At 47.7% G+C, this 124,126-nt stretch overlaps 5 protein-coding genes across 9 annotated transcripts in view; 4 read left to right on the forward strand and 1 right to left on the reverse strand.

Moving 5' to 3' along the window:
• Positions 1 to 2,260, forward strand: part of GSTK1 (glutathione S-transferase kappa 1) — a 5,551-nt gene extending 3,291 nt beyond the window's left edge. The window contains exons 6-8 of the mRNA XM_055421409.2: positions 1,147 to 1,263; positions 1,602 to 1,695; positions 1,974 to 2,260. Of these exons, the coding sequence (XP_055277384.2) occupies positions 1,147 to 1,263; positions 1,602 to 1,695; positions 1,974 to 2,023 (261 nt within the window). The 3' untranslated portion in view covers positions 2,024 to 2,260. The remainder of the gene's footprint in view (positions 1 to 1,146; positions 1,264 to 1,601; positions 1,696 to 1,973) is intronic.
• Positions 2,261 to 25,428: 23,168 nt separating this feature from the next.
• On the forward strand, positions 25,429 to 27,801 carry TMEM139 (transmembrane protein 139). 3 transcript variants are annotated; one of them, XM_055420308.2, is made up of 3 exons: positions 25,429 to 25,482; positions 26,459 to 26,708; positions 26,916 to 27,801. In XM_055420308.2, the coding sequence occupies exons 2-3, from the start codon at positions 26,476 to 26,478 to the stop codon at positions 27,307 to 27,309; spliced, it is 627 nt and encodes a 208-aa protein (XP_055276283.1). In that variant the 5' UTR covers positions 25,429 to 25,482; positions 26,459 to 26,475; the 3' UTR covers positions 27,310 to 27,801. The 3 variants fall into 3 exon arrangements, with proteins under 3 accessions (XP_055276283.1, XP_055276285.1, XP_055276282.1); XM_055420310.2 differs by lacking the exon at positions 25,429 to 25,482 and adding an exon at positions 25,540 to 25,665; XM_055420307.2 differs by lacking the exon at positions 25,429 to 25,482 and having other exon boundaries at positions 26,398 to 26,708.
• Positions 27,802 to 30,278: 2,477 nt separating this feature from the next.
• On the forward strand, positions 30,279 to 48,684 carry CASP2 (caspase 2). Its single transcript, XM_055421411.2, has 11 exons — positions 30,279 to 30,455; positions 33,730 to 33,880; positions 34,161 to 34,328; positions 34,490 to 34,571; positions 35,179 to 35,273; positions 35,546 to 35,722; positions 41,752 to 41,880; positions 42,031 to 42,121; positions 45,882 to 46,031; positions 46,175 to 46,284; positions 46,431 to 48,684. Exons 1-11 carry the CDS (start codon positions 30,382 to 30,384, stop codon positions 46,560 to 46,562), a joined length of 1,359 nt encoding a protein of 452 aa, XP_055277386.1. The 5' UTR covers positions 30,279 to 30,381; the 3' UTR covers positions 46,563 to 48,684.
• Positions 48,685 to 53,232: 4,548 nt separating this feature from the next.
• CLCN1 (chloride voltage-gated channel 1) lies at positions 53,233 to 91,823 on the forward strand. 3 transcript variants are annotated; one of them, XM_055421412.2, is made up of 24 exons: positions 53,233 to 53,490; positions 55,739 to 55,807; positions 56,836 to 56,959; positions 57,332 to 57,463; positions 58,019 to 58,147; positions 58,438 to 58,571; positions 60,233 to 60,310; positions 61,306 to 61,384; positions 68,624 to 68,749; positions 69,206 to 69,290; positions 69,509 to 69,610; positions 69,926 to 70,010; positions 70,286 to 70,435; positions 75,769 to 75,838; positions 76,013 to 76,123; positions 78,004 to 78,217; positions 78,469 to 78,602; positions 80,812 to 81,056; positions 81,349 to 81,460; positions 81,797 to 81,876; positions 82,117 to 82,155; positions 87,188 to 87,292; positions 87,390 to 87,476; positions 87,986 to 91,823. In XM_055421412.2, the coding sequence occupies exons 1-24, from the start codon at positions 53,311 to 53,313 to the stop codon at positions 88,355 to 88,357; spliced, it is 3,042 nt and encodes a 1,013-aa protein (XP_055277387.2). In that variant the 5' UTR covers positions 53,233 to 53,310; the 3' UTR covers positions 88,358 to 91,823. The 3 variants fall into 3 exon arrangements, with proteins under 3 accessions (XP_055277387.2, XP_055277388.2, XP_055277389.2); XM_055421413.2 differs by lacking the exon at positions 55,739 to 55,807; XM_055421414.2 differs by lacking the exons at positions 55,739 to 55,807; positions 56,836 to 56,959 and having other exon boundaries at positions 53,374 to 53,490.
• Positions 91,816 to 99,930, reverse strand: FAM131B (family with sequence similarity 131 member B). The gene is made up of 7 exons (XM_055421415.2): positions 99,689 to 99,930; positions 97,069 to 97,178; positions 96,719 to 96,754; positions 96,355 to 96,448; positions 95,858 to 96,055; positions 93,401 to 93,544; positions 91,816 to 93,214 (listed from the first exon to the last, which is right to left on the reverse strand). Exons 1-7 carry the CDS (start codon positions 99,714 to 99,716, stop codon positions 92,742 to 92,744), a joined length of 1,083 nt encoding a protein of 360 aa, XP_055277390.1. The 5' UTR covers positions 99,717 to 99,930; the 3' UTR covers positions 91,816 to 92,741.
• Positions 99,931 to 124,126: the final 24,196 nt, after the last annotated feature.

Genomic DNA, 124,126 nt, shown 5'->3' on the forward strand with positions numbered 1-124,126 from the left:
CCTCTGTTTTCATTCCTGCAAAGTCTATGCATTGGCTTGCTTTTTCACTTAATACTTAATATCATTTCCCTTCTCATTTAAAACTGCTGGAGAGAATAATTGTTAGATTCCACACAGCGTTCCATTTAGTGGGTGTCCTTCTTTTCATGTAACCAGTTCCCTGTTGTTAAGCACTTGGGCAGAATATGCTTCTCTGATGTAACCGGGTCACAGACAAGAAGTCAGGCCTGACTTCGTATTTCGCACTCCGGGTGGAGGGGTCAGGTTGCAATGCCTGTCAACCCCAGCTGTGTGTTAAAGTCACTTGCAGCCCCTGGACACCACCAGCCCGAAGTTCCCATGTAATTTGTTCTCGAGGATGACAACCAAACTGAGATTTTCAAAGGCTCCCCCAGGATATTCTAATATGTGCAGCCAAAGTTGAGAATCACTGATCCCAGCAAACCCCAGACTGAAAGCTTTAACAGTCTCTTGAAGCCAGACACTGGTGACTGCAGCCATGTGCCCTGCCCAGAGTCCTCAGGAAATGTTATGGGAATGAGGGCCCAGCCCTTGGATTCAGGAATTCTGAGAAATCGGAAGCCACAGGCCCCAGCTTAACGTCAGGGGACTTGGATTCTAGCATTGGCTCTGCTACTAACTAGCTCTTCAACACTGACAAAAATACATACCATTTCTGGACTGGAGGCTCCTTATCTGTTTTGTTTTGGCTTTTTAAATATTTATTTATTTGGCTGCACCAGGTCTTAGTTCTGGCATGTGAGCTTAGTTGCAGCATATGCGTTCTGGTTCCCTGACCAGAGATCGAACTCAGGCCCCTTGCACTGGGGCACAGTATCACCCACTGGAACAGCAGGTAAGTCTCTCCTGATCTGTTAATGAAGTGGTTGGGAAGCTGGCCTCTCAAGATGCCCTCTGGTGTTAAATTTCTACAATTATGCCTCTTTGACACCCGCTCTTTCTACCAGTCTACTGATTTTGAAGGCAAAAACATAGCCCCTCTTGGCAAAGATTAGACCTCTACTCATGGGTAGATAAAAGTTCTGCCAGGATAATGGGGCAAAAAATAAAATGACCCAAGTTTTCCCTGAGATTCCCACGTGCACTAACACAGACACATGTCTCTTCCCTACCACATCCCTTCAGGCTGCAGAGAAAGCTGGCATGTCCATGGGACAAGCCCAGGAACTTCTAGAAAGGGTCTCAACACCACAAGTGAAGAACAAGCTCAAGGAGACCACTGACACAGCCTGCAAATATGGGGTGAGCAATTCTGTCCCCACCCCCGTGCTGAGACAGACAGTCTTGACCAGGTCCCCAAGCTCCTGAGCAAAAGTTACTCCCCAACTGTGAGTCCTCCTAGATCTCCAAGATCACCCTCATCCTCTTCCTTCCTTTCCCTGGGCCCAAGGAAAGGAGGCAGAGAGCTAGATGGTGAGACAGGAGGCAGAAAACTCTCCTGAGAACCCTGGAACCTCTCACAGAATACCTCTGGCTGCTTTGTATCTATGACCTCAGAGCAGTATTGACTTGCAGCCTTCAACCACAGCCCTGTAACCACCTGCTCCGTCACCCCCCTTCCTGCCCTGTAACTTCTCCAGGCTTTTGGGCTGCCCATCACTGTGACCCACCTCGATGATGAAACCCACATGCTCTTTGGCTCCGACCGGATGGAGTTGCTGGCGTACCTGCTGGGTAAGTTACAGGCTCATGCTGACCTGCCCTTACCCCATCCCTGCATTACATCAGTTGCCCAGAAGGATGGATTCTAGAATTTAAAAAAAATGTTCTAGGCACTTCTGATGATGGAACCTCATACAGAGGTAGGTGTGCTTGAGGTGGAGCGGGGAGGGGCCACCTTCTTCTGCAGGAAAGAAGGAAGCCTTCTGTACCCAGCACCCAGGAGCTCTTCCTGGAGAGAACCCCTGGGGGCTTGTGGGGCCAGCCTCTGACTCGTAATCTTTTCCATCCAGGAGAAAAGTGGATGGGCCCTGTGCCTCCAGCTGTAAACGCCAGACTTTAAGGAAGCCCAGAGGAAGCAAGATGATTGGTATTAAAAAGCAGACCATCTGCTTACCCCTCCTCCACCGTGGGGCCCTGGGACTCTGGTTTCCTATCTGATAGAGGTTCTTGTCCGGCTCTGGGGTGTGCTGGGGGGCGGGCAGGAAAATACACTGTCTGCCTGTAGTCTCACAAGTGCCTCTGAGAACCTCCAACTCTGCTTCCCACAGAATAAACCTAACGCCATCAGGCATCATTACTTCTGGGTCTGTGTGCTCCCTGGTGTGTGTGTTCTTGTTCCTACAGCCACATCCTGGCCACTCTCGGTGTTTGAGAAGAACAGTTCTTGTGTGCCCCCAGCCCTCTGCCCCACTTTGGGGGGGCTTACATGGAGGGGGCAGGAAATAGTCCCTCTTTCTCTTCTGCAGAAGCTTCTTAACTCTTTCAGAGACAGAAAGCTAAGCCAGATGGATTCTGCTACTAACCGGTTGGGTACTGTCTTCTGACTAGTCACGGTGCCTGAGACAGTGTCTGGGCTGGAAGTCCAGGGAGGCTGGCAAGAAGCCCAGCGTGGCTGAACTTGCATCCAGATGTTTAAATGGGATCTGGCTACTCTGACCAGCAGGGGCTGGGAGAGGCTGTGCTGGGAGACTAGCCAGAGCTGCCAGGGCTTGAAGAAGTTGCTCATCCGCTGGGGTTTCCTTCCCCTCGCACACAAAGCAGATCCCAAGGAAAGGCCAGGCCGCTCTCCCTGGCCCACTATGACCCCTGTTCCCTCCCCGACAAACCTCTGGCTCTCTCACTCCCCCCAGTTATTCAAGCCCCTGCCCCTTCTGCGCCCACTGTGCAATCATTAGTATGCCTTGTGTTTCAATAGGGTCTGGACTTCTTTGAGCGACTTCCATGCCTCAGAGGGCTTTCAGGGTTAGATGCCTCTTCCCTTTGCTGTTTTCTCAACTCATATTTGTCATCTCCTATCCCACATTCCCCTCTTTTCTCCCATCACTTTCCGTCTTCCTCCTCTCCCCCTTTTTAACATTAATCCAGTACACTCCAGGACTTCAGCTCATCCTGACCACGCATAGCTGTAACATAATGTCACAAGCATATCCCCAAATAAGCACTCTGTTTCTCCAAAGGAGATCTGTGACAATGTGCAAGTAACACAAAATGAAAATATGAGAACCATAAGGGCAAATTAAAGCAAAATAGAAGGGCTTCCCTGGAAGTCCAGTGGTTAAGACTGCACTTCCAGTGCAGGGGGCACAGGTTCAGTCCCTGGTTGGGGAACTAAAATGCAACATGCCGAATGGTGCGGCCAAAGAGTAAAAATTAAAAAAAAAAAACAAAACATTTTCTAATGGAACGTTCCTTATATTGAAGTTAAATATATTCAGCTGTATTGAAGTCCTCATACATGTTGAGTCTGAGTAGAGACAAAGCTTTGTGAATGAACATGCTTGTCTCACCACTGCCTGTTGTATCACATGAATGTCCAACAGGAGGATTTTTGAATAAATTATGGTACATCCAGGATGTAACGTTTCATAGCCACCAAAAATTATATTTGTGAAGAATTTTTGGCAACTTCCAGGAACTTTGGAAATTCTGAGAATATAATATTGATTGGAAAAAATGATGAAACTGCACAGTACGGTCTCAATTATGTCTTGCATAAAGATATATTAAACAGGACATTAATGTGGAATAAATCTGGACTATTAATCTGGAATAAAATATACCAAAATGTTTCCATTTTATTTGTATACATTTTTAGAAGATTTATTTATTCATTTTTGCCTGAGCTGGGCCTTTGCTGCTACAACTGGGGGTCACTCTTTGTAGGGATGTGCAGGCTTCTCATCGCCACAGCTTCTCTTACTGCAGAGCATGGACTCTAGATGCGTGGGATTCAGCAGCTGTGGCTCACGGGCTCTAGAGCTTCTTTGTAGGGATGTGCAGGCTTCTCATCACCACGGCCTCTGTTACTGCAGAGCATGGACTCTAGATGCGTGGGATTCAGCAGCTGTGGCTCACGGGCTCTAGAGCTCTAGCTAGCAGTTGTGGCTCACTGGCTTAGTTGCTCCACAGCATTTGTGATCTTCCCGGACCAGGGATTGAACTCGTGTCTCCTGTATTGGCAGGTGCGTTCCTAATCACTAAACCAGCAGGGATGGTGACTGCAGCCATTAAGTTAAAAGATGCTTACTCTTTGGAAGGAAAACTATGACCAACCTAGACAGCATATTAAAAAGCAGAGACATTACTTTGCCAGCAAATGTCCGTCTAGTCAAGGCTATGGTTTTTTTCTGTACTCATGTATGGATGTGAGAGTTGGACTATAAAGAAAGCTGAGTGCTGAAGAGTTGATGCTTTTGAACTGTGATGTTGGAGAAGACTTGAGCATCCCTTGGACTGCAAGGAGATCCAACCAGTCCATCCTAAAGGAGATCAGTCCTGAATATTCATTGGAAGGACTGATGCTAAAGCCGAAACTCCAATACTTTGGCAACCTGATTCGAAGAACTGACTAATTAGAAAAGACCCTGATGCTGGGAAAGATTGAAGGCAGGAGGAGAAGGGGACGACAGAGGATGAGATGGTTGGATGACATCACCAACTCAATGGACATGAGTTTGAATAGACTCTCAGAGTTGGTGATGGACAGGGAGTCCTGATGTGCTGCAGTCCATGGGGTCGGAAAGAGTCAGACAGGACTGATCGACTGAATTGAACTGAACTGAAACCACCAGGGAAGCCCCCTTATTTGAAGAGTTTTTTAAAAGATTCAGTTCAGTTCAGTCGCTCAGTCGTGTCCGACCCTTTGCGACCCCATGAATCATAGCACGCCAGGCCTCCCTGTCCATCACCAACTTCCGGAGTTCACTCAAACTCATGTCCATCGAGTTGGTGATGCCATCCATCCATCTCATATTCTGGTTAAAAAAAAAAAAAAAACTTAAAGAATATATCAGTTCAGTTCAGGTCAGTCGCTCAGTTGTGTCCGACTCTCTGCGACCCCATGAATCACAGCACGCCAGGCCTCCCTGTCCATCACCAACTCCCGGAGTACACTCAAACTCATGTCCACAGAGTCGGTGATGCCATCCAGCCATCTCATTCTCCGCCGTCCCCTTCTCCTCCCGCCCCCAACCTTTCCCAGCGTCAGAGTCTTTTCCAGTGAGTCAACTCGTCGCATGAGGTGGCCAAAGTATTGCAGTTTCAGCTTCAGCATCAGTCCTTCCAAAGAACATCCAGGATTGATCTTTAGAATGGACTGGTTGGATCTCCTTGCAGTATAAGGGACTCTCAAGAGTCTTCTCCAACACCACAGTTCAAAATCATCGATTCTTCGGCGATCAGCTTTCTTTACATTTATATACAATTGTGTATACCCTTCTCAGTTTTCTAAATTTGTATCAGTTGCTTAATGTTGAATGCTCAGTCCAGTCCAACTCTGTGACACCATGGACTGTAGCCCACCAGGCTCCTCTCTCCATGGGATTATGTCCATGGGATTACTCTGGTAAAAATACTGGAGTGCATTGCCATATCCTCCTCCAGGGAATCTTCCTGACCCAGGGACCAAACCCACATCTCTTGTAGCTTCTGTATTGCAGGCAGATTCATTCCCACTGAGCCTCCTGGGAAGCATCAATTGCTTAACTTAATCCTAAATCTTATCTCAGTGTAATGTGGGATAATCTCATTTTAGAGGCAGATTTTGCAGCCCTGGCCACTCCTCCTTCAAAGGCTCTAGAATACTCTTTTTCTGACCCAATAGCAGAATTTAATCTTCTCTGAAGGAATGAGACAATTTCTAGACTAATCCTTTCACATGTGATCTAGGTTACAATGTCTGAATTTATGGCAAGTAGAACAAAAATTGATTGTATTAGTTCAGTTCAGTTCAGTTCAGTTGCTCAGTCCTGTCCGACTCTCCACGACCCCATGAATCACAGCACACCAGGCCTCCCTGTCCATCACCAACTCCCGGAGTTCACTCAAACTCATGTCCACAGAGTCGGTGATGCCATCCAGCTATCTCATTCTCTGTCGTCCCCTTCTGCTCCCGCCCCCAACCTTTCCCAGCATCAGAGTCTTTTCCAGTGAGTCAACTCGTCGCATGAGGTGGCCAAAGTATTGGAGTTTCAGCTTTAGCATCAGTCCTTCCAATGAACACCCAGGACTGATATCCTTCAGAATGGACTGGTTGGATCTCCTTGCAGTCTAAGGGACTCTCAAGAGTCTTCTCCAACACCACAGTTCAAAAGCATCAATTCTTCGGCGATCAGCTTTCTTCACAGTCCAACTCTCACATCCATACATGACCACAGGAAAAACCATAGCCTTGACTAGACAGACCTTGGTTGGCAAAGTAATGTCTCTGCTTTTTAATATACTATCAAGGTTGGTCATAACTTTCCTTCCAAGGAGTAAGCGTCTTTCAATTTCATGGCTGCAATCAGCATTTGCAGTGATTTTGGAGCCCAAAAAAATAAAGTCTGACACTGTTTCCACTGTTTTGCCATCTATTTCCCATGAAGTGATGGGACCAGATGCCATGATCTTTGTTTTCTGAATGTTGAGCTTCAAGCCAACCTTTTCACTCTCCTCTTTCACTTTCATCAAGAGGCTTTTGAGTTCCTCTTCACTTTCTGCCATAAGGGTAGTGTCATCTGCATATCTGAGATTATTGATATTTCTCCCGGCAATCTTGATTCCAGCTGGTGCTTCTTCCAGCCCAGCGTTCCTCATCATGTACTCTGCATAGAAGTTAAATAAGCAAGGTGACAATATACAGCCTTGACGCACTCCTTTTCCTATTTGGAACCAGTCTGTTGTTCCATGTACAGTTCTGACTGTTGCTTCCTGACCTGCATACAGGTTTCTCAAGAGGCAGGTCAGGTGGTCTGGGATTCCCATCTCTTTCAGAATGTTCCACAGTTTATTGTGATCCACACAGTCAAAGGCTTTGGCATAGTCAATGAAACAGAAATAGATGTTTTTCTGGAACTCTCTTGCTTTCTCCATGATCCAGCGGATGTTGGCAATTTAATCTCTGGTGCCTCTGCCTTTTCTAAAACCTGCTTGAACATCTGGGAGTTCACGATTCACATATTGCTGAAGCCTGGCTTGGAGAATTTTGAGCATGACTTTACTAGCGTGTGAGATGAGTGCAATTGTGTGGTAGTTTGAACATTCTTTGGCATTGCCTTTCTTTGGGATTGGAATGAAGACTGACCTTTTCCAGTCCTGTGGGCACTGCTGAGTTTTCCAAATTTGCTAGCATATTGAGTGCAGCACTTTCACAGCATCATCTTTCAAGATTTGAAATAGCTCAACTGGAATTCCATCACCTCCACTAGCTTTGTTCATAGTGATGCTTTCTAAGGCCCACTTGACTTCACATTCCAAGATGTCTGGCTCTAGGTCAGTGATCACGTTATCGTGACTATCTTGGTCGTGAAGATCTTTTTTGTACAGTTCTTCTGTGTATTCTTGCCACCTCTTCTTAATATCTTCTGCTTCTGTTAGGTCCATACCATTTCTGTCCTTTATCGAGCCCATCTTTGCATGAAATGTTCCCTTGGAATCTCTAATTTTCTTGAAGAGATCTCTTGTCTTTCCTATTCTGTTGTTTTCCTCTATTTCTTTGCATTGATCACTGAGGAAGGCTTTCTTATCTCTCCTTGATATTCCTTGGAACTCTGCATTCAGATGCTTATATCTTTCCTTTTCTCTTTTGCTTTTCGCGTCTCTTCTTTTCACAGCTATTTGTAAGGCCTCCTCAGACAGCCATTTTGCTTTTTTGCATTTCCTTTCCATGGGGATGGTCTTGGTCCCTGTCTCCTGTACAATATCACGAACCTCCATCCAGAGTTCATCAGGCACTCTATCAGATCTAGTCCCTTAAATCTATTTCTCACTTCCACTGTATAATCATAAGGGATTTGATTTAGGTCATATCTGAATCGTCTAGTGGTTTTTCCTACTTTCTTCAATTTAAGTCTGAATTTGGCAATAAGGAGTTCATGATCTGAGCCACAGTCAGCTCCTGGTCTTGTTTTTGCTAACTGTATAGAGCTTCTCCATCTTTGGATGCAAAGAATATAATCAATCTGATTTCGGTGTTGAGCATCTGGTGATGTCCATGTGTAGAGTCTCATCCTATGTTGTTGGAAGAGGGTGTTTGTTATGACCAGTGCGTTCTCTTGACAAAACTCTATTAGCCTTTGCCCTGCTTCATTCCGTGCTCCAAGGCCAAATTTGCCTGTTATTCCAGGTGTTTCTTGACTTCCTACTTTTGCATTCTAGTCCCCTATAATGAAAAGGACATCTTTTTTGGGTGTTCTAAAAGGTCTTGTAGGTCTTCATAGAACCGTTCAACTTTGGCTTCTTCAGCGTTACTGGTTGGGGCATAGGCCTGGATTACTGTAATATTGAATGGTTTGCCTTGGAAATGAACAGAAATCATTCTGTCATTTTTAAGACTGCATCCAAGTACTGCATTTCGGACTCTTTTGTTGACCATGATGGCTACTCCATTTCTTCTAAGGGATTCCTGCCCACAGTAGTAGATATAATGGTCATCTGAGTTAAATTCACCCATTCCAGTCCATTTCAGTTCACTGATTCCTAGAATGTCGACGTTCACTCTTGCCATCTCCTGTTTGACCACTTCCAATTTGCCTTGATTCATGGACCTAACATTCCAGGTTCCTATGCAATATTGCTCTTCACAGCACCGGACCTTGCTTCTATCACCAGTCTCATCCATAACTGGGTATTGGTTTTGCTTTTGCTCCATCCCTTTATTCCTTCTAAAGTTATTTCTCCACTGATCTCCAGTAGCATACTGGGCACCTACCGACCTGGGGAATTCCTCATTCAGTATCCTATCATTTTGCCCTTTGTTACTGTTCATGGGGTTCTCAAGGCAAGTATACTGAAGTGGTTTGCCATTCGATTGTATTAGTGAGGGTTGTCAAAGAATAAAACTAGGAATGAATAGGATATTGAACTTGGACTCTCAGGCCGTTGAACTTATACTGGAACTGATCCCCCCACCAGCTTTCCTGGGCCTCCAGTTTGCAGATGGCAGATGATAAGACTTCTCAGCTCCCATAATCATGTGAGCCAACATTGATTGAGCTAATCTCTTCTGGAAACACTCTCATAGGCACGCCCAGAAACTATGTTTTACTAGCTCTCTGGCATCTGTTGTCGTTCAGTCGCTAAATCGTGTCTGACTCTTTGCCACCCCATGGACTGCAGCACGCCAGGCTTCCCCGCCCTTCACTGTCACTCAGAGTTTCCTCAAACTCATGTCCATTGAGTTGGCGATCTGTTAGCACAGTTAAATTAACAAGTGAAGTAACTATCAAGGGGAGGAAAGGAAAAGCCTCCAAATGCACCTTTTTTTTTTTTCCCAATAAAGGAACACTTCTAATTGAAGCAGTTTCATAGTTAGTTTCTTCCTTTCCTCATCTTCTGATCAACAGTTGTCACACAAAATTTGCCATTAGGTCAGTGCTCAGAATTAAACACTGAAACACTTCCTTGTGTTGTAATTCAAATTCCATGCTTACTAAATAGTGTTATGCTTCCAAAATGCAACGTTTTTAGGTAAAGTTCTTAAAAGGGATACTTTGTTTATAGAACCAAAATACAAGCCGTAATTACAAACAACAAAGTATTGCATGCATGTGGTAAAACAAAAACACCCAGCAAACTATGACTGTGAAAAGTGAAGTCATCCCTTTCCTGTTTTCCACTCTTCTGTATATGCTTCCAGAAATGCTTATGTCTGGGTGGGGAGTTTCGGGGAGAGTGGATACATGTACATGTATGGCCGAGTCCCTTCCCTGTTCAGCTGATGCTCTCACAATATTGTTTGTTAATCAGCTATACTCCAATACAAAATAAAAAGTTTTTTGTTTTAATGCCCATGTCTTTTAACACAAATGTCAGGCATAATACAGAGATTCTATATACCCTTCATCCAGTTTCCCCAATGACAACATCTGACATATCCGGTAGAATAACAACCAGAAAACTGGCATTGGTACAGTCCATCAAACCTCATTCAGATTCCACCAGTTTTGCATGCACTCATTTCTGTGTGTGTATTTAGTTTCATATAATTTTATCACCTGTAGGCGCAAGTGCTGGAGAAGGACAAGGCAACCCTCTCCAGTATTCTTACCTGGAGAATCCTATGGACAGAGCAGCCTGCCAGGCTACAGTCCATGGGGTCGCACAGAGCTGGATATGACTGAAGCGACTTGGCATGCATGCAGACGCGTGTGAACACAACCACAGTCTAGTTTAGATACTGAATGCTTCCAAACTTAAGGATCCCTCAATGCGCTTTTCATAGCTACAGTCACCGCTCTCTTCTTCTCCCCACTTTCTAACCCCTGGCATCCACTACTCTGTTCATATAGTTCTTATTTTACAAGGGCTGTATGAATGGAATCAGAATGGCTTGTTTTCATTTAGCCTAACTCCCTGAGATCTACCCCCAGTGTTGTATGTATCTGTAGTTTGTAGTTTGTTCGTTTTTACTGCCAAGTCATCATGTTCCTTGATATGGATGTGCCAGTTTGTTTAACCCACTGAAGGACACTTTGGTTGTTTCTAGATTGGGGCTGAAAATCAGTTTCTGGACTAAATTCCAATGTGTGTGTGTGTAAGCTTCCTACACCAACCAGCAATTTTCAGATGCCAGCAAGGTGTCCAAGAATTCAACTCTATTCTAACACTACCCAGAAATAGCATCACATTCCATATGTAAGACCACCCTCCACTTCAGATGCTAGCTGCAAGTCCAGGTTGTCACTGGTTCTTCTGACAGACTGCCTATATAACCCATGACCCCTTCTTTGGGTTTGATTAATTTGCTATAAAAACTCACAGAACTCAATAAAACCTGTTTACTTACTAGATTGCCAATTTATTATAAAAGTATATTAGAGGATATGATTCAAAAGAGATGAAGAGATACATAGGACAAGGTCCTGAAAAAGCTTTTGTCCTCACGGAGCTTGGGAACCAGCCCAGAGGCATGTGGAATCCTCCCAGCTTCCCAATGTAGAATGAAGTGAAAGTCCCTCAGTTGTGCCCAACTCTTTGAGAACCCATGGACTGTAAAGTCCATGGAATGCTCTAGGCCAGAATACTGGAGTGGGTAGCCTTTCCCTTCTCCAGGCGATCTTCCCAACCCAGGGATCAAACCTAGGTCTCCCACATTGCAGGCAGATTCTTTACCAGCTGAGCCATTAGTGAAGCCCAAGAAAACTGGAGTGGTTAGCCTATCCCTTCTCCAGCAGATCTTCCTGACCCAGGCATCAAACTGGGGTCTCCTGCATTGCAGGCAGATTCTTCACCATATGAGCTCAGGGAAGCCCAATGTAGAAGCTCTCAGAAAATGGGGTTTTTATGGAGACCTCATTACATAATCATGATTGACCAAATCTCTGTTGTTCAGGTGCTCAATCGTGTCCGACTCTTTGTGATCCCATGAACTGCACCATGCCAGGCTTCCCAGTCCTTCACCAGCTCCTGGAGATTGCTCAAACTCATGTCCATTGAGCCGGTGATACCATCCAACCATCTCATCCTCTGTCGTCCCCTTCTCCTCCTGCCCTCAGTCTTTCCCAGCATCAGGGTCTTTTCCAATGAGTCAGATCTTCTCATCAGGAGGCCAAAGTATGGGAGCTTTAGCTTTAGCATCAGTCCTTCCAATGAATATTCAGGGTTGATTTCCTTTAGGATTCACTGGTTTTATCTCTTTGCAGTCCAAGGGACTCTCAAGAGTCTTCTCTACCACCACAATTCGAAAGCATCAATTCTTCGATGCTCAGTCTGCTATATGGTCCAACTCTCACATCCATATATGACTACTGAAAAAATCATAGCTTTGACTATATGGACCTTTGTCAGCAAAGTAATATCTCTGTTTTTTAATATGCTGTCTAAGCAGAGACATTACTTTGTCTAAACATTGAGAATGATAAAGGTGTTTTTAGTGAATGAAGTGACTTTTATAAGCACCTAAAGGTGGGGGGTCTGGTTGCCAGAAGAACCAACCAAGTGATCAGTGAGTTGTAATTCTCAGTTCTACGCCCTGATTTCTGGGGAGGAGAGAGGAGCCTGAGGTTGAAAAGCCCATCTTTCAGTTCAGTTCAGTTCAGTTTAGTCACTCAGTCGTGTCCAACTCTTTGAGACCCCATGAATCACAGCACGCCAGGCCTCCCTGTCTATCACAAACTCCCAGAGTTTACTCAGATTCATGTCCATCGAATCAGTGATGGCATCCAGCCATCTCATCCTCTGTTGTCCCCTTCTCCTCCAGCCCCCAATCCCTCCCAGCATCAGGATCTTTTCCAATGAGTCAACTCTTCCCATAAGGTCTTCTGCAACACCACAGTTCAAAAGCATCAATTCTTTGGCAATCAGCTTTCTTCACAGTCCAACTCTCACATCCATACATGACCACGGGAAAAACCATAGCCTTGACTAGACTGACCTTTGTTGGCAAAGTAATGTCTCTGCTTTTTAATATGCTGTCTAGGTTGGTCATAACTTTCCTTCCAAGGAGTAAGCATCTTTTAATTTCATGGCTGCAATCACCATCTGTAGTGATTTTGGAGCCCCCCAAAAAATAAAATCTGACACTGTTTCCACTGTTTTGCCATCTGTTTGCCATGAAGTGATGGGACTGGATGCCATGATTTTAGTTTTCTGAATGTTGAGCTTCAAGCCAACTTTTTCACTCTCCTCTTTCACTTTCATCAAGAGGCTTTTCAGTTCTTCTTCACTTTCTGCCATAAGGGTGGTGTCATCTGCATATCTGAGGTTATTGACATGTCTCCTGGCAATCTTGATTCCAGCTTGTGCTTCTTCCAGCCCAGCGTTCCTCATCATGTACTCTGCATAGAAGTTAAATAAGCAGGGTGACAATATACAACCTTGACGTACTCCTTTTCCTATTTGGAACCAGTCTGTTGTTCCATGTCCAGTTCTAACTGTTGCTTCCTGACCTGCATACAGGTTTCTCAAGAGGCAGGTCAGGTGGTCTGGTATTCCCATCTCTTTCAGAATGTTCCACAGTTTATTGTGATCCACACAGTCAAAGGCTTTGGCATAGTCAATGAAGCAGAAATAGATGTTTTTCTGGAACTCTCTTGCTTTCTCCATGATCCAGCGGATGTTGAGATTGCTTCTAGAAGTCACTTCATTCACAAAAGACATGTTTATCACTAGCAATGCTTACAGTTTCGAGGCTTTTGGAAGCTGTGACCCAGGGACTATGGACTAAAGCCACATGTAAATGAGAAACATATTTTGGTCATCTGAATATCTATCTCTGTATCTATCTATCTATATACTGTGATCAGTCCTGTCTGACTCTTTGAGACCCCATAGACTGTAGGTTGCCGAGCTCCTCTTTCCGTGGAATTTTCCAGGCAAGAATAATGGAGTGGGTCACCATTTCCTCCTCCGGGGAATCTTCAGGACCCAGGGATCAAACCCACATTTCCTGTGTCTCCTGCACTGACAGGCAAATTCTTTACCACTGAGCCACCTGGGCAGCCCTATATATATTATCAATCACAATATCACAGGGGCTACTACAAGTAATGTTGCTGTGAATATGTACATACAGGTTTTTATGTGCGCTTAAATTTTCATTTCTCCAGAGTAAATGCCCAGAAGTACAATTGCTGAGTGCCGTGGTAAGTGAATGTTTAGTTTCGTAAAGAAACTACTATATTTTTCCAGAGTGGCCTTACCATTTTACCTTAACACCAGCAATTCATGAGCAGTCCAGTTTCTCCACATCCTCACCAGCATTTGGTGTTACTACAGTTTCTTATTTTACCTTTTCTATTGGTGTGTAGTGGTAAATCATTGTGATTTTAATTTGCATTTCTCAACCAGTCCATTCTAAAGGAGATCAGTCCTGGGTGTTCACTGGAAGGACTGATACTAAAGCTGAAGCTCCAATACTTCGGCCACCTCATGGGAAGAGTTGACTCACTGGAAAAGACTCTGATGCTGGGAGGGATTGGGGGCTGGAGGAGAAGGGGACGACAGAGGATGTGATGGCTGGATGGCATCACCGACTCTATGGAGGTGAGTTTGAGTGAACTCCAGGAGTTGGTGATGGACAGGGAGGCCTGGCGTGCTGTGATTCATGGGGTCGCAAAGAGTCGACATGACTGAGTGACTGAACTGAACTGAACTGAAGGACTAATAGGGGCTTCCCTAGTAACTCAGGTGGTAAAGAATCTGCCTGCAATACAGGAGACCCAGGCTCTATACCTGGGTCAGGAAATGGCACCCATTCCAGTATTCTTGCCTGGAGAATCCCATGGATAGAGGAGCCTGATGGGCTTTGGTCCACCGGGTTGCAAAGACTTGGACACAACTGAACGACTAACACACACACACACACAAGGGCTAATAATGTGAAGTATCTTTTTGCCTATAGGGTTGACCAGGAAGGGGAATGATGGAACTTTCTGGGTGTTAACAATGTTTCTTGTCTTGATTGGAGGTAGGTTATACCAATGTAAGTTTTAGCCAGACTTGTGGAATGCTCCTCTTAAAATCTGTGCAATTCATTGCATGCAAATTTTACTTTAAAAAAAATGGTTAACTGTAAGGTAATATTTAACTCTAGGTACTTTTACGCATGCTGAAGTAGCCAGGTGGAAATGTGCTGATGGCTCTGCAGCCTACTTTGAAATGAATTTAAAAAAATAAGATATATCAGGACTTCTCTGGTGGCACAGTGGATAAAAATCTACCTGCCAATGCAGGGGACACGGGTTCAATCCTTGGTTTGGGAAGATCCCACATGCCTTGGAGCAATGAAGCCCGTGTGCCACAACTACTGAGCCTGAGCTCTATAGAGCCTGGGAATTGCAACTGCTGAGCCCAAGGCCTGAAACTACTGAAGCCCGTGTACCCTCGAGCCCATGCTCTACAACAGGAAAAGCCACCATAGGGAGAAGCCCACATGCCACAACGAAGAGGAGCCCTTGTTTGCTGCAACTGGAGAAAGCACGTGAGCAGTGACAAAGATCCAGTGCAACCAAAAATAATAAATAAAAACGTGTTATTTTAAGTGTTATATTTCCTGGGTAGATAACTTTAGTGATTAGCAGAGGGTGATGGACAATAAACAGATGCTCCACAGTGAAAGAAATCCAGGCCCTGCGACAGGATGGTGGCCCTGTGGTGGGTCCCTGGGTCAAAGCCAGGCTGAAGGAGCAGAATGGGAAAGGAGTGATAAGCTTGGGCTTATTTTCACCTTTACAAAGTAGAAACTGAAGCCCCGAAAGGTTAAGCACTTACCCAAGGTCACACAATAAATGGCAGAACTAAGATTTGGAACCTAGTTTGGCCATCTCTAAAAAGTACATAATCAACTACAATTTGTCTCACTCCAGTATTCTTGCCTGGAGAATCCCATGGACAGAGGAACCTGGCAGGCTACAGTCCACAGGGTTGCAAAGAGTTGAACATGACCGACGCAACTTAGCAGCAGCAGCAGTCCGTTTTCTCACGTGTGGGGACATATTACACGGGACACTGTTGCCACTATCTGTAGACATTTCTAATCAACATGGTGCTTTCTTGGGTCACTCGGCAACCACCACACTCAATTTCTCAGATTCCAGTATTGCTTTTTGAGGCTTGGTGCTGAACACATAACAGCACTGAATCTATTCGCTCAGTTCATTGCCAGTGAGCTTCATACCACGTGATAATTAGCTGGTGAGCACAATATTTATCCTGACATATTTGAGGATTCTTTGAAAGCATTTCTGCCCTCCCAAATATCAATGTTTCTGATTTACTTCCTATTATATCATTTAACCGGGGCTTCCATGGTGGCTCAGCGGTAAAGAATCCACCTGCCAATGCAGGAGACTCCGGAGTCGTGGGTTCGATTCCAGATCTGGGAGGATCCCACATGCCGCAGAGCAGCTAAGACCATGTGCCAAAACTATTGAGCCTGTGCTCTAAAGCCCAGGAGCCGAAACTACCGAGCCCGCCTGCCACCACTACTGAAGCCCGTGTGCCCTGGAGACTGTGCTCCGCAATGAGAGATGAGCCCCTGCTCACTGCAACTAGAGAAAAGCCCTTACAGCAATGAAGACCCAGCTCAGCCGTAAATAAATAAATACAGTTATTTTTTTAAAAAAAGATTCTGAGTTTGATTCTAACTAAGGAAATCATGGACTTTCTCTGAGCTGGTTTCCTCCTCTGTAACACGAAAATGATAATCAGATCTACCCCACAATTGTTACTAAGGATCAAATGACATCGCGGATCTGTTTCCACAATGTTTGTCGTTTCTACCATTAACACCTTGTCAGAGGATTCTAACAGCTCTTCAGTTAAAGTGTTATTTTTATAATCGGGCTGAATTAGCTCATAAAAGATGAGCATCCTGATAGTGCGTACAATCTTAATTCCCCAATCTTGCTTTATAGCTCGATAACCTTCTTTATCTCCTGATATTCTCTTTTGCTGCCTTTACTATCTGAAAAAGCAGTCTTTTCCCAAGATGGCAAACAATGGGGAAAACAGCCTCTAACTACTCTTCCAGAGAGGACCAGGGTAATGATCTTAGAAAGTTATAGGAGTTTTGTTAAATCATCATTATCAAGCAGCCAAAAAAAAAAAATTGTTTAGAGTTGGATGACATAGCAGTTAAGAGCCAGGGTTCTGGACTGGGATGGCAGGTTCAAATCTTGCTCCCACCTCACCTACAAAATGATATAATGATAGTAACTCCCCCTTATTCCATTATATTTTAAATCACCTAATTTTGTATGTACAAAAGAGAGCATATGTGCAAAAGTTCAGAGAGCAGTAGGTACAAAACACTCTACATGGGCTAGCCATAAGCACAAAGCAGACCCAGGTTCAGAAGTACAAGACCACAGAAACCTGGGACGCAGAAGCGCACAGCGGTAGACACCCAGGACCCTTCCCAAGAAGTCTGTGCATTTTCTCCTCTTCTCCCTCTTCCCCTGACCGCCCACTTTCCTGCACCCGCACCCTCCAAAATGAGGCCACACAGTGGGCCAACCAAGAGGGGTGCTCCAACCTCCAGCAAGGTGGTTTGCGGAAAGCAGGCAAGTAGAAAGTGGAAAGACAATTGAATTAAATGATAAACTAAGTTGATAAAGAAAAAAGGAAAGTAAAACCTCTGGAAAGGAGTTTGGCTTCATGCATTCAGGGCAATAAAAACTTTCACCTGGCTCATCTCAATAATGTTGTTCCTCAGAATTCAACTGGAGGAAATAATGCAAAAAGAAGGAAAAACTATACCTAAGAAGATAGTATTATTTTTTAAAACAGCTTTATAAACATATAAGTCACCTTTTTAAAGTGTATAATTCACTGGGTTTTTTTTTTTTTTGTATATTCACAGAGTTGTACAAGCATCACTATTACCTAATTTGAAAACATTTTCATTAACCCCCCAAAATAAATCCTCCATCTCTTCAGACCCTAGCAACCATTTTACCTTTTTTTGTCTCTTAAAGCATTATTTTTGATGATCAAAAGAAAAATTGAATAAAATATACTTGATGCTATTGAATAAATACAAAGGTATGTTAAATGATGATACCCCCATTCATTAAAATATTGTCCAGCTGTTAGAAATCATTACAATAAAGACTCTAGCAAAAGGCAAACTATCTAAGTTACAACATTTAAAAAAAATATTTTTTAAGATAATGAAATGGTGAACATACTCTGATCTCAACTAAAGTATATTCTGGTTCGTGTGCGAACAGATTGGTAGAAATGTGCAGAAATTTAAGTGACCATGTTAGGATACTTAGATTGTGGATACTTTTTCTTCAGCCTTTAAATATTCTCTGACATTTTATATTTTTTAACAAATGGAATTTTTAGAAAATCTATTTAAAATGATTGGAATAGATAACATACTGTAGGGCACAGCCGGACAGCAGGCCAGCCCCATGACTTGGATCCCGTTCTTGCCTAACAAATCTTGCTAGCATACGTTCGCACTAGCAACTAAGAGCCCTAGGCCTCAGAAGTCCCGCCTCACCGGGACTGCCTGACCTTTCACACTGCAGACATTCAGGCCTTCACCCTTTGGCCCTCGTGCCTGTCAGCCAGCCCTTCCCGCACCCTCCGACCCAGAACTCAGTCCTTAACTCAGTTCTCTTCCTTATCACGCAAACCAATGACTCGGCCGATTTCCTGCTATTAACATATTTTCTGTGGATCCAAGTCCTTCTGATCCCAACTGCTGTACATTCTCCTTGTAGGAGATGAATAGTAAGAAAATCGGCAGAAACAAAATAGAGGCATCTCTCATCAAACTCCGTGAGATGGTGAAGGACAGGGAGGCCTGGCATGCTGCAGTCCACGAGGTTGCAAAGAGTCAGACCCGACTTAGTGACTGAACGAGAACAGCAACAACAGTACTGGTGGGGGACTGGTTCCATTCCATTCCGTTCCGTTCTGTAGCTCAGTCGTGTCCGACTCTTTGCGACCCCGTGGACTGTAGCCTACTAGGCTTCTCTGTCCATGGGATTCTCCAGGCAAGAATACTGGAGTGGGTTACCATTTCCTTCTCCAGGGGATCTTCCCGACCCAGGGATCAAACCCGGGTCTCCTGCATTGGAGGCAGACGCTTTAACCTCTGAGCCACCAGGGAAGCCCAGGGGATTGGTTAAGGAACCCCAAATGCTACGAATGTGGAAAAGCCTTCATTCAAAGCGCATCTCAGGACGTCCCTGGAAACTCAGCGGTAAAGAATCCGCCTGCCAATGCAGGAGACACAGGTTTGATCCCTGATCTGGAAAGATCCTACATGCCACAGAGCAACGAAGCCCTTGAGCCACAACTACTGAGCCTTTGCTCTAGAGCCCGAGCGCCGCAAATGCTGAAACTCCCCAGGGCCCGTGCTCTGCAACAACAGAAGGCACCGAAACGAGGAGCCCACGAGCTGCAACTAGAGTGTAGCCCCCGCTCACCACAGCTAGAGAGAGCCCTGCAGCGACGAAGACGGCACAGCCAAAAGCGATAAATCAATGAAGTCTTTAAAAGATTAAAAAAGGAACGCTTACATCTCACTGCAAGCTCATTGTGACCAGAGTGTACTGCTGCTGAAACCCTATAAACACTCCAGTCTCTTCGGAGAAGGCAATGGCAAGCCACTCCAGTACTCTTGCCTGGAAAACCCCATGGATGGAGGAGCCTGGTGGGCTGCAGTCCGTGGGGTTGCTAAGGGTCGGACACGACTGAGCGACTTCACTTTTCACTTTCACACATTGGAGAAGGAAATGGCAACCCACTCCAGTGTTCTTGCCTGGAGAATCCCAGGGACGGGGGAGCCTGGTGGGCTTCCGTCTATGCGGTCACACAGAGTCGGACACGACTGAAGTGACTTAGCAGCAGCAGCAGTAATGTGCATGTAACTTGCTACATCCTCCTATATACCTTCAATCATCTCTGCTACTGCTAAGTCACTTCAGTCGTGTCCGACTCTGTGTGACCCCATAGATGGAAGCCCACCAGGCTCCCCTGTCCCTGGGATTCTCCAGGCAAGAACACTGGAGTAGGTTGCCATTTCCTTCTCCAATGTGTGAAAGTGAAAAGTGAAAGTGAAGTCGCTCAATCGTGTCCGACCCCTAGCGACCCCATGTACTGCAGCCCACCAGGCTCCTCCATCCATGGGGTTTTCCAGGCAAGAGTACTGGAGTGGCTTGCCATTGCCTTCTCCGTCAATCATCTCTATGTTACTCATAATACCCAATAAATGCTATATAAATAGTTGCCAGTACTCAACTAATTCAAGCTTTGCTTGTTGGAACCTTCTACATTTCTTTTCTGAATATTTTCTACGCTAGTTGGGATGAATCTGAGTGAACGTAGAACCCGAGGATACAGAGAGCTGATAGGAAGCAGGTCTCTTCCCACCCCCTATCCCCATTTCCTAGACAGACAGCTCATTTAGACTACCACAGCCTTCCTGTTACACTGATCACCTCTGTCTCTTCTCTGTCAACCAGGAACAGAGAATCAACATTGACACCCCACCACTACACACACACACACACACACAACCCCAGACACACTCACTCTTTATCCGTGACTTCACTCTTGTTCTCCTTTTCTCCCCGCCTCCCGCCCCACACTCCACACATCCTCTGCTGAGGCAGTCCTGGCCATGCCCCAGCACTGCTACCCCTCTGGTTGGTCCACTGTCAACACTCTGAAGGCACAGAGTCCAACCTTGCCTCCAGAGCAAAGTACTCCTCCAGCCACTCTGCACCTCCCAGCACCTGCCTCACCCAGACTTACCACCAGATCCCAAACAGAAAAGAATGGATCCCAGATCTCCAGTCTGTGGCGAGGCCAGTTGGATCGGTAGCCTTCTAATGAGAACATTCAACTGTGCTCGGTGAGCACCTACCATGTGTCAGGAACAGTGTTAGATTCAGAGATTCAGAGAATGTTGAAACTAATCAGTCACCTTGAGACACTCACAGCGGAAGTGTTGCCCAACACAGGTTCGCTTCTGACCCACAGTGAGGCCAGACAAACTGCGACGTGGGAATCTGGGACAGAGAAAGGTTTATTATAGGGGCCACATAAAGAGAGTGGGCGGTCCATAGTCAAAAGACCCAGTGGTCTTTTGATGGTTTTGGGAAAGAGTTTTTAAATGCAAAATAGGAGGTGAAGGTTGTAGGGTGTGTGACTTTCTTCTAATTGGTTGGTGGTGAGGTAACAGGGCGGTGCTCCAGGAATTTTGTTGCTGTTGTTGATCAGTACACAAGTCTGTACTGTACATGTTTCAGACTCTTTGCGACCCCATGGACTACAGCAATTCAGGCTCCTCTGTCCACAGGATTTTCCAGGCAAAAATACTGGAGTGGGTTGCCACTTCCTTCTCCAAGATATCTTCTCTACTCAGGGATCGAACCTGTGTCTCCTGCATTGATAGGCAGATTCTTTACCACTGAGCCACCAGAAAAACCCTAGAGCTATTTACCAATCTTTTAGCTATTTCTCTTCTGCAAACCTACAATTAAAATTGTCTAATCTTTTGATTTCATTTTTGTTGTTCAGTCACTAAGTTGTATTCGACTCTTTGCAACCCCATGGACTTTAAGGTTGCTGCTGCGAGCGGTGTGCTATGCCAGGATTTGTGACCTCCAGAGAAGAGGATTTTGATCCAGGGCCAAAGACCAGGCTTGACCACAGGAGCTTTCTGTGTAACAGAATTTAATTAAAGTATAAGAGAGATAGAGAAAATTTCTAACGTAGACATCAGAAGGGGGCAGAAAGAACGCCCCTTTGCTAGTTTTTAGAAAGATGTTTTATGTCTGTTAGCAAGCTCTTAATCAGATAAGAGAGACACGTCAAGGCTGAGGGAGTTTCACCAGGCCTGTCTCCTACAATATGCATTTTTGAGATAGAATGGCACAAGGTGTGTCATCCCTGGCCATAAAACAATTGACATCAATACTGGTTTGTTAAGCCATTATCAGCCCAAGGTTTGAGAAAAGAAAACAAGGTTAGTCTTCAGTTCAGTTCAACCGCACAGAGGTGTCGACTCTTGGCAACCCCATGGACTGCAGCACGCCAGGCTTCCCTGTCCATCTCAAACTCCTGAAGTTTACTCAAACTCATGTCCATCGAGTCAGTGATACCATCCAACCACCTCATCCTCTGTCATCCCCTTCTCCTCCCGCCTTCAATCTTTTCCAGCATCAGGGTCTTTTCAAAGGAGTCAGTTCTTCACATCAGGTGGCCAAAGTATTGGAGTTTCAGCTTCAGTATCTGTCTTTCCAATGAATATTCAGGACTGATTTCCTTTAGGATGGACTGGTTGGATCTCCCTGCAGTTCAAGGGACTCTCAAGAGTCTTTTTCAACACCACAGTTCAAAAGAATCAGTTCTTCGCCGCTCAGCTTTCTTTATAGTCCAGCTCTCACATTCATACCATGACTACTGGAAAAACCACAGCTTTGACTAGATGAAACTTTGCTGGCAAAGTAATATCTCTGCTTTTTAATATGCTGTCTAGGTTGGTTACAGCTTTTCTTCCAAGGAGCAAGCGTCTTTTAATTTCTTGGCTACAGTCACCATGTGCAGTGATTTTGGAGCACACAAAAAAATAAAGTCTGTCACTTTCCACTGTTTCTCCATCTATTTTCCATGAAGTGATGGGACCAGATGCCATGATCTTAGTTTTCTGAATGTTGAGCTTCAAGCCAACTTTTTCACTCTCCTCTTTCACTTTCATCAAGAGGCTTTTTAGTTCTTCTTCACTTTCTGCCATAAGGGTGGTGTCATCTGCATATCTGAGGTTATTGATATTTCTCCCGGCAATCTGATTCCAGCTTGTGCTTCATCCAGCCCAGCATTTCTCATGATGTACTCTGCATAAATAAGCAGGGTGACAACATACAACCTTGATGTACTCCTTTCCCAATTTGGAACCAGTCTGTTGTGCCATGTCCAGTTCTAATTGTCGCTTCTTGACCTTCCTTCAGATTTCTCAGGAGACAGGTCAGGTGGTCTGGTATTCTCATCTCTTTAGGAATTTTCCACAGTTTGTTGTGATCCATAAAGTCAAAGGCTTTGGTGTAGTCAGTAAAGCAAATTCCATGGACAGAGGAGCCTGGCAGGCTGCAGTCCATGGGGTCGCAGACTTGGACATGACATGTTCTCCTGGAACTCTCTTGCTTTTTCGATGATCCAACAGATGTTGGCGATTTGATCTCCGGTTCCTCTGGCTTTTCTAAATTCAGCTTGAACATCTGAAAGTTCACAGTTCACGTACTGTTGAAGCCTTAGGTGGAAGGTTAGTCTTAGGTGGAACCATTTTGAAGAAAGGTAGATTCCAAAGCAAATACATCATTTCATTACCATAGCTTAAGAAAAACTTTTCCATAAGAAAAACGCATTGGTTAGCTCAAGGCAGAACCAGGTGTCATCAACACATAATTAAAAGAAGCCTCTTTAGTTTTGTGTAGAGAAGGAAAACACTACCACTTGCGGTTCATTTCCTCCTGCTGCTTGGGGATCTGTGGCCTTTCTACCTGTTCCCCTCTCAGACTGCAGCAGGCCAGGGTCTTCTGCACTATCTCCCCGAGTTTCCTTAAATTCACGTCCTCTGAGTCAGTGATGCTTATCTAACTGCCTCGTCCGCTTCAGTCCTTCACCTTTTGTCTTCAATCTTTGTTGTTCTTGTTCAGTCGCTCAGTCGTGTGGAACTCTTTGCGACCCCAGGGACTGCAGCACGCCAGGCTTCCCTGTCCTTCACTGTCTCCTGGAGCTTGCTCAAACTCACATTTATTGGGTCAGTGATGCCATCCAACAATCTCATCCTCTGTCATCCCTTTTTCCTCCTGCCTTTACTCTTTCCCAGAATCAGCGTCGTCTTTTCCAATGAGTTGACTCTTTGCATTATGTGGCCAAACTTTTGTGCTCTGTCTAAAGTTACCATCCTCCACCTAGGTGGGGGCCTTGAAAGAAGTGAAAAGTGAAAGTGAAGTCGCTCAGTCGTGGCCGACTGTTTGTGACCCCGTGGGCTGTAGCCTACCAGGCTCCTCCATCCGTGGGATTCTCCAGGCAAGAGTAGTGGAGTGGGTTGCCATTTAAAAGACTCAAAGATATATTGTTACTATATCCCTTGAGGAGAAACCAGGACTCCATTTAATCATGAAACTATTGTTTCTTGACAGCTCTTCCTTTGTTTCTACATTTCTTTACTTCCCTAATTAGAAACTGTTTGAAACTGCCCTTTGAAACTTAGGGAAGGTAGTTTGCCATTTTCTTGGTAAGCCAACTTTCCAAATAAAATTGTATTCTTTACCTCAACATCTCGTCTTCAGGATTCATTGGTCTGTTGTGCAACGCGCAGAGTGAGCTTGGACTTGGTAACAAAGTAGGGGCTTCCTCAACAGCTCAGCAGTAAAGAATCTGCCTGCAATGAAGGACACACCAGTTAGCTCCCTGGGTTGGGAAAATCCCTTGGGGGAGGAAGTAGCAATCCACCCCAGTATTCTTCTTCCCTGGAGAATCCCCGTGGACGGAGGATCCTGGGGGGCTACAGTCCATGGGGTCGCAAAGAGTCAGACACGACTGAGCATGTACACACTTACACAGCACATAAAGTACTATCCCATCATCCTCAGCAAAATTTATAGCATTAAAATTTAAAACAAAAAACAGTTAACTGAGCAAAGCAGCATACACACGAACACATCTTACAGGTCTGCAGAAAGCAAGGAATTTATAGAAATGACACTTTGGCAGGGGAAGCAGGACACATCATTCTGTACCAGCAGTAGTGCCCACAGTGGGCAAATGACACACGGAGAGTAAATAAACCACCGTCTCTGCTCTGCTTGTTGCCAAAATCTTGGCCGTCTGCGCACCAATGCCAAACATAAATATGGAGACAGTTATGGAGGAGAAAGAAAGAATGGCTGGCCACAAAGTAACAGCGGGGTCTCAGGAAATGTGACCCACTCCGGGATGAGTAGGGAGAGGTTATATAGTTGGGCAAGGGTGTCTGATAAGGGTCTAGGCAGTAACAGTCTTGCATTCCTTCTTCAACAAAGTTTCAAAAGGGTGAGGTTGTATTCAGGGTCTTAGGCGGTTGTGGCTCTTAACCTTGAGCCTCTCTGGTCCCTTTAAAATTGCCTCAGGTGGTTTGCTGACCGTTCCTCCCCTGATTAGCAATTGTTCTGCTCTTTGGAACTCAGAGGTCATGGAGGCTGGAGTTTTGACTTAAGAAATGGGGGACAAAAAGACCTCCGTGCCCAGGAGCCCTGCAGGGCCCAGCTTGACATCTTGCTCCCAGGCACAAAACATTATTAGCTAAATATAATGCAAACTGCTGGGAATACGGAGAAGGAAATGGCAACCCACTCCAGTGTTCTTGCCTGGAGAATCCCGGGGACGGGGAAGCCTGGTGGGCTTCCGTCTATGGGGTCACACAGAGTCGGACACGACTGAAGTGACTTAGCAGCAGCAGCAGCAGCTGGGAATACCAAGCGCCTTTTCATGGGGTCGCAGAGAGTCGGACACGACTGAGCGACTGAACTGAACTGAACTGAGAAGAAGGGAGAAGGAAAGATGAATTTAAGTCTGATTCAAAGTACAAAGATCACTGGGGGTGAGGTTGGGGAGTACTCTCTCTAGGGCTCTGTGGGGGTTGAGGGGTTGGAGATGGAGTAACTAAGAGCCAGAAAAATTCCAGGTGGGGCAAAAGTAGTTCAGCCTCCAGCAGAAAGAGAAGGAGGAAGCCTGCGCAGGAATGTAGGGATCTGGGCACAAAAGTGGGTGGAACTAGTGGGCTCCGCCCCGTCTCCTCCACCCTCCTCCTCGCCCTGCCCCAACCTACTTACTGCCGAGTGGGCTGAGACAGGTGTGGAAGTCCTAGCGCAGGTAAGAGGGCGGGAGGGTCGTGCCTTTGGGGCTGGGGTGTAAGGAGGGCCTCTGGCCCCTTTCTAGAATCTGTGACTGCTTCCTGTGCAGAGTTCAGGGGACTCCTGACAGGCTGCCTGGGAGTTGCTGCTGTGTTGCAGAGCAAAGAAAAGGCTTCTCCCCACCAGCCTCGGAGCCCCTTCGGTAATGACTTCAGGCAGGACACTTGAAGTATGAGTTTGCTGAGTTAGGGCCCATAGAGGTTGGTGGACCCTGCTGACACACGTGGGACGGGGAGAGGTCAAGAATTAGCTGGGCCGAGGTCCCGCGCTCAAGACTCTTGTCTGTAAGACTCTCGTCTGTAAGACTCTCAGGGAGTTGTGTCCTGTGTCTGTGTACGCTTTTCTCCCTCCGACTGGAGCATGGGCTGACTGGAGGAAATAGGAAGAGGGAGGCAAATAGGGTAAGGCTGAGGTCAGACTGAGGGCTTGGGACTAGGGAGGTGCGGGGGGGGGGGGGGGGGGGGCGGGATTTAGAGCCAGCAAAAATAAGGGCGTGGCCTGCCCATCACCTGGATTCCTGAGATGCCAGGGAGCACGGAGAGGCCCCAGGCAAGGCCTACCCACTACTGGGACCTGGAAGGCATAGAAATGTAGAGCTGGAAGAGAGATCACAGGGAAGAAAGAAAAAGGAAGGAACTAGGGGTCATGGCACAGCAAATACACTCACACAGGGGCTGGGAGTCAGAACTGCTGTGCTGGTTTCCTGGCTGTTCCACATATATCGACACCCTGGGATCATACTCCTAGGTGATCCTAGAGAAAACTCCAGAGCTGGGGGTGGGGGGACCCTGCAGATCATTTCTTTGGGCCATTTATTTTGATTTGAGATGGAAAGAACAAAGCCAGACAGGTGTCTGACAGGCTTACTTTGAAATCTGACCCAGCCGTGATGCCAACTGCTAGTTTGGACACAACAGCTGTGTGTCTTTTTGCAGGAGCCTGGGGAGGGGCCATGGTGCCAGGCCAGCCGTGGGGGAAACTGGAGAAGCCGCTTCTCTTCCTGTGCTGCACCTCCTTCCTCCTGGGGCTGGCTTTGCTGGGGATACGGCCGGACATCGCCCCTGTGGCTTATTTCTTTCTCAGCTTGGGTGGCTTCTTTTTGTTGGTCTGCCTCCTGGCCTGTTTTTTGGAATGGGGGTCTCGATCAGGGCAGACCGAGAGCCCAGGGGCCTCCAGCAATGCACGGTGAGTTGAGGGGTGGGCAGGACTGGAAGGATACATGTGGACCCATTCTCCCTTTGTGCTTCTGGCCTCCAGGCAGATTCTGCTTTCCCTGGTCACTGGTAGCAGGGAGCGGAGGAGTCTTTCACTGGTAGAAGACAGAAAAGGGAAGAAAGGCTCCTTTCAGGTAGCCACCAATAGCCTTATTTCTTCACCCCCACCCCCACTCAGGGACAATGAAGCCTTTGAGGTGCCAACTTATGTCGAAGCCACAGTGATGGAGCCACAGCCCCACTCCCAAGAGTTGGACCAACCACCCTCTTACAGCAGCATTGTAATCCCCCCAGGACTTGAGGAGGGACAGCCTAACCATCCAGAGGAGCCCAGGAGAGCCAGACTGGACAGGCGAGTGGGCTCAGAGGGGTCTGTGACCTCAGCAAGTCCTAGAAGACCTCCAGTCAGCCTACGGCTTCGGTGGTCACGGGCTGCATCCACTGTTCCTGATCTGCAGACCTTGTGGACGCCCCCAAGACTGGAACCTCTGACTCCACCCCCTGCCTATGAAGTCAGCTGTGGTCACTCTGATGATGATGTTTTCTATGGAAACAACTGGACACCCCCCTAAAGGACTTTCCAAGGATATATCATCTTTCGGCACCAGACCCACTCATTCTTTGGACCATTGCTTCCCAGTGCCTGTCATGTGTCAGGAACTGTGTCCCCACCTGGACATCACAAATGCAGACTTTGACCCAGAGAGGAGTCGGGCTGTGGTGAGCCCTGCCTGGTTTTGAGACGGCCCATCCCAGAGATGCAGGCGGCACAATTTGAGTCTTCAGGGAATATTCAGCAACCTACCCCATATCCAGAGTTAGATTGAGGGTAAGATGAAGAGGTGATCCAGAGAATCTAGGGAAAGAAGAAAAGAAACAATATCTGAGTGACATTCTGATGCTTCTATTCCGGGTGCTTTGGCTCTATTAGATCACAAAAATGAGGTGTTATTGCCCTCATTTGTGAAATGAGGACCCTAATGGTCAGAAAAAAAAAAAAATTGATAATTTGCACAGGAGCACTCTGCTAGTAAATGACAAAGTCTTGAACTTTGTTCTTCAGATCTCATTGCCTCTGTCTTTTCTTTTTCCTTTCTCTCTTTTTTATTAAGTTGTTTTATTTGGGACAAAATGAGGATAGCCCAGGAGATAGCATTTCATATAGTTCTGAGAAACTGCTCCAAAGAGGTAGAGGGAGAGACTCAGTATATAAGATTTTTTTTTAAAAGTTTAGTTGAGGATAATTGCTTAACAGTGTTTGTTGGTTTCTGCCATACAACGTGAATTAGTCCTAAGCACAGAAGATCCCCTGGAGAAGAAAACGGTAACCCACTCCAGTATTCTTGCCTGGAGAATTCCATGGACGGGGAAGCCTGGTAGGCTACAGTCCACGGGGTCGCAAAGAGTCGGACACGACTGAGCGACGGAAAGGAAAGAAGGACAGATATATCCTTCTGTCTTGAGCCTCCATCCCACTCCCCTAGGTTGTCACAGAGCACCACACGGCAACTTCCCACTAGCTGTTTACACAAGATAATGTACATGTTTCAGTGCTACTTTCTCAGTTCATCAATCCTCTCCTTCCCCTGCTGTGCTGCTCACAAATTCATTCTCTACTTCTGTCTCTGTTCCTGCCCTACAAATAGGTTCATCGTTACCATTTTTCTAGATTATGTGTATATAGATAGATAGATATACCCAGGTGGCATTAGTGGTAAAGAATCTGTCTGCCAATGAAGGGAGACACAAGAGATGCAGGTTCAATCCCTGGGTTGGGAAGACTCCCCTGGAGGAAGGCATAACAACCCACTCCAGTATTCTTGCCTGGAGAATCCCATGGATGGGAGCCTGGCAGGCTACAGTCCATGGAGTTGCAGAGTCAGACACGACTGAAACTACTTAGCATGCACAAACATGCATTAATATACACTATTTGTTTTTCTCTTTCTGATTTACTTCACTCTGTGTAACAGGCTCTAGGTTCATCTACCTCAGTTGGTATTTTCAGTACAAAGCAACAGAAGCCAGTTCTTCCAAGCATCTTTGTTCCCGGCCTTGGTCAATGGCTGGTGAGGGGGTGGAGGACTTCCTGTATACAGAATGGGGGACCACTGTGTCTGCAGACAGGGCAGGCTGAGTGTACCAGGAGTGCACCAGCCTCCTAGAGGAGCAGAGGGAATTGCAACTGCGATGGTCCCTGTTCCAGAAAGGGAGCAGTTCCTCTGCCGTGGGGCTGGGGGGCTGAGGGGGCTGGAGTGAAAGTGAAAGTCGGTCGTGTCAGAGTCTTTGCGACCCCATGGACCATACAGTCCATGGAATTCTCCAGGACAGAATACTGAAGTGGGTAGCCCTTCCCTTCTCCAGATGATCTTCCCAACCCAGGGACTGAACCCAGGCCTCCCACACTGTAGTAGATTGTTTAACAGCTAAGCCACAAGAGAAGCCCAAGAATACTGGAGTGGGTAGCCTATCCCTTCTCCAGCGGATCTTCCTGACCCAGGAATCAAAGCCGGGTCTTCTACATTGCAGGCAGATTTTTTATCAGCTGAGCTATGGGGGGGGGGGGGGGCGCTGGAGAGCAGTTCCCAATGCAGGGTCCCCATCTGATGGGGAAGCAGCGGGTTAAACTGCCCCAGGGGGAGGGGCTTCTGATTTTCAGGATGGGTGGATATGATGATCGACCCAACCTTCTTGGAGAGAGGTGGTGGAATATCCCAGAAAGAAAGAAAGTGAAAGTTAAGTCGCTCAGTCGTGTCCGACTCTTTGCGACCCCATGGTTTGTAGCCTACCAGGCTTCTCCGCCCATGGGATTTTCCAGGCAAGAGTACTGGAGTGGGTTGCCATTTCCTTATCCAGGGGATCTTTCTGACCCAGGAATCGAACCTGGGTCTCCCGCATTGGCGGCAGACGCTTTTACCGTCTGAGCCACCAAGGAAGTCGAATATTTAAGGATCCCTCATAAATCATCTATTAAATGAGGCACTGGAGCCACTTGAGCGCTGTCTCCGATTGCTTCAGCCTCAGCCCTGCGCTGTGACGCTGGGTTTTACCCCAGGCTCCCTGACCGCCTTCCTCAGATCCAACAGAACGCCAGCTTCTCCGTAATCACGGTGAGAGCCTGTGACACAGGTTTGAGCCCAAGGGAGCTGCTCAACCATCGCTGACCCACTCCTCTCACTCTTTGCGCGGGGAATCTGTCTAGCGCCTTCTAGTGCTTTCCTACTCCTCCATACCCTGGTCCCAGCAGTTCCATAAATTGAAAAGTCCGGCCACACCCATCTCCACAGAGTTCTCGCAATAGGCGGGTGAGGAGAGGTGGGCGGTGCCGGGGAGGGAGCTGTGATTTCCGCGGGAACCGTCGACCAATCGGATGGCCACGTGGGGCGGGGCGGTCCCTCGCTTCCCCTTCCGCCTAGCGCGCTCGCTCGCCCCATTGGTCAGCGCGCCCAGCGTGCGGGTTCTGCGCCTGCGCGCGCTGCTGCGGCCGCTCCGGCGGGGCCGGCCCCGCGTGGGGGGCGGAGCTAGAGGAGGCAGTGCGCAGGCGCGCTGCCCGCCGGCGGACGGGGGAGGGATGCTGAGGCCCCGGAGGCTCGCGGTTTGTTTGGGCTGTCTGGGGTGCGCGCACAGCCCGGGACAAGCGGGAAATGGCGGCGCCGAGCGCGGGCTCCCAGTCCGCCCTCCAGCTAAAGGAGCAGATGACCGCTGATAGGGGGCGCAGGTGAGTGGGGAGAGTCCGGGGGTCCTTAGTGGGTCCGAGGGGAGGAACGCAGGTTTCTGGCGTGTGGCCCTGGCGCCCCCTCACCTTGGAGCCCCTAGAAGCAGCTATATTCACGCTTCCAGCCAAGGAAGCAATGACCGAGGGGAGCACAGGCGGGCGAATCTCTTCTGGGCCTTGTCCCTCTCGTGCACAGACTCCCCAGCCTCCATTACTTCAGCGCACGGGGCTGTGAACCAGGGGAGCTCTTTTCAGTCCGGCCAAATCTCGGCTTCTCTTAAAAGACTCTTTATAGTTTATGTTTCGTGGCTCCCTTTTTAGGAACTAAATTGCTCTCTTAAAAACCTGCGAGACCTGCAGACTTCTGTCTGGTGTGCATTTGTTTTAGGTCGAATAGATCACGATCTGTATTGCATTGGGTGTAATGACCAGATTTTCAAAGCATTCCACAGAGGTTGGGATTTGAGTATGAAACAAGGAGGTACCCGAGGCTCCGAGTGTGCCTCGGTCTCTGCCCTAGGTAAATCCTTTCATGGCAGACCCAGATTAACTGAGGGCTTTGGAACCAGACCTGCAGAAGGACACAGAATCAGGACTTTTAAGACTCGCTTTTGCGTCCCTTTTCTCCACTGTCTCCCCTCTTTGCAGATGTGTCTTAAAGTTCTAAGTGATTTTGGTAACTTCTGAAAAGTCCATGTTTGAAACTGCTCAAGATATGGAATACTGGACGGAGCAGGTGTGTGGAGATGGATGATGCTTCAAATTAAACCCTAATGAGTTACTGATTGAAAATTTAAGTCCAGAACTTGGAGTTAAGAACTGAGTGTCCATTAGTGAATTGTGTGAATGAGATGGAATGGGGAGAGACTTTGAGAGGAGAGGGATTGTCAACGTTTAAGGGCAGACCAAAGGTCCTGTGAAGGAAAACAGGGACCTAGTAGGGAGAGAGGGAAGGTTGGAGAGAATGGTGTCATGGAAACCAAGGGAGGATAAAGTTTCGAGGAGAAAAGACTAGTTTACTCAACTAGTAAACTGCCCCACCATTGGTGTGTATCCTGAGGAAATATCCAGTATCCAGCTGTGATGTTATCTTGCAACTGACCTGTTAGCACTTATTTTTATCAGAGTTTCATGGATGTCAGCTTTGGTGTGTGTTCCAAGGTGATTCTTTTTAAAAAAAAATGTATTTATTTCTTTCTGGCCGTGCTGAGTCTTTGTTGCCGCACCGGGGCTTTTTCTGGTTGCCGGATCTGTCATTGCAGTGCTTTCTCTTGTTGAGGAGCTCAGGCTCTAGGGTGCGCTGACTTCAGTATTTGGGGCAGGTTGACTCTCTAGTTGTGGCTCCTAGGCTCTAAAGCACAGGCGAAGTAGGTGTAGCATTCGGGCTTAGTTGGTCTGCACGTGGGATCTTCCTGGACCAGGACTCGAACTGTGTTTCCTGCATTGGCAGGTGCCAAGGTGATTTCTTAATGACATTTCTGATTTCTCTATAGATTGTATTGTTGTAGCAGGTTTTTAATGAATATATGGGGTAATGGGAGTATTACGATAGAACAGAAACAAGAAATTAAAGTGGAGTTTCAACCATCACTGTCCCAAACCCCAGAATCAATGAAAGTTGGCTACCCATAACCCTGGGCCCTGGAGAAGGAAATGGCAGCCCACTCCAGTATTCTTGCCTGGGAAATCCCATGGACAGAGGATCCCAGCAGCTACAGTCAATGGGGTCACAGAAGAGTTGGACACAACTTAATGACTAAACAGCACAACTCTGGGAGTGTTTCACTGGCTGGTTCCTCTGCCTTTGGATTTCTTGTGCCTCAGAAGCTCTTCCAAAGCTGCTTTTCCCTCCTCCAATCTAGAATTAAGCCATGGACATTCTACAAATGCATGGTATTCCACTGATTCTGAGATGTATGTCCCCCTCACTCCAGTATTCTTGCCTGGAAAATCATGGATGGATGGATGGAGGAGCCTGGTAGGCTACAGTCCATGGGTCCCAAAGAGTTGGACACGACTGAGAGACTTCACTTTCACTCACCTTCTACCCCTACACAAACACATTTTAACATCTTTGAAATCAGTATGCATTTTAAAATAGATTTTTATGTTGCAAACTGAAACTGTTAACCTTTCTTACTGCCATCAGATCCTCACTCTTGTTATGTATTTGGAAACTGTAACTGAGCAGGCTGGCAAGTCTGGGAATTAAATATGCTAGGCATATAGATGGTATATATCGGAAATAGGATTCTTTTAGTTCATCAACAGAAGCTGATCTCTTTCCAAATGCGTAGCAAAATGAAGGCGTCCTTGAAGGCATCCCTCATAAACTAAATTACCAAAATAATTTAGCCTTTACAGGGATTAACCCTGTAAGTGATTTCAAGTTATATTGATTGTTTCTGTCATTGGCATTTATCTGCTGTCACTTACTGTCAGACTTTCTACTTAATTCGGTTCTTATAGGATTCTGGTCATTTCTGGTGTCATTTTGTCACAGGAGCTAACAGTTTTAAAAAAACATAGTTTTAGTTGGTATAAATGGGCTTCCCAGGTGGCGCTAGTGGTAAAGAACGTGCCTGCCAGTGCAGGAGATGTAAGAGATGGGTTCAGTCCCTGGGTCAGGAACATCCCCTGGAGGAGGGCATGGCAACCCACTGCAGTATTCTTGCCTGGAGACTTCCACGGACAGAGGAGCCTGGCAGGCTTATAGTCCTTTGAGTACAAAGAGTCAGACACGACTGAAGCAAATAAGCATGGCACATAGCATAATACAGGCTTGAGAAGAGGTGTGTGTGGTTTATTTTCTATTAAAGTTGTCCGTTGAGTTTTTGCCATTGTTTTAAATTATTTTATTTCTCACAGAGGATTATTTTAAAGTCAGTCACTGTCAGCAACTTAGATAAGTAATGTGAAATGTTTTCTGAAGTACTCCTTAATTAAAGTTGGTCTGTCAGACAGAGGAGTATTCCTTATTGTGAATACGTGTACTTGTGTGTGTGTGATTTTTGTCACGATAGACATTTGTTATTCTAGTCAGAACACAGAAGATGATCTCAGCTGAACATCCTCTGTAAAGGATTGTATATCATTTGCTTATAATCAATGTGTTACTGCCTAATAATACTTCTGTGATTTTAAGCAGATTGAATAAAGTATGTCTTACTTATCGGAAACCCTGTTCTTTATGTTTTTCCTACCGACGCCTCTTGCACCCCACTCCTCTGTGCCAGATATTATATTGACGGCTTTTCTGTCCGCCTTTTATCTGCAGGATGTTGAGAGGGTGTGGCATGCATCCTGACCATCAGGAAGCTCTCAAAAAGAACCGAGTGGTGCTGGCCAAAGAGCTGCTGCTGAACGAACTGTTGGAACACCTCCTAGAAAGGGACATTATCACCTTGGAAATGAGAGAGCACATTCAGGTATCTGGAGGCAAAAGAGGAAAGCCAAGGAGATACATTGGTGGTCAGAGCAAGAGCAGAGCATGCTGCAGTGGGGGAAGATGTTGTGCTTCACTAGGCAGTGAAAATGCATGTCTGCCCTCAAGCATCTGACAGAAAAGACAGAATCCATGAGTAACGGGAAGGCATTCACACATCCAAGGAGTTCTTGAGACGGATGATGATGTTAGTGGGAAGCTCGCCTGGAGAAACAGGATTACAGCTGGGTGAGTAAAGGTGACGTCGTGTTTTATTCCTGTAGGCCAAGACGGGCAGTTTCGGCCAGAACGTGGAGCTCCTCAACTTGCTGCCCAAGAGAGGCCCCCAGGCCTTTGATGCCTTCTGTGTGGCCCTGAGGGAGACCAAGCAGAGTCACTTGGAGGAGCTGCTGCTCAGAACCCTGTCCGGTCTTCAGCCTGTAGTCCCGCCGGTATGGAGCCCTAGGCTGTGTGTGTTGAGAAGGGCTAGTTTGGTGGGAAAGGCATCTTTGAGACAGTGGGGATGGGTTGGGGTAGGGGGACTCGGGTTCTGTATTGCTTGATCTGAACCCGCTCCCCTGAGCCTGGCTTGGTGGGTCCTGCTCTCTTACAGTTGAGCTGCGACTATGACCTGAGTCTCCCTTTCCCAGTGTGTGAGTCCTGTGCCCCCCACAAGCGGCTCCGCCTGTCTCCAGGTAAGAATTGATGACGTAAAATAGCACAACCCACCCCACTCCACCCCCCACCTCAAACAGTCCCGCCTTGCAGATTGACTTCCGTTTCCTTGACTGGTATCTGACTTTGCCTAGTGTGATACCTATTTTTGTTCATAATTGGCACAGTTTCCTCAGTGCACTTGTTAGGGACTAGCAGGACAGTTTAGGTGGGGGTGTAGGTTGGACCTGTTTTCCTTCCATCACAGATGATTTTTTTAATGGTGATTGGCCCTTGGAGCAGCTGGTGCAGGTCGGAGATTCCTGCACGTGATTGGTCTGTGTTTGTATAAAGCTGAGTTACTTCGCAGCAAGGAAAGACTCCACTGTGGGCCTCTTGCCTGCTGACTGATTAGAATAAGACTTTGATCAGATACCCCATTCAGTCACTCAGTGGGTTGAGCACCTGCTACTATAGGCAGATCAAGTGCAGAGGATCCCGTGGTCAGCACAAGCAAACAGGGTCTCTGTCTCCGTAGTGCTTACAGACCAGGGGACTGAGCGAGACCAAAGGGTACCTGAAGTTATATGAAAACACTAAGACTGCCAGGTAGACGATAAGCTAGTTTTTCTGCTCTGTGTGCCACAGATGCAGTGGAACACTCCCTAGACCACGGAGATGGTCCTCCCTGCCTTCAGGTGAAGCCCTGCACGCCTGAGTTTTATCAAACACACCACCAGCTGGTGAGTCTTGGAAAATGGCAAGAGGAAAGGCACTGGGAAACGAGATACCCTTCCTGGGCATCTGAATGTAGCTAGCTTGCGCGTACGTCATTTCCTTCTCACCTTGTGAGTCCCAAAAGCGTTGCCCGTTGTCTGTCTTCTGTGGGCATTTCTATATTTTGATACGAAGAAGAATGTGACGTCTTAGTTTTCTTGAAATGTCTCATTTTGGAGGGGGAGGCATAGTTTCTGTCCTCACAAAGCTGACGGTCTCATCGGGTGCCCCTCCCCAGGCCTACAGATTGCAGTCTCGGCCCCGCGGCCTGGCACTGGTGCTGAGCAACGTGCACTTCACTGGAGAGAAAGACCTGGAATTCCGCTCAGGAGGGGATGTGGACCACAGCACTCTTGTCACCCTCTTCAAGCTCTTGGGCTACAAAGTTCACGTTCTTCTTGACCAGACCGCACAGGTATGTACCTGAGGCTCAGGGCATGCTGACGTGTGCATCAGAGAGCTGGTGAGACGTGGGGGCTAGACACATCCGTGCTCCTATGCCAGGCGGGCTGGGCTTTATTAGAGTTATTCTCTCTCCCTACTTTTTACTTATTGTATTCTGTCTCCCACCTTGCAGTCTAGTTTTTTTTTTTTTTTAAAAGAGGGACTTCCCTGGTGGCCCAGTGGTAAAGAGTCCGCCTGCCAGTGCAGGAGACATGAGTCCGATCCCTCACCTGGGAAGATCCCACGTGTCTCAGAGCAACTAAGCCCACGTGCCACAGCTTCACAGCCTGTGCTCTAGAGCCCGGGAGCCACAACCACTGAGCCCAACGGCCCTGGAGCCTGTGTTTCACAACAAGAGAGTAGCCCCCTGCTCTCCTGAATTAGAGAAAAGCCCTCCCAGGAAGACCCAGCACAGTCAAAATAAATACATGAAGTTTTAGAAGGAGAGAGAGAAAGATCTGGGGCCAGCTGGCTGCTGCAGTGTTGACCTCCCAGGGTGGCTGTGCTCCGTGAGTAAGATGGTCCAGGATCGGGTTCTCCCAGCTAAGCAACTTGTTTCCCAAGCACTCAGGAGGGGAGGAGACAACCAAGGAAATTCACACATAAGTCAGGACTACACAGGACAGTGACTTCTGGATGGATACTGCTGCTTGGGGCTCCAGCTATGTTCTCATGATGATGTTGGCCGATAAAAGTTTGCTAGAATTGTGATTGTAAAATAGTTTTGTTGCTGTTTCATGGATTAACATGACCTGTTGTTGTGAGTTGTGTGACCACAAGACAGATCTTTGGGTAGATAACTTCTGAACTAGATTCCTGCAGGACATCAGCATTTTTGTGATCAGTTAGTCTCCGTTAGCCTCAACTATTGGCTGTACCACTGACTTTTTTACCTTTAGGGAGTTCCGTTTTGAAACCGAAAATAGTCCATTGGTAAATCGATACTAATTCTTTCATTTGATTTCAGGAAAGCAATACTCTCCTAAACTTGCCTTTGGGAATGTCCATGGTAAAATTAAGGTTTCTAGGAGATTCTCTTTGATCTGTTGAAGTAGGGTGGTCCCTGTCTGTCTTCAGCATTGTCTGTGGATTGCATTTCTGTTCCTTAGTTACTTCTATGAAATAGATTACATATCTGCTAAACTTCGGGTCAGGCCAGTTTCAGTGGTTGATACCTGAATGCTGTCCTTTACGTGCTGTTGCCAGCTTCTCAGTGATAGCAGCTCCCGCAAAGAAGTAAACTCACCCTTGCTTCAAAGCCATGGTTAGAACAGGTTCTTTGATCATCAGGTACTTTCCAGAGAGTCTCCTGGGCTTGGAGTAAGGGTGGGACAACAGTAATTCTTTCAGAGGGAGTCCTATTAGAAGGTCATTTAACAAAATGAATGCTATTTACATTTCTTTAGTGGTTTTGGCCTAATCATTCCTTTTACTAGTGATTTATTCTGTCTTTGTTTTCCAAATTTTATGCAGTTGATAAAGGATTTTATGTGCCTGATAGTTAAAAAGATACGTCCCTAATCACCAAGTCAGCTGTGGGCTCCTGCTTCTTGGTGCCGTTCAGTAGCTGTGATGGGCCTATGAGCCCACTTCACAGATCTCATTCCCTGATGCAGATTCAAGGACCTGTTGGATTCTGATTCTCTGATTACATTGTTCCATGACTTGAATTGCAGCAGAGTTCAATTTTGAGCCCGTTATAATGGGGAACTATGTGCACTGCCAGAGCTTCCCTGATCACTCAATAGGTGAAGAATCTGCCTGCAGTGTAGGACCTTGGTTCAATTCCTGGGTTGGGAAGATCCCCTGGAGAAGGGATAGGCTACCCATTCCAGTATTCTTGGGCTTCTCTTGTGGCTCAGCTGGTAAAGAATCCGTCTGCAGTTCGGGTGACCTGGGTTTGATCCCTGGGTTAGAAAGATCTCCTGGAGAAGGGAAAGGTTACCCACTCCAGTATTCTGGCCTAGAGAATTCCATGGACTATATATATAGCCCATGGGGTCCAAAGAGCCAGACACGACTGAGCAGCTTTCACTCTAAATTTTGAGACCCTTATAATGGGGAACTATCTGAACTCTCAGAGATTTTTTAAAATGTGAACCTTGAATTCAAGGGACCTCAGTTAGATGAGAGTCTTGACTTCAGTTAAAAAAAAAAAAGCAGCAGCACGTCCCCTAATGTTCCTGAGACAACAGAAGATTAGAGACAGTGTCTTCTGCAGTAGTGAAGAGGAAGAAGCCACAACCTGGGTAGACGTGGTCGGGGGGAAATTGAGAGGTCAGGAGGGTGTGAGACTTCAGCTGTCCTTGGAGGGCGGATGCTGCTGAGGAGAGCGGAGGGGTGAAGGGGTCCTACACAGGGGGCACAGCATACAGGTTAGAGCTGTGTGTGATGCTCAGGACCCTGTGGTGAACCTAGTGTCTGGGACCCAGGAGGGCCAAAAACACGATTGGAGGTCAAGGGACCAGAATGCCCAGGGCCTTGAACGTCTTCCCAAAGGAATTGGACTTCCTTGTGTTGACACTCCAACATCAGTAGTAGTTTTTGAATAGAAAGGTAATGCATTCACAGTGATGATTCAGGAAGATTAATATGATTCCATTGTAAAGAATGAGGTAGAGGGCTTCCCTGGCGGTCCAGTGGTTAAGACTCCATGCTTCTAAGCACAGGGTGCAGGTTTGATCCCTGGCTGGGGAACTGAGACCCCACATGCTGTGGCGTGTGGCCAAAGCAAAAGAGTGAAGTTAGAGAACAGTGGCAGGGAATGCAGTTTGGAGTTAATATATTAACTCCATCTCATCTTGGTATAAGATGGCAGGGGTTCTGAACAGGATAGTGGACCAAAAGGAAAAGAACACATGTGAAAAATAATGTAATGGCATGATTGTACTGTCAGTGCTTTGTGACTGAATAACTACATATGGAAGAAGAAGGAAAACATAAGGAATTGAGAGCCTCAGAGGAAGTCAGGACCAAAGATGTGAATTTGGGAACTACTTGTATAGGAAAAAGACTTTTAAGTAATGAGAGCCTGTGATCTTCGAGAAGGAGCCAAAGGGCTGGGATTGAACCTTGAGGGTATCACCCTCCCCACGTATCTGGTCCTCAGCCGCTCTGGAGGTGCACAACAGGGGACAATGCAGGGTCAGTTTCTGACAGTGGCCAGGCAAGCTTGCAGGCACAGTTGAAACCAGATGATGGCAGTGGGTGTGACCATTTGGTGCAATGGGCATTTGCACAGGAATACTTTCTTCCTGATCAAATGTCCTCAGCAGGCCAGAGACAGAACCAAGAAAATTTAGATCCTCTTTTTCTCCCCCTATTATTATTTTTTTGCTTTAGAGATAATATCACTTAAAAATCTGAGATGGTGTAATCTTGAAGAATTGTCTTATGCTGACGGTGCTGGCGAGCACGCTGGTATCTTCCCTGCCCATGGAGGTGTTCAGTGCTTCTGTTCTTCATCAGAGTCTGTTCTCGTTGCTTCCACCTCGTGAGGTTACTAGTTCTAGAATTACAGTTTATTGTATGTTAGGCAATGAGATACCCTTTAAAGTGGCAGATTCTATTTCACCGGGTATTGGTTTATAGCTTGCATTTGGTCACAGATGGCTTTTAGAGTATAGTGATAAGCGCTGTGGGTCATCTCTGGAAAATGCAGCTGCCCATAGGATTTTGTGTGTAGTTTCAGGGAGTTCACAGGTTATTCCCTTCTTCTGAGTCCCCCAGCCAAAAACACATACAAGTGTGAAGAGCCCTGCTATTTATAGAAGCACTGTTATTTTATCAAAAATAGATCTCAAGATCCTATTTTAAGCTATGCTGCTTTCAGAAAAATTCCCCCAAATGACTAAACCCCATTTATTCAGTGGTTTAGTCTTATTAAATTCAGTTACAGAGCCTGTCTATTCTTACTTTGAACTTTGTTGTCTTCTGTTTACTGATGTAATAACCTCAGTTAAGTTCGAAATGCTCCTGAGTGCCAAACCTATACTTTTATTCCCTTGGAGCAAATTTAGGTTCCACTGTTACGTGTTAAATTCTGTTATAGTCAACTCCAGAGGAGCAGTCATAACTTATATGTATTCTCTGGAGATTATATATTATTGAATGAATTTTGGATATCTTTTATTACCTTAAGATCTCCAGGATTATGATTGGGTTCTGTTTGCTCAGAAAGTATGCATGCCCTTTCAACACAGCCAGTTTCTCCATTTCAAGTGAAATTGCAGACTTTCAAGTCTTTTATGAAATCTCAGTTATCTGCAAACAGAAATGTTCCAAACAGCAGATAAGTTCTCACATGTTAGCACATCAGACTCACATGGAGGGCTTGTGGGAGGCTCAGCTTGCCGGGAGCGAAGGCATTTCCTGCAGATTCCAAGGTGAGGCTGATGCTGCTGTTTGAGAGGTCACACTTGGAGAGCCACTGCAGTCTGTTAATACAAGTAGGAGCTGGGTATGGTGCTGTTAGATACATGTGTACTGAAATTGCTCTGCTTTATAGCACATTCTTCATTATATTTTGGTCAAATTCATAGCAAAATGAACTCATTTTCTCCCTGCTAGTCTCAGAGATAGTCTTGACATTTTGAGTTGTAGTGGGAGACGTCATTTTAACAATTTGTATTACATTGGTATGGATACACTATTAGATGTATTGCAACTTTCCATTGTATAGAGCAAATGCTTAAGGCAGAGTGTTACTTATATATGGCAGTCTGGTGCAAGATCAAAAAAATTCTTAAGCTGGACTACAGCGTTTCTTTGGAAAAATAATATTGCTCCCCTTCATTAGACATGCACAGTATGAAGGCAGATCTTGGCAGTGTGTGCCAGGCGTAGTGATAAGCCCTTTCTATGCAATATCTCGGGGCTTCCCTGGTGGCTCAGTGGTAAAGAACTCACCTGCCAATGCAAAAGACGTGGGTTTGAGCCCTAGTTTGGGAAGATCCCCTGGAGAAGGAAATGGCAACCCATTCTAGTATTCTTGCCTGAGAAATCCCATGGACTGAGGAGCGTGGCAGGTTACAGTCCTTGGGATCACAAAAGAGTTGGACATGACTTAGCCACTAAACAACATCAGCAATGCAGTGTTTCATTTAATCTTTACAAACTCGGAGAAAGTTTACTCTCAATTGTTTTCTTACAAAGTGGATATTAGAGCCTGTTCTAATTTATGAACCCAGGGGTTAAACCTAGGTCTCTCTGATCCGCCAGCTCATGTAGGTAGTCGTGACCCTGTCCAGAGTTCTCCGTAGAGTGTGTTCTTCTGTGAGCAAAAGCATTTTTGTACAGACGTCATCGTTGTCTCTGGAAGCTTCATTTCTGAGACAGAAAACTACATAGAAGTTGCTGTTCTCTACTGTCACGATCCTGTAAGCCCGGGATCACAGAGCAGTTCTTAACGGCTGTTACTTTCTTGTAAGTGTGTTACTTACTCATTCACAGTTTACCTGGCGGTCCCTTTTGTGCCATTAGCATACAAGGGCACATGCGCCAAAGAAAGAGCTGGTTGATGCCTAGAGAGTGGGTAAAGTTAACTAGCATCTGCATGATTAGCTTCATTAATAACTTGGCTTCACTCCAGGAGTTCTTCACATGAGCCTGTAATGAGCTTATGAATCATTATCTTCAGTACTTTGTCTAAGTAAGTGAGTGTCAGTTGCCCAGTCATGCCCAGCTCTTTATGACCCCATGGACTGCAGCCCAGAAGGCTCCTGTGTTCATGAGATTTTCCAGGCGTGGATACTGGAGTGGGTTGCCATTTCCTTCTCCAGCGAATCTTCCCAACCCAGGGATTGAACCCAGGTCTCCTGCACTGTAGGCAGATTCTTTACCGACTGAGCTAAAGTCGTGTAGTTTTCTCATGCTTACTTAGCTTCTGACTTGGTAGAGAACACGTTTGATTTTCTAATAGCTTAGGGCTTCAGACACCAAAAGGAGGCTTGTATAGGTGCTGACTCTAGTGAGCAACCCTGAAAGGCATCTTTCTCCTAGGAAATGCAAGAGAAACTGCAGAATTTTGCCCAGCTCCCGGCTCACCGAGTCACTGACTCCTGCATAGTGGCGCTCCTCTCCCACGGCGTGGAGGGCGGCGTCTACGGCGTGGACGGCAAACTGCTCCAGGTGCGTGCCGGTCTGTGGCCTCGGCTGCTGAGCCTGGGCCACGCCACTGCCCGCTGCCCGTCTCTCCAGGGATGGCTGCTGTTTATGTGTACAGGACTCAGGGGTCCCGCTGACACCAACCCCCTCTTCTCGCTTATTTCTCTCTGGCAGCTACAAGAGGTTTTTCGACTCTTTGACAATGCCAACTGCCCGAGCCTACAGAACAAACCGAAAATGTTCTTCATCCAGGCCTGCCGTGGAGGTGAGTGCCCCGGCGGACCGGCAGCTGGGTGTGGCTCCCGGGCAGCCTCCCACCAGCTCTCACTTTCCTGTTTGCTCCTCTCAGGTGCTAGCGGACCCCTTGGGCACCTCCTTCTGTTCACTGCTGCCACCGCCTCTCTTGCTCTGTAAGTGTCTCCCGACGCATGGGGTGTGCTGGGACCTGGGCCGCCCCTGGCTCTCAGGCGGTCAGCTCTCTGCGCGCCGCTGCGTCCGCCCCAGGATGCGCTCGGCCAGTGCCTTCGCCTTCTTTGTTGAGAACGCTGCCTTTGTTCCTGTGCTTATTAACCCTGGCGCTTTTCTCATTGCTCTTTCCGGTTCAGGGTCTGCCAGCTGCCTCTGCTTCCTCACCCTCTCACTTGATCCTCTTCCTCTTTTTCTTTCTCCACCTCTCCTCCCCTTTCCGCGTTCTCCTCCTCCTCCTCTTCTCCCCCACACCCCAGTCTCTCCTCCTCTCCTGTCTGGGTCCCTCCTGTGCCGCGCGGGAGAGCAGCGTGGAGGCCCCATGTCAGCCTTTGGCTCCTGCTCTTCCGCGAGCTCCTCCTATCCCCCTTGCATGCACTCTCTTTTCACCCCTTGAAAAGCCAGGACTCCCTGATTACGCTCAGAAGACATGCTGAGAGGTGTGCCTCTCATCTCAGAGGAAAAGAGTAATGATTGAAAGCTCTAAACGTGGAGTCAGATTCTGCCTCTGCTGCTGACTAGTCATGTGAAGTTACTCCATGTCCCTTCACCTTAGTTTTCTCAGCATAAAGTGTAGGTAATCACACGTCCTAAGGTCATGTTGTTGTGATGGTTAGGTGAAGTGGTTCATATGAAAGTGGTTCTTAGCTCAGTACATGGCAGCTCTGACTGTTACAACATGGTTTGTGCCCTTAAGGGACTTAGAGTTTGACGTAAAGGTCCCTTTGTCCAAAGATTCAAATAACATATTTTTTACATGGGTATAGCAGAGAATCCTGGAAGGAAATGGCAACCCTCTCCAGTATTCTTGCCTGGAGAATCCCATGGACAGAGGAGCCTGGCGGGCTACAGTCCACGGGGTCCCGAAGAGGCAGACACGACTGAGCAACCAACACATAGCAGAGAGTAGGGCTTCCCTGGTGGCTCAGTGGAGAATCCACCTGCAGTGCAGGAGCCCAGGAGACACGAGTGTGATCCCTGGGTGGGGAAGATGCCTCTGGAGAAGGGCATAGCAGCCCACTCCAGTATTCTTGCCTGGAAAATCCCGTGGACAGAGGAGCCTGGTGGGTGCAGACCGCAGGATCGCAAAGAGTCGGACACAACTGAAGTGACTTAGCACGCACGCATAGCAGAGCATAGCAGTGGACTAGCAGGTAGAGCCCTTCAGGGAAGGAGGGGGAGTGCATTGTGACAAGCACACCAGGATTAAAAGGACACCCCTTCCCCTGCCCCAAAGTGGGCTGAGCCAGAAGTGTGCCTGCTTCTCCATCTGCGTCAGTCACTTGTAGTGAGATGTGGCTGACCACGTGAGACAGATCCTAGTGATCATAAACCTGTAGTCACAGCTGAGATTTTGGGCTTTGACAGGTAATAGTACAGAGGAAGTGCAAGTAAGAAACAATTGGATAATTCCCCCCGCCCCCAGGATGATTACAGGGAGCAGTGCTGAGAAAAAGTATGTGTGAGCAAGAACTTCTTTATGTCCCTGCTGTATCCCCAGACCCAGGGCACTGCCTGACACGTAGTAGCACATCATAAATAGTGGCTGAGTAGATGGAAATTCAGTTCGTTTCAGTCACTCAGTTGTGTCCGACTCTTTGTGACCCCATGGACTGCAGGACGCCAGGCCTCCCTGTCCATCACCAACTCCCGGAGCTGGCTCAAACTCAAGTCCATCAAGTCGGTGATGCCATCCAACCATCTCATCCTCTGTCTTCCCCTTCTCCTGCCCTCAGTCTCTCCCAGCATCAGGGTCTTTTCAAATGAGTCAGTTCTTCGCATCAGGTGGCCAGAGTATTGGTGTTTCAGCTTCAACATCAGTCCTTCCAATGAACATCCAGGACTGATCTCCTTTAGGATGGACTGGTTCGGGCTCCTTGCAGTCCAAGGGACTCTCAAGAGTCTTCTCCAACACCACAGTTCAAAAGCATCAATTCTTCGACGCTCAACTTTCTTTATAGTCCAACTCTCACATCCATACATGACCACTGGAGAAACCATAGCCTTGACTAGATGGACCTTTGTTGGAAAAGTAATATCTCTGCTTTTTAACATGCTGTCTAGGATGGAAATTAGTCTGCCTAAAAAGTGGAGCAATAATACAGAAAACAGATACAGGGATATTGTGAGAAAAGAACCATTCGTTGATCAATAGATCTGAGACACAGGCAGGAGAGGCGTCTCCTTTCTCTTGAGGGACACATGCAGCTTGGCCTGTTTCCTGTAGGAGGCATCACTGGCAAAGTGAAGTGCACATGTTCATGATCATTTTCTCCTGTGTTCAGAGATTATGTACAAATACCACACCTGGGTAGGGAAAGATGGCGCCCTCCTGGGCTAAGTTGAATCTTTTCTCTAAAACCAAATCCTCCAAGGGATGACCAGTAAGCCAGCTGTTCCTTTAAAAGTCTGAGCTCACCTGTCTTCTGCTGTACTTAGTTAACATAACTGATGCCTCTAAAAAGGACCCTGCCCTGGTTGACTGACTCCTAAACTGGAGTGTAAGCTCCATGAGGATGGGGACTTTCTCTTCACTGTATCCCTTGGGCTTAAAACAAAAACAGTGCCTGGTACGTGGCAGTTGCGCAGTAAATTTTTGTCGGGTCAGTGAATCTTGGTCATTTTCTGCACAGACCTTCAAGCTTTGCTCCCCTTTAAGGCTCTCTTGGGTGTTACTTGGAGCAGGAGATGTAAAGAAAAAGAAAGCTTACATACTCTGTTACCTTTGGCTTGACAAGCTGTGTGTCCTTCTGTCTCTTTCCTACCACTCCCAAACAACAGCGTCAGAGAAAGAACATGTCTGGGGGTAGATAAGGCCGGGGTCAGAAGGTTGGGCATGTGCTCAGGGGATGTTGAAGACCTGCTGCTAATAATTGAATAATAATGTTCTTTTTCCATTGTTTAAGAGAAAACAGTTGATTATCCCAATTTTAAGTGTCTCTTAAATTTTGCATGCCAGCTACAATTTGGCTTATGAAATTAACAAATAATAAGTGGTTTAGAAATATCAAAAACACCCTGGAAACAGCTGATCATACTTAGTTTTATAATGTGTTTATTAAAAACATAGAATTTGTGGTGGTTTTCATACAGCATACTTGTACTAATTATATTTTCGGTTTATTAACTTGTTTCTCTTTTTTATGTAGTAAAACTATCAGTATTTTATCACGTATTGCAATAAGCAGCACTTTGACTTCCAGGTATACTTATAATTGGACAAGTGAATCATGGACACAGATGGCTTTTCGTTCTGTTTACAAGGAGTATTTGATTGAGCGCTTTGCCTGTCTTACACAGAGTGGACTAAGCTCAGACCACATGTCTGTGCGTGTGCGTGGGCACCCCTGCGTGATCGCTGCACACTGGCAGAGGAGCCGGAGTCATGGTGTTTGTTTTCCTTTTTTCTTAATTAATTCATCAGCCATAGGTTGGAGGCAACATCTGGAAATGGCTCTTCCCCATCCCAGTTGCAGGGAAAACTTGGGCTTGCCTATGACAGGCCCAAGAGAGGTGGGAGGAAATAACGTCTTTGTCCACTCTTACCTGCCTTTATACAGATGAAACGGATCGTGGGGTCGACCAGCAAGATGGGAAGAACCATGACCGATCCCCCGAGTGCGAGGAGAGCGATGCCAGCGGAGAGGAGCTGCTGAAGACGCGGCTGCCCACCCGCTCGGACATGATTTGTGGCTTCGCCTGCCTCAGAGGTATTGTGTATCCCGAGGAGTGATCCCCAAGGCAGCAGGCTCTGTCACGCAGGGCTCTGACCAGGCAAGCTGCGGGGGAGATCCATCTGCTGGGGAGGGTGCCCGTGGCCTTCAGTCGGCACCCGCTGCTGCTCTGGTTGCAGGGACCGCTGCCATGCGCAACACCAAGCGGGGCTCCTGGTACGTGGAGGCCCTCACGCAGGTGTTCTCCGAGAGGGCCTGTGACATGCACGTGGCTGACATGCTGGTAAAGGTAAGCGCGCTCCGCCCAGCCCCGCAGTGTTCCACCCTCCTCCTCCCTCGCACTGGTTTTCAGTCTTCCACCACCCTTCCGCTTGTGCTGGGATTCTGAAAACACCCGATTCTCAGACCCCGGCCGCTGGGTTTCTGCCTTGGCAGGTGAACGCGCTCATCAAGGAGCGAGAAGGCTACGCCCCGGGCACGGAGTTCCACCGCTGCAAGGAGATGTCCGAGTACTGTAGCACCCTGTGCCGCCACCTCTATCTCTTCCCGGGCCACCCCCCCACGTGATGCCAGCCCCCCGGCCCCCGTTCCCACCCCGTTACCGGGCCACGTGGAGGCTGCTGGGCCTGAGGAGGCGAGGTAGAGCCTCTCTCTCCAGGATGTGTGGCTTCTGTGCCTCCCCTCAGGGATTGGGACTCCCCCAGACTCATTTCTCACACCCACCGTCTCCGCCGGTGACCTCGGACTGCCAGCTCCTCCCGTGCACAGCTCTCCCATAGAGCCGCCTCTGGCTGGACTCGTTGCCAGGAGCGTGTGGCCTCCGTTGAGGGACCTGGCGAGTGACACTGCACGCAGTATCTTGACAGGGAGAGGGCGTGTGGGTTTCCTCGATGTTTGTGTTCAGCTCCTGCCCCCAGCCCTCTTGGAGGAAGCGCTCTGGCAATCGCTTTTGTTCCAGGAGCTGAGATGTCCCAGAGGTCACGCCTCCCATCTCTCCTTTCATGTCCCAGCCCCATTTGTCCCAAAGTGGGAGTTTCAGTTCAACGCAGACAGTTTCCATTTGGTTTCAGAAGGCCAAGCACCCTCTGCTACTGTGGGTGGGCCCAGACCCGTGCGCTTGTGCCCTTTGGTTCCAGAAGGTCTCCCCCAGGAAGGACTGTCTTCTCAGCTCAGCTCTTGGCTCCTTGGGGCTCAGGGAATTCAGCCTTTCAGCGGAAGTCAGAGTTTGGATGCCTCGTATCTGTTAACTTGTTGATCTTTGCCCATGAAAGCTTCCTAGATCTTTTCCTGGGTTGTGGGTGCCCTGAGCTTTGTACCTGAAGTGAGCCTCACAGGGAGTGTCTGCGGAGGAGATAAGGGTGCTCTGCTTGCTCATGCCTGGCAGTCTGCCGCCTTATCCATGAGGCGCCCCTCCTGGGAAGCTTCCTGGTTGTCAGCTCTCTGCCTCCTCCTCCTCCCCCTTCACCTTTGCCTCACTCTGCTGCAGCCGCAAAACCGTCTAGAATACAGCTTCACTGGATTGTTTGGCTGCTCACGGATGGAACGTAGTACTTTGTTCTGGCCTGCTGCTTCCGTGTTAAATCCCCTCTGGATTCTATGTGTTCTGTTTCCCCTTCCCATTGTGACTGTCCATTCCGGGGAGGTCATGCTCTATATATGTTATTTATTTACCCTAGGAGCCACCTTTATATGCACTTACATGAAGCCTTCTAGTCTTAAAGGCCGACTTTTTTGCCATATGACAATCTAATCTCTGTATGACAGATTTTGATTTTGGTTTTTAAGTGTAAATCTGATCCTCTTACTCCCCTGCTTGGAACCCTTTGGTTTCCTGTCACACCTCAAACCAAATCCAGACTCCTTCCCTTGGCCTGTAGAGCCTCATAAGTGCTGATTTCCCTGTAAGCGACCCCTCAGTGGTGTCCTGGGTTTCTCCAGCATTCTGAGGTCTTTCCTAGCCTGGACCGTCAGACACCCTTCCTGGGTCCGCTGAGCCCTTCCCCTCGGCACTCTTGGCCGTGGTGGCTTCTTTATCCTTCAAGTCAGAGCTCAAAGGCCACCCTTTTGTGGAGGCCTTCCCAAGCCATTCTATTAAAAATCGAGTGTTGTTTTTAGCTTTATTTCTGTCTTCTGTTTGATCCCCTCATTGCGCTTATCACACTCTAATCTCACGTGCCTGCGTGCTTCACGTGTTCATTGGCGTCTCCCCTTGAAACTCCATGAGGGCGGAAACCCTGTCTCTCTCGGTCACTAATGCGCGCCCAGTGCCTTCCACGTCATCGGTCTTCAATAAATGTTTGCTGAAGAAAGGAAGCCGCCCTAGCTAGAATTCTATTCTTCGACGAAATTTCCCTTTTGGCAAAAATACCCAGTTTAGTGTTTGTGCTCCGTATCCTCCCGTGAGTTTTGTTTCACCCACTGGTATTATTAGCTCCCAAGGACGGAAGTCACATGCAGGGCGACTTCCTCTGTGTCTCCCGCGGCGCCGGGCACAGCGCCCAGGCTCTGGTAGTTCAGGTGCTCAGTAAACACTCGTTCTGTGAGCCGGGGGCTTGGAGACTTGTTGCCAAGTCCTGCCCTTGGCTCCGTGTCATCTGGAAGTACTTAGGTGATAGAACCTTTCCAGTTCCCACTGCCAGGATTTTGTATTGCCATCTGGTGCCAAATAAATGCTCATATTTATTACCCATGTGTGCCTGATGTCTGTAGATAAATCCGTGTTGGGACGCCCACTTACTTCCTTGGTTTCTTACAGCGCTCCCCGCCACCTCACAGGGCACGCCCAGAGCGGGACACATCTTGTTTGGCTGCAAAGTCTTTGTGATACCACCAGGTCCACATTTCGGAGGAGCCCACCGCCATTGTCATGGCCACGGCAGCTGCCCCAAACACAGCTACCAGCACTGGGATTCCTCGTGGTCCCAAGAGATGGAAGAGTCAAGTAGCGTTGGTCCTGGATTATTCAGCTGATGAGATGGAGGCTAGAGAAGCAGATTGAGTTGGAATGGGAGGAGATGCCAAGGATCGTAGAACTCCCCATCTCGCATGGTCCAATTTGGATTTAAGGTTTTCCAGGCTGGGTGTAGATGGTAAGAGAATTCTCGGGCAGTGGACTGTGTAACCTGGGGGATTCTCAGGTGCGATGTGTCGACACCTGGAGAGGCAGGTGGGCTACAGAGGGTTAGAGAGGGAAGTTCTGTAGGAGCTTTGTGGTGGGAGAGCTGATGAGGGCCCTGGGGGAGGGAAGCTTGTCTATGAACCTAGAGGAGGAAGAACAAAGAGGGATGAAGCTGAGCTGAAGCATTGGCTGAAGAACACTGAGGGCAAAGGCCTCAGGAGCAGGCTGGCCCCGGGTACCTCTGGAGGGAAGGGCCCTGGAGCAGCAAGTGGGAAGACAGCCTGTGGGAGGTGGGTGTGTTCAGGGCTTACAGAGCAGCATCTGCTGAGCTGGACTCCCTGTCCTCCCCGTCCCGCCCTTGGATAAGGGCGTCAGGTTGAATTTCACAGCTCCGTGTCCTCTGCCAGGGGATTCTCTTCTAAAATTATCCCCCTTCCAGAACTGGGGGTGGTTCTTTGCTGCCCTCCCCCCCATCCCGTCTCCCATGATAGGGAAGAGAATAACAGGAAGAAATGGAGCAAGTGGGATATTCCGGTAGAAGGAGAAAGTGGTCTGAGGCAAAGATGTTAACAGCTCCAGCTGCCCGAACACTCAGTGCGTCTCCCAGGCCCTGTGCTTGCAGCTTTACACCATCCTCCCACAAGCCAGGAGGGTGCCTTCGCCCTGGTTCTTCAGAAGTGGAAAATGAGGCTCAGAAACTTTATACAGAAGAAAAAAGAAAAGCTAGCTTTATGGACACAGACTCCAGAATTAAATAGATTTTGAATACTGGCTTGTTCTTTTAAGGTATCAGAAACCTTGGCTAAGGTACCTAACCTCGCCCTTATTTAAACACGGGTAAATCGTTGCTGCCTTGAAGGAAAGATGCTACCCTGTGAGGATGAGGCGGGAGGGTGCGTGGTATATCACTTGGGGTTAATGTGTTACAGATGCTGCTACCATCTCAGCGTGAACTTCAGTTTAACAACACAAGTTAACATTCAGCACTCACTTTGGGGCAGACACTGACTTTTAACGTCCATTCTTTTCTCTCCATAACCCTCAAGTTAACTGCCTTTCTAAGGAAACAGAGGCCAGGATGGGTAATAATCTGTTAGCTTGAGTTCAACAATTTTGCTTCTGTGACTTTTTTTCTTAGCAAAAGGTTTTTTTCTTTTTCCTCCCTCCTTACTTTTTGGGCCTATAGATTTTCCCCGTTGAGTTGTGAGAAGGAGCCTGAGACCAAAAGAAAGACTATTCCATTTTAGCCCTTGTTGGGCAGAAAACAGGGGGAAAAGTGTACTGTGTTCAAAAATCCAGAAGAGGGAGAAAGAGCCCTGTCCAGTGTTAGGAAGGCGTCATATGCAGGGGAGGGAAGGGACCAGGCATTTTTGAAAGATCTGGCAGGCAAGGTTCAGTAAGCATAGAGGAGAAATGACTACCAGTGAGGACACCTACAGAGAAGTGTGTTCAGAGGAAGTTACAGTTGCCTGGAGGAAATTTCAGGAAGTTGGTGGTCAGGCGTCCCATGCTAGGCTTGATGTGGAATGGGCAAGTCATGACTAAAAGCCCCTTAAGAATAATACGGTGTATTGTCCAACAGTTGGAGAGCCCAGACTTTAAGAGGTGGGAATCTGAAAACAAGGGTGTCACCCAGGGAGAAAGTTCCTGCTTAAATTGATACGGGGAGTCCCAAGGAGTTGGGTCATTCACAACCTCCTATACCCCAACACACTCCCACGCACCTGTGTCCCGGACGGTCATTTCAGCAACCTTCCTTCAAATAGCAATTCCACAAGCCTATAGGTTTATAAGTTTTAAGCTTGGACCTCAAAAAATTCTATTAAAACCCCAAAGAATACATACCTTATTCAGTATACATACCATAGGTAAATGCATGGTTGTGAACTTGTTTCCAAATTTAGGAGCTTTTCAAAAGACTCCCCAGAAACCCATCAGTGGCCTTCCAAATAAAAGCACTGAGCCCATGGGGTGTTGGGGGTGGGATGGGCACAGTTTATATTTTATTTTATTGTTCTCTTGCAGGATGATAACCCAGGAGATTTTAATCTTTGAGCTAAGACTCAAGATCCTTACTCTCAAATGCTTACCCTTCAGAGCTAGCAGCTGGAGAGCTCCTTGACCCTCTTGATTTCAGAGTCTGGTTTTTAGAATTGCAGCTGGTGCTTCCAGGTGGCTTGGTGGCCTGGGAGGGTTTTCTTAATGCCCATGATCTTGCCTTCAAATTTTGGGATCCACAACCAGGACCTGATTTTCTCATGAACACTGGAGAAATAACAATTGTGTTAGATACTTGTTTCTTGGAATTATCAAGTTCCTGCAAAAACTGACTACTTTCAGGGGAGCCATCTCCACAAAGGGGTGGAAATCTTTTCTGTTTCTGAAGCCCCCCTCCCTGCCAGAAAATAATTTCATTTTGGCAATCTATTTTCTTTTTTCTTGGCAATCTATTTTCTTTATTAAAGTTTTTCTTTGGGGGACTGTCCTAATGGTCCAGTGATTAAGAATCGCCTTGCAATGCAGGGGACATGGGTTCGATCCCTGGTCGGGGAACTAAGATTCCACTTGCCACAGCGCAGTCAAGCCCATTCACCACAACTGAGCCTGTGCGCCACAACTGGAGACTCTGTGCCACAACTAGAGACTGTGCCACAACAGAAGATTCTGCATGTCGCAATGAAGATCCCACATGCTGCAAACAACACTCGACACTTCCAAATAAATAGGCACATTTAAAAAAAAAAAAAAAGCTTAAAGTGTTTCTTTCATCTCACACCAACCCATTAGATCTCTTTTGTTTTCTGCCTGGAGAGAAGGGAGATGTTACAGTACGTCCAGGGCCTCAAATGATACACATTTGTCATCTTTGTGGGTAGATTACAGGTCCTCAGATTTATGTTAGCAAAAGTGCTCTTAATGGTATTCATCTTTCCACCTGCTTTGGACAGTCCCATTTAGCCCGGGACAAATTTCAGTTGTACACCAGACGTTCATTGTCCCTACCCTGCAGTCCCTGGGACAGAGCTTGCTTGGTGATGGATCCCAAACCACACATTGGCTCATGTTTATAGCTTTCCTTCAATAGTGAATAGTTCACAAGGGAAGGACTGTACTAGGAAAATTGGTCTAAAAAAAAAAAGCATAATGCCAGATAGAGTAGTTTGGCCTTGGCCAAAAATTATTTATTGGCCTGAAAAGGGAAGAATAGCAGGGTACTTCCCTGTCATCTCATGCCTGCCGGGCTCATCATGAGGAACGCCCACCCCCGTCTCTCTGTGGGCTCCCCTGTTCCCTCGCCCCACTTCCCCTCCTCCCCTGTTATCTCACCTGCCCTGATAGCCCTCCCAGGGATGCTTGTGCTAAATGGAAGCTCAGTCCCTTCCTGAACATCCAGGCTGCTGGCGTGGCTGTCATGTATCAGTCTGGGAAGTAGGAGAAATGCCAGAACCCAGGGCTATTACCCCTGCGCCCCACGCCCAGCGGTGATAAAGGTGCGGTCAAGGGTATGACCCCAAAGCATCACTAGCAGCCTCTGGCAGACAAGAAAAGGCAGTGCTGGAAGAGAAAGCTGAACATCGGTTGGGTTGGGAGAGCTGGTCTGACAGATGAGAACTAAACCTGGGGGAGACCCAGAGCTGGAGACAAGCCCACAGGAGAAGCCGGCAGAGAGGCACCGCTTACTCGCCCAGGTGAGCTCCTCCCCAGTGTTTCCGGACCCAGAATCACTCCACCCAGCTCCCAACCGCTATGTCCCCACGGAAGAATGGACTGATGCAAGAAAAGAGGTGGGCTGCTTCGAGGGTGCAGACTCGGGGAGCACACAGGTCCGAAAGCACTCCAAGCAGCCTTCCACCCTGATCTGGACGGTATTTATAGCCAGACCAGTGGCCTGGGGCTGGAATCCTCTTCGTGACGCAGGAGGGGGACGGTGCCTGTCCTGCTGGGGGAATTCCCTGTGGGACTGCCCCCCAGGTTCCTGTCCCCACTCCTCCCCCGCACGGCTCTCACACCTGCTTCGACCCCAAGCAGATCAGATGTGGCAGTGGGGGGGTCATGTGACGGAGAGATGGCTATAAATAGCCGGGGGTGGGCACGCTGCCCCAGACGCCTTGGGGACAGGCAGGAGGACAGGCTTAAGGAGCTGTTCTAGGGGGAGGGTGGGGGCCGGCAGGCCGAAGCCTGGCCGGGGGCGGGAGCATGGAGCCGTCGGGGGCCCAGCGGCATGGGGTCGAGCCCAGCTGGTGGGGTAGCGCCCCCCAATACCAGTACATGCCCTTTGAGCACTGCACCAGCTACGGACTGCCCTCCGAGAACGGGGGTCTGCAGCACAGGCTCCGGAGGGACGCAGGCCCCCGTGCCAACACCCACCCCACACAGGTAAAGTCCTCAGCGGAGGGGGCAGTGGAGTCCAGGAGCCAGAGGAGCCATGGATCGGGGGAAATGGAGAGGCAGGTGGCGAGAGGGGGCAGTGTGATCTTCTAACTTAAGAAAGTACATGGTTGTGTGTTCCAAGTATGAACATTCTTTAAAGGTCTGGGTTCAGCCCGGTGGGCACCTTCTGTAGAGACACACGTGTTCCTGAACACAAGCTTTACTAACTGAACCCCCCGAATCTGGGGGGAGAAGGCAGAGCCACACATGGGTGCCCAGCCCGTGCTTACATAACCTCCACGAGGGGACTGGCAGAGGAGCCCACACCTCTGTGCCTGAGCCGTCCTCACACCCTCTCCCTGCACACAGGCGCCGCCAGATTCTCCCTTCCCACCCTCGGCAGAACACACACACATCCGCACTTCCGCAGAAGCAGAAAGGTGGGCGTAAAGGGAGGAAATGGACAGAAGAGCATGGTCAGTGACCCAAGGTAGACCAGTGTCAGATGAGCCAAAGGGATGTAACCAAACTCACAGGTGGGAGGCTTCATCAAGTGGGGCCCCACGAGGCGGTGGCACCTGGAGAGACACGGAGCTCTGATTTCGGTGAGGTGGGAGGGGTGCTGCTGAACTAACCAGGGGTTTGTTGTTCAGTCGTTCAGTCACATCCAGCTCTGTGCGACCCCATGGACGGCAGCACGCCAGGCTTCCCGGTCCTTCTCTGCCTTCTGGAGTTTGCTCAGACTCACGTTCATTGAGTCGATGATGCCATCCAACCACCTCATCCTCTGTTGCTCTCTTCTCCAGCTGCCTTCAATCTTTCCCAGCATCAGGGTCTTTTCCAATGAGTCCAGGGTAAATGTCTGTCAGGTGTAGACATTGAGGAAAGGGCAGTGATGGTGGGGGCATCCCTGAAGGACAGATTGAGAGTTTGTTTCAGATAAATACAAAGGTTAAGATCCGCAAGTGAACATGTCTGTAGAGGGACAGGATGGAACCTGTCGGGGGGAACCAGGAAATCAGGATTTAAAAATGTTTTAGCTGATGAGGGGTGGACTGTGTTCGTTTAACATGGGGGTCTAGGCAGGGTAGGGAAGCTGAGGGCTGGGCTGGGGACCTCTGTGCTAGGGGTCCAGAGAATCCAGGTCTCAATCCTGACCTGTCCTGAGGATGGTGGGTGGGGGCAGTTCCTGGAGAATCAGCTGGAGGGGGAGGGGTGAGGGCACAAAAGCCAGGGGAGGCTCCAGTGGTGAGTCAGAGCAGGCTTCCTGGATAAGGTAGCCTGGAACACAGTTCTGGGTTGGACAGAAAGACCCCTCCTCGTGGCCCTGGGCTCTCTGTCACCAGGTATGTGGTCTGAGAGGGATGTCAACTTAGTAAAAGGTACGGTTACGGTGCCTTCTGGTGATGGCGAGCAAACTGAGCATGCCAGCACAAAGCTGAAGGGACTCGGGAAGTCAGGTTGGGCAGGTGCAAAGAAGGGGAGCTCGGACTTCCGTGTTTCTATGCTTAAATCTTACTATGGAAATTTCACACTTATACAAAAATAGTATAGTGGTGTAATGAATCCCCAAGTACCCCTTGCCCAATGATTAATTACTGTCAGCATCTTTGCATCCATCCTCCCATCCCCGGCCCTACACTCACGAATCCAGACAATATGCCCCTTTCAGCCTTGACTTCTCTTTCCCCTCCCAGCCCTGCTCAGATGGTGAGCCCTAGTCCAGCCGGCACAGATTTATCTCTTATTTTTATTTTATAAATGTATTTATTTATTTGACTTCGTTGGGTCTTAGCTGCGGAACACGGGATCTCTCGTTGTGGCACACAGACTCTCTGGTTGTGGCTTGGGCTCTGGAGCGCCTGCAGGCTCAGTAGTTGTGGCTTAGCGTGTGGGATCTTGGTTCCCTGACCAGGGGTTGAACCTGAGACCCCTGCGTTGCAAGGTGGCTTCTTCACTACTGGACCACCAGGGAGGTCCCCAGATGGGACTCTTTTAGTGTTTCCCAGCCCAGGTTTGGTATGCAGCACCCGCTTCTCATCTCCTCCAGCCTGGGACCTAAGGTGGGTTGAGGCAGCCCATGTGCTGGCCCCCGTGGGAAGTATCTTCTCTCGGGTCTGGGGAGGGCATGGAGGAAAACACGGCTCCCTTCGGTCACTAACCTCATCCCAGAGCAGGGTATTAGTGTCTCCTGCTCAGGATTCAGGCATAAACTCGACTGCTCGTATTGTGAAATCAGATCTCTTCCACTCAGGCTCTCCGAGAACCAGCAACGTGGCCTGGCCTGACCCTGGCCCCAGAGGACAGAGTTAGTGCAGTGGAGGTGGGGCAGGCTAAAAGGAGTTAGCATACCGTGCACACACACCCACACCCCAAACACACATGCACACCCCAAATACACATGCACATCCCGAACACACACGCACACCCCAAACACACACGCACACCCCAAACACACACGCACACCTCAAGCACACACACTCTACTTCGGGAAGAAGTAGACTGACCTTCCTTTTGGAGGCTGGGTCCAGTCTGTGCCTACAAGCACACGACAAGGGGACGTGGATGGGTTTTCTCTGAGCCTGGCAGGGCGTCCAAGGAGCCTCATTCAAGCTAGACACACCAAGGCAAAGAGCCACCAGGAGTCACCTGCTAACCTGTCCATGTCAGTGTGAGGGGGGTCCAGGGAAACAACAGAGGGGCCAAGAAGCAGGAAGCAGTGACACACAGAACATGTCATTGACGCAGTTCTCGTATCCTTGCTTCAGAGTAGAAATTGGTTCCCTTGCTGAAGGCTGCTGTTGAGAGAGATGAGTACAGATGGGCAGGGGTGTGGATGGACGGATAAGGGCGAGGAGTGGGAACTGTGTACCTGGATGGTAGGGAGTGGAGGGCACTGATGACCCAAGTGACCCTGCATGAGGCCGTCAACACCCAGGGTTTTAAAAAGTCTATTTATTTCTGATTGGAGGATCACTGTTTCACAATGTTGCGCTGGCTTCTACTGTACATCAACATGAATCAGCCACAAGTGTGCATATGTCTCCTCTGTCCTGAACCTCCCTTCCACCCCCCCACCCCATCCCACCCCTCTAGGCTGTCACAGAGCACCAAACACCCAGGATTTTAAAAAGCTGTTTGTTCGATTTATCTGTGGGTCTATATGAAGTGAAGTTGCTCAGTCATGTCTGACTCTTTGTGACCCCATGGATTGTAGCCTACCAGGCTTCTCTGTCCATGGGATTTTCCAGGCAAGAGTACTGGAATGGGTTGCCATTTCTTTCTATATACTTCCTTCTATTTCTTTTGACTCTTCAATGAGACAGACCTTTCCCATCTCCCTCTATCCAGATCTATGGCCATCACAAAGGGCAGTTCTCAGGCAAGGAGCAGGAGGACACCGAGATGCCCAAGACGATGGGCTCCAGCGCTTCCATGGACAGCAAGGATGAGGATCACTATTCTAAATGTCAAGGTGACAGGGGAATGGAGGTGTCTGGAGAGGAAAGACGTACAGGGTTTAGGGCAGTAACTCTAAAGACTCGTTGAGTATTTCTGATTCACGGTCCCCATCTGCGCACCAAAGCCCTCCTCCAAGGAAAAGACATGGTTCCTGAGTCCTTCCCACCGTCCCTCCCACACAGCCCCAAGAAACCAGAGTTTAGAAGGGAATCAAGTAGCCACAGGGGAATTGGACTCTGGTGCCTTCTGAAGGGCAGAGAGGTGAGGAGAAACTCAGGGAATGAGACATACAGACAAGACCCCTAGAGGCCACCCGCTCGCAGCCCTAAGCCACACACCCAGAGCAGTGACTAGTTACCTGGTCCTCTGTCCTTTCTTTTCCTAGATTGTATGCACCGCCTGGGACTCGTGGTGAGAAGAAAGTTAGGGGAAGACTGGATCTTTCTGGTGCTTCTGGGGCTCCTGATGGCTCTGGTTAGCTGGTGCATGGATTATGTCAGTGCCAAAACACTTCAGGGTAGGTGTAACGTGGCCCTTTGCCCCCCTAGCCCTCCCCATACTGCGGTTGTTCTAGAGTTTCCACCTAGGGTAAGCTGGGGGAGCTTTGGGATGGTGCTCAGAGAAGAACAGGTGTGACTCTAGTCCAGGGACACCAGACCCAGATCCATTTTCCCTGCCCCTTTCTATCAGCCAGGCTGTGGGCGCCACTCTCGTAGGGTGACCAGCTTGTGCTAGTTTTCCGAGGGCTTTGCAGTTCGGGCAACTGGAAACATGTGGAGTCCCAGGAGCCCTTCGTGCCAGAGCCTCTAAGGAGGTGCCCACAGACTGTGGTTTGCTGCACTGCCATCCACTCGACCTCCCACAGGTGGTGGGAACTCTGATGGGTCATGTCACCTCCCCCGGCTCAGATCCCCCCACAAGTCAAATGAGAATAGAGCCACTTCTGAGGTCCAATGGGGACAGTGGCCACTCGAGCATGCTCTTAGCACGGCTCTCCCTGCTGCGGGCATGGGGGCAGCACCGACACGCCGTCCATCCTCCTAAGATTGAGCCCGGACGCCTGTCTCCGCAGCCTACAAGTGGTCCTACTACCAGATGCAGCCCAGCCTGCCTCTGCAGTTCCTGGTCTGGGTCGGCTTCCCCCTAATCCTCATCCTCTTCAGCGCCCTCTTCTGCCAGCTCATCTCTCCCCAGGCTGTCGGTGAGAAGTTCCCAGATCCCACTGCGGATCACCATCACCATAACCCACAGCATCTCAAGGGCCTGTAGACCTCGCATGCCCCTCCTCCCCTCCCTCCCAGGCCTGTTCTCGACTTTGCCACTGTCCCGCTCTACACGCTCACCACCCCCACCCCCACCCCCCGCCGCCACCACAAGACCTCTCACTCCATCCCCATATTCACTGTCTGGATGTCTATCTACCTTTAACCTCCAGCTTAAACTTGCACAAAATCACTTAACAACAACAACAAAACAACAACACGCTTTTAGGCTCTGGAATCCCTGAAATGAAGACAATTCTTCGCGGGGTGGTCCTGAAGGAGTATCTCACCCTCAAGGCCTTCGTGGCCAAGGTAGTGGCTCTGACTGCAGGACTGGGCAGTGGCATTCCTGTGGGGAAAGAGGTAAGACTCCAGTTCCTGCGGTGTGAGCTGGGCAGGCCCTCCAACAGAGGGCGCCACAGAGTCTAGAGGGAGCTGGTGGGAGTGGGGAGGTTGGGACCATGGGGATTTCTAGGCTACCAGGGAAGGTCCTCAACCTGGGACACAATGACAAAAACATCAGAGCTGGGAGTAGCTTAGGGCAGTCTCACCTTTGGGGCACTCACTGCTGGCATCTGGGGCTGAGTAATTCTTGGATCTAGGCGGCCATCCTGTGCATTTATAGGATGATTAGCAAGCTCCCCGGCCTGTCCCTCCTACAAGCCAGCAGCAGCCCCACGTTGTGACAATCGGAAAGTCTCCAGACATTGCCAGATGTCCCCTGGGGGCAGAATCTCCCCCAGCTGAGAACCACTGCCTTAGCAATCCAGACAAACCCTGTGAAAACTGAGACCTAAAAGAGGCTCTGCTTTTCTTCAAGGTTACTTGTAACCTTGTAAGAAGTTACATGTAACTTCTTGCCCTGCTGCAACCAGAGTTATCTTTTTGAAATGGTATCAGAAATAACTGCCCTCTGGTTAGGAACTTCAAATGACTTTTCTTTTCTTTTTTTTCTTTTGGCCATTCGATATATGGGATCTTAGTTCCCCAACCAGGGATCGATCCTATGCCCTTGTGGTGGAAGTGCAGGGTCTTAACCTCTGGACTTGCCCCCGCCCCCGACAAGTCCCTCCATTCCTTTCAAAATGAAGTCCAAACTTAACTTCCCAGAGCCTGTGGTGATTAGGCTCCTCTCTGTCCTCCGAGGCTACTCCTCCTTCCTGGTGCTGGAGTGACAAGGAACTTTCTGCCGCTCAGCCACCAAGTCTGCCCCGCTCCAGGTTCTTGCACTTGCTGTGCCCTCAGCCTGGAACATTCTTCTACTGAGAACCCCACGGCTCCTGCCTTCGTGTCCATCAAGGCCCTACTCAGCCATGACCTTCCCCACCCCAACCTTGTCTTTTCTCTCTTTTTTCTCGTGTTCAGCCACTCAGTCGTGTCTGACTCTTGGCAACCCCATGGACTGCAGCATGCCAGGCTTTCCTGTCCTTCCCTGTCTCCCAGAGCTTGCTCAAACTCATGTCCATCGAGTCGGTGATGCCATCCAACCATCTCATCTTCTGTCGTCCCCTTCTCCTCCTGCCTTCAATCTTTCCCAGCATCAGAGTCTTTTCCAATGAGTCAATTATTTGCATCAGGTGGCCAACGGATTGGAGTTTCAGCTTCAGCCTCAGCCCTTCCAATGAATATTCAGGACTGATTTCCTTTAGAATGGACTGGTTGGATCTCCTTGCAGTGCAGGGGACTCTCAAGAGTCTTCTCCAGCACCAGTTTGAAAGCATCAGTTCTTCAGCACTCAGCCTTCTTTATGCCGAACTCTCACATCCATACATGACTACTGGAAAAACCATAGTTTTGACTAGTCAGTTTCTTCACAGCCTCTAGAATTTTCTGAAATGATAATGTGCTGGACATCACCGCCCTTCCTCCCTGGGTTGAACCTCTGCGAAGGCACAACTTCTATCTTAGCTGTATTTCTAGCCCCTGGTACAGTGTCCGGAGCAACCGATGTCTGTCCAAGAATGCTACCAAGCCCCCCCACCCGACCCCTGCCCCTGACCCCTCGTCCCCTTCCTCTCTCCCAGGGCCCTTTTGTTCACATTGCCAGCATCTGCGCGGCCATCCTCAGCAAATTCATGTCGGTGTTCTGTGGGGTGTATGAGGTAAGGCTGAAAAGGGCAAAGGAGGCGGGGCTGGGGCGCGGGGCTGGGCTGCCTTGGCCGCGATGCTGAGCCGGGCACTGCGCTAACCCCCGCTCCGCAGCCTGCATCGAGGTGCCCCCGGCCCGCCTCCTCCAGCCACGCGATGCCGCTGTTTAAGCCCTTGCCGGTCCCTTGACGCCCTCCCTCCACGATCCGGCCGCTGCCTCGGGGTTGGGGGAGGTCGCCCATGGTCCGCTCCTCCGCCCCGTGTCAGTTGCCCTCCGCGATTCCCTTGGGGGCCGCCCCGTCCCTTTGTCGGTCCTGGTCCTGCGCCCCGCGTCTTGTGCGCTCCGGCCGCGCCCTAGCCCTCCACCGCCTCGTCCGCGCGCTCCTCTGTTGCAGACCGTGCCTGGGCAGCTTGACCTCCTGGTGTCGGCCTGCGCTGTGGGCGTGGGCTGCTGCTTCGCAGCCCCAGTCGGAGGCAAGTTTCACTTCCTCCCTATCCCAGTTGGCCTGAGGGGTTGTGGAGAGGGGTGCTCTCATAAGCTTTGGGGTGGGGGTGGGGCTGCTTGCGGAAGGGGGATGGGGTGGGCCGTTCAGGGAGTGACCCCGAATCACATCCCGAATCGCTCATTTTCTTACACCAGAGGGCTGTGTGTTCTTTTAGAAGCTGCTGGCTCTTCCTTGCCATTTGTCCAAAGCCCTTTCCTGTTAACACTTATGGTCCTGTTAACACCAGCCCCCCTCTCTGGTGACCATTGAGGCTTACCTGCCATCCTTAAATTTGCCTAACCGGTTCATTTTCTATGTTTGGCTTTGCGCTATGAGTTCACTTCCTATTTGCCAAACTAACTGAGTTTCTCTTGGCCTGGGAGGGCACTGGGGAGATGGGGCCCCTGTGGTGGATTCCCTGTGACTCAAGTCTCTCCTTCTCTGTCCCCCTCCTTGCCTGCCCGCCTTCCTCTCCTGCCCGCCTTCCCCTCCCTGCCTCTCGCCCTCTGTCTGTCCCCTAGTAGCAGCCATACTATTACACTGACATGCTGACGGTGGGCTGTGCCGTGGGAGTCGGCTGCTGTTTTGGGACACCTCTTGGAGGCAAGTGATGTACCCGCTTCTGCATCAATGCACTTGCCTGTTCTTGCTCCCAAAATGGTTACTGCCAGCATCCCCAAGTTTGAGTATTACCAGTTTAGACAAGGGTGAAGCCAGATAGCTTTTAGTGAGCATTTACTATGTGCAGGCAGTGTTCTAAAGACTTTACATCCTTCCTGCCCACAGCTGTATGAGGTTGATATTAAAGAGAGAGAGTCAGCGACTTGCTGTTAGTAAGTGGGAGAACCAGGAAGGAATACCGAGGTGGCCTCTGTGGGACCCCTACTTATATTGTGTTTGTGAGTGCTCAGTTGTGTCCGACTCTTTGCGACCCCATGGACTGTAGCCCTCCAGGCTCCTCTGTCCATGGGATTTCCCAGGCAGGAAAACTGGCATGGGTTTCCTTTGCCATTTCCTCCTCCAGGAGCTTTTCTGGACCCAGATACTGAATCCACGTCTCTTGCGTCTCCAGCATGGGCAGGCGGATTCTTTACCACTGTGCCACCAGGGAAGCTAGATAGCCTTTTGTATTGTTGGATATTTTTGCCCTTCACTTATTATATCTTCTAACAGGGGACTTCTGTGTACTTTTTTGCTCTTTAATCATTCATTTTTTTGTTGTCATTTTTTAAATTGAAGTGTAATTGACATCTCTATATAGTTGACGTCTGTATGTATTTTCTTCTCCAAAAGAAGACTTACCTTTCCTTGTATATTGTTAAGGGCATGGGAGTTTCAGTTCAGTTCAGTCACTCAGTTGTGTCCGACTCTTTGCGACCCCATAGACAGCAGCACTCCAGGCCTCCCTGTCCATCACCAATTCCTGGAGCTTACTCAAACTCATGTCCGTAGAGTTGGTGATGTCATCCAGCCATCTCATCCTCTGTCATCCCCTTCTCCTCCCACCTTCAATCTTTCCCAGCATTAGGGTCTTTTCAAATGAGTCAGTTCTTCGCATCAGTTGGCCAAAGTATTGGAATTTCAGCTTCAGCATCAGTCCTTCCAATGAATAGTCAGGACTGATTTCCTTTAGGATAGACTGGTTGGATCTCCTTGCTGTCCAAGGGACTCTCAAGAGTCTTCTCCAACACCACAGTTCAAAAGCATCAATTCTTTGCCACTCAGCTTTCTTTATAGTCCAACTCTCACATCCATACATGACCACTGGAAAAACCATAGCCTTGACTAGACGGACCTTTGTTGGCAAAGTAATGTCTCTGCTTTTTAATATGCTGTCTAGGTTGGTCATAGCTTTTCTTCCAAGGAGCAAGTGTCTTTTCATTTCATGGCTGCAGTCACCATCTGCAGTGATTTTGGAGCAAAAAAAAATAGTCTGCCACTGTTGCCCCATCTATTTCCCATGAAGTGATGGGACCCGATTCCATGATCTTTGTTTTCTGAATGTTGAGCTTCAAGCCAACCTTTTCACTCTCCTCTTTCACTTTCATCAAGAGGCTCTTTAGTTCTTCTTCACTTTCTGCCATAAGGGTGGTGTCATCTGCATATCTGAGATTATTGATATTTCTCCCAGCAATCTTGATTCCAGATTGTGCTTCATCCAGTCCAAAGTTTCTCATAATGTACTCTGCATATAAGTTAAATAAGCAGGGTGACAATATACAGCCTTGAGTTGACAACTCCTTTCCCGATTTGGAACCAGTCTGTTGTTCCATGTCCAGTTCTAACTGTTGCTTCTTGACCTGCATACAGATTTCTCAGGAGGCAGGTCAGGTGGTCTGGTATCCCCATCTCTTGAAGAATTTTCGACAGTTTGTTGTGATCCACACAGTCAAAGGCTTTGGCATAGTCAATAAAACAGAAGTAATGGCATCACCAACTCGATGGACATGAGTCTGAGTGAACTCCGGGAGTTGGTGATGGACAGGGAGGCCTGGCGTGCTGTGATTCATGGGGTCGCAGAGTCGGACACGACTGAGAGCCTGAACTGAACTGAACTGAAATGTTTTTCTGGAATTCTCTTGCTTTTTCTATGATCTAATGGATGTTGGCAATTTGATCTCTGGTTCCTCTGCCTTTTCTAAACCCAGCTTGAGCATCTGGAAGCTCACGTACTATTGAAGCCTGGCTTGGAGAATTTTGAGCATCACTTTGCTAGCGTGTGAAATGAGTGCAATTGTACGATAGTTCGAGCATCCTTTGGCATTGCCTTTCTTGGGAGTTTAAGTGGACCATATTTAGGTTGATGTGTGTGTGTGTGCTCAGTCGTGTCCAACTCTTTGCAGCCCCATGGACTGTGGCCTGCCAGGCTCCTTTGTCCATAGCATTTTCCAGCAAGAATACTGGAATGGGTTGCTATTTCCTCCTCCAGGGGATCTTCCTGACGCAGGGATGGAACCTGTATCTCCTGCATTTCTTGCACTGGCAGGCAGTTTCTTTACCACTAGCACCACCTGGAAAGACATTGAATGAATAGTCAGCTTTATTTTTATTTTGGCCATGCTGCACAGCACACGGGATCTTAGTTCTCAGACCAGGGATTGAACCCGGCGCCCTGCATTGGCAGTGCAGAGTCTGAACCACTGAACCACCAAGGAAGTGCCAATGGTCAGCTTTAGATGAGGACTACACTTGAGAATTAAAGGCTCATTTTTCCTTGACTGCAATGTAAAGTTGAGTTTAGCGCTTTGGGGACAACGGAGAATGAGATGGCTGGATGGCATCACCGACTCTGTGGACATGAGTTTGAGTGTACTCCGGGAGTTGGTGATGGACAGGGAGGCCTGGCATGCTGTGATTCATGGGGTCGCGGAGAGTCGGACACGACCGAGCGACTGAACTGAACTGAACTGAACTGAACTGAACTGTTAGACAAAGGGTAACTTTTCAGACTTTTTCCTTGTCCTGGATGACTAACAAGTGTGCATGGTCAGAGACAGCTGCTGTATCTGTTTATTTACTCATTGGTAACAGTTGTAACCAGATTAACAGAGCAAGGATTATATAGATCACTGGTTGGATTCGTTGGTGATAAAAAAAGATACCATGTTAACAATTGGAGAAGCAGAATTGCAGGAAAGGCATCTGCTTCATAAATGCACCAGCTGTTAGAGGTATCTTTCAATTATGAAAATATAATCAGTCCTTTCATAGAAGAGTCTTCAGGAAACCAAGATGACTTGGCTCAGGAGTGATACGTGTATAGACATTAACAGTTAATGAAAATGTACCATGCTCACTTGAACTGGTGCTAAAGCAATGCACACAGCATAAGGGAGAAAGGTTGGCAAACGAGTTAGCTGGCATCCTGCTTGCACTACTGTTGTCAGCTCTTGTCATTAAAGTCAATGTCCCCAGCAGTGAAGGCTAGCCTGTTGGAATTTCTGCACAAGTTTACATGTTCACACTTGCATTTATACCCACTCTCAGCTTTACTGAGTCTTTTGCCTTACAAATCCACAAGGTCTGAAGAATACTTTTAGAAGGGTAGCATTTTTTGTTGTTTTGTTTTTAATCCAGATTCTTTTAAAGTGAAGAGAATATGATTTTTTTTTTTGCATAAAACTAGAACTTCTGGGATGAATGAAGAAGGTTCTTCATGATCCTGTCTAGACACTGGGAGAGGCAAATAGTTAAGTTACAGATAAAACATGGCTCTTGACATAAGTTGACATAAGAAAATGTTAAGCATTGAAGTTAAAATGTTTTATTTTTAGGATGTTTGTAGTAAGTGGCAAATATTAAATGAAGTTGCAGATAACCTTATTCGATAGCTATATTTTACAAATACGGATTAATTCTAAAAGAAAAAAAAGTAGTATTAGAGTAATTTATTCACTCTGTAGTCAACTCTTAATGCCTTACATTGATGAAATCTACTTCAACATTTGGCTAAAACGACAAGGATGTTTTTGTTTCCATATATGCCCTCTGCCGTGAGCAGAGGCAGCACCTCTGGGTGCTATGCTAGTTACTCTGCTCGCAGGTAACCATGGCAGAAAGGGTAGACAGGAAGGCCAGCAGACCATCACAGCCCACTCAGAGAAGCATCCCAGTGGCAGCCTGGGCAAAGTGCAAAGAATACTCTGGATAGAAGAAACAACATTGCACAGTCAAGACATACAGGAATAGAATGTCAATACATGAGCATTGCTAGAGGGCACAGGGGAAGAAATGACAGGAAATGAGTCTGGATAGGTACCTGGGGGGTGATTCATGAAGGTCATCATAGGAAATGCACAAGAACGTCAGTTTCATTCTCCAGGCTAGAGTTTGCCTGAATGTGTTGTGCAGAACACAGCTCATGGTGTTAGTAGACATAACATGTAAACAGTGTTCCAAGATCAGATACATTGGAAAACACTGTGTTGAATAGATAGTTTTTTAAACAGGAAGAGTTCTCAGAGCGTTCAATACGCTGACACGCCCTGTGACTATCCCACGTGTGGCTCAAAGTCAGTGTTTCCCGCAGAATCCTTTTTGCAAGGACCCTCTTTAGGGAACTCGTAGTATCTCATGGACCCGACTTTGGGAAATGCTGTCATGGGTGAAGGGGAGTCGGGGAAGAGTTTCAAACAAGGTAGTGTTGTGTCCAGCTTTGGCCGCACAGAGCTGGCCTGTGGATAAACAGGATTTATCCAGGATTAACAAGAAGACTATTGTCACAGTCCTTTTGATGCTAGATGGTGAGAGACTGAACTGGGCAGAGGCAGACGAGATAGAGAACAGGATGATATATAAGGGTGATAGAAAAGAAAATGGATGGCACCTGGTGGCTGATTTATGCGAGGTTATGAAAAATAAGAAAGGAGGAGGAATCTAGGCTAACTTTCGGTTTTATAAGGAGGAACACACAGTGGATAGTGGTGTTGCAAGCAACATAGGGAATATAGGAAGTGAAACAGGTCTAAGACAGTTGATAAATTTCGCTTTGAATACATTGAGTTTGAAGTTCCTGCGACATCTCCAAGTGACGTCAAATAGGCAGCTGGCTTGCTGAGTCTGGAGTTCAGGAACTGAGCTGAAAGCATGGCTTTGTCAACCCGTCGGTTAGCATGGGGGTGGTAGTTAAAGCCATCGGCATAAATGAAGTTGAAAAAGTGGATCTACGAGTCGCAAGAGTCAGAGACCAAGGCCCGTGGCGCCAGAGGAGGAGACAGAGCGGAGCCTCCAGGGTGGAAGAGAGAGCGACATTACAGAACCTAGGAGACCAGAGAGTTTCCAAGTGCTGTTTGTGTTTTTTCATGCTTTGTTTCCTTTTAGCGGCACATTTTCTGTTTGGCTCAGGCGAACATGAAAATTCACTCTCATTCCGAAGTACACAGTGACAGACTGTTAGAGAACGCGTCCCAGAACTCGGGAAGGGAAATCTAGCCTAGGATTTCAAAATCTGGTCGTCAAACATTCGTAAGTTGGATTGTTTACATTTCGACAAATCAGAGCCAACTTTGGTTTTGTTCAGTTCAGTTCAGTTGCTCAGTCATCTCCTACTCTTTGTTACTGGTGAAGAAAAGGAGCAGTTTGTTCTGCCTGATGCCCCCTCAAATCCCCCCGACTCCCCAGATCCTCCTTTTAGGCCAAGAGAGCAGCTCCCGAACCTGATGAGATTTGGGGAGCAGGGGCGGGCCAGGGGTGGTTGGCAAAGGGCTGTCTCCCAGATTCCCCGTTTTCTGAAATTCCACCCACCTATGATCCCTTGCTCTTTTCCTTCCTTCCCCTGTCCCCCATCTCCCCTCCTCTGTCCTCTCATCCACAGGACAAGGCTTTGAACCCTGATGATGTACCAGGCACATAGGTCCTAGGTGTTGGGAATCCAAAGAACCTTCAGTCCCAGGGGGACCTCAGAGATGTAAATAGAGAACTACCTCTGAAAGTGCTAACAGGTGCTCTGATGCCCCAAATTCCTAGAAAACAAGATAAGGGAGGGACTGTTTTCACCTGCAGCGGGAGACTGGGGATCCCAGAGAAGGGGAACCACAAGGTATCCTCTGCCCAAGTACAGCAGCTGTTCCACACGGGAGCAACCATTAGGCCACCCTTGCTGTGGCATAAATGACTTCCTATCACCATTGACTGTCACCTGCAACAGAAAGGGCTGGAATCCTGAGACATCAAGAGACGTGACTTTTGGAATCTAGAACAGGGGGCAGAAAATGGCTTGGATGTGAGAGGCCACCGGAAATGGGAAGCAGGTGGTGGGGTTGGGGGGTGGGGGGTCTCAGCCAGCCAGTAGCCACAGAGAGCAAGGGACAGGAACCTGACCTAGTTCACAGGCTTTCCTGGGGCCAGGGCTCTTTCCACTCATACAGTTATACGCTGCATTTCCTTGTTTTCCTTCTTCAGCTCTGATAAAGATGAGGCTTAGCCAGGTGTTAGGTAATTCTGTTGTCAGTTTCCACTTTGCGTTTAATCACAGTCTTCTCCCTGATTCGCGGTATGTGTAAAGATTATTTTCATTGCATCTCTTGAGTCTTTTATGCCCTTGTTAGCTTCCTTCTTTTGTTTCCACCAGCTCTTGCTATTTTTCTGTTTATTTACCTTCTCATTTCTGCTCCAGCATCTACTCTCACAAACAGGACAACTTAGGACTCTGAATTAGCTTGCCTTCTACCTCACCCTCCTTTCTTGAGCATAATGGTTTGTAACTTCTTTGAGCTTCTTGGTTTCCCCCCTTCTCCCCGATCTGGTCCTTTTAAGTCAGGTTTTTTACATTTTAATTAAAAAGAATATTAATGAATCCTCTTTTGGAATACTGAGTACTGTCAGCTCTTACGAAGTCCCTTCCTTTTTGTTTTTCTAATTTCTTCCCTAAACGTTGCAGGGTACATGGCACATGGGAGAAGGGAGGAGAGATTGTGGCAGGGTTGGGGGCTGTTATGGGGAGTCCCCATAAATCTTGAGTTCTGCTTGGTACTCTGGCGAGCAGTCACTGAAAGCTTTCCCTCTTGGAACTTTTCTGCAGAAAATTTTCAGATCCCTGTGGATATCAGACAACCACGAATTCCACCCAGCCCTGATTTCAAAGGGGTGGAACAAGCACATGTCGTGCGTTAAACCCTGCTCATTTTCCATCCCCTCTGTATCTTGTTGAACCGTCTCTCTGGTCTGCAAAAACTGCTAGCAAGGTATATGGTTTAGAGCAGGGTATATGCCAAGACACCACCCGCTCCCACTACTGCTCCCCCCTCACGACTCAAGGAGCCAAAGGTCCTGGGGTGCCTGGGGTGGGAGGGTGGGAGAGAGCCTCACCCTGGCCTGCACCTGACTCGACTTCCTTGCCCATAGGAGTGCTGTTTAGCATCGAGGTCACCTCTACCTACTTCGCTGTGAGGAACTACTGGCGAGGATTCTTTGCAGCCACGTTCAGCGCCTTTGTTTTCCGAGTGCTGGCCGTGTGGAACAAGGACGCTGGTAACATGGGCAGCATCACTTGGAAAGTGGGACCAAGGCCCAAGGGTATATACAGGGCAAGGGTACAGGTCGTGGAGTAGGGGGGTGTCTCTGCCAGTTGTTGTTTAGTCGCTAAGTCGTGTCTGGCTCTTCTGCGACCCCATGGGCTGTAGCCCGCCAGGTTCCTCTGTCCATGGAATTTTCCAGGCAAGAATACTGGAGTGGGCTCCCATTTCCTTCTCCAGGGGATCTTCCTGATCTAGGCATCGAATCTGCATCTCCTGCCTTGGCAGGCGGACTCTTAACCACTGAACCACTAGGGAAGCCTGTCTCTGCCAGTAGTGTTAGGAAAAAGAAATTAAATAGAGGGGATGGTGGGTTTGGAGGAAGCTTTAATCCTTAAGGCTGATGACCTTGGGTCCTTCTCAATGGCTTCTGTGACACTCCCACCATGACCTTGGCCTTTCCATCCTGTAGTCACCATCACAGCCCTCTTCAGAACCAATTTCCGAATGGACTTTCCCTTTGACCTTCAGGAACTCCCAGCCTTTGCGATTATCGGGTCAGTGGCTACTCTGGGAGTCGGGGGGGGGCCAGAGCTGGGGCAAAGCTTTGGATTGGAAAGGACCCAAGCTGGGAAGTTGGCGTGGGCATGGGTAAGGTGGAAATTGTTGAGGGGGGTGGTGGGTAGAAAGGGCAGGTGGATGCCTGGTATTTGCTTCCTGCAGTGGCCAGGGCCGAGGGATGAGGGTTTCATTTCTGTATGGCTTACACCCTCAGGATTTGCTGTGGGTTCCTGGGAGCCTTGTTTGTGTATCTGCATCGCCAAGTCATGCTCGGTGTCCGAAAGCACAAGGCCCTCAGCCAGTTTCTGGCTAAGCAGTGAGTCACCGCCCTACCCGTTTACTCTCTGGTTTCTCCAAGAGTTCCTCCCTTTTAATCTTGGCCAAAGGCGTTAAATGCCTTTTGGTGGCTTGTGATAAAATATAGAAGCCCGGATACCCTCCTAGGGATGAGCGGTGTGGTTTCCCCTTTAAAGATTGCTTATTGGGGGAGAGAGTGCTCCGTCTAATGGCCTGAGACCACAGGGGACGCCAAGAAACTTCAGATTTCCAGGGTCCAGTGTGGCATCCTCTGTGGGTTGGCCAAATTAGGATGAGGATTAATTCTAAGTAATTAATCCTGTTTCTTTTCCAGCCGCCTGCTCTATCCTGGAATCATCACCTTTGTCATCGCCTCCTTCACCTTTCCACCAGGAATAGGGCAGTTCATGGCCGGAGAGGTCAGCTCCAAGGGTGATCTCTGAGGGTGGGGGTCAGGTCACTGATCACGTGACTGAGACTAAACTAGGATGGGGCCACATGGCAAAGAGGAAGCAGCGAGGTGGCCCTCAGGCTTCTGAGCGTAGGTGCTTTTGCCCATGGATGGCTTCTCTCCCTGAGAAAAAAGCGGAAAGGGACCCATGAAAAATGAGACCGGGGCATCGGTTCTCTTTAAAAAAATGGAAGTACTGAACATCCCTGGAGAACTGCTCCCTTTTGCTTCCTCCTCTCACAGCTGATGCCTCGGGAAGCCATCAGTACCCTGTTTGACAACAATACGTGGGTAAAACATGTCGGGGACCCCGAGAGCCTGGGCCGGTCAGCTGTGTGGATCCACCCCAGAACCAGTGTTGTTATCGTCCTCCTCCTCTTCTTCATCATGAAGGTACCTCTCCCTACACCTCTGACTCCCTGAGTTTCTGTTTTCAACCTAGGAACCAGGGTTTGCATAAGGGGTGTGTGTGTGTATGTGTATGTGTGTGCGCTCCTTTGCATCTCTTTGCGACCCCATGGACTGTAGCCCACCAGGCTCCTCTGTCCATGGGATTTTCCAGGCAAGAGTACTGGAGTGGGTTGCCATGTCCTTCTCCGCATCTGTAGTCCTCTGCATTGGTAGGCAGATTCTTTACCACTAGCGCCACCTGGGAAACCCTTTACCATCTGAGCCACTTAGGGAAGCCCCTTTGCATAAGGTAGGGAAGGGTAAAACTTGGCCTGGCCTTTGTCCAACCTAAAAAGAAAGAACTTGGAAATCAGAGCCTAAGTATTAATAAGTTGCTCATCTAGAAAACTGAACCAGTATCTGGGTTAATGTTCCATTCATGTCAACTTCATGATGTTGTCATAATTATGATAACTCTTCTAAAGGTTCCACTTGCTAAATTATTGAGACATCGCAGCCGCTAAGTAAATAGGGACAAGACAGAGCTTAACCAATACAATAACTGTGTAAAGACCTCAGATAAATTAACCAAATCTCCCCACATATTAGATAATTAGGTGCTTCATCTCCAGCATCTGATTATCCATTTTCAGATGATTTGCATATTCGTTTTTCTCCCAGTCTGGTGGATAATCTCTTCTCTAGGAGTACAAAAGGGATAAAATATTTAAATCCATTTTATTGGTGACTATAAATAATTTTTACAATATTATTATTCTCTATTGAGGTGGCGAGGCTGTGAGGATTTTGCCACTCTTAAACCATTTTCTTCTAACTTCAGCTAGGAAACAAAGCTGATCTTTTTACTTACATTGGTTCTTTCTCATATCTTCCCATCAAGGATCACATGGTTATAGACTTTTCAGTTACTGCCTTGTACTAGGTTATTTTTATTTCCACCCCTGGTTGTGACATCTGTTATAATTGCTGTTTGTCTTTTTCTCTCTTTTTGATGATTGCCTCATTATTAATAGTATGTCTTGTCTGAATAGCCCATGATTTTCCTGTATATATTTGGAGAAGAAAATGGCAACCCACTCCAATATTCTCACCTGGAGAGTCCCATGGACAGAGGAGCCTGGTGGGCTCCAGCCCACGGGATCGCAAGAATCAGACATGACTTAGCGACTAAACCTTGTCTGAATAGCCCATGATTTTCCTCTCTATATTAGGGTTTTCATTTGATTTTTTTTTTAACAAATCCAAGTAACGATTCTATTTTAGTCTATAGCACAATTTTTTACATACATTTTAGTGGGTTTGACAGTACTTTTGGGCAGACTTTAGATGAATCCACAAAAGTTGATGTTTAAAATAAAATATACATAATAAAGCAAGAGGCATCTAGATGTTCAGAATCATGCATAAGGAGTGTTCTGGTTGGTGTTATCACTGGATACCTTGCCTATTAAGAATTCACCAGCAAAAGGCAGTTCTATTCTTTATTCCCATATAATTTACCAAAGTCAGAGAATTCTATCCACATTGAACTTTCATGTTTATTAAGTTATTCTTTTTTGAAGAGAATCTTTTTTAAAAGTTAATTATCTTTGGCTGCGCTGGGTCTCTGTTGCTGCGCCTGGGGTTTCTCTAGTTGCAGCGAGTGGGGGCTACTCTCTAATTGCGGTATGCAACTTATTCTTGACACTTACTGTGGAACTCGGTTTCCATAGGGTATGAGTCACTAAGTTACATTGTAATAGCCATAGTGGGTCCTTTCATCCGTTTATTCAGTAAGTGTTCTGATGCTCCTGCTGCTGCTGCTAAGTCACATCAGTCGTGTCCGACTCTGTGCAACCCCATAGATGGCAGCCCACCAGGCTCCCCCATCCCCGGGATTCTCCAGGCAAGAATACTGGAGTGGGTTGCCATTTCCTTCTCCAGTGCATGAAAGTGAAAAGTGAAAGTGAAGTTGCTCAGTCGTGTCCGACTCTTAGCGACCCCATGGACTGCAGCCCACCAGGCCCCTCCATCCATGGGATTTTCCAGGCAAGAGTGCTGGAGTGGGGTGCCATTGCCTTCTATGATATTTTAAATATAAAAGCATCCACTGATGTAAATCTGTATTACCTAGTTATCACTGCTTCCAGTATCTTTACTCTCCTATCACTGGACATATAACCATACCCTTATTATTTCCAAAATGTGGACAGTAAAGGTACCTAGCCACATTAAAACATATAATTGACTAGAACTATTTTTTCAGGCGAATTTAAAATTTAGCCCATGTGGTCTTCCGGCAGTATCCGTGTTCACAGGTAGGATTCTCAGTTCAGCTCTTTTATAACATTGATGAAGGGAACTTCCATCTTCTCAATTTTAAGACATGGAAAGTTATCATCTTGTTGTGAGTCTGGTGTGTCTCTAATGAGTATGAATATGATTACAACATCTCCATTTCCTTTTTAATGAGTCTAACGTTATTAGCTAGTATCACTGAGTTCTCAGTACAGCCCGAGGCTCTGGAGAATTCTTGCCTAATCTTTCTGTGCTTCCTCCTTGTGAAGCATCTAAATAAAACACAATCTGTGAGAAGGGGGTCTCTAGTTTCCCACTTCTCTAGAACTGGGGGCTTAAAATCTTGGGAGTAATTTGTGTTACAGATCACTTGCCCTGCTTCTGGATTTTCCCTTTTGTGTGCTAACAACTCAAAAAGTTTGCTCGTCTCAAGCGTCCACCTCTGTGCTGCAGGAGTGGATAACTTTCAGCGTCCTGTGATGCTGAGCCTCTTCTTATACGTATCTTGGAGGATAATCTAAAGTTCATCCTCTGAAATCAGACCCATCGGCCACCTATTATCTGTATTACTGGAGCTTTCAGATTAACCTGAGCCTACAAAATCCCTTGTGGCTTTCATGTACTTATTCCAAAGAGATAGTACAGAATAGTTCAAGAGGTCTCCAAATGTTATGAGTCAGGATCCCTTAAGAAGCTTAAACTATCAGCATCTAGAACTCTGTCTCCAGACAGTCCAGTGGGGTAGCCTTCGGTGATGTCTGTTCATCACAGTTCAAACAAGTTCCCCTGCAAGCATTACTGGTGGGTGTTTTAAGCAAATATTAGCTCTGAGAAGCTTTTCTGCTTTGTATGAATACTGTTTGACCAAACTCTTCTTTCTTCCTTCCTGCCTACTTAATTTACCTTCCTACCTCCTACCTACCTACCTACTACCTACCTACCTCCTACCTGCATTTACTGAGCAGTGTGCTGGTACTGAGAGAAGGCAGAGACAAGGCGAACTCTTGTTACACATGCAAGGAATTTGCCATCTGCAACCCTCTTCATTTGTACATTTAACTCTGCTATTCTCGGTGGCTCAGAGGTTAAAGCGTCTGCCTCCAATGCGGAAGACCCAGGTTCGATCCCTGGGTCGGGAAGTTCCCCTGGAGAAGGAAATGGTAACCTACTCTAGTATTCTTGCCTGGAGAATCCCATGGACGGAGAAGCCTGGTAGGCTACAGTCCACGGGGTCGCAAAGAGTCAGACACGACTGAACGGAACGGATTCTCAATTTTGCTGTTTTAAACAGTTCTGTTCTGACAATTGTAGAAGGAAATGACAACTCATTCAGGTATTCCTGCCTGGAGAATCCCATGGGCAGAGGAGCCTGACGGGCAATAGTCTATAGGGTGGCAAAGAGTTGGACACGACTGAAGCGACTTAGCATGCACACGTGCATTCTGACAAATATGTATTTTGCCTGATCTCAGAGCTTCTGGGACAAAGGCTTCTCAGAGCCTTTATCATTGTCTTTTTTTTTAATTTATTTTTAATTGTGGGCAAATTGCTTTATGATGTTGTGTTGATTTCTGCTGTATGTTTATCATTGTCTTCTGAGGTCAGCCCTGGCTCAAGGGAATCTCTCTAAGGTTCAGAAAGTGAGAAACTATATTTCTCAATAGTTTCCAATAAAGTTGGTACAGTTTTTCATCTTTGTGACCCCATGGGCTATACAGTTCATGAAATTCTCTAGGCCTGAATACTGGAATGAATAGCCTTTCCCTTCTCCAGGGGATCTTCTCAACTGAGGGATCGAACCCAGGTCTCCCACATCGCTGGCAGATTCTTTACCAGCTGAGCCACAAAGCCCATATTTGCAGTAGAGTAGGCAAAAGAACTGAGAAATAGAATGGGGAAAAGACTGGTGATTGAACTTTTGAAATATCTGTAAAAGAAACAAAAATATGCTACATAATATATAAATTAAGCAACAGGTTTACAAATGACTTCCAAAATAAGTAAACCAATCTTAGAAAAAGGTCTCAAACTAATTTGGTAAAAGATGACAGCAGCTAAGGGTCAAAACAAATTACCAGGATAAAAATATTTACAACTGAAAACGGCACTAACTTTATTGTAAACTAATGAGAAATAAAGCTTCTCATTTTCTGAACCTTAGAGAGAGTCCCTTGAGCCAGGGCTGACCTCAAAAGACAATAATAAATGTACGGCAGAAACCAATGCAACATCGTAAAGCAATTATACATATTACTTTTGCTAAAATCATCCCAATTCCTTTTGGAATATTAGCTTGGCCTTGGAGTTCTTTTCTATGACACTGGCTGGCTTAGCTGGCTCTTGCAATGTGCTCTTGCAGGCTGGTCCAGACAGATCTGATTTTCTGATCTTTGTTGAAGGTGATTTGATGTTAAAGAAAAATGTTAAAGCAAATGTCTCAGGCAGGGCCGTGTTCATTCCAGGCTCCCTTGTGAGGTTTGCATGTAAATGGCCTTGTAAATGACCTTACTGAAGCTAAGTCAGTCATACAGTAAGTCTGCCACTTGGAAATGAGGTTCTTTTTCAGAAACATAGTCTGGCCAGGAAAAGATATCCTCCAGGTTCAAAAGCTTCAAGCTGCTCTGCTGAGGTGACGTTTTGGGGTTAAGAGGACACAGTGGGCTAGGACCCTTTGAGGGCAGTGACAGAGGAGTCCCCTGGGGCCCCAATCCTTGTTTTGATTACCTAAAGGCAAATATTGTCACTCCAAGTAGGAGTGATTTGGGTTAACTGCCTGGAGGAGCCTTCTTACAATGTTGTCTTTGGGATATCTTACCCTGAGTGCTCCATGCTTTTTTTGGTTCTGGGGGGAGGTGACAGACAAGATGACTTCCAGAAGGATTAGCTCTCCTAGGATTTCTATACCTCTTGGAACAAGAAGCAGGAAAGTAGTGGAAAGGGAGTTGTGAGCGTGAGTGTGTGTGTGTGTGAATGTGTGTGTGAGTGTGTGTGTGTTGGACACAGTCTAGAGGGTGCGCTGACGCCTCTTTTTACCCCAGTTCTGGATGTCCATCGTGGCCACCACCATGCCCATACCCTGCGGAGGTTTCATGCCTGTGTTCGTGCTCGGTAAGTTCTGATGAGAAGCCTGGTTCAGGCTAGGGTACTGCGAAAATAAGGAAAGGCCTGGAATGCTGGGGGCTTGTGTTCAGTCTTAGCACCCAAGGAGGCATTGGCTCTTAAAAAATGGAGGCTAAAGACCTTGCATCTCTCAACACCTTCCTTCCTTTGGTCTCTCCCTAGGAGCTGCATTCGGAAGGCTAGTAGGAGAGATCATGGCCATGCTTTTCCCAGATGGTATCTTATTTGATGACATCATCTACAAGATCCTACCTGGGGGCTACGCAGTTATTGGTAAGACACACCCCACCCTCCTGTAACCCCAGACACCCACACTCAGACTCTCCCATGACATCTGCATTCCAGGCTATACAATAACGGTCTTCATTTAATGCCATTTAATTCAACTTTTATTTAAATAATCAGCCCTTGGCTCTGACTCTAATTAGCTCTCATTAAACATCTTTGAGGCTCCCTATTTCTTCACACAGAATAGGGATTTTAGGGATTAAATGAGATAATAAGGATGAGAACACCTAGGACTGCCTCTGAGTGTTCGGTAAGGGCTTTTTCTTTTTCTCCAAAGAATCGTGGAAATGACAGTGCTTGTGACTGGCTCGAATACTCGTACCTGCAGGTGTGCTCATGTTGACGAGACTTAGGAGCACATGACTAAGAGCTCAGAAGTGTGGGTTCTGGTCTCATCCCCGCCTCTTGTCACTGGATGGCCATGGAGCAGATTGCCTGCCTTTCTGCTTAGTTTCTTTATTCGAAAATGACTTCTGAGGTATCTAACATTTTGAGAGTCTGAGGTTATCTTTTTCCATTACATGTATAGTCCCTTCCACCCAAAACCCATGTCTAACAAAATGACCAGGATGTTCCCTAGAATTACTATGCTTCCTCCTTCCCTCTCCTCTTTACCAAAATCCAATGACGTCTAAGACCACGCTTCCCTCTGATATAGAAGAACTAATCAGCTTTATAGAACATACAGCGACCTTAGTCCCCCATCACAGTTCTGTACAAAAACTTCTTGCATCTGCTATTATTCCCTGTCTTAACGCCTCTCAGATATCCCTTCAACCTCCCTGGTAGTCATTTCCCTTAGCATGTATGCGTGCTACGTCACTTCAGCCATGTCCGACTCTTTGTGATCTTATGAACTGTAGCCCACCAGGCTCCTCTGTCCATAGGATTCACCAGGCAAGAATACTGGAGTGGGTTGCCATGCCCTCCTCTAGGGGATCTTTCTGACCCAGGCATCAAACCCATGTATTCTGTGGCTCCTGCATTGGGAGGTAAATTCTTTACCACTGAGCTACCTGGGAAGCCCATTATATATACATATATATATATATATATGGACTTATATATATATATATATCCTGTGTTAATATTCTGTAATATATTGCATACACTATCCAGTAAAACCATTCCTCCCAATCTTTATCTTTTGTGACTTTTTCTTATTCTATTTTCATGTATGGCTTCCCCAGCATCTTTTCTTATAGCATATATTCCCATGTTTAAATAAGAAATAAAGTTAATGCACTAGGGACTCTTTGGCTGATGGGAAATCATAACCAAAAACAAGTAAGACAGATTCTATCTTCAAAGAGCTTATGGAATTATAATGTTTTAGACCTGCAAGGGCCTTAGAACTTATCTAATGACCCCTTTCACCTTAGAAATGAGAGCATGGGGTTCCAGAAGGATTAAGTTCTTCTCATACAGTTGAGAAATAGAATCAGGATCTCATTGCTCTAAGCCCATGGCATGATTTTTAGGTTTGAGTACGCTTATAAATTGTTGGCATCAGAACCTGAGGCCCCAAATAAAATGCTATAAATAGGTTTCTAAAATGCTCAGTTAAGAGTGATCCAATTGTTCAAAAGCAAGGAACAGATAGCACATTACTATATTTTATAAATGAAAATTTGGACACACAAAATTTTTTAAGTTGCCAAAGGTCATAGAATGAGATCAAAATGATTTTCTAACAGCTCAGAATTCTAGCCTCTACTTGACAGAGGGTCATCTCAGGAGTGCTGGCACTGCCCGGGGTCACATCTCCCCACCCTGGGTTACTCCCGTCACACACCGCACACACACAGCTGCCACACCAAGAAGGCCAACCCTAACCCAGGGTGCTCGTCTGTGTCTGATTCCAGGAGCAGCGGCGCTGACTGGCGCGGTGTCCCACACCGTCTCCACGGCTGTGATTTGCTTTGAACTAACGGGTCAGATTGCTCACATCCTACCCATGATGGTGGCTGTTATCTTGGCCAACATGGTGGCTCAGAGCCTGCAGCCCTCCCTTTACGACAGCATCATCCAGGTCAAGAAGCTACCCTACTTGCCTGACCTTGGTTGGAACCAGCTCAGGTCAGGGGCACCAGCTGGAATTAGTTCAGATCTGATGGGGTTGGGGTGGAAGGTTCTGAGATTGAGAATGAAGTTAGGGTTGATGTCTGGATGCACTGCGCTTTTTTACTTGTTTTTATATTCCCATGTACTTAATAATTTTATGAGTGATCAAAGGCATGGTAAAAACTTCATGGGAGGAGTGGAAGGGACAGCCAAGGGACAGGCCTATATGGTGGGGCTAACCTCCCCGGTGCTTTCTCCCTCCATAGCAAATTTACAATCTTTGTCGAGGACATCATGGTACGGGATGTGAAGTTTGTTTCGGCTTCCTGCACATACGGGGAGTTGCGAAACCTGCTCCAGACCACCACTGTCAAGACTTTACCACTGGTTGAATCGAAAGGTCAGTGGGAGGGAAGGAAGCAGATTCCCGGCGCCACAGAAGTACAGGCAGTACTGGGGTGAGCACTTGTCTGTAGGGCCATCCAGTCTGCTACAGGTCACCCAGGCTCTGCTCCTTAGGGAGCATGATCGATCGATCATCTTCAGGGAAGGAAAAGCACAAGCGCAGGAAGACAGTTAAAAATCCAGTGAAAGAAATACAGTCGATTCTCATTATTCCTTGTAGTTATGTTCTAAAAACTTGCCATGAACACTGAATTAGGGATACTGTAATTATGAACCTTGTGGCTCAGCTGGCAAAGAATCTGCCCGCAATGTGGGAGACCTGGGTTCGATTCCTCGGTTGGGAAGATCCCTGGAGAAGGGAAGGGCTACCCACTCCAGTACTCTGGCCTGGAGAATTTCATGGGCTATATAATCCATAGGGTCGCACACAGTCGGACACAACTGAGCGAGTTTTGTTTCACTGAACCATTGCTCCCAAAGGAAATTCAAGGTGAAGTTCCTGCAAGCCTCTGGTCACATTTTCTTCAAGTAGTCAAAGCAGCATACACTTGTCTTAAATGTGTTTTTCCTTGCGCACGTGGTAAGTTGCTTCAGTCCTGTCTGACTCTTTGCGACCCCGTGGACTGTAGCCCACCAGGCTTCTCTGTCCATGGGATTCTCCAGGCAAGAATACTGGAGTGGGTTGCCATGCCCTCCTTCAGGGGATCTTCCTGACCCAGGGATTGAACCCATGTCTCTTACGTCTCCTGCATTGGCAGGCGAGTTCTTTCCCACTAGTGCCACCTGGGAAGTCCTGTGTTTCTCCTTAAAGACAACTTATTTAATATCTGTTGTTAATTCATTAATTTGGAACTCACCACGACCAACAGCAAGGTAGCTCATGGCTAAATAAAGCTTATCTAACACATATATTTTCTCCATAAGGCACATCACAGCCTTCTTGCTTGGGGGCAATTGTAAACAACAAAATCACCATCATGAAACACAAAAATACAAAAATCATGGCATTCATTGGATCATGAAAGGAACATTTGTTTATAATATGAAGCTAGAAAAAAAAAAAAGGCAGCCTATCACTCTGTTCAGACTCAACTGGGAACATGTGGGTGGGGCAGCTCAGATAATTTTGTTGCTTTACATGTGCCTGTGAATGATGGGGAAAGCACAGCATGTATTGATTTGGGGTTACAAATATACTTGAGCCAGTGAGTGAATTCACAAATAGGTAATGGTAGTGGTTTAGTTGCTAAATCGTGTCTGGCTCTTGCAACCTCATGGGCTGTAGCTCACCAGACTCCTCTGTCCCTGGGATTCTCCAGGCAAGAATACTGGAGTGGGTTGCCATTTCCTTCTCCAGGGGATCTTCCTGACCCAGGGATTGAACCTTGGTCTCTTGCATTGTAGGTGGATCCTTTACTGACTGAGCCATCCAGGAAGCCTTCACAAATAGGGAATCTGTGAATAATGAGGCTCAGCTGTAAATCTTACACCCCCCTGAGGTGGCTCTCTTTGCCCCATAGCTAAATGACAGCTGTTCTATAATACCCAATTTAAGCAGCAGATGAGACTGTTCCATGTGAAGGAATAAACGTGTTTGATAAGTAGTGATTTCACCTCCTTCATCGTCCTTTCTGCCCACCTCTGACACTTAATCTTGCTTCGTATTACTTCTTATTGTGGTTTCTATATCCACGTCTTATCTTCCTCACTAGGTTCGGTACCCTTTGAGGGCTGAGACTATAACATCTGTCTCCCTCAGATTTCTTCCTTATAGGTATTTACCAGATATTAAATAAATCGTTGTCTAATGTTTGAATGACACGACTGAGCGACTGAACTGAACTGAATGTTTGAATTAGTGTGATGGAACCATACGGCCGTTTGAAGCCATTTAAATTGTTAGTTCTAATTTCAGATGATTAGAATATCCAAATTACCTTAGTTTTCATATTTTCCCAAATCCCAAATACCTTTCAGTGGCCTCTAAAGCAGTGGCTCCTCATTGGAACAGGGGTACAGCTGATGGGTTGCAGGATTTTAATAATAATGACTAATTCTTAACAGTGGTAAAGAACCTGCCTGTCAATGCAGGAGACATAAGAGATGCAGGTTCTATCCTTGGGTCAGGAAGAACCCCTGGGGGAGGGCCTGGCAACCCAGGGGGTGATCGAGCTGCCCTCAGGCCAAGCCTGGGTCTCCCCCAGATTCAATGATCCTGCTGGGCTCCGTGGAGCGGTCAGAACTTCAGTCCCTCCTGCAGCGTCACCTGTGTCCTGAGCGGAGGCTGCGGTTGGCCCAGGACATGGCGAGGAAGCTGTCCGAGCTGCCCTTCGACGGGAAGGTGCGGCCGGCTGGGGTGGGGCGCTCTGGTGTCTGGCCCCAGGGTCGACCCGAGTCCTTCGCCTTTGTGGATGAAGATGAAGATGAGGATCTCTACGGGAAGCCCGAGGTAAGCGGGCTGGGAAGGGTCAGGGGAGCGGGGCAGATGGGACAAAGGGAAAAGAGGAAGAGAGAAGGAAGATGCTGATCATTGACAAAGGCTAAGAGATCGGTGCCCCTGCGTCCAGGGACTGAAGGAGATGAGGTTGCAAATTTTGGAGCCATGAGAATTCAAAGAGCTCTGAGGACTTCTGAAGTGGAAAGAACAAGAGCTTTAGATAGGTTTCCCAGGACACCAGCTGGTACAGGCAGGACAAGGTAGCCTCTTCTCGAAGACTGAGAACTTTTACTATTCTCTACAGATGCCTTCTCTTCCTCCTCCTCACCCCCTTCCTACTGATCCACTGCCCCTCGAAGAGCCCAATGGGCCCCTGCCCAGCCACAAACAGCAGCTGGAAGCACTGGAGTCTACAGGTAAAGATTCTCCCATCATGCACCTCACCCTTGCCTCACACCTTGTGGGTTGTCTCTGCATGCTCCTCAACCTAAGGGCTCCTATTATTAGGAGGGATGAGGCCAGGGGATGGTGGGAGGGGATTTCTATTCTTTGAGTCCAATGTTACTGTCCCAAAGTCAGGGGGCAAGGGCTGGATTAGGAGGGTGGGAGAGGGGAGGTCCTATAGAGGTGAGACACCTGGAAACGTGGGCCTGTTGTGACAAAGGATCAGGACCACTTGGGGCCCCTAACCGTTTCCTCCCAGGATGGATAGTGCTTTGTCTGCATTTCCATCCACTCACCACTCCCCTCAGGTCCAAGACCCTCCATCTTTCGGTCCCTGCTTCGCTGCTTGCTAGGCAGAGCTCACCCCAAAAAGAAGAAAATGACCCAGGTGAGAGAAGATGCATTGAAGTCGGCAGGGGGGAGCCTGGAAAAGGGAACTTGTCTTTGAGGAGTGAGAAACTCATGATCCTTAAGGTGGGAGGGAAGAGGTCCCACCAGGGAGGAGAAGCTTCATCATATGGAAGGGATGATGGGACGGAAAGAGGCAACTGTGGCCTGGCCAAGAAGTGGGTATGGTTCTATGAGGAAGAAAAGGGAAGGAACTTGGACCTATGTCTTTCTTCTCTAGGATTCAACGGATTTAGTGGATAACATGTCTCCTGAAGAGGTAAGTAAAGGAAACAGGAAGCTGGGGTGAATCGTTTTTCTGTTTTGTTTTGTTTTGCTGACTGTGCTCTGTGACATGCAGAAATCTTAGTTCCTTGACCAGGGATAGAACTCATGCCACCTGCATTGGAAGCGTGGAGTCTTAACCACTGGACCACCAGGGAATTCCCTGTTCTGTTAAGTGAAGATATTGCTCTTTCTCCCCCTCCGCCCCAATCTTCTTCATTGTGTTGTTGTAAGAATAAGATGTGAAGCTAGGCAGAAGAACACTTTGAGAGGCTGTTAGTGAGGTTTGACTACGGAGTGGTGCTGGGCACATTGCTTGGAGTTGGGGAAACATGGTGGTGTTCTCATGGGGACGAGTGTCATTTCAGAAGAAGGAAGTTTCGAGCCTCTGTGTATAGATGGGCCAATGGTGATAGGATGAGCCTTAGAGCTTTGAGATGTTAGGGGTGCTCTGAACCAGGCAGATGCTATGTGGGAAGGATGACGTTTACCTACAGGAAAATGGCACTGGGCAGCCAACTCATACAAATGGAGGTGGAAGGACAACGTCAAAACTAAAATGGGGAAATCAGTGCCTGCTGAGGTCGATCTGGTCCCTGAGACAGTGGACAATGGGAAGATTCCAGGAAGCGAGACTGGGAAGAACCACAGACTGAGGGCAAATATCGACAGTGGTGCCTCCTTGGGACAAATGCCTATTTCCGCAAAGAGGTGGCTGTTGAGTCCATGAGAGAGAAAATCAAGCACTGGGTGGAGCAGGTTGTGCTGAGTGACCAGAACATGGCACAGGAAACAGATTGGGAACACACGGCCAAGCTGTGCAGATCAGAACTACCCTGGGGTGTGGAGAGACACCAGTAAAATCCATTAGCAACGATTCCATTTAGTAAAAGAAAAGGCAAGCTTGCTGCAAAGGCTGAAAGGTAGAGCTTTAAAAGTATGTGGCTGAAATATCAGCCTTTTTAGCCTTCACAACTATGTAAGCCAGTTCCCCAATTCCTGCTCACCCACCCAGCCCTCTCTCTCTCTGAAATTTGACGTTGCCAATGGTTGAACATTTTGAATGTACTAAAAGCCACTTAATTGTACACTTAAAATGATTCAAATGGTAATTTTCATGGGAAACGTATCTCGATATTAAACTATAAAATTAGATACGCAAAACGAGCAAACAACAAAAAACATATAGCCGATAAAATACCATAATATATATTATCTTCAAAGAAACATCTACTGGATGTCCAGAATATATGCATCCTTGCATGCTTATTTGCTCAATTGTGTCTGACTCTTTGGAACTCTATGGACTGTAGCCCACCAGGGTCCTCTCTCCATGGGATTTCCAAGGCAAGAATGCCAGAGTGGACTGCCATTTCTTCCTCCAGGGGATCTTCCCGATCCAGTGATCAACCTGAGTCTCCTGAATCTCCTGCATTCCTTACCACTGAACCATCAGGAAAATCCCATCCAGAATATATATGTGCTAAAAATTAAAAGTACTCAAGATTGGAGGAGAGGGTGGTTAGTGACAGGAGAGAAAGGCAGGTCTTCCCCTTCTCCCCTCGACACCCCTCAAGACACATGACATTTCTGGATAAATGACCTGAAAAACCAAATGGATAATCACAGATGAAAAAATTTGAACTATTCCTTCTACCCACAAGTAGGAATCAGATAACTATAATGAAGGAGTGCTTTACTAGGTGGCTGAAACCAATAATACTTTTTTTTTTTTAATGCACAAAGAAAGCCAGCTAGTTGATCAATGAGGTTATTTAGTAACCGCAGGAAATAAAGTGCAACTAGGGATAAAAAGAAGATAGATGATACATTTTTAGCTGATATCTGTCTCAGGGAAGACTTTAGTTCAGTTCAGTTCAGTTCAGTCGCTCAGTCGTGTCCGACTCTCCGCGACCCCATGAATCACAGCACGCCAGGCCTCCCTGTCCATCACCAACTCCCATCCAGCCATCTCATTCTCCGTCGTCCCCTTCTCCTCCAGCCCCCAACCTTTCCCAGCATCAGAGTCTTTTCCAGTGAGTCAACTCATCGCATGAGGTGGCCAAAGTATTGCAGTTTCAGCTTTAGCATCAGTCCCTCCAATGAACATCCAGGATTGATCTCCTTTAGAATGGACTGGTTGGATCTCCTTGCAGTATAAGGGACTCTCAAGAGTCTTCTCCAACACCACAGTTCAAAAGCATCGATTCTTCGGCGATCAGCCTTCTTCACAGTCCAACTCTCACATCCATACATGACCACGGGAAAAACCATTGCCTTGACTAGACGGACCTTGGTTGGCAAAGTAATGTCTCTGCTTTTTAATATACTATCAAGGTTGGTCATGTAGCTCTCAACTCCCATGGGACCCACCATGATTCTTTTGAAGGATAAGATACAGTAGGAGTCAAACTTCAGGATATTTTGAACCGCATTTTCAGGCTGGATACAAATGACACCCTTGATAATATCAAGATGACACCTTTGGGAATAGTCAAATAATTCAATTCTAGGTCACCAGAAGTCTTTGATATGACTTGTCTAATTCCTCCACTCTGTTAGGAATACACACCCGTTAGAGCCCCGATTTGTAACTGATGCTAAGCTTTTTAAAGTCATGGATCATGTCAAACCTAGAGCAGATGAAAACTGGGGTTGCTGGGAAATGATGGGCAGTCAAGGTCAGAAGCCCACCTCTGTGTAATCTTAAGCTTTTCAGGACAAACACTTAGACACTCTGGTCCTCTGTTTTTCCGCATCTGTAAAATAGAGATAACCATAGGGCAGAGGATTTGAGGAGTGAAGCAATGACCATAATGCTTGGCACAAAGAAGTGCATGGTGTGTGTGCACAGGAAATGGTTCTGCTACTGTTGTTTCCTGAGGACAGGGAAAATGGAACCAGGGAGGCCAGAAATGATCAGAGCACACTGCAGGAGGGCAGCACCAACCAAACCAGCATCGGCAAGGGTCTCGCTGCCTGTCATATAAGTAAACCTTGTCTGCAACATACCTGCTAAGTAGTCATCCATCCTGGCTGTGAGTGCTGCCCAACTTTGGGTGGACCTTTAGTCAGGGAGGGTGAAAGTTTGGAAGAGGTGTGATTGTAATCAGGAAAAAGCAGGATGGGACAGATGGGGAGAGCACAGCCCTGTGGACGAAGCACTGGATGCGAGAACTGGGGGATGACCTTCAGTGACGTCCTCTGAAGCTTGAGACGCGTAGATCTGAGCAAACTGAAAAACAAAGAAAGTAGAACCTCATTCAGAGGTTCTTGTTCAGTCACTCAGTTGTGTCCAGCTCTTTGCGATTCCATGGACTGCAGCACAGCAGGCTTCCCTGTCCTTCACCATCTCCCAGAGCTTGCTCAAACTCATGTCCATTGAGTCAGTGATGCCATCCAACCATCTCATTCTCTGTCGTCGCCTTCTCCTCCTGGCTTCAATCTTTCCTAGCATCAAGGTCTTTTCCAGTGTGACGGCTCTTGACATCAGGTGGACAAAGTACTGGAGCTTCAGCTTCAGCGTCAGTCCTTCCAGGGAATATTCAGGGTTGATTTCTTTTAGGATGGACTGGTTTGATCTCTTTTCTGTCCAAGGGACTCCTGAAAGTTTTCTCTAGCACATTCAGAGGGGACTGAGAACAGGTTACAGAAAATTTAAAATTCATTTATGAGAGCCACAGTGATACTGCATTATTTGGAACCTTGGGGATTTGGGCATGCACATCTAAAATCCAAAGCACAGTTGGACTTTGCCTTATTGCTTTGGTCACAGACAAAGCAATACAATGTAGAACAAACCAACCAAACACACACACAAAAGCGGCTTGTTTGAGTCAACAAAGTGCCACATGACCCAGAACAGCTCTTTAAATCCAATAAAGTTTCTCCAAGATCTGCTTTGTAAAAGGTCAGCCTGCAGGTTTCCTTATAACACACAACGATGGTTGCCTCACAGCGCTCTAAAGGAGTTCAGTCCAGAGCTAAGGCAAGTCTAAGATGGATGGATGTCCCTGGTGGCTCAGAGGTTAAAGCATCTGCCTCCAATGCGGGAGACCCGGGTTCGATCCCTGGGTCGGGAAGATCCCCTGGAGAAGGAAACGGTAACTCACTCCAGTATTCTTGCCTGGAGAATCCCATGGACGGAGAAGCCTGGTAGGCTACAGTCCACGGGGTCGCAAAGAGTCGGACACGACTGAGCGACGGAACGGAACGGAAGATGGAGCAAGACCCACTCTGGTTCTCCCAGAATTTGCTCAGGCTCATGTCCATTGAGTCAGTGATGCCATCCAACCATCTCATCCTCTGTCGCCCCCTTCTCCTCCTGCCTTCTATCTTTCCCAGCATCAGAGTCTTTTCCAAGGAGTTGGCTCTTTGCATCAGGTAGCCAAAACATTGGAGCTTCAGCATCAGTCCTTTCAGTGAATATTCAGGGTTGATTTCCTTTAAGACTGACTGGTTTGATCTCCTTGTAGTGCAAGGGACTCTCAAGAGTCTTCTCCAGCACCACAGTTCAAAAGCATCAGTTCTTTGGTGCTCAGCCTACTCTATGATCCAGCTCTCACAGCCATATGTGACTACTGGAAAAACCATAGCTTTGACTAGATGGACTTTGTTGACAAAGGGGTGTCTCTGCTTTTTGATACGCTGTTTAGGTTTGTCATACCTTTTCTTACAAGGAGTAAGTGTCTTTTAATTTCATGGCTGCAGTCACCATCCTCAGTGATTTTGGAGCCCAAGAAAATTACAGGAGTAGTAGAAAACAAGACTGGAATAGCAAGCATTTGGGGCACCAGGAAGAAGGGGGCATGTTTTGAGCACCTGAAGGTGAAGGTTGATTTGGGGCTGGAGGAGGGAAGAGAATTTATTGGGGCAAAGGGAGGTGGGCTAGCAACCTGGAGGAGCTGTGATTGATAGCTTCACAGCCTATTTCAGGTTTCTGGGCCAGGAATTGGAGGGCTGCTTGGGATCAAGGATCTGGGGTTTAAGGGGGCTCCGATATTGGGTGACGGCCCTCCTCTCTGCAGATTGAGGCCTGGGAGCAGGAGCAGCTGGGCCAGCCTGTCTGTTTTGACTCTTGCTGTATCGACCAGTCCCCCTTCCAGCTGGTGGAGCAGACGACTCTGCACAAGGCAAGTCCTTGCCCACCGCCCACCCAGCAGGGCCTCCGGGAGGACCGGAAGGGGTGGAGCCACCGTGCTGACCTTACCTACCGCTCTGTCCTTGCAGACCCACACCCTCTTCTCCCTCCTGGGCCTCCACCTTGCTTATGTGACCAGCATGGGAAAGCTGAGGGGCGTGCTGGCCCTGGAGGAGGTAAGAGCAACATGTCCCCCCGCCCCACCCGTTGGAGCGGCAGTGGGAGGAATGGTGGGGAGGGCCTGGTTCTAACATCCAGGGGGTGCTCCGGGTTTCCCACCTGCTTCTCATGCAGAGACTGGAGGGGGTCAGGGGTGGCAGCCCCCGATCTTCTCAGGATGGCATGGGCTTAGAATGGGGGTGCACGGTCTCATGGGGGTGCCGCTGTGGAGGGGCGTGGAAAGAGCGGACAGATGGGACATGGCTGAAGGCGGCCTGAGGGTTGGGGACAGGGCGAAGGAGATCCTGGGTCAGGGCTCTTGAGATTTCACCGCTCTGCAGGTGAGGCTCTTTGTCCACTATGCCCCCGTTTTCCCTTTTCTGTCTTCTCCCTTCAATTCATCCCTGCCACGCCGTATCTTTCCCATTCCGTTTCCTTTGATTGTCCGTTTCTCCGCTGCTCCTGTCTTCTCGTCTTCTTTCCTTCCCCGTGTCGTACCCTTTCTCCCCTTTCCTGTGCGCTCCAGCTGCAGAAGGCCATTGAGGGACACACCAAGTCTGGGGTGCAGCTCCGCCCCCCTCTTGCCAGCTTCCGGAGTACAACTTCCACTCGGAAGAACACCGGGGTCCCGCTCCCTCCTGCAGAGGGCTGGAGCCTGCCTGAGGACGGAGCTGGGGCCACTGGGGCAGGGGACATGACCCCTGCCTCCCCAGAGACCCCTGTGCCACCCCCCTTCCCGGAGTGCCCCCTCTCCCTGGCTCCGGCCAAGGCAGAGAGCGAGCTGGAGGAGCTGGAGCTGGTGGAGGGGCCGGGGCCCGAGGAGGAGCTGGCTGATATCCTGCAGGGCCCCAGTCTGCGCTCCACCGACGAGGAGGATGGGGACGAACTGATCCTTTGACTGCATCCCGCATCTCCTCAAGAAGACTGTCCAGGGACCCCGGAGAGAGTGCACAGGGTGCCCCGTGTGGGAGAGTGTGCTTCCTAAAGCTGGTGGGGATCACATCAATACATGGCCTCTCCTCGGAGTTTTCAAAAATGTGATCCTTGGAGGAGGAACTGGAAGTTGGGCTGGGGGTAGCCTTGGTCAGTCATTTGGGCCATGCCCTCCCATCCCCAGATAGGCGGATCTGTGTGAATGGCCCCTGCTATTCCATGGCCTTCCTGAGTTTGCCCGTGTGTGGGTGGGGAATACCTGCCTCTCCCATGCATCCCCCACAACCCGCCCTCCCCCTGCCCCCAGTGTTCTTGTCCCAGTGTCTTCCCGGCCTTTCCCATCCTCCCATCAGTTCCCCAGGGGGTGTGTTAAGGGAGACCCAGGATGACTGTGGTCCTGCCAGTACCATGTTGGAGGAGGAGACGGGACCACCTCATGGCCTCATGGACTGATGACCCTTGAATATACTCGCAACTGTCCACAGCGCCTTCTCTCAGAGCCTTCCACCCTGTCCTCTACTTGCCCACAGCCACTCCCTGAAATTTGCCTCCAGACTCCATTCTGGCACCTACTAGAAAGTGAAGTCGCTCAGTTGTGTCGGACTCTTTGCAACCCCATGGACTGCAGCCTACCAGGCTCCTCCATCAATGGAATTTTCCAGGCAGGAGTACTGGAGTGGGTTGCCATTTCCTTCTCCAGGGGATCTTCCCGACCTGGGGATTGAACCTGGGTCTCCCACATTGCAGGCATACACTTTACCATCTGAGCTCCCAGGGTTCGGCCTCAATTCCTCTGGCGGGAAAAGGCCATTCCTACTTCCCCCTCTGTCCTCCATTTAGGCAGTGAGACATGGATACAGAGCCTATTGGGGGAAAGAGCCTAGAAGAGGGACGGTCACAGGAAGGCTCTGTGTGGAAGGGGCAGTACCTTGTGGCTCAACAGTCACGCGGCCCTAATGGATTTGTTTTACTCCCTCTGGCATCTCACATTACAGCTTCCTCACCCTCCGGTTTCCAGGTCGCTCTCTCCCAGTCCTTGATCTGTCCTGCCCAAGGGTCAGCTCTGTCCTTGAGCTGATCTAGCCAGGGCTTCTCCTGCCCAGAACAGGGCTGGGCCACCGGTTCACCCCCACGCTTCTTCGGGGTTCGTCCTTTGTTTTCCTCTCCTAGAGGTTCAGTGTTGAAATGGCCCAGCTCTTTGATGCCTCCCGCACTGGAAAGTCAGAGACACTTATCCTCCCCAAGCCAGCGACAGGGAGCCTGCCCTTACCCTGCTTTCTCTACAAGTGGTCCCAGGAGCTCTTGATCCCACCCCCAAGGCTTTCGTCCCTCCCTTCTTTTCAGTTCAGTTCAACCGCTCAGTCCTGTCAGACTCTGCAACCCCATGGACTGCAGCACGCCAGGCTTCCCAGTCCATCACCAGCTCCCGGAGCCAACTTTTATGCCTCCTTTAATTCTTTGTTGTGCCCATCCCTGGCATCCTCCTCCTTCCCACCCCATGCCCAGCCTCCACCGCCCCTCAAATAAGACACTCATAGCCAAAGATGCCAACACAGTGTTTAGTGCCATTGAACACAGCCTGGAACCATTGCCAACAGTACACCCCTTCCACCTCCCCAGGGCCAAGAGAGAGAGGCTGCAGCCTGGGGAGGGGGCTTAGCAGTGGGCCCTGGAGCCCCTGCTCCTGTGTATATAATCTATAATATTTATATATATTTATATATAATTCTCTCTGTAATATATGTCATAGAATCTCTCTTGGGCCTGGGGTGGAAATGTCACATTAAGAAAACATGCTAAGACTGGCCGTAAAAATGGATATTTCCCAGACCTGGAAGACGGAGTATGGGATGTAGGTGGGGGGCGGTGGGGAGGAGAGGTAATAACTCATTCACCAAGATTCCCTCCTTAAGAGGAAGGTGTGGGGGTGGGGTGGGGGCATGGGGGGAGGGGAGGAATGGAAGATTGCGGTTTTCCTTTAATAAAGTGAATTGAAAATGAAAGTGCACCCCCCCACCAGAAGAAAATAATTTAGCAAGAGCAGTTTCATTCACAATGATATAAAATCAGCCCCGTTCTGGGGACTGTCCTAAAACGTGCTGCACAGCCTTTAACCCCAAAGAAAAAGCAACCCTCCCCCACCCCCAGCAGCCTCTTCCGGCACATGCCCCTCCCCTCCCCCTAAAATAGGCTACAAGCAAACCCCATGCACCCTGACCCCCAGCACCAGAGAGGCAGTCCCTCCCTTGGAAGAGTCCTAAGAGAATCCCAGGCCAGCTCCTCCGGTCTTCTCCCTCTTCAGAGCGGAGGGGGAGCTGCTTGCAAAGTGCAGACCCCACCCCACCCGACCTCTGGTCTGCAGCGTAGCCAACGCCCCGCAGAGGCTGAGCCCCCTGCTCATGCTCACATCTGAACTCTGCTAGAGTCCTTCATTGTTTTAGCCATCTTTTGGCAGGACTTTCAGGGACCGCTGGGCTTCCTCGGGGAAGGAGGAAGGAGAGATCGCTGCTTTAGATGACCTTTCCTGACTCCACAGGGCCCTGAGCGGAAAAGGAACTGTTGATGAATGAACCCGCTCCCTGGACTGGATGTCCCCTGTGGTCTGGGGATGGAGGATGGGGCAGGAAGCGGGTGAGAGTACAGAGAAAAGGATGATGCCTTAGAGCGAGGGCAGGGCGCACAGGTGAGGAAGCAGGGACCCATTAAGAGGAGGAAACCGTGACCCGCAAAACCCCGAGGACCTGCAGCAGGGGGTGCAGGGTGGGGCCAGCAATGTCCGGTCATATGATCACACACAACCCGCGCTTTGGACGAGGTGAGTTCACCTACCTGGCTCACCCTGCCCACCCTTGTGAGAACTGACCTCAGAGGGTGGCCATCCTCCCCTCCCCCGGAAGACGTGGGACGTGGCCTCGGTTGCATTTCAGGGGCACGTGTGTATGACAGTGGGGGCTTGATGGAGGGCAGGGTCGTACATGGACAGAGCCACCCCAGCGCTCAGCCTCCTCATTCTGCAGCTGGGGCGGGGGTGGGCGCTCCACTCTACCCTCAAACCGAGCCACCTGCCATCAGGCTCTGAAGTCCTGGGGCTTCACCGGCTGCCCAGAGGTTCCCCCCATCCCCACCCCCAGAATGGAGAGTCGGTGTGGGAGGGCAAACAGTTTCAGGGCTGTATGCCTCATTGTAAACCATCCTGGAAGGAAGAATACCGACTTCTCCTCTCTTCTTCCTCAGGTCTGGGGAGGGAGGGGGACACCTGTGAGGTCCTCCCGGGAGTCCTGGGAGGAGGCGAGGAGGGGCACAGGGGGCCAAGCACCCACACCCACGCTGCTCCTCAGCCAACACTACCCCCTCCCCCGCCCCAATCCGGGGGTGCCTGACAGCACCAGACCCCCCTCCACCCCCACTCAACCCTGAGTCCCCAAGAAGTTATAAAAATGTAGAAAAGGCAAAGAGAAAAGTGTAAACAGCTCCAGAGAATTAGGGCTGGATGGAGGGAGGCAGCTTCATGCTTCCTGTCTGGCCAGGACACCAGCATTCCGCCTCTCCCCTAGTGGGGGGCGGGGGGCGGGCCGGGGCTCCCAGAGCAGGGGATGGAAGAAGGCAGAAAAAGGGAAGAAGAGCTGGAGCAGCCAGCCCTGGTGGGGGTCCCTTCCCAGGTCCGTGGGATCCTCCGTTCATCCACTAGATATACTCAAGATCTCAAAGCACGCGGTCTCACCAGTGACCACCGGGCCCCTGTGCGTCCCAGCTGCCATGTCCATCTCCTCCGCGACCCCTCATCTCAGAAGCCAAGTTACCTCAAAGGGTAGACTCTCCACCCTCCAAGGAGACGTGGTCTGTACATTGCTTCCCCCCGCCCCAGGTCCATCGAATCGCATCCAACAGCCCCGCAGGTTTGTGCCTCATAGGAGGGCTGAGCCTGGGCCACAGCCAGAGAAAAGAGTCGGGACGAGCAAGAGTGACGTGGAGAAAGGAGGCCTTCAGATAGCCACAGTGGAGGCTTCTGGAAGACGACATCAAGGAGCAAAGAATGGCGACCCAGGGGACGGCGCTCCTGTGCTCGGGATGCACACGGGAGCTCCGCTGCCGCAGACCCAGAAGCCCGCAGGCAAGCGAAGTTCCGGGCCATCTCGGTTGCCGGGCCTCAATTCCTGGACTTGTGGTCTCTACAGCATAAGCCCGGATCAAATTCCACCCCGGCCCTCCATTTTGCTGGCGAGGACGCCTGGGCTCATCAGGGTCTTCTTGCCCAGGTTTCAGGCGCGCTGCTAGGGGAAGGAGGAAGGTGTGGTTGCAGCCAGGCCCCTCAGACGGGAGTGGACGGCTGGGCGAGCAGTGGGAGGAATCTAGTTGTTGGCCTCGCCCTCCTCCTCATCAAAGGACTGCACGCCTGAGGATGTGACGTCAGACACCTTCCGGCTGAGAGTGGTGGACATCTCGGGGTCCTCGCGTGGGGAGAGGGACTCCAGGTCCCGGCATCCCGCATCCTCTTCCTCCTCAGGGGCCAACGGCCTCTTCTCCTCGGCAGCGGGGCCCCCGGCCAGGTCCACCTCGCCCACCCCGGGAGACCAGTCAGTGTCCCCCCGCAGCAAAGACGCCGGCTCCTGAGCAGAGTATCCCGAAGCAGCTTGGGAAGGTCCCATCTCATGCGGGCTAGGCTGTAAGTCATCAAATGCAGGCCCGAGATAGGATCCCGTGGCCGGAGAGGCAATGAGGGACTGGTCGCTCGCCTCCCAGGCATCCGATGACCCCAGACAGTACATGCCCTGGGACACATAGGAATGAGGCCAGCCGTCCATCGGGGCTTGAGCGAGGGCATCTGGAAAGAGAATCAGGAAGGTTGGTGGGGTCCCAGAACATCATCAAAGGCAGTGACAGCAGCACAGAGAATTGAGGGTGAGATGGGGGTGGGGTGTGGCAGGAAATAGGAAAGCTGATGTGAACCCAAAGTCTTAGAGATGAGTGGAGGTAGCCTCTGGGGTCAGATTCTGGAACCGCTCCTCACCCTGACTCTCCATCAGCTCCTGGTAGTTCTCACTGTAGTTGCAGCCCAGTGTTTCCTGGGCGGAGTTGACACTCATGTCCTCACCATCCATGGAAGACCAGGCCATGAGAGTGGCCTCGGAGATAGCAAACTGTTCCATGACACCTGGGAGAAGAAAGGTAGTTAGTACAAGATACCTCCAGGAAGACTTAGACACATGCCTGGGGAGGGGCCATCAGTGCGGTGCTGTTCAATAGGAATATAACATGAGTCATTTGTGCAATTTAAAATTGTCTGCTGCTGCTGCTAAGTCGCTTCAGTCGTGTCTGACTCTGTGTGACCCCATAGACGGCAGCCCACCAGGCTCCCCCGTCCCTGGAAGTCTCCAGGCAAGAACACTGGAGTGGGTTGCCATTTCCTTCTCCAATGCATGAAAGTGAAAAGTGAAAGTGAAGATGCTCAGTCATGTCTGACTCTTAGTGACCCCATGAACTGCAGCCCACCAGGCTCCTCTGTCCATGGGATTTTCCAGGCAAGAGTACTGGAGTGGGGTGCCATTGCCTTCTCCCTTAAAATTGTCTAGTAGCCATATTAAAATGAAAAAAAAATAGGTAAAATTAATTTTAATAATACATCTTTAACCTCATCTATATAGAACTGTCATTTCAATGTGTAATCCATATACAAATTATTGAGATATTTTACGTTTTTTTATTCACACACAGTCTTTGAAATCCAGTTGATAATTTGCACTTATAGAATGTCTCCGTTTGGACTAGCCACATTTCAAATTCTCAGCCACATATGGCCAGCGGCTACTGTATCGGACAGCACAGTTTTTATATATGCCCTAAAACAAGGCAAAATCATGGGTGACTTCCCAAGTCATACTTAGAATTCCCAGGGGAAAGAGTTGGGGGTCTTCTGGTGAGATATCATAAGGGATTAAAATTGAGGATTTTCAGAAGTTTATCTTCAGAATTTTTCAGGAATGGTGCTTGGAGAATCCCAGGGACGGGGGAGCCTGGTGGGCTGCCGTCTATGGGGTCGCACAGAGTCGGACATGACTGAAGCGACTTAGCAGCAGCAGCAGCTAGTGCTAGGTAGTCAAGGCCCGGAGAAGGCAATGGCAAGCCACTCCAGTACTCTTGCCTAGAAAATCCCATGGATGGAGGAGCCTGGTGGGCTGCAGTCCGTGGAGTCGCTAAGGGTCGGACACGACTGAGCGATTTCACTTTCACTTTTCACTTTCACACATGGGAGAAGGAAATGGCAGAGGAATCTAAATGGGAGGGGTTGTAGGTCCACAGTGGTATCAGGCTGAAAGTTTAAGATGTGGGACGGCAAGGGAGTAGGGATAGAGTGATGAAGTGCATAGACTTGGGGTTCCCATGCTAGTCAAAGCCATGAGTAAGTTGAAGCTTACTTTGCTAGCTGCCTTGCATTACCTCCTACCTGTTCATCTTCCCTCCCCACTGGGATTTCTTCTGCCACGAACACCACCAGAGCCCAGATCTATTGTTTTTTCCGAAGTATCTTATTGAGATCTGCCACCAAGGCTTGGCCAATATTGATGTTATTTAGTTGCTAAGTTGTGTCCAACTCTTTTGCGATCCCATGGCTTGTAGCCCACCAGGCTCCTCTGTCCATGGGATTTCCTAGGTAAAAACACTAGAGTGGATTGCCATTTCCTCCTCTAGTGGGGGGTCTTCCCCATCTAGCGATCAAACCCATGTCTCCTGCATTGGCAGGCAGATTCTTTACTTCTGAGCCACCAGGGATGCCCCTGGTTAGTGTTGTAAGAACATCATATGCCTGCCTCCTACCTCTACCGAATAAAAGCTCTTCTGTACACACCCTCTCCTCACCCAGGTCCCTTGATCTTCTGGTGGTTGTACAAGTAAGTTGTCTGTAAGTGAATCCATGACAGCAAAGTGCTGATGGGCAAAGGCTAGAAGAGAACCCCAAGGCTTTTCTTTCTTTGTCATCATAAAACAAGTAGAGTCAGAGACTATTGAAGTCTAAGGCCCCTGGTTTTTTCCCCTGTAAGAGGGAATCCAGAGATTGGACGGTCCTACCATGTGGGAGAGAAGGCATCAGGTGGACCCACAATCTCATGTTAATTTCCCTCAACTTCTGAGATGATAATAAAAAATAAGTTTGAGGGACTTCCCTGGTAGTCCAGTGGCTAAGACTCCGCACTCCCAATGCAGGGGTCCAGGGTCTGATCCCTGGGAACTGAAATCCCACATGCCACAACCTAAGACTCAGTGCAGCCAAATAAATAAATATTAAAAAAAAGTTTGAGAGCACTTATCAGAATGAACAAGTCAGAGTCCTTGAAATTCGAGCTAGCTGGGAAATGAAGTCTGATGGTCATCATATGGATAGAGCCACTCCTAGCACAGGGGACCAGGTTGAAGAGTGGGTCTCGGCCATCCTGAAAATGTGTCTCTCAAAGGGCTGGGGAATAAGTACCTGCGAGGAAACGGGCCTCCTTCTCGCCGTCGCTGAGGTCAGAGTAGGCATCCGTGTCCCTGCGGACGGCCTCGTGGCTGTGCTGCGGCTGAATGGCTGGTGCCTTCCCCCAGCCCTGCCACTCGATCATGTGGGCCACCCGGCCCTGCCCCATGGCTGTGGGCTTTGTCACGTGGTCCTTCATGCTTCTCGAAATCCCTGAGGGGCCAGACAGTCCCCACGTCCTCCAGAACATCACACGATACCCGAACCAGATTCCCTCCGAACCCCATTATCCCCACCCTAGCCCCATGGGATACTGAAAAGGGCAGGTTATGCCCTAAGACACCGTATATAAGGGTGGCCTGGAGGGTTGGAGGGGCTTGACAGAAAAGGCAAACAGGCCCGGAGTATGGGGATGAGGGTGTGTTTTCCAGGCCTGAAGCGGCAGGGAGCCTGAGGCCAGGAGCCCACAGGTAGTGTCCTGTCTGAAAGCATCCCCAGGTGGGGAGTCTCACCTGAGAACGATGACTTGGCCAGGGCCCCAATGCCATAGGCGTTCGAGTTTCGCTTAAGCTTCGGAAGGATGGAAGTGGTGTCCTCCATGGAGAGCTGGGAGGGGGACGTGGGAGATGGGGTAGAGGGGGAAGAGCGTATGGGATGCTTGTATGTTCAGGAAGAATCTGAGCTAGGACCGGTGATAGGACACCCTGATACCCAGGGGCCCATCTCCCAACCGCTCTTGGAAGTTTGGGGGTGGGTAAAGACAGTGAGGGCTTCTGGGGCCCGCTGGAACCAGGGAGTTCTTTGTTCTATGGGAGGCCTACGGGATAGGAGTTAGCGGGGAGGGGGAAGGCTGGGGGTTTGGGGATCTGCACTCACATTGATGCCATCCCAGGAGAAGTCTGTCCGGGTTTGCTGCAAGGAGAAGAGAAGAGGGAGTGGGTACCCGGGGCGCTTGCTCAGAGGGCCTTCCGGAAGTGCGTGGTGACGTAGGGAGGGCTTTTCTGAGAGTCACACCGGGAACTTGGGGTCTCGGTGTGGAGCATTGGGCTTGTATTTGAGGAACAGAGGAGAAACTGCTGTGAAAGGGTCAGTCTGGGAGCAGGTCTGGGATGTTATCCTGGAATTCAGGAAGATGGCTGAAGAACCGGGTTTACGCATGGTGGTTCGGGGGCCTTTTCGAGGTCTTCCGGGAGGGCAGCTGAGCACAGCGGTTGCGGGGTGCGCACCTCGGTGGATGGCCGGTGAAGGCTGCTCCCGTGCAGCGAGCTGCTGCTGTCCATGTTGAGTTGGTCCACCTCTTTCAGGCCCTTCCAGTCCACAGCGATCACCTCATTTCCTGCGTGGCCAGATGGTGAGTTGCGTCCCTTTCACCGCACTCCCCACCGCCCCATGCCCACCCCGATGGCCCCTCCTTATTCTCTTCCTCCAGAATTCTGATGCCACAAGTGGGGGGCCAGTACCCCCTCCCCTCCCACAACCACTCTCTCTTCCGATTGCCTCTTCTCCTCTACATCTCCCCTCACCCCCAGTTTTTGGCAGGAGAGATAACAACGCTGAGTTCATTCAAGAACAGCACACTTAGGAAAAGGGTCCCATGAGCTTATTTGTTGCTCTTGTTTAAATGGAAGGGCTGGGTTTTAGCAGGAAAACAGTTCTCCATTCTGTCCCAAGGGATCTCTGAGGGTTTCTTTATGGGATTGCCTGGGTTCTGTACTTTTCCTCTATTAGGTCTCTACAAACAAGGGCAGAACTTTTCCTGGGCCAAGCTTCCCTCCGTGTTGGCTTTATTCCGTGTGAGGTGGAAGGATTGCATCTTCCCTGATGGACCCTCCATGGGAGCGGGTGGATTTGTATGAGAGGAAGGAGATTTGGTGAGGATAGAGGTGAGAGCTGGGTGTGTTCACCTAGAAGCAATGAGAGCAGAGAAGCAAAGGGATGGGATCATTCTACCTGACTGTGGGAGCCGCCGGCTAAATGAATGGGGAGAGAAGGGGGCCAGAGGGAGGAGAGCAGGGGACTTTGAAAAACAGAAACTAAGGGAACAGGAATTCAAGTCAGAGAGAAGACAAAAGACAATGGGAGGGAGTGAACGGGGTTTGACGGCTGACAGGGAAACTGGAGGGCCTAGGAGGACCGTCATTGCTCAGCTCAGGCCAGAGTTCCTTGTACAGGGAGACTGCTGGTGTGAGGGCAGGGTGTGCCTCCCGGAAGGCTGGGGGAAGAATCACTTGGCTGGTAGATGCTGGGCATTCAAGCATAAAGTTTTCTGATTTGGAGTTTAGGATTAGGGGTCCACGCTTGAGAAGGGGGGAATTGAATGAGATCTTGGGCGGCAGCAGGAGGTAATGGGCGTGTAGGCTGACAGAGATGCTGCAAGCAGAAGGGCTGTGGTTGGCAGGTCTGAGAGAAGAAGGACCCCTACAAAGCGGGCACTTTCTCCCTGGGGCTACAGGCGAATAGTGCCACGGGTCAGAGCAGAGGAGGTGGCTGGGAGGGAACGGGAAAGACGGACATCTGGGCGAACAGAGCGGGAATGGGGCAGGCAGGGAACCACCTCTGAGGGGAAGGGAGATGGGGAGGGCAGAGTGGGAGAGAGGGGTGGGGGGAGGTGGCCTTTGCAAGAGAGGGAGAGCTGAGTCAGAGCCGCGGGGGGCAGGGAGGGGGAGGCAAAGAACCCCGAGCAGAGGTGAAAGCAGAGCGCGGGGTGCGGGGCCGGGAGGCGGGTAATCCATGGTAATAAATCGGGTCTCAGAGAAATCAGGCTTTTGGAGAGTGAGTTCGTTTGCAATAATAATACGAATTATTCTCTCAGCCTGAGGTCACTGGGGCGTGCAGGCGGGAGAAATTGGGAGTTGGAAAAATTGGGGGGTTGGGGAGAGGGTTGGGTCAATCTGTTGAGCTGTGAGAGCGGAGTGGGTGCACAGGGTAGGGGAGAACGGGTGGTAGAAGGCAGAGGGGAGAAGTCTTAGGAGGCGCCTCGCTTCCTTCCTCCAGCCAAAGGTAAATAAAGAGCCGGCCCCGCCCCGCCAGCCCCGCCGACAGGTGCAATCGGGTCCCCGGTCCCCTCCGCCGCCGGCCCCACCCTCCGGGGAGCCGGCTCCCGACCCCTCTCCGGCCCTCTAACCGCCCCCCGCCTCCTCCGATGTCCCCGGCTCGTCCCCTCTACCCCAGCCCGGCGCGGCCCCATTCCCTCCGGGCGTGGAACCCGTTGCCCTCCCCGAGGCACCAGGCTCATCCCGCCCCCGCCCCGGAGGGAAAATGCACGTGAACAAAGCAAATCGGGGGAGGCAGGGACGACGGAAAAAGGCAACGGAGAAGGAAAGAGCTGGGGGCCAAACAGCCAAGCCTGATGGAGGCGGGGTGCGGTGGGTGGGTGGGTAGGGGGCGCGTGCGAAGGAGACTCGGGGCTGAGACTGAGGCTGGGGGGTCCTTCGAAGGGGGGGCTGCTCCGGACACGGAGTTGGGCGAGGAGGCGCTGGGGAAGGCAGGGCCTGGAGGTGGGGGGTGCGGGGACGGGGGAGTAGGGGAGAGCCACGGAGAGGATGCCGGCGGGGGTATGGTGGAGAGGGACCGCGCCTGGGGGAGGGCGGCGGAAGGAAGCTAGAGGGAGACGGATGCAAAGAGCCCGGAGGGATGCAAGCCCAGGAGGCGCGCGCGCGGAGAGCGGGGAGAGGTGAAGGCAGGGACCGCGAGGGCTCGGAGGGAAAGTGGAAGCGAGGCCGGAGCGGGCGGGTGCGGAGAGCGGGGTCCCCGGGAGGGGCGCGGGGCGCGGTGGGGGAGGGGGCCGCAGGACCCGGCCGGGCCGAGCCCCGCCAGCGCCCGCGTCCGCGCCGCCGCGGTACCCACCCACGGTCCGGGAGCCGATGCAGCCCATGGCTCCGGGCCTCCAGGCCGGGCCCTCACCGACGCGGGGCGGGCGCCGGGGGGAGCGCCGGGAGCCGCGCCGCCGCCCCAGCCGCTCTGCAGCGCCGCGGCCGTCTCCGCTCGGCGCCGCTCCCCCCTCCCCTCTCCATCCCTCCCCGCGGCAGCCTCCGTCGCCGCCGCCGCCGCCGCCGCCTGGCTCCCCCGCCCCGGCTCGGCTCGCGGCGGCGGGGAGGGGGCGGCCCGGGGATTGGCTGCGCCGGCGCCTCCCGGCCCTTCCCCCGACCCCGCCGCCGCGCTCCCAGCCGCGCTCCCTGGGGGAGCCTCGCCGCCGCTTCCCTCCCTCGCCCTTCTCCAGCCCCGCGCGGGGGGCTGCTCGCCGGGTCCCCGCCGGGCTTGGGGCGGGGTGGGCGGGCGGAGGCTGATGGAAACCCGGAGGATGCCCGCCGGGGGTCGCATGAGCCGGGCGGAGAGCCCCGGGCCCACCCTTCGGATCTGGGGGATTGATTTTGAGGGTCGAGCTTGGGGATGCCTAGAGAGAAAGTGAAATGAGAATAAAGCCTGGATTTATTGGGCCTTGGCCGCCAAATTCCGCAAACACTTGTTTTCTTCCCGGGGTGGCCTCGGGGACAAACGGGAGCTTGGTTGGATGCGATTGGAGCTTCCTGTTCGCTGTTTTATGCACCCGAAAAGATCGCGAAGTCTTTGCAAGCGGATCGTGTGTTAGACTTCCCAGGGCTCGGCGCTCGCCGGAAAGTCGGGCATGCGGGGACGGTGCAGATGACCTAACTCCAGGTCTGATTGGGGAGGGGGAAATAGAAGATCCTTCAGTCCCATCTCCAGGGAAATAAAAATGTCAGGACCCGAGGCTAGCTAGAAGACAGTTTTATATCCAATGTAACTTTTCTGAGCCACGGTCTTCTCTGACAAGAGAGCACAACCGTGTCAGAGGCGGTCAAGCCCGGAGGATTGAGGTCTGGCTGGTGGGGTCGGATGAAGTAGGTACTAAGGGTTTCCTGGGTGACAAGAGTCAATGGACACCATAGTTACAGCAGGGAAGAAGTGGAGTCCAGAAAAGTCACCTGAGAAATGAAGGAGAGACCCGTTTATGTAAGCCCACCTCGGTAAGCACAGATGTCAGAAGCAAATAGCAAATCCAGGGGCTGCTTTCATGTGCCTCCTGAGGTTGAACAGGCAGCAGGGCAGTGGACCAGGGGACTCTGGTGTGGCCATGGGACAGGGAGAGAGACAAGTCTCGTGGGTACAATCTTTTAAGCTTTAAATTATGAATCGGAAGCTAAACGTTAGTGTGAGTACCACTACATTCTGTGGAATCCCAGATGAGAGATGGGGGAAAGATACTAATTTAATTGCAGATCTGGGCGATAGGATGATGGAGACAGAACTTATCTTTAGTCTCTGTGCATGAAGAAATAAACCGGATCTGCATCTACAGAACCACAAAAGAGAAGACAGAACAGTGGTCAGCAGGCTTAGATTTTAATCGCCCTGTGTATTTTGTGGCAGGATTTGCTATCTTAGTTTGGCAGTGGAGGGAATTAGAAAGTATTTTTCCCCTGGTCAGCTTTTGTTGGTTATACACAAGTACAAAGTGGATTTTGCCCTCCTGAAGTATAGTGTCTAGCTGCAAAGGAAAGAAAATAGAAAGATGGTTTTTTAAAAAAAGATGAAGAAACAGGCTCCATTACTGTAGTAATGCTCGCAAACCCCTGTTTGAGCAGAGAAAGCACTGGCTCTCCAGGTCAGAAGTCTTGAACCAGGTGGCCAGCTCTGCATACGCCTTCTCACCTGAAGCTGTTCTTCCCTTGGAGTGCTTTCTGATTCTGCTATTCTCATGAGCACTCTGCTCCAAACATGGATACAAACTCCTCCCTGGGTGCCCTTAGCACAACTGCATATGGCTGCTGTTGTTGTTCAGTCACTAAGTCGTGCTTGACTCCTCTCAACCCCATGAACTGCAGCATGCCAGGTTTCCCTGTCCTTTACTCTCTCCCGGAGTTTGCGCAAACTCATGTGCATCGAGTTGGTGATGCTATCTAACCATCTTGTCCTCTGCCACTGCCTTCTCTTTTGCCTTCAATGTTTCCCAGCAAAAAGGTCTTTTCCAATGAGTTGGCTCTTTGCATCAGGTGGCCAAAATATTGGAGCTTCAGCTTGAGAATCAGTCCTTCTAATGAATATTCAGGGTTGATTATTTAAATCAAGTCGACTCTAAATCTTGAAGATTCAGTCCCATCCCATATTCTGTCTTAAAGGTGTTTTCAGCATCAGAGAAAAGGAATCTATCAGAGGCACAACACTAATATGCTTCCTTCCTTCTTCTTGTACTGAATCATCTTACTTCTCACCATTTAGAGACATTCTCCCAGTCTTTTTGCCATCTTCTGAGCCAAGGTCAAAGACTCTAGTTCTGTTATGAACAGAAACAACCTTTCTGGAGGACAATTTGACAGTGCAGATCAAAAAAATCTTTAAAATATGCATTACTATTCTTACTAAATTGTGACACAGCAATTCCATTTATAGAAATAGTCTAAGAAAATAAAAATAGAATGTGGACAAAGATTTACAGCACCCATCAGAGCACAATTTCATAATAATTATAAAGACTGTACACAGCCCACATGTTCAAATGTAGGGATGAATTAAATAAATCATGCAATATGCCTATAATAGAATATTATGCAGCCATTAATACTATCTTATAATTGTATTTGTTGAAAATTACTCATGATCTATTGTAATATTATAAAAAAGCAGGCTATAATAATGACAGTATATCAATTTTTGTTTGAAAATCACACATACACACACAGATTCTTCTCCTACCTTTTGTCAGGATTTCCATCCCGAATAATTTATGGGATTCCTTGAAGAAAGCCTATGTTTTACAAATGTCCAATTCCACTCATCAGTTACATTTTGACTCTCAATGAAATTACAATATTAATCAGTCCATTTCCAAAGTCTAAAAATATAGGACTTTGGCAGAATGCCCCAGTAAGGCACTGGCATGTCCTTATTGGTTCCCTTTGGGGCAGAGCCCCAAGGTGAAGTTATGTTTCTTTCTTCACTGTGGTTGCTGCTTTGTACTCCTAATCTCTTGTGGATAGAACTTGGATGGAAGGAACAAACCAAGTTTAGAGAAAGTACTGCTGAAAATGGGGACTCTCACCCCAGGATCCATGGACAGAATCCACAATCCATAACCTTGGATGGGGAAAAAAGGTGTTATGTTCACTAACTTGTCATAGAAATTCTCTATGCACTTGTTAGGATTGTAGGCAGCAAATCGTGGTAGTATTAGAAGTGCTGTACTGTGTCTTTATCAGCCATGAAAAGTGCAGATGCTTCTATGTTGTTGTACAGTCGCTAAGTCCTGTCTGACTTTTTGTGACCCCCATGGACTGCAGCACAGCAGCCTTCCCCATCCTTCACTGTCTCCTGGAGTTTGCTCAAACTCATGTCCATCCTGTCGCCCGTTTCTCCTTCTGCCTTCAATCTTTCCCAGCATCAGAGTCTATTCCAATGAGTCAGCTGGCCAAAAGTGACCATCAGGTGGCCAAAGTATTGGAACTTCAGCCTCAGCATCAGCATCAGTCCTTCCAATGAATATTCAGGGTTGATTTCCTTTAGGATTGACTGGTTTGATCTCCTTGCAGTCTAAGGGACTCTTAAGGGTCCTCTCTACCACCATAATTTAAAAGCATCAGTTCTTCAGTACTCAGCCTTCTTTATGGTCTAACTCTCACATCCATATATGACTACTGGAAAAAATCAGCTTTGACTAAAGAGACCTTTGACTAAATGTTAGCAAAGTGATACCTCTGCTTTTAATATGGTATCTAGGTTTGTCATAACTTTTCTTCCAAGAAGCAAGTATCTTTTAATTTTGTGGCTGCAGTCATCTTCTGCAGTGATTTTGGCATTCAAGAAAATAAAATCTGTCACTGCTTCTACTTTTTCCCTATCTATTTGCCTTGAAGTGATGGGACCAGATGCCATGATCTTAGTTTTTTTGAATGTTGAGTTTTAAGCCAGCTTTTTCACTCTCTTCTTTCACCTCTGTTAAGAGGCTCTTTAGTTTCTCTTCACTTTCTGCCATTAGAGTGGTATCATCTGCATAACTGAGGTTGTTGATGTTTCTCCTGGCGATCTCGATCTCGATTCCAGCTTGTGATTCATCCAGCCCAGCATTTTGCATGATGTACTCTGCATATAAGTTAAATAAGCAGGGTGACAGTATACAGCCTTGACTCACTCCTTTCCCAATTTTGAACCAGTTTGTTGTTCCATGTCCAGTTTTAACTGTTGCTTCTTAACCCGCATACAAGTTTCTCAGGAGACAGGCAAGGTGGTCTAGTATTCCCATCTCTTTAAGAATTTTCCATAGTTTGTTGTGATCCACACAGTCAAAGGCTTTAGCTTAGTTGATGAAGCAGAAGCAGATGTTTTTCTGGAATTTCCTTGCTTTTTCTGTGATCCAACGAATGTTGTCAATTTGATCTCTGGATCCTCTGCCTTTTCTAAATCCAGCTTGTACATACAGAAGTTCTTGGTTCATGTACTGTTGAAGCCAAGCTTGAAGGATTTTGAGGATTACTTTGCTAGCATGTGAAATGAACACAATTGTATCATAATCTGAACATTCTTTGGCACTGCCTTTCTTTGAGATGGAATGAAAACTGATTTTTTTCCAGTCCTGTGGCCATGGCTGAATTTTCCAAATTTGCTGGCATATTGAGTGCAGCACTTTCACAGCATCATCTTTAAGATTTTAAGTAACTCAGCTGGAATTCCAGTACCTCCACTAGCTCTGTTTGTAGTAATGCTTCCTAAAGCCCATTTGACATCACACTCCAGGATGTCTGGCTCTAGGTGAGCGATGGTTATCCGGGTCATTAAGATCTTCTTTGTAGTGTTCTTCTGTGTATTTGTCCCACCTCTTCTTAATCTCTTCTACTTCTGTTATGTCCTTGCTATTTCTGCTCTTTATTGTACCCACCTTTGCATGAAATGTTCCCTTGGTGTCTCCAGTTTTCTTGAAGAGATTGTCAACTACAAATTGGTGCTTGCCAAGGACATTTGCTGTCTGCCTCTGTGGAGACTGAGTCCTGTGCTGCTGCAGCTCTGAAGGGAGTTCAGGGTGGAGAAAGAAGCACTCTGTGCTCTAGGGAAACTGGTGGAACAAGTCTTAAGATAGATATTTTAGAAACTGATTTCATAATCCCAATCTTCACATCTCCTCATATCTAGAAAAACACTAAATCCATTCATGGTGATCTCAGCTTTTTGTGACTAGTAGAAAACCTTTTGTAAGATATGTGCTTGACTGAGTGAACTCCCCCTTCCCCAAAATCACATATATTGACCTTCCCCCAGTACCTCTTTGAAACAGTTTCTTAGAACTATCTGAAGTGCTATATCCCAGACTGCAGTCCTCATTTTGCCCCAAATAAAACTTGACTCAGAACTCTCACATTGTGCATCAGTTTTTGGTCAAGACTTGTGGTGACTGATGAAGTGATCCAGAGTGGACTTCCCTCCTTCCCCTGAACTCTATGAGAAAACAGAGCTTTGGTACCAGCAGCAGCCCCTTTCATCCATCTGCCTGCTCAGGGAGGGAGACCAGATGAATTTGGATAATTGTCTCCTGGTTCTCAGACCTCCTGTTTAGTTAATGATTCTGAATTTTACTTGGCAGTGGAGCAGGTTACGTGCCACCTTCCAGTTGAAAGATACTGGGGCATACCTACTCATGATCTAGCTACCGAGTGGGGCTTGGTTGAAAAATATCAAGGTTGCTCAATTGCAGGAGACTGAGTGGTCTGTGCTGAGTAGTTAGGTAAGAGGCTGATTGGATGCTTTTCCTCAGTGCAGCCCGCAAACACAGAAGCAAGAGGCATTAGCAAGCAGCCACTAACACTCCAGCCAGGGCTATGTATGTACAAAATTAGTACTTGCAAGTACCTATTTCACTGAGGAAATTATACTAAAGGAGATCTCAACCTAAACGATCCAAATTTGGGGTCCTTTTGGTATTCCAAAATTGATATTTTTGCATGCACAGTTAGAAGGAATGCTTACTTTGATATCCAGAAGAGCCTAAAGGAGGAAATGATAGAGTAACTACTTTGCAGGAAACCAATGAGAAGTTGCTTGAAAATATATCAGAACTAAAACTGGCCACTAGCACTAACTCTGCCAGGTCACAGGTCTAGAAGGACTGACTGGGAAGTCATGTTTGGGAGATTTTTGCCATTTGGCTTTTGATTTCCGGGCATCTCTTTGCCATTTGTTTTATTTGGAGTGTGACTTCCAGCTGGTGAGGATCTGGCTTGGTTGGTTTGGTTTGGTTACTTTGATTTGAGCACACAGATTGGTTTGAGCACACAGAAATCTGGTCCAAACTGCATGAGTTAAAAATGGGAAGCGCTTCCTCTAAGGTTCTACACCCTACCTGGGAACCTCTTGGGAACAATTCTAAATAACTGGTTAACCTATAGCCAACAACAAGAGTGGGAAAAACAAGAGATCTTTTCAAGAAAATTAGAGATCTCAAGGGAACATTTCATGCAAAGATGGGCTCGATAAAGGACAGAAATGGTATGGACCTAACAGAAGCAGAAGATAAGAAGAGGTGGCAAGAATACACAGAAGAACTGTACAAAAAGATCTTCACAACGAAGATAATCATGATGGCATGATCACTCACCTAGAGCCAGACATCTTGGAATGTGAAGTCAAATGGGCCTTAGAGAGCATCACTACGAACAAAGCTATTGGAGGTGATGGAATTCCAGTTGAGCTATTTCAAATCCTGAAAGATGATGCTGTGAAAGTGCTGCACTCAATATGCCAGCAGATTTGGAAAACTCAGCAGTGGCCACAGGACTGGAAAAGGGCAGTCTTCATTCCAGTCCCAAAGAAAGGGAATGCCAAAGAATGCTCAAACTACCGCACAATTGCACTCATCTCACACACTAGTAAAGTCATGCTCAAAATTCTCCAAGCCAGGCTTCAGCAATATGTGAACCGTGAACTCCCAGATGTTCAAGCAGGTTTTAGAAAAGGCAGAGGCACCAGAGATCAAATTGCCAACATCCGCTGGATCATGGAGAAAGCAAGAGAGTTCCAGAAAAACATCTATTTCTGCTTCATTGACTATGCCAAAGCCTTTGACTGTGTGGATCACAATAAACTGTGGAACATTCTGAAAGAGATGGGAATACCAGACCACCTGACCTGCCTCTTGAGAAACCTGTATGCAGGTCAGGAAGCAACAGTTAGAACTGGACATGGAACAACAGACTGGTTCCAAATAGGAAAAGGAGTATGTCAAAGTTGTACATTGTCACCCTGCTTTTTTAATTTATATGCAGAGTGCATCATGAGGAACGCTGGGCTGGAAGAAGCACCAGCTGGAATCAAGATTGCTGGGAGAAATATCAATAACCTCAGATACGCAGATGACACCACCCTTATGGCAGAAAGTGAAGAGGAACTCAAAAGCCTCTTGATGAAAGTGAAAGAGGAGAGTGAAAAGGTTGGCTTGAAGCTCAACATTCAGAAAATGAAGATCATGGCATCTGGTCCCATCATTTCATGGGAAATAGATGGGGAAACAGTGGAAACAGTGTCAGACTTTATTTTTCTGGGCTCCAAAATCAAAGCAGATGCTGATTGCAGACATGAAATTAAAAGATGCTTACTCCTTGGAAGCAAAGTTATGACCAACCTAGATAGCATATTAAAAAGCAGAGACATTACTTTGCCAACAAAGGTGCGTCTAGTCAAGGCTATGGTTTTTCCCATGGTCATGTATAGATGTGAGAGTTGGACTGTGAAGAAAGCTGATCGCCGAAGAATTGATGCTTTTGAACTGTGGTGCTGGAGAAGACTCTTGAGAGTCCCTTGGACTGCAAGGAGATCCAACCAGTCCATTCTAAAGGAGATCAATCCTGGGTGTTCATTGGAAGGACTTATGCTAAAGCTGAAACTCCAATACTTTGGCCACCTCATGCAAAGAGTTGACTCACTGGAAAAGAGTCTGGTGCTGGGAGGGATTGGGGGTGGGAGGAGAAGGGGACAACAGAGAATGAGATTGCTGGATGGCATCACCGACTCGATGGACATGAGTTTGAGTGAACTCCGGGAGTTGGTGATGGACAGGGAGGCCTGGCGTGCTGTGATTCATGGGGTCGCAAAGAGTTGGACACGACTGAGCGACTGAACTGAACTGATGATCCAATGACAAAGAAAAATGGCTTAAAAATATTAGATCTTTATTGCCATAGTATCGGAAAATGGATTGAAGTTCCCTTATGTCCAGGACTCTTCTCCTGTAATCAACAGTCTGGGGCTGATCAAATTAACCTTGACTTTCAGGGACACTTATCTAGACCATCTCTAATTCCTGAATCTGAAGGGGAAAAAAGAAGGGAAAGAAGCCTTTAAAAATTTGTCTTATTCTAACTGTTATAAACTAGTGAGCTTTGTATTGTGATATCTAATTCATGGCTAAGTTTAGAAAACAAAGCTATGAGATCTCTTGTTGTTTCTGTTTGGATATATGTATGGTGGGAAAAATATCAACAACCTCAGATATTCTGATGATACCACCTAATGGCAGAAAGCTCAGAGGAACTAAAGAACCTCTTAATGAGGGTGAAGGAGGAGAGTGAAAAAGCTGGCTTAAAACTCAATATTTAAAAAAACTAAGATCATGGTATCTGGTCCCATTACTTCATGGCAAATAGAAGGGATTAAGGTGGAAGCAGTGAAAGATTTCCTCTTTGGGGCTCTAAAATCACTGCGGATGGTGACTGCAGCCATGAAATTAGAAGACAATAGTTTCTTGGTAGGAAAGATATGACAAACCTAGACAGTGTATTAAAAAGCAAAGACATCACTTTGCTGACAAAATGTCCATATAGTTGAGGCTATGGTCTTTCCAGTAGTCATGTACGGATGTGAGAGCTGGACAGTAAAGAAGGCAGAGTGCCAAAGAATTGATGCTTTTGAACTGAGGTGCTAGAGAAGTCTCTTGAGAGTCCCTTGGAAAGCAAGGAGTTCAAACCAATCTTAAAGGAAATCAACTCTGAATACTCATTGGAAGAATTGATATTGAAGCTGAAGATTCATTACTTTGGCCACCTGATGTGAATAGCTGACTTGTTGGAAAAGACCCTGATGCTGGGAAAATTTGAAGGCAGAAGGAGAAGAGGGCGACAGAGAATGAGACAGTTGGATGGCATCACCAATTGGACATGAACTTGGGCAAACTCTGTGGGATGGTGAGGGACAGAGAGACCTGGTGTGCTGTAGTCCATGGGGTCTTAAAGAGTCGGATGTGACTTGGTGACTGAACAACACGTCTCAGTATGTGTCTTTATTTTGGATATCATTACTGAGGTTAATTCGTAAATGAGTTCTATTTAACTGGCTTAAAGAAAAGTTGGCACTTAAAAGCGAATAATTCTAAGTGCAAGAGAAATTAAGCTAAATTTGGATTTCAGATTCATGTGAACTGGGAAATATTCAGTATCAAATTGGCACTTGGTATTAACGTTTGTTTGTTGATGTATATGTGTCGGTACTCACACTGACAGTTGAGATGTCTTTGGTAACTAACAAGACAGAGCTCACATGTGACACCAGAGAATGCTTCCTTATTGCCTCAGGCTCTGCCTGTGGTGGAAAACTGGTTGAGATTTAATGGACTTGAAAGTACACACTTACAAATTAACTCTATAGAAAATTGGCCAAGATAAATTTTAGGACTCATCATATGGGAAATATTCAGTACTGAATTGATATCTGCTATTGAAGGTGGCTTAAGCACGTTGATTTGATTAATATAGACATGTCTGCTGCTAAGTCGCTTCAGTCATGTCCGACTCTGTGCGACCTCATAGACGGCAGCCCACCAGGCTCTGCCATCCCTGGGATTCTCCAGGCAAAAAAACTGGAGTGAGTTTCCATTTCCTTCTCCGATGTATGAAAGTGAAAGTGAAGTCACTCAGACACTCTTCGAGACCCCATGGACTGCAGCCCACCAGGCTCCTCCGCCCATGGGATTTTCTGGGCAAGAATACTGGAGTGGGTTGCCATTGCATTCTCCATAGACATATCTAGAGTTATCCATATTAAGTATTCTATTCCTGTTGTACGTAAGTTTCAGTTCAGTTCAGTTCAGTCACTCAGTCCTGTCCAACTCTTTGCAACCCCATGAATCACAGCACGCCAGGCCTCCCTGTCCATCACCAACTCCCGGAGTTCACTCAAACTCATGTCCACAGAGTCGGTGATGCCATCCAGACATCTCATTCTCTGTCATCCCCTTCTCCTCCCACCCTCAATCCCTCCCAGCACCAGACTCTTTTCCAGTGAGTCAACTCTTTGCATGAGGTGGCCAAAGTATTGGAGTTTCAGCTTTAGCATAAGTCCTTCCAATGAACACCCAGGATTGATCTCCTTTAGAATGGACTGGTTGGATCTCCTTGCAGTATAAGGGACTCTCAAGAGTCTTCTCCAGCACCACAGTTCAAAAGCATCAATTCTTCGGCGATCAGCTTTCTTCACAGTCCAACTCTCACATCCATACATGACCATGGGAAAAACCATAGCCTTGACTAGACGCACCTTTGTTGGCAAAGTAATGTCTCTGCTTTTTAATATACTATCTAGGTTGGTCATAACTTTCCTTCCGAGGAGTAAGCGTCTTTTAATTTCATGGCTGCAATCAGCATCTGCTTTGATTTTGGAGCCCAGAAAAATAAAGTCTGACACTGTTTCCACTGTTTCCCCATCTATTTCCCATGAAGTGATGGGACCAGATGCCATGATCTTCGTTTTCTGAATGTTGAGCTTCAAGCCTTTTCCTATTTGGAACCAGTCTGTTGTTCCATGTCCAGTTCTAACTGCAGAGTACATCATGAGGAACGCTGGGCTGGAAGAAGCACAAGCTGGAATCAAGATTGCTGGGAGAAATATCAATAACCTCAGATATGCAGATGACACCACCCTTATGGCAGAAAGTGAAGAAGAACTCAAAAGCCTCTTGATGAAAGTGAAAGAGGAGAGTGAAAAGGTTGGCTTGAAGCTCAACATTCAGAAAACAAAGATCATGGCATCTGGTCCCATCACTTCATGGGAAATAGATGGAAAAACAGTGGAAACAGTGTCAGACTTTATTTTTCTGGGCTGCAAAATCAGATGCTGATTGCAGCCATGAAATTAAAAGACGCTTGCTCCTTGGAAGGAAAGTTATGACCAACCTTGATAGTATATTAAAAAGCAGAGACATTACTTTGCCAACCAAGGTCTGTCTAGTCAAGGCAATGGTTTTTCCCGTGGTCATGTATGGATGTGAGAGTTGGACTGTGAAGAAAGCTGATCGCCAAAGAATCGATGCTTTTGAACTGTGGTTTTGGAGAAGACTCTTGAGAGTCCCTTATACTGCAAGGAGATCCAACCAGTCCATTCTAAAGGAGATCAATCCTGGATGTTCATTGGAGGGACTGATGCTAAAGCTGAAGCTGCAATACTTTGGCCACCTCATGCGACGAGTTGACTCACTGGAAAAGACTCTGATGCTGGGAAAGGTTGGGGGTGGGAGGAGAAGGGGACGACGGAGAATGAGATGGCTGGATGGCATCACGGACTCTGTGGACATGAGTTTGAGTGAACTCCGGGAGTTGGTGATGGACAGGGAGGCCTGGCGTGCTGTGGTTCATGGGGTCGCGGAGAGTCGGACACGACTGAGCGACTGAACTGAACTGAACTGAGCTTCAAGCCAACCTTTTCACTCTTCTCTTTCACTTTCCTCAAGAGGCTTTTTAGTTCCTCTTCACTTTCTGCCATAAGGGTGGTGTCATCTGCGTATCTGAGGTTATTGATATTTCTCCCGGCAATCTTGATTCCAGCTTGTGCTTCTTCCAGCCCAGCGTTCCTCATGATGCACTCTGCATGTAAGTTAAATTAGCAGGGTGACAATATACAACCTTGACGTACCCCTTTTCCTATTTGGAACCAGTCTGTTGTTCCATGTCCAGTTCTAACTGTTGCTTCCTGACCTGCATACAGGTTTCTCAAGAGGCAGGTCAGGTGGTCTGGTATTCCCATCTCTTTCAGAATGTTCCACAGTTTATTGTGATCCACACAGTCAAAGGCTTTGGCATAGTCAATGAAGCAGAAATAGATGTTTTTCTGGAACTCTCTTGCTTTCTCCATGATCCAGCGGATGTTGGCAATTTGATCTCTGGTGCCTCTGCCTTTTCTAAAACCTGCTTGAACATCTGGGAGTTCACGGTTCACATATTGCTGAAGCCTGGCTTGGAGAATTTTGAGCATGACTTTACTAGTGTGTGAGATGAGTGCAATTGTGCGGTAGTTTGAGTTACTTTGGCTAAATGAATAACTATTGTTTCACAATGACCCATGCTTCTATCTGAGTGTCCTGAACCCTTATGATATTTATTGACAAAACTTCCTTAATCAAATTCTAATGAAGTACTTTTGACCTCTAGCTAAGATTGGTATGCTTCAAAGGGCCTCTGAAATATCCCAAAGAGAGATATTAAACTAATTAGGTTCATCTGGTATGTTGAATTGCATGGGAAGTATTATGAAATGAGTATTAAGTCTCCTCAGGTTATATAGTATGATAAATGTTACTAATATAGATGTCCTAGAAATCATAAGGAATTCCTAAAATTCTAATATATCCCGGTAAAATGTTCAGTCATAATTCTAGTTATTATCTTAAAGTATTGTCACAGCCATAATCAAGTATCTTTGTCAATTGCATTGTAATCAGATTTTTAAAACATGCCTTAAGTCTTTTGTCATTATTGACAGCTATGGTTTTATTCTCAAGTTTTTGCAAAAATGCTTCCTCTTCAAGAAGATTTATAGAAAGGACCTTTGGATAAATACAAGTTTCTGACTTTCAGACCATAAAGCTGAACTGGGTAAGAAATAAAAAAGTAATGGAAAACTTGATAGCTTCACAAAGATTAACAATAGGACTGAAGGAACTGGTGAATATGCTTATAACTTTCATAGTTTCTATCTGAAAAATTACTGGTTTGAATCTTTGTTTTTCAAGTGTAATAAAAAATCTTCTCAATTTAATTATGACTTACAGAAATTTGTTAACTTTTGTAAGCAAAACTGAAACATTTATCTTTTCTCTCTATCTTATCTGTCCAGAGATTGGAAACTGTTAGGTTTCCAATAGCTTTAAGTTAGGAAGGCCATCTCACTAATAGGCACAGAAATCTCAAGGAATTTTGGAGACCTTGAGAAGGGAGGAGTTCACCTAGATCTGTTAGACAAAAGCCCTTAGCTTTACTTTCCTAGCTCTGAGAGTTTTGTTTTTTTTTTAAGTTTAGTCTGACCTTCTTTATAAAAGTTTCAGCAAAACACACAAAAAAAGTCAATGATCAGTTATGGTTATGTAAATCATCATGTTGAGTTTATTGAAACCAGACATTTAGCAAACAAACTAGTCTTAATTTGGTTATATTTGGTAAAAGCAGTATCAAAAGGCAAAATGATAGAATAGTGAATGAGGAATTCCCTAGGTCGGTAGGTGCCCAGTATGCTACTGGAGATCAGTGGAGAAATAACTCCAGAAAGAATGAAGGGATGGAGCCAAAGCAAAACAAATACCCAGTTGTGGATGTGACTGATGCTAGAAGCAAGGTCCGATGCTATAAAGAGCAATATTGCATAGGAATCTGGAATGTTAGGTCCATGAATCAAGGCAAATTGGAAGTGGTCAAACAGGAGATGGCAAGAGTGAACGTCGACATTCTAGGAATCAGTGAACTAAAATGGACTGGAATGGGTGAATTTAACTCAGATGACCATTATATCTACTACTGTGGGCAGGAATCCCTTAGAAGAAATGGAGTAGCCATCATGGTCAACAAAAGAGTCTGAAATGCAGTACTTGGATTCAATCTTAAAAACGACAGAATGATTTCTGTTCGTTTCCAAGGCAAACCATTCAATATTACTGTAATCCAGGCCTATGCCCCAAACAATAATGCTGAAGAAGCCGAAGTTGAACAGTTCTATGAAGACCTACAAGACCTTTTAGAACTAACACCCAAAAAAGATGTCCTTTTCATTATAGGGGACTGGATGCAAAAGTAGGAAGTCAAGAAACCCCTGGAGTAACAGGCAAATTTGGCCTTGGAGCACGAAATGAAGCAGGGCAAAGGCTAATAGAGTTTTGCCAAGAGAACACACTGGTCATAGCAAACACCCTCTTCTAACAACACAAGAGAAGACTCTACACATGGACATCACCAGATGGTCAACACCGAAATCAGATTGATTATATTCTTTGCAGCCAAATATGGAGAAGCTGTATACAGTTAGCAAAAACAAGACCAGGAGCTGACTGTGGCTCAGATCATGAACTCCTTAGTGCCAAATTCAGACTTAAATTGAAGAAAGTAGGGAAAACCACTAAACCGTTCAGATATGACCTAAATCAAATCCCTTATGAATATACAGTGGAAGTAAGAAATAGATTTAAGGGTCTAGATCTGATAGATAGAGTGCCTGATGAACTCTGGACAGAGGTTCGTGACATTGTACAGGAGACAGGGACCAAGACCATCCCCATGGAAAAGAAATGCAAAAAAGCAAAATGGCTGTCTGAGGAGGCCTTACAAATAGCTGTGAAAAGAAGAGAAGCGAAAAGTAAAGGAGGAAAGGAAAGATATAAGCATCTGAATGCAGAGTTCCAAAGAACAGCAAGTAGAGATAAGAAAGCCTTCCTCAGTGATCAATGCAAAGAAATAGAGGAAAACAACAGAATAGGAAAAACAAGAGATCTTTTCAAGAAAATTAGAGATATCAAAGGAACATTTCATGCAAAGATGGGCTTGATAAAGGACAGAAATAGTATGGACCTAACAGAAGCAGAAGATATTAAGAAGAGATGGCAAGAATACACAGAAGAACTGTACATAAAAGATCTTCATGACGAAGATATTCACAATGGCGTGATCACTCACCTGGAACCAGACATCTTGGAATGTGAAGTCAAGTGGGCCTTAGAGAGCATCACTACGAACAAAGCTAGTGGAGGTGATGGAATTCCAGTTGAGCTATTTCAAATCTTGAAAGATGATGCTGTGAAAGTGCTGCACTCAATATGCCAGCAAATTTGGAAAAGTCAGCAATGGCCACAGGACTGGAAAAGGTCAGTCTTCATTCCAATCCCAAAGAAAGGGAATGCCAAAGAATGCTCAAACTACCACACAATTGCACTCATCTCACACGCTAGTCAAGTCATGCTCAAAATTCTCCAAGCTAGGCTTCAGCAATATGTGAATCGTGAACTTCCACATGTTCAAGCAGGTTTTAGAAAAGGCAGAGGCACCAGAGATCAAATTGCCAACATCCGCTGGATCATGGAGAAAGCAAGAGAGTTCCAGAAAAACATCTATTTCTGCTTCATTGACTATGCCAAAGCCTTTGACTGTGTGGATCACAATAAACTGTGGAACATTCTGAAAGAGATGGGAATACCAGACCACCTGACCTGCCTCTTGAGAAACCTGTATGCAGGTCAGGAAGCAGCAGTTAGAACTGGACATGGAACAACAGACTGGTTCCAAATAGGAAAAGGATTACGTCAAGGTTGTATATTGTCACCCTGCTTATTTATATGCAGAGTGCATCATGAGGAACGCTGGGCTGGAAGAAGCACAAGCTGGAATCAAGATTGCCAGGAGAAATATCAATAACCTCAGATATGCAGATGACACCACCCTTATGGCAGAAAATGAAGAGGAACTCAAAGGCCTCTTGATGAAAGTAAAAGAGGAGAGTGAAAATGTTGGCTTGAAGTTCAACATTCAGAAAACAAAGATCATGGCATCTGGTCCCATCACTTCATGGCAAATAGATGGGGAAACAGTGGAAACCGTGTCAGACTTTATTTTTTTGGGCTCCAAAATCACTGCAGATGCTGTTTGCAGCCATGAAATTAAAAGACGCTTACTCCTTGGAAGGAAAGTTATGACCAGCCTAGATATCATATTAAAAAGCAGAGACATTACTTTGCCAACCAAGGTCCGTCTAGTCAAGGCTATGGTTTTTCCCATGGTCATGTATGGATGTGAGAGTTGGACTGTGAAGAAAGCTGATCGCCGAAGAATTGATGCTTTTGAACTGTGGTGCTGGAGAAGACTCTTGAGAGTCCCTTGTACTGCAAGGAGATCCAACCAGTCCATTCTGGAGGAAATCAATCCTGGGTGTTCATTGGAAGTACTGATGCTAAAGCTGAAACTCCAATACTTTGGCCAACTCATGCGACGAGTTGATTCACTGGAAAAGACTCTGATGCTGGGAGCGATTAGGGGTGGGAGGAGACGGGGACGACAGAGAATGAGGTGGCTGGATGGCATCACCGACTCGATGGACATGAGTTTGAGTGAAGTCCGGGAGTTGGTGATGGACAGGGAGGCCTGGCGTGCCGTGATTCATGGGGTCGCTAAGAGTTGGACACGACTGAGCGACTGAACTGAACTGAACTGAACTTGGTAAAAACAAGGGTAATTTTAGGGAGAAAAGATGTTTCAAAAATGTTAAATCCCAGTTTGTTAATGGAGGTGTTAATCTACTAAGACTCATTTCCTGGATAGTTCTTTGTTCTTACGGTGTGTGTGTGCTCAGTCACATTAGTCTGTGACCCTAGGAACTGTAGCCAGCCAGACTCCTCTGTCCATGGGATTCTTCAGACAAGAATACTGAAATGGGTTGCCATGCCCTCCTCCAGAGGATCTTCCTTACCCAGGGATCAACTTGGGTCTCCTGCATTGTAGGCAGATTTTTAAACTGCTGAGCCACTGGGGAGGCCCTGTTATTGTATATTATATGTAAATTTTTGATTGAATTATTACAGGACACTCTAAGTTTGTTTCTGAAACTTATCTCAGTAATGTTTGGATGAAGATCAGATGCCTCACAACCTGCAACGAAGACTCCAACCAGGATGGAAAGACGTTTTTATCAGATACTCTTAACTAGCTCATGCACAGTGAAATTGAAGGGAATTTGACTGTTGGATTAATTCTCACTTCTAAAGGCCCCTGCACTGGACTGGTCTATGGAGAGGACGGCTGACCTCAAACTCACCTTAAAACGACACTCAAACAGAAGAAACTGCAGTATACTAGCAAGAGAAGAAGATGACATCAGAAGTAGACAGCTTAGCCAAGAAGCTGGACCTGATTTTTATGATCATTTATAATGTTTTCTTGGCTTTTTTGACCTTTGCTTATAAATAAAATATTTTCTATCATGGACAGGATCCTATGTTAGTTTTAAAACTCAACCCAATTGTTGGGTTTGTGGCCAATTATCTGTATCTAGTACTTCTGAGTTGCCTTGATGGATTTCTTTCCTCTCAGCCTCTTATTGGAAATTTCCCTTAGGAAATTTATTTTAGAAGAAAGACTGTTTGGTCCTGTTTTGTCTACTCATGATATTATTAAATGGGATCCTCCCACCTGGCCAATTAATAATGCCTGCTCTGACCCTGGTCATAGATTTATATTTTCTTTTAGGGTCACACAAACTCAGTCAGAACAACGACCTAAGTCTCAATCAAAGACTGTAACCTTTGATCTATTTAAAGGAAAACTCCCATAATAGTGGGATGGATCTATATGGTTTACACCAGGCTGTGGTCATTTAACTTTTAAGACGCCCCCCTCCTTTCTCTTGGGAACAGTTAAATTATACTAAGGAGAATCAGCCTAATAGCACTAGGAATTTAAACTGAGTGTCTTATGAACAGTGCCAATATATAATTTTCCTAAAAACAATAAAGATTGGTACAGAATAGACTAAGTAAAATGATCTAAGGATGGGCTACACCTAATGGAAGTTCTTGCCTAAATTCTCACTTATGACTTTAATAATACTGTCAGTTATGTTACTTTTTTTTGCCAGTTTTACAAGATTGTTGTTTACTGCAATTACCAAATATGTAACAGAGACTGCAGTGAAAATAATGATGACTAGGTGACTTGCAGCTGTTGGTGAAATATATCGTTCTGTATACAGTCAATGACTGTAATAGTGTGACTCTGGATATGGGAAGATGCAATAACAGATTAATTATAAATAAATGAAACCATTTAATAATAAAACCATTAATAATATGGTTTTCCTGGACCTTAACTGGAAGATAGATGTCCAGAGATCGCTGGTTATTAAAACATAGTCCAGTAATAGCACATTGAATGACCTATCAGCAAAAGCTTCTCCAGAACTAGGAAGGAGCCTTCCTAGCAGTGTGGGACAAAATGGTCATGAAATGCCTTCCAGCATATGGTCAAATTTCTAACCATGAGGGGGCCCTGTCAACTGCAAATTGGCACTTGGCAATGGCATTTGGGGCTTCCCTGGTGGCTCAATGGTAAAGAATACACCTGCAGTGCAGGAGATGCAGGTTCAATCTGGGTTAGGAAGATCCCCTGGAGGAGGGAATGGGAACCCAATCCAGTATTCTTGCCAGGGTATCCTATGGACAGTGGAGCCTGGCGGGCTACAGTCCATGGGGTCACACAGAGTCAGACAACGACGAAGTGACTGAGTACACAAGCATGCAAGGGCATTTGCCATCTGCCTCTGAGGAGACTGAATCCTGTGCTGCTGCAGCTGTTGACCTTTGACCCGCCCTGAAGGGAGTTCCCCGTGTGCTCCAGGGAAACTGGTGGAACAGGTCCTTAGATAGTTAGATATTTTAAGACCTGATTTCATGATCCCAATGCTTGCATCTCCTCATATCTAGAAAAGCACTAAATCCCTTCATGGTGACATCAGATCCTTGTGATTAGCAGAAAACCTTCTGTAAGATATGTACTTGATTGTGTGAACTCCCCCTTCCCTCAAATCAAATATATTGATTTTGAAATATATTTTGAAACAGTTATGCCCACTGGGTATAACTACCTTTTGAAACAGTTTCTCAGAGCAATCTGAGGTGCTCTCCTGGGCTGCAGTCCTCATTTTGCCCCAAATAAACTTAACCTGAAACTCTCACATTGTGCATCTTTTTTAGTTGACACTATAATGCAATGATTGTTGCAGACTTTTTTTTTTACAATGTCCTTTACATTCATCACTACTTTGAAATTATAGTAGTATTGAACCTGCCTCTATGTTTCCTTATTTAATACTTTTATAAATAAGAAGATATACTATATTATATCACAATTTTATCATAACTATGTTTTATATAAGTGGTTCCCTTAGTAATCTATATTTTGTTTTACACATTTAATATTATTCTGATACTGAAACCATGACTTTTTCAGATTGCCAAGGGATCCAGGGCACATAAATGTTTAAGAACTCCTGGCCTCTAAATACATGTTTGGTGGTGATGAAAGTGAAAGTCACTTAGTCATGTCCAACTCTTTGCGACCCTATGGGCTGTAGCCTACCAGGCTCCTCTGTCCATGGAATTCTCCAGGCAAGAATACTGGAGTGGGTGGCCATTCTCTTCTCCGGGATCTTCCCAAGCCAGGGATCAAACCTGGGTCTCCTGCATTGCAGGTGGACTCTTCACCATCTGAGCCACCAGGGAAGCCCCATAGTGGTGGTGAGGGTCTCCCACCACCACTCCTGCAGAGCTAAACAGTCCTGTTAATAGTAAAAAATTTAAAGGATCAAGCAAGACACTTAAAGATCCCATTTTGAAGACCACGTCCTCAAGACAAAGATATGTCCCTTTTATCTGCAGGACTGAGACACATCAAAGACATGCTTGCCCTCAACAAATGCAGAGAGAGGCAGCTCTAAAACTCGACAGCTTAATAAAGTGCCACTTTTGTTTTAATGGTAGACATCAGATCGTAATTAAGGGATTATGAGCAAGAGGAAGAGGGTCAACATATCAGAGAGGTAGATTAATTGATACTGAGCAAGAATTCCTAAGGCAGTCACAGGGATATGAGCAAAGTTCAGGGAGAAAGATTAGGCTTAGATGGAGGTGTCCTGCTCTTCTTTTCTGGAAAGAAGGTTGGAGCAGATTCTGGTAGGTTGTGTGTTTGATGTTGGGAAATGAAGGGTCTCTGTCTGGTGGTGTCTGTTCACTCTGAGAAATAGAAAGTAGGATCTAGGGATGGAGGAGATACAGAATAAAATAATAATCAATAATATACGAATATCACTTTACAGTTGACAAGGAGTTTTCAGTCTCTTAAGACAACAGTCCAATAAGGAAGCCACTATCTTTGCTTGCAGTTCAGAAAACTGGGGTTAGAGGCCAATTCACTTTCTTTCCTCCAGGATTACCCAGCTGGAAAGAGAAAGATCTGGAGCTTAAACTCAGCCCCTTGGATGAAAAATTCATCCTGGAGACCATAGGAAAAAGGTTTATTTATGTGTTTACTCATTTTTTAAAAAATAGGTAGTGTGACTTGATTCTGGAAATTTTATTTGATATACATTTTTTTCACTTATCTTTCTTTTTTAAGGTGGGGCCATTAGCTAAAGAGAGGGATACTTTTATTTACATTCCTAAGGTGCAAAATGCAATGAGTGTTCCTCAGGGTGCCTTGCAGCCCCTGCTACAGGTCTTGGTACTGTCACAAAGTAGTGGTGACAGGAACAATTCAGTTCCTATTACCCCTGTGTATCACGTCTGAGTCTGTATCTGGAGGTGACAAGGAGGTGATTCAAACTGCCATCAAATTTACTCAACTTGAGGGCAGCCCTTCGTGGCTCACAGGAGGCCCTATTTGCTTAAGGCACCAGATATAAGCATGCTGGTACTGGGACAACTTGGTTAAAGGGCTGGGGTGGATTGTTGGGCAGAGCTTACCTGGAATAGCAGGGGGTCTGTGTGGAAATCTAAAGACTCTGAGGCGGGTGATGGAAGTCTCAGGCAGCTCAGTCGTGTCCGACTCTTTGCCACCCCGTGGACTGCAGCATGCCAGGCCTCCGTGTCCATCACCAACTCCCGGAGCTTGCTAAAATTCATGTCCATCGAGTCAGTGATGCCATCCAACCGTCTCATCCTCTGTCGTCCCCTTCTCCTTCTGCTTTCAATCTTTCCCAGCATCAGGGGCTTTTCCAATGAGTCAGTTCTTCGCATCAGGTGGCCAAAGGATTGGAGTTTCAGCTTCAGCATCAGTCCTTCCAATGAATATTCAGGACTGATTTCCTTTAGGATGGACTGGTTGGATCTCCTTGCAGCCCAAGGGACTCTAAAGAGTCTTCTGCAATACCACAGTTCAGAAGCATCAATTCTTCAGTGCTCAGCTTTCTTTATAGTCCAACTCTCACATCCATGGAAGTCTGGCTTCATTTAAAAGGGATTAATTTCCTCAAGATCCAGTGAACAGGAAGGCAAAGAATGGGACTCAGGGGTTGGGTTGCTGACACATGGAGTCAGACTCAGAGATCAGTCTTGGATGGGTCTGTGGTGGGAGTGTTTGTAGTGTGTCAGCTGTGTTTCCACAGAGGAGGAAGTGGCCACAGAATCTTTGCTGGTGGTCAGTGGTACTCTCTTTCCCACACCCTCATCCCTGGATTGCCAGTATCATCAGTAGATGAGGTTCCTGGCTGTTGTGCTGGGGCACGGTTTTCCTGGACAGAGTACGTTTGCTGAGGAAGGAAGGACTTCTCAGGGAAGCTAGTTATATATAATGACATGGTCCATAGCAGAAATGCTGTACTTTCATATGAGCCCAAAGGCCTCATTTGACCAATCTCCACTTTGTTGGACACCGAGGAAGATAAAACCTTTAACACCAGCACAGGTCATTTTGAGTTTGACTTCTAGGCGAGGTATGAAACCTTTGCAAAGTATTGGGGATTTAAGGTGAGCTCGTTCCGGCATGGAGGATGATAAAGAAGCTTAGTAGCATGGGCAGTGGTGGCAAACTCCCCACTCACTCCTGCCCACCTTGGTGCTGTCCCCAGACACATACCTCCATGAATGAGCCAAAGCTTCCACGGGCAGGTCAGCATGACTGCCTCCACATTACACAGGAAGGATCCTGTGGTTCCCATTCAGCGGAAAAGAATGCTTGAACAAATGTTTCCCTGGTGACTCTCCTAGTCTATTCTTTAGATTATCAAGGGAATGCATTTGCCCGGTCTTTCCTTGGAGAAACAGTTCTGTGGGAAAGTCTGAAACAGAATCACTTCAGATTCGGGGTAGTATCCAAACATCGTGATGAGAAAAGCCAGGCCAGAGTTCTGTACTGATGGGCCCAGGGGCATCAGGCTGAGCAGATAAGCTGGAGTCAAGCAAAGAGACTGAGAAATATGGACAAAGAAGACTGAAAAAAAGTATGAGTATATGACGTGCACAAAGTCAGGCAACAAATGTTTCACCAAGGAGAGAGCAGACAACGGAATCAAATACAGCTGATACGTCAAGAAAAGTGAGAACTGAGAGTTTTCCATTGAGTTTAGCAATATGGAGGTCACTGCTGACCTTGAGAAAAGTAATTCTGGTGAAGTGGTAGGGGTAAAAGATGACCACAGCAAGTTAAGAGAAAATAGAAGATAAATTAGAGATAGCAAGTATAGAATACTCAAGAAGTTTTGCTGCAAAAATGAGCAGAGAAATGGAGTGGTAGCTGGAGAGGAAATTTTTTTTTTATGGTGGGGCAAACAATAGTATTAAATTAAAAGACACTTTTAAAATAAAAGAATATTAAAAGACAAAATTAAAAGACGCTTGCTCCTTGGAAGGAAAGCTATGACACACCTAGACAGTGTATTAAAAAGCAGAGACATCACTTTGCCAACAACAAAGGTTTGTACAGTCAATGCTATGGCTTTTCTACTAGTCATGTGCAGATGTGAGAGCTTGACCATAAAGAAGGCTGAGCGCTGAAGAATTGATGTTTTCAAAGTGTGGTGCTGGAGAAGACTCTTGAGAGTCCTGTGGACAGTAAGGAGATCAAACTAGTCAATCCTAAAGGAAATCAACCCTCAATATTCATTGGAAAGAATGACACTGAAGCTGAAGCTCCAATACTTTGGCCACCTGATACGAAGAGCTGACTCTTTGGAAAAGACCCTGACGCTGAGAAAGATTGAAGGCAGGAGGAGAAGGAGATGACAGAGGATGAGATGGTTGGATGGCATCACTGACTCAATGGACATGAATTTGAGACAATTCTGGGAGATAGTGAAGGACAGGGAGGTCTGGTGTGCTTCAGTTCATTGGGTCGCAAAGAGTTGGACACAACTTAGCAACTGAACGACAACAAAACGAGAGCTTATCAGTATACTGATGAAAAGGATCCAGTAAGAGGGAAGACTGAAATTCAAAGCAGTGCGTTAATTGCTGGGGCAGCCTCCTAAAACAGGTGAGAAGGAACAGAATCTCATACAAGGGTGGCATTGAAGGCTTTAAATAGGAATATACTTATGCTGCAGTAAGAGGAAGAAAGAGAAAGGGCAGGTGGGAGGGGGGCTGTCAGGGGAGCCCAGGCAGTCTTTTCAATTCCTTCAATTTTTCCAGTGTGACAGGAGGCAAGATCGTTGGCTGTGTGTGAGGATGAGGAAGGAGAAGTTGAAAAGAGAGAAGTCTTTCGAAAGAGTGGGAAATGAGTGGACGGGAGAAATTGGTATGTTTCCCGGAAGTAGATTTTCTGGGTGGCACCTGAAACTCATCACGAATTGCCAATGAGACTGGTCAGGAGGTCTGTGTGTTTTCCTCCAGCCCCACTGAGCTGCCTGGGTGCAGGTGTGGGGTTGGTAGAGTGGAGTTGAACCCAGGTTTGGCTTTGGTCCAGTAAGTACCAAAGAGTGAGAGAGAGGCACAGATCTTAGATTCAAGGGAGGCGGGGGTAGGGGATGAGTCTCCTGACTGCCTAAGGAATTGAAACGGGGTGACGAGGACATGATGGGACGGGAGAGAGAGAGAGAAGGTCTCACTGGATCCAAAGGTTATTGGGGTTAAGGTAAAGGAAGGGAGTGAACCGGAAAGACAGAAGGAGTTGGTTGGGGAGAAGGTTACTTAAAGTTAAGATTGTGAAGGAGTGGTGCAGGATCTGTTTAGAACTGGGACCAGTGCAGTAGCCACTAGCAATGTGTGACTCATCCAAACTGAGGTGCACTTACCGTAAAGTTCATACAGAATTCCCAAGACTTAGTGCCAAAGACAGTGACGTATTTTATCGATAATTTAAAGATACTGATTATATATTAAAATGATGATATTTTGGATATATTGAGTTCAGTTCAGTTCAGTCGCTCAGTTGTGTCTGACTCTTTGTGACCCCACAGACTGCAGCATGCCAGGCCTCCCTGTCCATCACCAACTCCCGGAGCTTGCTCAAACTCATATCCATTAAGTTGGTGATGCCATCCAACCATCTCATCCTCTGTCATCTC

This window comes from Moschus berezovskii, chromosome 3, assembly GCF_049115385.1.
Source record: "Moschus berezovskii isolate FMDL1 chromosome 3, NW_MosBer_1.0, whole genome shotgun sequence".
NCBI classification, from domain to species: domain Eukaryota; kingdom Metazoa; phylum Chordata; class Mammalia; order Artiodactyla; family Moschidae; genus Moschus; species Moschus berezovskii.

Bases quoted from the DNA above. Each gene is read 5' to 3' on its own strand.
- TMEM139 (XM_055420307.2), top strand. From the start codon at position 26,413: ATGCCAACTGCTAGTTTGGACACAACAGCTGTGTGTCTTTTTGCAGGA. The intron at 26,709-26,915 runs GTGAGTTGAGGG...ACCCCCACTCAG, and splicing joins GGGGCCTCCAGCAATGCACG to GGACAATGAAGCCTTTGAGG.
- FAM131B (XM_055421415.2), bottom strand. From the start codon at position 99,716: ATGGGCTGCATCGGCTCCCGGACCGTGG. The intron at 96,449-96,718 runs GTGAGTGCAGAT...TCCCCCTCCCAG, and splicing joins TCTCCTGGGATGGCATCAAT to CTCTCCATGGAGGACACCAC. The intron at 93,545-95,857 runs GTACTTATTCCC...TTCTTCTCCCAG, and splicing joins GGAGGCCCGTTTCCTCGCAG to GTGTCATGGAACAGTTTGCT.
- CLCN1 (XM_055421412.2), top strand. From the start codon at position 53,311: ATGGAGCCGTCGGGGGCCCAGCGGCATGGGGTCGAGCCCAGCTGGTGG. The intron at 70,436-75,768 runs GTACCTCTCCCT...TTTTTACCCCAG, and splicing joins TCCTCTTCTTCATCATGAAG to TTCTGGATGTCCATCGTGGC. The intron at 78,218-78,468 runs GTCAGGGGCACC...CTCCCTCCATAG, and splicing joins CTTGGTTGGAACCAGCTCAG to CAAATTTACAATCTTTGTCG.
- CASP2 (XM_055421411.2), top strand. From the start codon at position 30,382: ATGGCGGCGCCGAGCGCGGGCTCCCAGTCCGCCCTCCAGCTAAAGGAG. The intron at 30,456-33,729 runs GTGAGTGGGGAG...TTTTATCTGCAG, and splicing joins ACCGCTGATAGGGGGCGCAG to GATGTTGAGAGGGTGTGGCA. The intron at 34,329-34,489 runs GTATGGAGCCCT...GCTCTCTTACAG, and splicing joins TTCAGCCTGTAGTCCCGCCG to TTGAGCTGCGACTATGACCT.